Source organism: Eulemur rufifrons, chromosome 24 (genome assembly GCF_041146395.1).
Source record: "Eulemur rufifrons isolate Redbay chromosome 24, OSU_ERuf_1, whole genome shotgun sequence".
Classification (NCBI taxonomy): Eukaryota; Metazoa; Chordata; class Mammalia; order Primates; family Lemuridae; genus Eulemur; species Eulemur rufifrons.
In genome coordinates, this window is record NC_091006.1 from 13,854,719 (window position 1) to 13,995,547 (window position 140,829).

Here is a 140,829-nt window from a genome sequence, read left to right on the forward strand (position 1 = left end):
GAGCAAGACACGTGACCAAGCAGTAAGGCAGTGTTAGAGTTTGGATTCCAAACCTGCTCTGTTTGACTCCAAAGCGCATGCTCTTTCTACTCTGACATACTGTTTGGGACAAAACTGAATTACAAAATTTTTTTCGTTACAAACGTAACATATTGGGAATTCCTGCTTACGGCCCTGATAGAGTAACTGGCACCAGATGTGCCCTCCTGTGACAAACTATAGAAGTGGACAAAATACAGGAGGCTGCTGTTTTCAGGTGTTGAACCACAGGGAAAGGACTGCGACCCTCGAGAGACCGGAAAATGCCAAAGGTGAGCCCGCCCGGTATTGCCCAGGCTCCTGCCCGGGGGCGGGCACTGTCCCTGCCACAGCTGAGGAGGGAGAGGGGGGCTCTGGAGGCTGGGATCAGCAGGACAGGATAGTGGAGGAGGGGGGGCCTCAGGAGGTAGGCACCCCGTAGTCTGAGCAGGGGTTCAACATGGGTCCTTGTCGGGGGCCTGGGTTGCGTCTGCAGAGGGCAAGACTCCATGCTATTGGTAGTGGTCCCCAAATTTTGGCACCAGGGATGGTTTCACGGAAGACAATTTTTCCACGGACTGGGGGTGGGGGGTGGGGTGTCGTTGGGGTGGGGGCAGTCGTGCAGAGCTCAGGCGGTGATGCACGGCGCTGCGTTTCCTAACAGGCCACAGACTGGTACCGGTCCTCCGTCAGGGGGTTGGGGACCGCAGGCTGTAGGGATGAGAGCTGAAGAGAATTAAAAAAAAAAAAAAGAGGTCAGAAGTCCCAGGAGATAGAAGTTGAGGTCCCAGCCCAGCAAGGGCATCACTAAGCTCCTGGGCATTCCACAGAAAACCCAGAAAGGCCATGCAGGGCTCCTTCTTAGGACTAAGAACGGAACTGAAATAGGCCTATCCTAACAGTGAGTAAAAGCCAGGTCTTAGAGGATCCACAATATCTCCCAGTAACTGTCTTTGAGAACAAAATCAACACTTTTTCAAGGAAGACAGCATGATCCGGGTCCCATACCACACACCATCCACAATGTTCTGCATACACTCAAAAAACACTAAACCCGCAAGAAACAGAGAAATGTGTCCCAAAACAAAAACAAAAAAATGCAGTCGATAGAAACAGACCTCAAGTTAACCCAGATGTTGGATTTGGGAGACGTGACTTTAAATAGCCATTATACATATGTTTAAGGACTTAAAGGAAAACATGGCACCGTGAGTGAAAGATGAAAAATCTCAGCAGAGATATAGAAACTATAAAAAGCATCAGAGGGAAATTGTAGACCTTACGCAAACTCAGAAAATAGAGGAGGAAGAAACATTTCCAAAATCATTTTACAAGGCAGCATAATCCTGACACCAAACCTGACATTACAAGAAAAGAAAATTATAGACCAATATCCCTCGTGATCACAGATGGAAAAGTCTTTACTAAAATATTAGAAAATCAAAATAGTAATATGTGAAAAGGTTAGTACATCATAAGCAAGTGGGATTTAGACCAGGAAAGCAAGATTTGTTTAACATTCAAAAAGCAGTGAATGTGGCCGGGTGTGGTGTCTCACGCCTGTAATCCCTGCACTTTGGGAGGCTGAGGCAGGAGGATTGCTTGAGCCCAAAAGTTTGAGACCAGCCTGAGCAACACAGCGAGACCTCCTTTTTGTGAAAAGTAGAAAAATTAGCCAGGCGTGGTGGCAAGTGCTTGCTGTCCCAGCTACTCAGGAAGCTGAGGCAGGAGGATCGCTTCAGCCCAGGAGTTTGAGGTTATTGTGAGCTATCATGACACCACTGCACTCTAGCCCAGGCAACAGAATGAGACCCTGTCTCCAAAACAACAACAAAAACAAAAACAGTGAATGTGATTCAGCACATAACACAATAAAGGAAAAAAGTTATACTATTATCTCAATAGACAACCGAAAAAAACTAAAACTGTCTTTATTCACAGACAACGTCATGTATGTAGAAAACCCTAAGGAATTTAGAAAACAACTTCTGGAACAAATATGTGAATTTAGCAATGTTGCTAGCTAAGAGGTCAATATAAAAATTTTTAAATCATATTTTTATACCATAGAGCAAAACGAAATTTTAAAATTCCACTTAAAATAGCATCAAACATATAAAATGCATAGAAATAACTTCAACAAAAGGTGTGCAAGACTCCTTTACTGAATATTATGCAACATTGCTGAAAGAATAAATAGGAAGAAATATGTTCATGAATTGGAAGACTCAATTTTGTTAAGATGTCATTTCTCTCCAAATGGATCTATACATTCAATGCAATGCCAATCAGAATCCCAACAGGCTTTTTGTGAAGTTGACAAGTTCAACCTAAAATTTATGTGGAAATGTAAATGATCTTGAACAGTCAAAACAATCTTGAAAATGAAGAACAGAGCTGGAGGACTCCAACTATCTGATTTCAAACTTACCAGAAAGCTGCAGTAATCAAGACAGTGTGGTTTTGGCAAAAGAGTAGGTAACTAAGAACAGAATAGAGAGTCCTTAGATAGACCCATATCTGTAACCAAATGATTTTCAGCAAAGGAGTCAAAGCAATGTATTGGAGGGAAAGGAAAGCCTAGAACAAGTAGATAAATGTATGGAAAATAATTAACTTCAACCCCTGCCTCATACCATACACAAGAATTAATGAAAAATGGATTGTGGACCTAAATAGAAAAGCTAAAACTATAAAGGATCAGGAAGAAAATATGGGAAAATATTTTTGCAATCTTGAGAGAGACAAAGATTTATCCAACAGGACATAGGAAGTAATAACCATAAAAATTAGACTTAATCAAATTTAAAACTTTAGCTTGTCACAAAACACCACTAAGTAAATGAAAAGGCAAGCTACAGATCTGGAGATAATATTTACAATACATATATCTGATAAAGGAATGAATTCAGAGTATATAAAGAACTTCAATAATAAAAGATGAACAAACCAATCAAAATAAGGGCAAAATACTAGAACAGACATTTAATGAAAGAAAAATGAAAACACATATCCACAAAACATTAGTGTGAGAATGTTCATAGCATTCTTATTCGTGATAGCTAAAACCTGGAGACAACCCAAATGTCCATGAATGGAATGGACAGACTACTAATAATTGTAGTATATTGTTATAATGCAAGAGAATGCAGTAAAAGCAATAAAAGGAATGAACTACTAACACATGCAGCAACCTGGATGACTATAACAGACATTATTAAGAAAAGAAAAAGACAACAGATTGTGAAAAACATACACATCACATATACAGTCATGCCTCAATATCCCTGGGGGATTCATTCCAGCACCCCACAGCTACCAAACTCCGTGGATGCTCAAGTCCCTTTATAAAAAAATGGCATAGTATTTGTATGTAACCTACACACATTCTCTTGTATACTTTAAATCATTTCTAGATTACTTATAACACCAAATACAATGTAAATGCTCTGTAAATAGTCATTACACTGTATTTTTAAAAATTCATATTGGTTTATTGTTGTATTGTTACTTTTTATTGTTTCTTTTTCCTCCAATATTTTCAAGCCATTGTTAGTTGAGTCCAGAGATGCAGAACCTGCAGCTATGGAGGGCTGACTGTATCTGACAAAAGAATCAAATCCAAAAAATATAAAGAATGTCTACAGATCTGCAATGGAGAAGAAAAACAACCTGTTAAAAAATGGGCAAAAGATGTGAACAGACACTTCACAAGAAAGGTATATGAACAGTTGATAGGCACGTGGAACAACATTCACCATCATTAATCATCAGGAAAATGCAAACTAAAACCACAATGAGTTCGCAAATCATACCAACTAGGAGGGCTGAAATTAAGAAGATAACACCAAATGTTGATGAGGATGTGGAGAAACTAAAACTTTCATACATCGCTGATGGGAATGGAAAATTGTATGACTGTTTTGGAAAAGGGCAGGCAGTTTCTGGTAAAGTTGAATATAATCTACTCTATGACTCAGTAATTTTATTCCTAGATATTTACCCAAGAGAAATGAAAACGTGTGTCCACATAGTCCATGCAAAGGCTTAAGTAAGAATGTTTGGAGCATTAATATTAAATAATAGCACAAAACTGGAAACAACCCCAATGTTCATCAACAAGGGAATAGATAAACCAATTGTACTATATTCAGATGATGGAATATTATTTAGCAACAAAAAGAATAAGCTATCAATACATTGGATGTATTGATGATGATTTTGATGTATCAATACATGGATGAATTTCATAGACATTATGTTGAGCAAGAAAATGTATGGCTCTATAGAAAGTTCAAGAAAAGGTAAAATTAATCTTTGGTAGTAGAAACCAGACAAGTGGTTGCCTATGGGATTAATTAGAAGGGAGGCACAAGCAACTTTCTTCATTTCTGTTATCTTGTTTAGGGTGTTGGTTACATGTGTGTATAGATTTGTCAAAACTGACTGAATTATAACCTTAGCATCTGTGCATTTCACTGTATGTATGTCGTTCCTAAAATAATTCGCTGACCTTTACTTCTTATCATTTACAAGAATAAATTCTAGACAGATTATAGATATAAATCAGAGAAGCAAAACAACACATCTTTTAAAAGAGAGTATAGAAGAGTGTCTTCACGTACTTAGGGTAGCAAAGATTTCTTTAAGATAAAAAAAAGTTAACTGTGAAGGTAAAAAATGGTAAATTTGGGCTATATTTTGAACTTTTGTTTATCAAAAGACATCATTAAGGAAGTAAAGAGGTGAGCCACAGACAGGGGTATATTCTTATCCAAAATATGCAAAGAATTTCTTCTAATCAATAAAAAATGTCAGACAAACCAACAGAAAATGGGCAAACTCTCATACACTGCTGGTAGGAACACAGATTGGTATCCCTTAAAGCTGAACATATCGGCCGGGCGCGGTGGCTCACGCCTGTAATCCTAGCACTCTGGGAGGCCGAGGTGGGTGGATCACTCGAGGTCAGGAGTTCGAGACCAGCCTGAGCAAGAGCAAGACCCCGTCTCTACTAAAAATAGAAAGAAATTATATGGACAGCTAAAAATCTATATAGAAAAAAATTAGCCGGGCATGGTGGTGCATGCCTGTAGTCCCAGCTACTCGGGAGGCTGAGGCAGAAGGATCGCTTAAGCCGAGGAGTCTGAGGTTGCTGTGAGCTAAGCTGACGCCACGGCACTCACTCTAGCCTGGGCAACAAAGTGAGACTCTGTCTCAACAACAACAACAACAACAAAAAAAAAAAAGCTGAACATATGCATACCCCATGACTCCTAGGTATATATATACCCACCAGAAATGTACACGGGGGTTCACCCAAAGATATAGAAAAGGACTTTCACAGTAGCACAGTTCATAGTAGCCAAAATCTGAAAAACAATCCAAATGTACATGAAGAATATAATGAATGAGTAAACTGTGGGATGTTCACAAAATGGCGCACCACACGGCAGTGAGAACGAACGATCTGCAATCACAGGCAACAACATGAATGGATCTCACACACATACGACGCGGAAGAAGTCCATCACAAGACTAATGTACAGGGTTTGAAGTTAGGCTGGTGGGTTCCCTTAGGAGGGTGGTGTCTGGAAGGGGGCTTGAGAAGGCTTCTGGTGGGGCTGGGAATGCTCTGTTTCTTGAACTGGCTGCAGATTACATGGAAATGTTTACTTTATAGAAATTTATTGAGCCGGACACTTACAATTTGTGTATTTTTCTCTGTGTATGTTACATATTTTTAAAAGGTTTTACTTTTTTAAAGTAAAATAATTCATAATTGTATTAGTTTTCTGTAGCTGCTATAATAAATTTCCACTAATTTAGTAGCTTGAAACAATACGGATTTATGGTCTCAGAGTTCTAGAGGTTGGAAGTCGAAAATCAGTCTCACGGGGCTAAAATTGAGGTGTGTTCCTTCTGGAAGCTTTAGGGGAGAATCCATCCTCTTTCCTTTCCCAGCTTCTAGAGGCTTCCTGCATCCCTTGGCTTGTGTCTCCACATCATCCCAATGTCTGCTTGGATGGTCACACTGCCTTCTCCGACTCTGATATCCTGTCTCCCTCTTGTAAGGAGTCTTGTGATGACATTGGGCCCACCCGGACAATCCAGGACAACCTGCCCATTTCAAGATCCTTAAACTTAGTCACATCTGCGAAGTCCCTTTTGCCATGTATGACAACCTATGTACAGGTCCCGGGGCTTAGAACCTGGGCATCTTTATTCTGTCTGCCACAGTGATCAGGAAAGAACAGGTGGAAAACAGAAAAGGTAGAGACAAAAAACATCCATACTCTCACCTTCCAAATGCAATCACTCCTCAACAGTGTGGTGCATTTCCACTTAGTCTTCAAAAGCGTAGCTAGATTCATACTTCATATAAAATGTTTGCATTCTGCTTTTGTTCACTGAACATTACCTAAACATTTCCATGCTAATATACATATTCTTCAAAATGTCATTTTAAATGGCTGTGTAATATTCTATTGAGTGGATGTAACGTAGTTCATTTAACTGTTCCCTTCTAGTTGGATACTCTGGCAATTTCATTGGAAAAAAACTATAATAAATAACATCACAATGAACCTCTTTGTATATGAGTCTCTGTTTGACTTTCAGGTGGATTCTCAGGCATGGGAATCCACTGCATTTAAGGACAGGAACATTTTTCCTGTATTTGACACCTTCTACCAAATTGCTTTCCAAACGGGTGGTAGCAATTTACATTCTGACAACTGTGTATCAGCATGAATGGCTGCCTTGCTGCACTCTTGCTAGCACTCAGTAGACCCTTAAAACATTTCTTGCTCATTTGATGGGCAGAAGAAAGAATCACTGAGTCGTTTTCATGCTGTACCCTCAGGCTTTATCAAAAGGAATCGTGCAAAACCGTTAATGTGAAAATCACTTTAGTTTTTGCTGAAAAGTTGTGCTAATGACCCAGTAATTCAACTCCCAGGAGCTTATATTAAGGAAATAAAAAGAGAGGTAGACAAAAATATGCACACAAAGATGTATATCATAGAATAGTTCATTATGGCCAAATTTGAAACGAACAACTGAAATGTTAAAAACGAATGCAGTATGTGCGATCTTGGGGAGGTTGCTTTAGCTGCAACCTGGTTTCATTTCTCATCACTCTGGCCCTATTTGTTAGTCATTCATTCATTCATTCGTTCAGCTCATATGTGGACTAAGCTCTGTGCTGGTTGCTGGGAAATGTAGGGATGAACAAAACAGTGGTGAATGTCAACGCTGCCCTCAGACAGGTTTACAACGTAGTCCAGTAGACTGATCGACCTCAACGAAGGATTTTGTCACCTCAATTTTCCCTTTAAAATAGGGTAATTGGACTAGCTGGCTTCTGTGCCCTTTCAAAGCCAACTTCTAGGTCTCTAGTTAATCTACTGATTATGCCCCTTGCTAGACTGAAATCTCCTTGAGGGAGGGTAGGAGATATCTATTGTCTTGTTGGCCCAGCATGTCGTCTTCCTCTTTCTGTTAATGACACTGTGATTCTCCTCTGGCCAACTCTGTCCTTTCATTCTGTGTAATCGTGGTGGGGCTGCCTAGGGGAAAGTGCACGACCCAGGCCTGGCAGTGAATTCTCCTGGCCAGTGAGAATGAATCTCACAGAGCTTTTCTAAAGGGTGCTGACTTAATACTGGGGTTGGTTAGCCGGCAGAAATGCACCCTGGACCTGGGAGTCACCATCTTGCTACACTCGCATTTGGGAAGTTTATGCTCTGTGCAAATTGGGCCTGTGCTCCTCCTGCCAAATCTTACATCCTGGCTGCAGAACGGCACCCGCCAGATGGAAGCGATGCCTTTTAAAAATGCATCCACCCAGAGTTAGTGGTTAGGGCCCCGGGGGTCTCTTTTCTTTTGTAATTTGCCCATAAGGCCTGGTGACCCTGCCACAGTAGGGAAGAGGCTGCCTGAGAATGAAGACGACATAGAGGAAAGCAGAGGGGATAGATGGAGAGAGATGTTCCTGACAGCGTCTGAGCGCCTGATCCAGCCATTCCTGATGCTGACCCCAGTCCCAAACTTTTTAGTTCTGTGAGACAAGAGATATGCATTCCCTCTCCTGTATTTGCCTAAACCAGTTTGCACTGGGGTTCTGTTACTTGCGGGTGTTAACAGAAGTGACTGATACTGTTAGGAACTGCCTGCCAACTCTTGCTATCTTCTCCTACTGCTCAGCACACTCTCATTTCTCCCCTACGGGTGTCGGTACTTAACTCTAAAATGAAAGGGTTGAATCAGCAGTGCTTATTTCCACGCCGCCTGTGTCTACGTGATGTTAGAGGAGTCTTGCTATGTGAAGAAGGGAAAGGGGGTTTATCGACACCATTCTCCAGTTTAGATAATGGCAGTTGAGAGAGAGATTAAGTGATTTATCCAAAGTGGCATAAAACAAGCATGCAGAGCTGCTGGGAGTCAAACCTTGGGCCCTGTGGCTCTAGGTCCTGTGGTCCATTTACACGCAGAGAAACTGTATAGAGGAAGCGATGTTAAAAGTCACAGGAAGTGGCCACAGGTGGCAGCTCTTCCACTTGGTGTTTTTTTCTTCTACACTGTGCTGCCTCTTGGCTGATAGTAGCTATAAGAGCATTTTGGATTTTTTAAAAAAAATCAAGACGTATTTCCCCCGTAGGACTGGCGAACACTAAGTTGACTGTGTATTAAGTGTGTGGGGAAGCAGGTCCTCTGTCCTATCCCTGGCAGAAGTGAAAACTGGCATGCCTACCAACGCCTGCACACCCTTGCCATGGCCCTATCACGTGTGCAGGGTACCTCCCTGCCCCTAGCTCTGTGCGTGGTCACATGACTTGCTTTGGCCAATGGCACGTGGGTGGAAACGACAGTGTGTCTGTCAACTCTGAGTCTAGGCTCTTTTAAGAGGCCTTGCATGTTGCCTCTTGTCCTCTTGTGCCCCTGCTGTCACCATGAGAGGCTCTCCCCAGTAGCTGACCCCCTCTCAGCCTGGGCCCCAGCATGAGGCACTTGGAGCAGACCTGAGCCAGCCAGACCTGCAGCTTCACGCAGAGCAGCCCTATCTAGACCAATAACACAAGATTATTGCTTGAAGTTTTTGGTATTTGTTACATAGCAATACTTGACAGTTACAGAAATTGTTTGCCAAGATTCGAATGAAAATGCTCACATAGACTGATAATTCCACCTCTCCTTATAGACCCTAAGGAAATAGACATATACCCAAGGAAACCTGTATAAAGATGTTCACAGCAGCTTTGTAAGTGCAGAGAAACCAAGAATAAGCCAAACACCCAGCAACAGGAGAATGGACGAAGAAACCCTGAGTTCTACGGAACACCACCGCAGCTCTTATGAGGAACGGGACAGAGCTCTTTAAATAAATCTGGATAGATTTCCAAGACATATTGTTGAGTTAAAAAAGCAAGCTGTAGAACAATATGTATGGAAGGATCCCATTTATGTTAAAACACACTCACACGGTTGCTCAAAACAATACTACTCATTTACTATACAATACTATGCATACACCATATTATCATACACACACACACACACACACACACACACACACTTTGAGACAAAGATCCGGAAAGATTAACCATAAACTGATAACAGTCGTTATTTCCAGGGAAGAGGTCTAGATTGGGAAGAGGTGATCGAAGGGAGCTTTAGTTTTATCTGTAACACTCTTTTTAAGAGGCGAGGACAATCCATCCACACGTTACTTGTACAATTGAAAAATGATGTTCTAAAAGGAATAAATATATGTGAATCTATATACACTCATCCAGTGAATATAAACATAGGCCCTATTTGAAATATCCTTTATAGGCAGACTGGCCTGAATTCAAATCCTGCCTCTGCCACCAGCTGTGTGTCACTAGACAAGTCACTCTATCACTCTGAACCTTGGTGTTCTCATGTGTGAAATGGGGAGACTCATATATTTAATAGGGGTGTCATAAAAAGTAAATTATAATGTTTTTAAAATGCTAAGAGCCACATCTGACAACTACTATGTGTTCAATTAAATATTGATTCCCTTCCCTTCCATTTCCCAGCCCCTGCTAACCCTAACCTCGCCTCTACTCCATGAGTCAGGCTGTGGTGACTGTTTTGTAGGTGCCTTCTCAGTGCCTGTCCCCTCTGTGGTAGGTGGAATAATGGCTCCCCAAAGATGTCCTGGTCCCCAGAATATGTTTGGTTACATGGCAAAGGAGAATTAAGGCTACTGGTGGAATTACGGTTGCTAATCAGCTGCCTGTGCGTTGGGGAAAGTATTCTGGATTACCCAGGTGGGCCCAATGTGATCACAGCATCCTTAAAGGTGGAAGAGGGAGGCCAGAGGAGAATCAGAGAAAGATATGTGACAATGCAAGCAGGGTTAGCGAGATGCTACGCTGCTGGCTTTGGAAATGGAAGAAGTTGCCATCAGCCAAGAAATGCAGGTGGCCTCTAGATGCTGGGAAGGGCAATGAAACAGACTGTACCCTGGAGCCTCCAGGAAGAAATGCAGCCCTGCTGACATCTTGGTTTTAGCCCAGTGACTTCTGAACTGCAGAACTGTAAGAACATAAATTTTTGCTGTTGTATGTCATTAGGTTTGTGCTAATTTATTACGGTACCAGTAGAAAACTATACATCCTCTGATTCCCATGGAAGCATCTCCATTTTTGTTTGCAGAACCACCCTTCCCTCCAAATAGTTCACGTGATTTGGATGGGACTGATCCTCTCCCCTGAGAAACAGGCACATGACCCAGGCTTGGTAAATCAGAGGATTTAATAGCTTCAGCACTGATTGGTTCAGGGATGGGCATGTGAGCAAAACCAGGCCAAAGCACAGAATGTAGTTGGGGTTGATGAGCCGGTTAGATGGGAGCCCAGCAATCCTGATGGTCATATTTCCACCACGGGGGGAGAGTGTATATGAAGATGAATCCAGCCAGAGGGAATCAGGCCTCAGAGATGCAAAGAGGCCTTCCTGATGACACTGTTTGAGTGCCTGGATCCAGCCATGCCTGAAGGTCTGGGCTAGCCATGGCTTTTCAATTACAGGAGACAATAAATTCTACCCTCCCTTTTTTTCCTTCAGCTAATTTGAATTGGGGTTCTGCATTTTTTTTATTATTTTTATTTCAGGATATTATGAGGGTACAAACATTTTGGTTACATTTTATGTCTTTGCCTCACCCAAGCGAGGATTAGAGGCATGACCTTCCCCTCTGCAATGCTCACCATGTCTATTAGCTGTGAGTTTACCGCCCCCCCAACCCCCTAATCCCTGGAGAATATTACCACCATGGGAGCACCATAGTGTCGATCAGTCAGTGCCAATTTGATGGTGAGTGCATGTGGAGCCTATTCCTCCAATCTTGTGATAGCTCACTTTGGATAATGGGCTCAAGCTCTATCCAGGAAGATATAAGAGGTGCTAGATCACTGTCGTTTCTTATTATTGAGTAGTATTCCATTTTATGCATATATCAAATTTTAATAATCCACTCCTGAATCGACGGGCACTTGGGCTGTTTCCACATCCTTGCAATAGTGAATTGCGCTGCCATAAACATTCGGGTGCAGATGTCTTTATTATAGAACGTCCTTGCCAGCATTTGTTGTTTTAGGATTTTTTGATAGAGGCCAATCTCACTGGGGTTAGGTGATATCTCATTGTGGTTTTGATTTGCATTTCTCTAATGATTAGAGATGTTGAGCATTCTTTTTATATGTTTGCTGACCATTATTCTGTCTTCTTGGGTTCTGTCCTTTGCAAATGAAATAATCCTTTGAGAACCTGATGGCTGTAAATCCTTTCCCTAGAGAAAAACACAGGCAGACAAATCTTTATATACAATTTCAGGCAAACTTTTGAGCCCCGAAGTCAGGCCCGGGTTATGAAGTCCTCCTCTGTTTCAAACTGTTTATCACCAGCAAGGCATCAAAAAAAAAAAAACAAACAAAAAAAAAAAACGAAAAGAACAGAGAATATCTGCAGGGAGTCCAGGATGCCCAGCTTCCCAGTCAGGAAGCTCCCCTCATTCCTGAAGAGGAGCTTTGACATAGACAAACCACTGGGTCAAGGAATTAAGGGTGGGAGTTCTCTTTGCGGGGGTGCAGAAAGGCTGGCTGGAGTCACTTCACTCTTAGCCTCTTTGAGGGACTCTCTCAGCCCTTCTTTTGGAGTCTACTGGGGAGGGGTGGATGATGGGGGAAATTTCAGCATCACTTAGATCTCCTTCTTGGATTCCATCTGTTGTTCTTCTTCTTCCTGCACTTGGGAGAACTAAAGATCAGAGAGACATAGTGAATTGCCCAAGATACACAGCAAATGTGTGAAACAGGTTTTGAATTCTGGCCTAGTTAGTGCTTTTACATATAAAGAGTCCTTCAGTGGCTTCCTCTTCCTCTTAGAATAAAAAAGAAACGTTTCACTATGGCCACCAGAACTTACAAGATTTGTCTCCTGTTTCTGTGCCCTCATTTTGACTCCCTCTCCCCTTCATTCATTATGCCCCCTCTAGACATTCTGGTGTTCTGTCCCTCGAACATGCCAAGCATGCTCCTTTCCCCCTGCCCTTCCTTCTGCCTAGAATCAATACTGGACAACCCATGAGGCAGACCAGGAACAAGCTCAAGGAACCAGCAAAGTGTGGGCTCTCCCCCATTTTTTTTTTTTTTTTGGAAAAAATGTAATATTGCAAAGAAGTCATCATGGAAAACAACAGAACGTGGATCCTCTTACATTCACTTTTATTATTTAGTGTTTTTTAAATAAATCATTTTGAGCCTATAGTTTTTTTTTCCTCATATTCTCCTTGTCAGACTTTGGTATCAAAGTTAGGCTAGGCTAATAAAATGAGCTGGAGATCGATCACTCTTTGAGTCTCTGGAAGAGTTTGCTGCATGAGATTGGAATTATTTCTTCCTTAAATGTTTAGCAGACCTTGCCAGTGACACTGTCTGGACCCAGAATTTTCTTTATAGTTGATCTTTTAAAAATTATTGATTTGTTTTATGGTTTTAGGACTAATTGAATGCTATTAATATATTTCTTTATGAATCATTTTTGGTAAGTTATACTTTTCTAGGAATTTGCCTGTTTGATCTATATTTTTAAAGGTATTAGCATAAAGTTTTTCTTTTTCTTTTCGTTTTTTTTTTTTTTTTTTTGAGACACAGTCTCGCTCTGTTGCCTGGGCTAGTGCCGTGGCATCAGCCTAGCTCACAGCAACCTCAAACTCCTGGGCTCAAGCCATCCTCCTGCCTCAGCCTCCTGAGTAGCTGGGACTATAGGCCTGTACCACCATGCCTGGATATTTTTTTCTATTTTTAGTTGTCTGGCTAATTTATTTCTATTTTTAGTAGAGACAGGGTCTTGCTCTTGCTGAGGCTGGTATCGACCGCCTGACCTCAAGCGATCCTCCCGCCTTGGCCTCCTGGAGTGCTAAGATTACAAGCATGAGCCACCACACCTGGCTGTAAAATTGTTCTTAATGTACAATTTTTACCCTGTTAATATCTGAAACACTTGTAGTAATGTTCCCTTTTTAAAATTTCTAATATTGGCTTATTTGTACCTTTTCTCTTTTTATCTTTAATCAATATCACTGGATTTGACAGTTTTACTAGACTTCTCAAGTCTAGTAACTTCAGTTTAGTTGACGACTGTATGTTTGTTCTCTGTTTGGTTTTTTCTTCTTTATTGTTTTTCCCTTTTCCTTTTCTTCGGATTTATTTTGTGTTTCTTTTTATAACTACTTGAGATGATACATTTAATGTCATGAATTTCCCTAAAAATGCTGCTTTACTGTTGTCCACATCTTTTAATGTATATTTGTTACCATACAGTTCAAAATGTATTCTTATTTCCATCATGATTTCTTCATTTATTCTGGAGTTATAAAGGAGCATTTCTGGGCTGGGCATGGTGGCTCAAACCTGTAATCCTAGCACTTTGGGAGGCTGAGACAGGAGGATCACTTGAAGCCAGGAGTCCAAGACCAGCCTGGTCAACATGGCAAGATCCTATAGCTAAAAAAAATTTAAAGCTACTTGGGAGGCTGAGATGGGAGAATCGCTCGCTTGAGCCCAGAGTTTGAGGTTACAGTGAGCTGTGATCATACCACTGCACTGTAGCTTGGATGACAAAGCAAGACTCTGTCTCAAAAAAGTAAAAATAAAAAGAATAGAGAGAATTTAATTTGTGAGCATTTTTAAAGTTATATATATATTTTTTATTTTATTTATTTATTTATTTATTTTTTTGAGACAGAGTCTCACTCTGTTGCCCAGGCTAGAGTGCCGTGGTGTCAGCCTAGCTCACAGCAACCTCAAACTTCTGGGCTCAAGCAATCCTCCTGCCTCAGCCTCCCTAGTAGCTGGAACTACAGGCATGCACCACCATGCCTGGCTAATTTTTTCTATATATATATTTAGTTGTCCATATAATTTCTTTCTATTTTTAGTAGAGACGGGGTCTCGCTCTTGCTCAGGCTGGTCTCGAACTCCCAAGCTCAAACGATCCACCTGCCTCGGCCTCCCAGAGTAAAGTTATATTTTTATTACTAACTTATAACTTAATCTTACTGTAGTAAAGACCATCTTGTGTATGACTTCAAACATTTGAAATTTGCTAATACAGGTAAACCTCATTTTATTGTGCTTTGCAGATATTGCGTGTTTTACAAACTGAAGGTCTGTGACGACCCTGTGTCAACCCAGTCTACCTGCACCACTTTTTCCAACAGCATGTGCTCACTTCACACCTCCCGTGTCACATTTTGGTCATTCTCCCAGTATTTCCAACTTTTTCATTATTATTATATCTGTTACGGTGATCTGTGATCAGTGAACTTTGATGTTACTATTGTAATTGTTTGGGGGCACCATGAACCGCACCCAAATAAGACAGCAAACTTACTCTACCAACGCTGTGTCGTTCTGACTGTTCCACCAACCAGCCACTCCTTTGTCTCTCTCCCTCCCTTGGACCACTCTGTGCCCTGAAACATAACAATCTTGAAATGAGGCCAGTTAATAACCCTACAATGGCCTCTAAGAGTTCAAGTGAGAGGAGGACTCTCTTCCTTTAAATCAAAAGGTAGAAATGATTAAGCCATGTCAAAAGCTAAGATAGGCTGCAAGCCAGGCCTCTGGAGCCAGTTAGCCAAGTTGTAAATACAAAAATGAAGCTCTTAAAGCAAATTAAGTGCTACTCCAGTGAGCACACAAATGGAACGAACACCAAACAGCCTTATTGCTGATATGGAGAAAGTTATAGTGGTCTGGATAGAAGACTGAACCAACCACAGTATTCCCTGAGCCAAAGCCTAATCCAGGGCAGGGCCTTACTCTCTCCAATTCTGTGAAGGCTGAGAGAGGTGAGGAAGCTGCAGAAGAGAAGTTGGAAGCCGGCAGAGGCTCGTTCCTGAGGTTTAAGGAAAGAAGCCGTCCGTCTCCATAACATAAAAGTGCAAGGTGAAGCAGCAAGTGCTGATGTAGAAGCTGCAGCAAGTTATCCAGAAGATCTAGCTAAGATCATTAGTGAAGATGGCCACACCAAACAACAGATCTCTAATGGGAATATTCGTCTATATACATGTAGTAATATTCCTGCTATTTCTGAGTTGAAACCTACCATCTTATAGTTTTGTACTATTTGTTCTACCTGTTCTATTTTTCTTTTTCTCTCATTTCTTTTCTTTCAAATCCATTAATTTTTATAAATCCCTTTCCTATATGCTAGTTTTAAAAAATGAATTGTATTTTAGTGATTATCCCAGAGAGTAAAATTTTCAAACTATCATAACAAAGCCTAAAATTGGTCAATACCCTTACTAACCTCTTAGACAATACAAAGATTTTGAATAGCTTAACTCCATATAACCCTTCCTAATATATATTTTAATTGTTATATGTTTACATTCTAGCTTTCTGTAACAGCACAAGATGTCATTGTTACTGTTCTTGTTTTGCACAGCCAAAATTTTCCCAATTTATTCACATATTTATTACCTTCTTTGTTTTTTTTATTTTTTATTGTATCCCAGATAGTCCATCTGGGATCACTTTTTTCCTGCCTAAATTATATCCTCTAAAATATTTAAGTAAACTCTCATTTTGTCTATCCAAAAATGTATTTTGACCTCATACTTGAAATATATTTTTCATTGGATATAAAATTGGCAGTTATTTTCTGTCAGACCATTGAGTTTATTCTGGCTTTCACTGCAATGTTGATAAGTCTGTTGTTATTCAAACTATTGATATTTTGAAGGACATCTGTCTTTTTTCTCTAACTGCTGTTGAGATCTTCTCTTTGCCTTTGGTGTTCTGCACACAGACAATGATATTTCTCAGTGTAGATTTCTTTATCTTACAGGTGATTCATTGGGCTCCTTGCATCTTTGAATTATATTCTCTCATCAATTTTGGAAAAATCTACCGATTTTTCTTTAAATATTCCTTTTGCCATATTCTCATTCTCCCTTCCTGTTTTGCTCTGTTTTTTTAAGAGACAAAGCCTCACTTTGTCACCCAGGCTGGAGTGCAGTTGGCATAGGAAATTAATTCCTAATGCTCAAAATCGTCCAGAGTCCAAGTGGGTCCCTGGCTTCCCGTGAGAAAGAATTCAAGAGTGAACCAACAGCATAAAGCAAAAGCAAGTTTTATTTAGGAAATATAGAAGATCTACTCTCTAGTTCTCCTTGCTAGTTCTCCTTGCTGAGAAGAACAGCACCTTTGGTTTTTAAATTTTTTAAATTTAAGCAATGGCTTACTCATACGCTAAGCAGGGGAGGAATATTTCTTGGAAAGGGGCAGTGACTTCCTAAAATTGGGAACCCTCTCTTTTTTTAACTTTATAAGCTCCCTCCCAGAACTGTCACGGTGTCAGTGGGTGTTTCTTTTAGCGTGCTAATATATTAAAACTAAGACATAATGAGCTACAAGGTTAAGCAGCAGCCAATTTTCTTGCCATCTTGGTTTTGATCTGTCTTAACTTGTTCTGTCACCACATCCTGTCTTTAATCAGGGTGGTTAGGGGTTTTTTGACTCTCTGTTAAGCAGTGCCTGCCGGTTCCCTAACACACAGTGGGGTGATCGTGGCTCACTGCAGCCTTGAAGTACTGGACTCAAACAATACTTCCACCTCAGCTTTCTGAATAGCTAGGACTACAGACATGTGCTACCATGGCTGGCTAATTTTAAAATTTTTTTGTAGTGATGGGGTCTCACTGTTGGCCAGGCTGGTCTCAAACTCCTGGCCTCAAGAGATCCTCCTGCCTTGGCCTCCCAAAGTGCTGGGATTATAGGCATGAACCATCATGCCCGGCCACTCTCTCTTCTTTATGGGACTCCAAATAAATATAGATAAAACCCTCTCACTCTATTCTCCATGTCACTGAACTTCTTTTACATGTTTTGTGCCTGTCTCTTCATGATGAATTGTGAATAATTTCTATTGATCTATGCTCCAGTTCACTATTTCTTTATTTAGCTGTTGCTTTTATTTTTAATTATACTCACCAAATTTTTTATTTCTAGAATTTTTGTCATTTTCAAAGCATCTAGATAATTTTTTATAGTTTCTTGGTCCCTGAAAAACAATGACAATCTTATATTTTATATAAATAAAGTACATTGTTTTATATTCACCTCCTAATCCCAATATCACAAGTATTAGTGGGTTTGTTTCTAGCATCTTTTACTTTTGCTAGTTCTTGCTCCTGGTATTTTGTGTCCTTGGTTGTATCTGACTGTGTGCTCCTCACGTTCCTTAAAAAATATGTTTACAGGAATAATTTTAGGCCTTTAATAAAGGGTTCTTTTCACCAGAGAGAATTTTGTGTGCTATTGTCAAGAGTTTTAAAACACTTCCAGTCTGGGACTGTAAATTCACAACTTGAGGTCTTGTGGACCACCCAAGTAATAAGCTGCACATTCACAAAGAAGAGCCAATTTGTTTTTAGTTTCCCTTACCCTGAAGGTATAGTCATTGCTTTCCCAGTTTAATGTGGACTCTCCACCTTGGGTGGGCCCTGAGCTTTTGTTTTTATTCCCTTCATCTAAGAAGCCATCAAAATAAAACTTCAAATTTGCCAGGATTGTAAAATTCCCTCCGGGTAGAAGTACTCTGATTACCTCTCTGAGTTCCTCGTTTCCCATCAGTTACAGCCTGATACATCTTGTGAGCTTCAGTGCTTTTTCTTTTAATTAATTTTTTATTTTAATTTTTTTTTTTACAGACAGGGTCTTTCTATGTTGTCCAGGCTGGGGCACTGTGGCTATTCACAGGCGTGATCAAAACACAGTACAGCCTCAAACTCCTGGGCTCCATGATCCTCCTGCCTCAGCCTCCCAAGTAGCTGAGACTACAGGCGTCTGCCACTATGCCCAGACAATGCTTTTAAGATTTTAAAAGATTCATCTAGTGTTTTTAGTTGTTTCAGTGGGAACATTGGTCTGAATAACCTAGCTTGCCATTATCAGCAACCTCAATTACTTTGTCCTCTCAGCTCTGCTTAATTTTTCTTCTTAGCACTTAACACTACTTGACATTATATATTTATTTGTCCACCAAGTAGGCTGAAAGCTGCGTGGGTGCATGTACTTTGTTTTCACTGCTGTCTTCTCAGCACCCAGAATGATGTCTGGCACATAGTGAATACTCAGCATTTGTTGAATGAATGAATGAGAAAAGAGCTATTTTGCATACCTCTTTGCGCTATGGCTACAGTGGGCCAAAGAGAGAGGACTGGAGGATCCAGAAACATGGTCACACATCTAGAACCTGCATGGAGGCCTTTTAAAACCCAATTCCAAATCAAGGTTACAGTTTACCAAAGTGGCATAAAGAAGAACTTCAAGCATTCTTGGTTTTCAGTACTTCTCAGGGTCCAGGATAAGGCTGAGTGGTGGGGTCTCGTTATCCACTGGTTTGTGTGTCCCTTAGCCAGTCTCAGGTGACTCTGTCCCTCTCATTTCCTTTCTCTTTGCCTTCTCTGTTCATCTCTGTGCCCCAGTCTCCATCTTTGCATCCTTGTCTTTCTCTGGTGTGTCTTGGTCTTGTTCCCGCCATCTCTATCCCCCTCTATAAGATGCAATTCCAGTTGCTTCTGACTCTGCTCACACCCGACTCTGCTTGCACCCCAACTCTACCTTTGTCTCCAGGATGTCTGGGAAACCAACCTCTATCTCTACCCTTCCCCCCATCTTGTCTCTATGCCTTCTGTTTCTCTCTCCACTTTTGTCACTGTCCCTTCTGTCACCATCCTCTCTGCCTCTCTTTCTTCATCTCTCTCTGCGTCATTGAACGTGCTGTTACTCTCACCCTGGTACTGTCACCACATTTGCCCTCCAGTCTGGGTCTGTGCATTCTGTTGCTCTTCCCTCTGAATCTGTCTACGCTGTCTCTGGCTCCTGACTCTGTGTCCTCCCACTCTGGATCCTCCATCTCTGACCCTTGCTCTGCTTCTGTTTCCTCTACTTCTGTCATGGTCTCCCCTCTCTCTCTCTGCCTTCGAACCTCCTATTTCTGTCTCTGTCTCCTCTATTTCTGTTCCTTCCATCTCTCTCTCTGCTATGTTCTATCGTCTCTCTGTCCCCTCTGTGTATTGGTCCACTCCTTATCTAATACTGTTTTCTGAACTTCTAACATTAATTCCTTTATCTCTGCCCCCTCTCTCTTTGTTTCCTTTGCCTCAGTCACTATTGCCTCCAACTTTGTTTTTGGCACCTTCTCTATTTTTGTCACTTTTCCCTGTATTACTACTTCTATCTGTTATCTCTGTCTTCTCCCTCTCTCTGTCACTGTCCTCCATATCTTTATAGCCTCTGAGTCTCAGTTTCTGTCACCTTCTCTATATCTGCCACTGTCCCCGTTATCTCTCTCTTCTCTATTACTGTCCCTTTGGTCTCTATCCCTTCTGTCATTGTCCTATCTCTCTCCATGACATTGTCCTCTCTGTCTCTATTACTGTCCTCTTGGTCTCTCTCTCATCTTTCTAAGACCCCTTGATCTCTGTCCTGCCCCGCCCCCCGGGGGGTCTCTGTCTCTATCTCCTCTCAACTTTTACCCCTATCTGATTCACTGTCTTCTCTATTATTGCTCCCTTTGCCTCTGACTCTGTCATTGTTATTTCCACTTGTGACACTGTCCTTTCTGTTGTCTTCTCTAACTCTGTCGTGTCACTGTCCCCACTACCCCTGCCTGAGTCCCTTCTGCCTTTCGGGGCCCTCCAGCTATGACCGCGGACTCGTTTTCTGTGCCCTCTGTCTCTGTAACAAGCCCCCTCCTGTGGTTCCTGATCACAGTCACTGTCTCTCGCCTCTGGGCCCTTCCCCTTGTCTTGTCATTATCTTCCTGCCACTTTCTGCTTCTCCTTCCCTGCGGCTTTCCTTCCGTGTCTGAATCCTCTTCTGTTCCTGTGAGTATGCACACGTGGGGGATTTCTGCGCCTTGGGGCTATTTCTCGCATTTCTCCCAGTCTGTCTCTGGATGCTTTCTAAGGGGCCACATCCTCTCCCAGGCTTTTTCTGGAACAGAGGGGTCTACCTTGAGGTCCATCAGTCAAGTCAGTCCGCCTGTCAGTCAGTCTGAGCGACCCCACTGAGCCTCTCGCCTCGCGCTCTTTACCGTTTCCCGCCCTTCCTTTATCTCTGAGGGGGGGGAGGAGAGAGAGAGGAGAGAGAGATCTGCACATGCGCACCATGCGCACCAGCCGCTACTCCAGAAAAGATGCGCGCGCCCCGCCTGCGGGCTCCCGGGAGCTTACGCGAGCTCATCTGCCCCAGCGGCCTGCTCGGCAACTAGTGACGCCACGGAGGCTTGGCCTCGCCTTATTGGCTGCTTTCAACGAGCGCGCGCTTGCTGGAGTAGCCGGCCGCGCGTTGCCAAGCGCCAGGTGGCGCTCCTCGCTGGAGCTCCCCGGACCTTGGAAATCGCACAGAACTGCGGTCCCCACGGCCCGGGCAGCAGGCCGGGACCAGTCCGAGGCCTGGTAGGGACCAGGCCGAACAGCTCCGCCGCCCCCATCCCCGTTCGTGGAAAAATCGTCTTCCATGAAACTTAGGAAGCGGGGTGGGCCCGCAGAGCAGGGGGCGAGCGGCCGGCGGGCGGTGACCCGCGGGCGGCGGTCGAAGCTTCGTCTGTGTTCACAGCCGCTCCCCACCCGCCGCTCGCATCACCGCCTGCGCTCCGCGCCCCCACCCCGTCCGAGGAAAAATTGTCTTCCACGAAACCGGTCCGTGCTGCCAAAAGGGTTGGGGACCGCTGCTATAGAGACTCGTGTAGTCATGGCAACCCTGCCCTACCTGCTTGGATACCTGCGCTCTTTCGTTGGATCCACTAATCTGATTGGATATCTGTCGAATTAGCGCTTGTATCTGAGTAGATACCAGGGAATTCGGCTCTTCCTGTCCTGTGGCACTTCTCTCTCCCCGCCAGATTTCTCCTGCGAGCGCCGGCAATGTGGAGACGGAAAGTGACTTGGGTCGCCAGGGGGCGCGAGGGGCGTGCGACTTGGCATCGGAGCGCTGCGGGCGAGCTCGGCTCTCTGGCACCAGCTCCCTGTCCTCTCGCCAGAGGCCGCCACCGAGCGCCGGGCCCTCGGCGGCCTTGGAGACCGGTGACGTCGGTGGCGATCCACTCGTGATTGGCTACCTCTCTCCCCGTAACCGCAAGCAAAGTCATAAAGGAAGGCCTTGAGGGTTGTATCACAGGAGGAAAGAAAATGTGTGTCCAGGAATTATCACCGTATTCTCAAACAGCTCAATACGCAAAGAGCATTCGTCTTTATTATCTCTTCTAATCTCCAGAGTCATGTCCAAATGTGCAAACTATTATTAGAATGGACACCTACTGCAGCTTGGACCTATGAAATGGACACCTGTTGTTTTTGCCTGACTGATATCTGTTATCTCCGATTTTGATTTTCATTAATAGACTTTTGTTTAGATCAGTTTTAGGTTTACAGGAAAAAAATCAAGGGAAAAGGACAGAAGAGTTGCCATACACCCCCTCATTGGCCCCCTCCACTTCCCCTATTATTAACATCTTGCATTACTGGAGTACATTTATTGCAATTAATAAGCCAATATTGCTGCATTACTATTAGTTAAAATCCGTGGTTTCCATTATGGAAATGTACACTCTTTGTGTTGTACATTGCACATTTTATGGTGTTTTTTAAAAAAAGTAGATATTATTTTTTAGAGCAGTTTTAAGTTCACAGAACAATTGAGAGGAAAGTAAAGGCATTTTACATATACCCTTGCCCTCACGCATGCACAGCCTCCACTATTAACATTGCCCACCACAGTGGTGTGTTTGGTACAGTTGATGAACCTACCTTGACACATCATTATCACCCAAAGTCCATAGTTTACATTAGGGTTCCCTCTTGTTGTATAGTCTATGGGTTTGGACAAATTTATAATGACATGTGTCCACTGTTATAGTATCATACAGACTAGTTTCACTGTCCTAAAAATCATCTGGGGTCCATTGATTCATCCTTCCCTCTTCCCAAACCCCTGACAACCATTGATTTTTTTTTTTTTTTTACTATCTCTACAGTTTTGTGTTTTCCAAAATGTCATATAGTTGGAATCATACCATATGTATAGCCTTTTCATATTATCTTCTTTCACTTAGCAATATGCATTTTACGTTCCTCCATGTCTTTCCATGGTATGATAGCTCATTTCTTGTTATCACTGAATAATGTTCCATTGTATGGCTGTACCAAAGTTTTTCCACCTGTTGAAGGACATCTTGGTTGCTTCCAAGTTTTGGCAATTATGAATAGTGCTGCTATGAATATTCATGTTCAGGTTTTGTGGATGTTAAGTTCTCAGCTCATTTGGGTAAATGCCAAGGAGCACAACTGCTGCACTATATGGTAAGAGTATGCTTAGTTTTGTAAGAAATTGCCAAACTGTCTTCCAAAGTGGCTGTACCATTTGGCATTGCCACCAGCAATGAATAAGAGTTCCTGATGCTCCACATCCTCACCAGCATTTGGTGTTATTGGTAGTTTGGATTTTGGCCATTCTAATAGGTGGTAGTTATATCTCATTATTGTTTTAATTTGTAGTTCCCTAATGAGATGTGATGATGTGCATCTTTTTATGTACTTATTTGCCATCTGTACATCTTCTTTGGTGAGGTGTCTGTTCAGATCTTTTGCCTACTTTTAAATTGGGTTGTTTGTTTTTTTACTGTTGAGTTTTAAGACTTCTTTGTATATTTTGAATACAAGTCCATTATCAGATATGTGTTTTGCAAAGATTTTCTCACAATATGTAGCTTCTCTTTTTATTCTAAAACCCCAAATTTTCCTATTACCCCTCCCTATGAAAAAATCACATCCTTTGGGGGGACCCTGCCAGCGATCCAAGCAGGGGAACAAATGCCAGCCCTGGCCAATCAGAGTGATTCATCACCCTGGTTACAATGATTGGTACAGAAATGGACATATGACCCAAGTTGGACAAGTGAAAGCTAATCATGGGACTTTGGTGTCAGCATTCAGAAAATAGATACCTTCTTTCTGGTACCTAAATTGCTAAGATGATAGGATGGAAACCTTGAGCTTCTGTGGGCTCTCTTTGCCTCCATGAGGGGCAGACTCTACCTTAGAGGGAAGTCAAGATACAGAAAAGCGAAGCCCATATAGGAAATGAGATATATTCTTTTTTTTTGAGACAGAGTCTCACTCTGTTGCCTGGGCTAGAGTCCCATGGTGTCAGCCTAGCTCACAGCAACCTCAAACTCCTGGGCTCAAGCAATCCTTCTGCCTCAACCTCCTGAGTAGCTGGGACTACAGGCATGTGCCACCATGCCTGGCTATTTTCTATGTATATTTTTAGTTGTCCAGCTAATTTCTTTCTATTTTTAGTAGAGACGGTGTCTCGCTCTTGCTCAGGATGGTCTCGAACTCCTGAGCGCAAACGATCCACCCGCCTCGGCCTGCCAGAGTGCTGGGATTACAGACCTGAGCCACCGTGCCCAGCCGAGATACATTCTTGACGATTCATTTTAGTGCCTGGGTCCAGCCATGCCTGAAGCCAGTTATATAAGCTCAGTTCTATAAGCTAATAATTCTTCTTGTCAAAAAACAAAAAAAGAAAGCCAGAGTACTCACCAGATAGCAAGACTTATATAATAATAATTAAAACTTTGGTCTATGTGTTTTTAATAATTACAAGGAAAAACAAGTAGACCAAAGGAATGAAATTGAAAAATCAGGAAAATACCACACATATATGGTCACTTGGTTTATGATGAAAGTAATACTGCAGTGCAGTGAGGAAAAAAATGATCTTTTTGAATAAAAGGGCTGGGCCATTAAATAGCTATATGACCCCTACCTCACACCACACACAAAAATTGATTGCAAATGGGTTGTAGATCTAAATGTTAAAGTTTAAACAACAACAACAACAAAAAAAACTCTAGAAGAAAACATTGTAGAATATCTAGAACTTTCAGGACAAGAAAAGGTTTCTTAAACAAGAAACAAAAGAAACCTTAACTATAAGGAAAAATATTAATAAATTGGACTCTATTAAAATATAAACTTATGTTCATCAAAAAATACCATTAAGAGAATGAAAAGACAAGCCACAGAGTGGGAGAATAATATGTTTTCTAACAAAGGACTCACATGCAGAATATATAAAGAACTGCTAGTCAATTAGAAAAGGCAGAAAATCTAATAGAAAAATGAAAAAATGATGTGAGTTGGCACTTCACAAAAGAGGATATCCAAATGGCCAATAAATATTTGCAAAAGCATTACATTTCATTAGACATCGGGAAAAAGTAAATTAAAACCATAATATTATAAAACACTGCTCACCCCTGCCAGAATTGCAAAAAATTAGAAGGACTGACCATACCAAATGTTGATTTGCAACTGAAATTCTCAGAGACTGCTGGTGGGGGTATAAATGGAGACAATGACTTAGGCAAACTGTTTGGCAGTGTCTATTAAAGCCGAACATACATACTCCCTAGGACCCAGCAATTACACTTCTAGGTTTATACCCAACAGAAATGCCTACATATGTTCACCAAAATGCAATGTTCCTAGCAGCACTATAAGTGATAGCACCAGAATGTTGATCAACAGTAGAATAGATAAATCAATTATGGTATATTCCCATAATACACTCTTATATGGCAATGAAAATGAACATCCTACAGCAACCAGCAACAACGCGGATGAATCTCACAGACATATGCTGAATGAGAGAAGCCAGACACACATCTACACACTGTAGGATTCCATTTACTGGAGTTCAAAAACAAGGAAAACTGACTTATGGTGTCAGAAATCAGGACAGTAGTTAACTTTCAGGTGAAGGAGTGACCACCAAGGAGCAAGAGGGGCCTGGGGAGCTGGTCATGATCTAGTCCATGACCCAGGGCTGGTTCCATGGCTGTGCTCAGTTTGCAAATTGAGCAATACACACTAGATATTTATGCATTTTTCTGTGTCACAAAAAAGGGCAAGTTTTCTGTCACTTGCAAGCTGCAGAGTCTTGACAAATACGGGCAAACAGCCATGCTATTTTGTTCTTCTTTCTCCTCTTTTATAAATGAGAATTGTGGTAGCTTTTCTGTTCTCCCTTCACTGTTCTACACTGTGGTACGTTGCTGAGGGTGGCTATGATTTTCATTTAGCATTAGTTTTCTGGATCAAGAGAAACTCCATGCGCCCTTGATAAAAGGAATACTCAATGTCACAAAATCCTGATCTAGGGATTGAATGTGGCTTTGGCTTACATCCCCTTTGGGGATGGGGTGAACACCTCTGCAGTTGTACCCAGGATGGTTGTGTTATGTCAGGTGGGCGTGTTCTTTTTTTAACTAACCTTATTGAGGTATAATTTATGTGCAAGAAAATGCATCAGTTTTTCAAAGAGATATATGCAACCCATGTTCATAGCACCATTATTCACAATAACCAAAGGGTGGAAGAAAGCAACCCGAGTGTTCATCAATGGATAAATGGATAAAGTAAATGTGGTATATACATGTCATGAAGTATTTTTCGACCTTAAAAGGGAAGGAAATTCTGACACATGCTACAACCTGGGTGAACCTTGAGGACATTATGCTAAGAAAAGCAATCCAGTCACGGAAAGACAAATACTGTATAATTCCACTTACATAGGGCACCTACAGTAGTCAAATTTGTAGAGACTTTTCCAGAAAGTAGAATGGCGCTTGCCTGGGGCTGGAAAAGAGAGGGGAATGGAGAGTTGTTTAATGGGTACAGAGTTTCAATTTTTCAAGATGAAAAGAATTCTGGAGATGGATGGTAGCGATGTTTGCACAACAACGTGAACGTACTCAATGCAACTGTACACAGAAAAATGGTTAAGATGGTAAATTTTATGTTCTGTGTATTTTGCAACAATTAAAAAACTTTTAAATGTACCAATTTTAAATGCAATGCATTCTGACAGTGTATGCAGTTGTGTGACCACCCCCAACTAAAATATAGAATAGTTCCATCATCCCTAAAGTTTCTCTTGTGCCCATTTGTAATCAATCTCCCCATAGCCACCCACCCCCACTACTGTCCCCAGACAACCACTGATCTGCTTTTTGTCCCTACAGATGAATGTTTCCTCTTCTGCAATTTCACATAAATGGAATCATACAGTATGTACTCTTTTGTGTCCTCTTTCACAAAACATATGTTTGTGAGATTTATCCACAGTGATACACATATCACAGGTGGTTGTTTTTATGGCTGAGTTGTATTCCATCCTAGGGATATACCACAGTTCGTTTATCCAACCTCCTGCTGATGGACATGCAGGTTGCTTCCAGTTTTCCAGATGGGGGCTATTGTGAATAAGATTGCCATAGAACATGTGTGTGTGAACATGTTTTTATTTCTCGTGGATAAATATTTAGGAGTAGGATTGCTGAGTCGTGTGATAAGTCTATGTTTAACTTTGTAAAAACTGACAAACTGTTTTTCAATGTGGTTGTAGTGGGTCGAATGTTGGTCCCCAAAATCTACGTATGTCCATGTTCTAACCCCAGGAACCTGTGAATTTGACCTTATTTGAAAAAAAGGGCGTTTGCAGATATAATTAAGGATCTCCAAATGAGATCATCCTGGAATTAGAGTGGTCCCTAAATCCAAGGACAGGTGTCCTGAAAAGAGAAAGGCAGAGGCAGATCTGAGACACAGAGACACACAGTAGAGAAGGTGACGGAGCAGGGATTGGAGTGATGTATCTCCAAGCCAAGGAATGCCAACTGCCGGCAGCTCCCAGGAGCTAGGAGAGAGGCATAGAATGGATTTTCCCTCAGAGCCTCAGAAGAAACCAACCCTGCCAATACCTTCACTACAGACTTCTGGCTTCCAGAACTGTGAGGGAATACATTTCTGTGTTTTCAGCCAGTTTGCAGCCCTAGCAAACCAATACAGCTGTTGTACCAATTTTCATGGTGTGGGAAGTTTTTGAAATTGGTGTGTGCAGGAATGCAGGTGTGAATTAATGCAAACGGCAGAAGTAGTGGTCACCTACTACTTTGAGGGACTGTCCCCATGCCCACTGCCATGTGATTGTTGCAACTGTCAATCAAGGGGCCCTTATGTTCTCCACTAAAGAGTGTTTTGGCTCCGAGGAGTTGAATTCACCATTCCAGCCAAAAGGGATGAGGTCCCGGGGGCCTCTGGGCCAATCCCGGGCAACATGGGCAGGGGAGGAGTCAGCGATGGCAGGGGGCGGGCCGACAGCTTGCCAGCCCAACTGAACGCAACGATTGGCCTGACATGGCCATCCGAGGCTTGTGCAGGACCAATTGGAATCCTTTTCCTGAATGATACGGAGGCTGAGGGAGAGGGATCCTCATTTTGTTTAATCTGAAGTTACCTGCTCTGAAGGCGATTACAAATCCCATTAATTTCTTGCAATTGCGGCAGATCCTGTTAATTTCCTCCCCAACAATCGTTCCCCTCCCTCTACTTCCTCATAAACAAAGCCTGCACCCCACAATGTGGACTAGAGATGACAGACGCTCATTGTCCCAGACTGATTTGTAACTTGGGGTGGCCACAGAACCCGGTTGTGGCAAGAGAGAAATAAGGGGACTTCTGGGGAGACCCCTGTCCACAATGCTTGCTTTAGATGTCACCGTGTGAGAACATGATGCGTGGTGCTGCTTGAGACAGTTTGTACTCAGGAGGGGAAGGAAAACCGATCTTAGAGATGCCAACCTGTTGAGCAGCCGAACTAACCCTGGGACTGTTTTTGAAAGATTTGTTATATGAACACAAGAAATCTCTATCGTTTAAGCTCTTTCAATTGGGAGTTGTTTTGCAGCTGAAGGCATCATTACAGACACAGCATTAGAAGCTTGCAGCTCTGATTTTTACCACTTCGTTACTATTTCATCACCACAGCAAAGACCCACCTGAGAATGAAGTCAATGAAGACAAAAGCAGAAATGAAAGCATCTTTTTTTTTTTTTTTTGAGACAGAGTCTCACTCTGTTGCCCAGGCTAGAGTGAGTGCCGTGGCGTCAGCCTAGCTCACAGCAACCTCAAACTCCTGAGCTCAAGGGATCCTCCTGTCTCAGCCTCCCGAGTAGCTGGGACTACAGGCATGCGTCACCAAGCCCGGCTAATTTTTTTTTTCTATATATATTTTTTAGCTGTCCATATAATTTCTTTCTATTTTTAGTAGAGGTGGGGTCTCGCTCTTTGCTCAGGCTGGTCTCGAACTCCTGAGCTCAAACGATCCGCCCACCTCGGCCTCCCAGAGTGCTAGGATTACAGGCGTGAGCCACCGCGCCCGGCCTGAAAGCATCTTTTGAACACCTGGATCTAAAGTCCCTCTGTGTTCTCAGGGTCTCCCAGGGTCTTTCAATTCTGTTTGTGGCTTTGAGTTGCATTTTGTGTCCTATAAACACAGTGGTTCTGGATATAATGTAATCTTTAGAAACTGAGGCTTAACGAGATTAAGTTGCCCAGGCCAGGCGTGGTGGCTCACGCCTGTAATCCTAGCACTCTGGGAGGACGGGGTAGGAGGATCGCTTGAGCTCAGGAGTTCAAGACCAGCCTGAGCTAGAGCGAAACCCCGTCTCTACAAAAAGTAGAAAAATGAGCTGGGCGTGGTGGCACACGCCTGTAGTCCCAGCTACTCAGGAGGCTGAGGCAGGTGGATTATTTGAGCCCAGGAGTTTGAGGCTGCAGTGAGCTATGATGATGCCACTGCACTCTAGCCAGGGCGACAGAGTGAGATTTAAAAAAAAAAAAAAAAAAGTTGCCCAGCCAGTGAAAGAAACACATTTGTCTGAATGCAGAGCCGGCATGTTCCAATCGAGCTTCCCAGTGTCAGAGAGGACAGGAGCCCCAGCTGGGGTGAGACCCACAGAGAGCGTTTATTCTGGCGTTGACAGCAGCAGCAGTGGGGGGTCGGCCAGACTCGGGGTGTGGTGAACAGAAGGGGGGACACAGGTGTGTGTGTCTGAGGGGACACAGAGGATTGGCCCGTTGACATTCACAGAGATAACGAGGGTCAGGACACCAAGTCTCGGACAAACAGCAAAGAGAGACAGACAGAGGGCTTGGGGGTGGGGGTCCCCCAGACATGCACGGCCCCTCGCCTCGAGGGGGAGCCCCAGGGAAGAGGAGACATAGTGGAGGCTGAGTGCCCCCCACCCTGAAACAGGGAGCTAGGCCCGCCTGCCTCCCACCCTCTCTCCTCTGGGGGTAGGAAGGGCAGGCCCCGGGCTGCCCCGCACCAGCAGCTCGGACGTTATGGCTTCGAGGAGGTGAATTCACGGTCCGGGCAGGAAAGGATGGGGTCCTGAGGGGACCTGGTCCGATCCCGGGCCTAGGCCAGACCTGTAGGATGGGGCAGGGGAGGAGGGGTCAGCAATGGCAGAGAGCAGGGCCATGACCTGCTGTAGCAGCATAACAACCCCGGGACCCAGGAATCTTGGACCGCAGCCCCCTCCTCCTCCAGACCCAGGAGTCCAGGCCCCCAGCCCCTCCTCCCCAGACCCAGGGGTCCAGGCCCCCAGCCCCTCCTCCCCGGACCCAGGGGTCCAGGCCCCCAGCCCCCTCCTCCCCGGACCCAGGGGTCCAGGCCCCCAGCCCCTCCTCCCCAGACCCAGGGGTCCAGGCCCCCAGCCCTCCTCCCCAGACCCAGGGGTCCCGGCCCCCAGCCCCCTCCTCCCTCAGACCCAGGAGTCCAGGCCCCCAGCCCCCTCCCCTTTGCTCTGGGTTCCTTACCCCTCACTCTGAGTTCTCTTTCTCTGATAGTCCTTTGCTGCCTTTTGTGAAGCTGGTCAAAGTCTTTTCCTGAAGGGGAAAATCCAGAAGGTTCAGGAATTGTGGGCAGAGGCAAAACAACTGCTAATAACCAAGAGGACGTCAGTCCTGTGTCATTATTTACAATGCTCACTCGGCTCCAAAGTGATGGGGCAAATGGTATTACAATTCCATTCTACAGATGGGGAAACTGAGGCACAAGAAAGCAAAGTTGCTGCAAATGTGAGGAGAGATGAGGTGGCAGGGCTGAGTGGGGCGGACCCTGCATGGCCTCAGAGGGGCAGACACTCTGTCCTGGGGGGCACTGGGAAGGCTGTGAGCAAGGGAGGGACCAGGGCAGCTTGGATGCAGAAGGACCCTCTGGGGCCAAGCGTCACACTATGCGCTGAAATTCACGGGCAGGGCCAGGATTCCGCCCAGGTTCTCTCTGCGTCTCCAGCACTGCCCAGCATGGGCGGTGGCTCGCTAGAAAGTCCTGGAGAAGTTTGTAGAGTGAATGACTGAATGAAGTAGGAGCAGAGCGAATGACGGAAGGAGGGAGTGGCCTCCATCCTGTCCACCTAAGTAGAGTCACAGTCTTCTCAAATCTCAAATGTGAGCTCTGTGCCCAGCTCTTAAAGTCCTCGTCACACTGGAACAGCGTCCAAAGCAGGGCTAGACTTGGGTGAGGTGAAATTTTCACTGTTACTAAATTTAAGGATGTGCCCCAAACTCATCAATCAAGATAAAGAATATTTTAATGTAATATTTTTTAAAAATAAAAATTAATACAAATAAAATCTATGATGAACAAAATACCAAATTTTAAATAAAGGCCAGCCTCATGCCATTTCAAACTGCCAGGGACTTCCAGGCCAAAGGAAAAAGATGTGCCCCTATTTACATGTTTTTATGTATTTTTTAATGGTTAAAATTTTTTCCAGAATGTTAAATAGTTGAAAAATACTGAAAAAATGAAGAGTAAGTATATTTGAAAATCAGAACATTAATCTTTTATTTATATCCTAAACAGAATTTAGTATAATTTTACTTTCTTGGCTTTTAATGAAAGCAAATTCATCACTAGTATTTTCTAAATCTACTTCTTTGTGCTTCTTGTTTTCTATTGAGAGAATGACCATGTTTGATGATTTCTCTTTCTTTTTAATTGATGAATGTTTGTGACAAATTTATTCGCAATATCCCCAAACTGGAAACAATCCAAATGTCCATTAACAGAATAGATTGACATTGTGATATGTTTACGTAATAGAGAACTATTCAGTGATTTCAAAAGCAATGTACTGATGATAACAAATGCAACTGATGATTTCTCTTCACCAAGTAATGATCTTAAATCTTTAAACAGTTATGATCACGCCACCAGAGAGACCCCATGTGTTCTGCCCCACCCCTTCTTCCCCCTGCCTCCTGGCTTTTTTAAAAAAATTTTGAGACAGAGTCTCGCTCTGTTGCCAGGCCTAGAGTGCTGTGGCATCATCGTAGCTCACTGCAACCTCAAACTCCTGGGCTTAAGCGATCCTCCTGCCTCAGCCTCCCAAGTAGCTGGGACTACAGGCATGCACCACCACGCCCGGCTAAGTTTTACTATTTTTAGTAGAGGTCTCACTCTTGCTGAGGCTGGTCTTGAACTCCTGACCTCAAGCGATCCTCCTGCCTCGGCCTCCCAGAGTGCTAGGATGACAGGCGTGAGCCACCACACCCAGTCCCTGCCTCCTGGTTTTCCCCGTGCTGTGCCCTCCCCCTGCAGCCTTCTTCAAACCTTCACCTAAGCCCACTCCTTCGCAACCTCCAGATCCCTGCTCAAATGTCACCTCCTCAGAGAGGCCCTCCCTGACGCCATAATCTAAAAAGCAACCCCCAACCCCCCACGCAGATTCCCTCTACCTCTCAGACTTCCAAACCTTTTGGACCACAACCCATAGGGAGAAACAAATTGACATTATGATCTTTACAATGGGAGCTGCCTTATGAAATTTTCTGTTCTATTTTATTTTATTATTTTCTTGTTCATTTATTAAAAATTGCTGATGCCCATCCAGTACACGAAAATCAACTAATTTTCACAGCCTGTTCTAAAAAAAAAACAACAAACAAAAACAAACCCAAACCCAAAACCCCTCGCTCCATCTTACCACCCAGTTTCCTCCCTTTATTTCGGGCTTGGCAGCGGGTAATCACGACAGTAGCTGACCATTTAGTGCACATTTAACTCACGGAATCTCACATTTATCTTAACCGTGGATGCTATCAACACCCTCATTTCTCAGCTGAGGACAACAAGGCACAGGTTAAGTAACTTGCTCGGAGTCACACAGCTGAAGTGGGCAGAGCAGGGATTCGAACCTAGGCCGTCCGACCCGCGGCCCAGACACGATGCGTTGCACGAATGAAAGGCGGAGAGGGGAGCAGGTGAATGGCGGGGCAGCAGTGCTGGGGCCTACTCACCTCCACCAGCTGATGCCAGTGCTCCACGGGCTTGCGCGGGTTGGCCAGCATCTCGGCCCAGTGCTCGCGGCCGTGGGGGTCGGCGGCGTCGGGGCCCACGCGGCACACGCCGATCACCTCGTTGTGTCCGATGCTGGGGGTTGGGGGTGGTGAGCACCGGGGGGCAGCCGGGCCGCACCCGCATCCCCCCGCCCGGGCCGCGCCCCTCACCAGTCGTAGTCAACCACGGCGATGCTGAGCCCCACGTTCTCCACGCTCTCTGGGGCCACGTCGAACACCAGCGCCTCGTTGTACGTGGGGTTCAGCGTGTTCTTCTTGATGGAGGTTTTCCGCTTCTTCAGACGCCGCCCCTCGCTGATCAGAGAGGCCTTCACGTAGGGGTCTGAGGGCAGAAATAAAGTACTGAACAGCGACTCCCTCAGACCCAGGGGTCCCGGCCCCCAGCCCCTCCTCCCTCAGACCCAGGGGTCCCGGCCCCCAGCCCCTCCTCCCTCAGACCCAGGGGTCCAGGTCCCCAACCCCTCCTCCCTCAGACCCAGGGGTCCAGGCCCCCAGCCCCCTCCTCCCTCAGACCCAGGGGTCCCGGCCCCCAGCCCCTCCTCCCTCAGACCCAGGGGTCCAGGTCCCCAACCCCTCCTCCCTCAGACCCAGGGGTCCCGGCCCCCAGCCCCTCCTCCCTCAGACCCAGGGGTCCCGGCCCCCAGCCCCTCCTCCCTCAGACCCAGGGGTCCAGGTCCCCAACCCCTCCTCCCTCAGACCCAGGGGTTCCGGCCCCCAGCCCCTCCTCCCTCAGACCCAGGGGTCCAGACCCCCAGCCCCCTCCTCCCTCAGACCCAGGGGTCCAGACCCCCAGCCCCCTCCTCCCTCAGACCCAGGGGTCCGGGCTCCCAGCCCCTCCTCCCTCAGACCCAGGGGTCCGGGCCCCCAGCCCCTCCTCCCTCAGACCCAGGGGTCCAGACCCCCAGCCCCTCCTCCCTCAGACCCAGGGGTCTGGGCCCCCAGCCCCTCCTCCCTCAGACCCAGGGGTCCGGGCCCCCAGCCCCTCCTCCCTCAGACCCAGGGGTCCAGACCCCCAGCCCCTCCCTCCCCAGACCCAGGGGTCCGGGCCCCCAGCCCCTCCTCCCTCAGACCCAGGGGTCCAGGCCCCCAGCCCCCTCCTCCCTCAGACCCAGGGATCTGGATTCCCAGCCCCCTGGTCCCTCAGACCCAGGGGTCCAGGCCCCCAGCGCCCTCCTCCCTCAGACCCAGGGTCCAGGCCCCCAGCACCCTGGTCCCTCAGACCCCACTGCCAACCCAGGCCCTCACCCGAGAAGCCGGTGAGGTCCATCGCTTTGAGGTTAGAGGCTTTGATGATGGTCACGGTGAGGCGCCCGGCCGTGGGGAGGTAGCAGAGTGAGAAATTGAGTTCCCCAAGATCTGCCTTTTCCTGCAGTTGGGAAAGGGGTTCAGGGATATCTCGCCTCAGTGTCTACCCATCTCTTGCTGATTTTCTCTCCCTTCCCGAGCCTCCAGCTCTCCTCCCTGACATCCAGGGCTCAGGTTTCCGATCCACTTAACAATCTGACTCCGGGCCAAGGCCTGGTGACTCCCCTGGCCACAGCTGCCCACGACCGACCGTCAAAGCCTATTTTGTTCTGCAGGGAAGATTGGAAGAGGCATGAGTGAGGGGAGAGAGAGAGGGAGGGAGAGAGAACACGGTGGAAACAGACAGAGACAGAGGCCAAAACACTGAGATATGCAGTGGGCAAGACAGACCCCCAGAGTTCTTAAGGAAGAGTGACAGAGACCCGGGGTGGGGGACAGAGACCCAGAGAGAGGGAGGACAGAGACCCAGAGGCCCCGGGGCGGGGTGGGGGGAGACAGAGACCCAGAGAGATGGGGACAGAGACCCAGAGAGATGGGGACAGAGATCAGAGAGATGGGAGGACACAGACTTGGGGGTGAGTAAAAGACCCAGAGAGGGTGACAGACCCAGAACGAGAGTGCAGGGGCACAGACAGAGGGGGACAAAGACTGAGAAGGAACACACGAGGAGTCAGCCTGAGAGAGCAGGGGATACACCAAGACCCAGAATGAGGTTTCCAGGGAGACGGATCCCGCCCGACACACACAGATAGATTTGGAGCCGTGACCTCTCCTGCCCAGCCCTGTGGCCTCCAACCAGGTCCTTGGACACCCCGCTCACTCCCCTCAGGCCTTCGCCCAGGCTGTTCCCTCCCCATCTCCAGGCTCCTCCTTGGCCTTCAGATCTGGGCTTCCTGTCACCTCATCCCCCAAGCTCCTCCATGCCCTGAGCAGATGCCCCTCCAGTTTCCCCTGACACCAACTGTGTGACAGCCTAGACCTGGAGCTCCTGAGGACTGTCTGGGATCCGTAGGTCCTGATCCTGAAAACACAGTGTTTGAAGGAAGGAATGAATGAATGAGGAAGGCCACAAGTGATGAAGATGGGGAGAGAAAATGAGAAGAGACAGGCACAAGAAGGAGGCCAAGATGGACGTAGGGAGAGGGTCTTCGCGTGGGGCTGCCACGGCTGGCGGTGACCAGGAGCAGGGCTTGGAAGGACAGACAGGGGCCCTGGGTGCAGGGATCCTAGAACTAGGCACTTAGATCGCAGAGGCTGGACTTGGGGGTGGCCACCAGGCGGGCAGGGCTTGGCCCCTCCTCATGTAAGGACAGCCTCTCCCACACGGTCCCCCGACATTGGCAGAGAACTGGAATGCTGGGTAAGCCACAGGCTGGAGCTGGGGGTCTGAGGTTTGGGGGTGGAAGGGCTCAGGACACCCAGCAAGGACCTAGGAGTGGGGCTGGGGGAGGGACAGAGCATACAGAAGAGGGAGGTGCCAGAGGGCAGGGTCGTCAGGAATGAGGAAGTGGGTATTGGGGGGTCAGCGCTGTGGGCCCTACAATCTGGATGCCGGCAGAATTGTGGGGTGTCAGGATATTGGGGGTCCCAATGTCTGAGGCCTGAGAGATCACACCACCAGGATTCAGGGGGGCCATGGAGAAGCAGAGGGTCAGAATGTGACAGAACTGGAGTTCAGAGATGGGAGAGGGACCGGGGCTTCTGGAAGTCCAGACACTGGAGTCGGGAGGTTAGACAGAGAAGGAAGCTGGAAAAACAAAAGCCCAGGAACTCTGGGGTCGGGAAGTCGAAGGGTCAGAAATCTGGGGTCAGAGGGTAGAAGTCATCAGATGGCAAGGGGGTGAGAAGTTGGGATATCTGGGATCCAGGCGCAATGCTAACATTTGACGCACTTGGAGAGGGCAACGGTGCCTGTCATATCATTCTCTATTCAATAGTCCCCAGCACAACACAGTTTACAAGAAAATCTGGGGACAAGAAGTCAGGAGGTTGGGAAGTCTCAGAGAAAGGAGACTGCAAACCGAGGGGTCTCGGGCCATCAGGGAGGGGGCAGTCGGGGGAGAGGTGGGCGGGAGGCAGGGACCACTGACCGAGCCGCCCTCCACGATGTCCCTCCAGAGTGGGCGGTCGGGGGGCTGCTCCGCCAGCTCCAGGAGGTTGTCCAGCACCACCTGGCCGATGAGGTCATGCCGTGAGAAGCGGTCAAAGTCATAGACACTGAAGTGCAGTTTGCGCTGGGCCAGCTCTGCCAGGGGCACCGAGAACTGAAATGTCTCGTTGAAGACAGGGTTCAGGGTCTTCCTGTGCACCTGGCAGGAGAGGGTGAGAGAGGGAGACCGACACCATGCCCATCAGCCCCTACTCCCAGGACCCAGGAGTCCCAGCCCCCAGCCCTTCCTCCCCCAGACTCAGGGGACCCCAGCTCTTTCATACCCTGGAGTCACAGCCCTGGGCCCCTCCTCCGTGTCACCTCAAGTGTCTGAGATTCCAGCCCCTCCTCCCTCACACCCAGGGGTCTGGGTCCCCAGCTCCTCCTCCCTTAGACCTGGGAGTCCAGGCCCCCCAGCTCCCTTCTCTGTGGGACCCTGATGTCCAGCCTGCCGACCCAGACCTTGGTCTGAAACTTTTTCTTGCGGTCTGGCAGCAGGTAGATCTTGACGTAGGGGTCTGAGAAGCCATTGGAGTCCTTGGCGGGGAGGTCCAAGGCCTGCAGGATCCGCACCACCAGCTGGTCGGAGCCATAGAGGTACCGCAGGGCAAAGCTGATGCGGCCACAGGGCGCCCCTGCACCCGCCTCTCCGGAGCCTGGGGCCCCGCCTCCCCGCCGGCCACCGGGTCCAGTCCCCTGGTACAGCTCCGGCTTAATCTGCCCGATGAGTTTGGCTTTTTCCTCACCGCCCGGCAGGGGTAAGGGTAGGGCAGGTGGCCGCTCCTCACTGCTTGGGTCCGGTTGGGAGGTCAGAGTCTGCTGGGTGAGGGGCCGGGGCAGGGCTGGGTACCTGCAGGAGGTGGGGGAGGTCAAGGTGGGGTCAGTGCTCCCATCTTTGATTGCATCCAAAGACCGGGGAGATGCCTCCCTGCTTTCTCCTCAACCCCTCCAGCCACAAATCCCCTGCTTTGCTCACTGTGTTACCTTGAGCAAGCCACTTGTGCTTTCTGAGCCTCAGTTTCCCCATTTGTATCGGGGGGGAGGTCATCTCCATTTCTAAGCTAGACCCATGGATGTACCAGCTTCCAGAAGCCTCCTCTGGACCTCAAGCTGCTGACCCAGAATAACTTCTCCGTGAACCTCTGGGCCCTACACAGCCCAAGCTTCTTCCAACCCTCTTCTGCCCTTCTCTGAATCTCCCGACCCTCTCTCCTTTCTCTCCCCACTGCCCCACCTCAGGCCTTGTCCTCTCCTGCCTGGACTCTTGGCCTCCAGTCTTTCCCGCCACTGCCCCAGAGGGTCCTTCTACACCCAGAGGTGATCCTGCCCCTCCCCTGCTCACAGGCCTCCCATGGCTCCCCAGTACCCCCTGGACAAAGTCCCACCCCTCAGCCTGATGCTGAGGGCCTCACATGGTCTGGTATCTGCACCCACATCACCCAAGTTTTCTTTTTTCAAACTTGTTCTCATGCCTTGGTGACCACTGGCTGTTCCCACAGGGCACTATGATCTTCCCCTCTCGCCTTTGCACAGGGTGCTCCCTCCGCTAGGGATGCCCAGGTCACACTCGTGCCTCTATGCCTGGCTAACTCTTCCTCACTCTGCAGGTCTCAGCCGAGACACCTCCACCTCCAGGGAGCCCCCAGCCTGCTCACAGACTAGAATTGGGGCCTCCTGGGGAGCCCCCAACCCGCCCGATGCAGCCTCCCTAGCCTGGCTGCATTGGGACAGCCAAGCTGGGGCCACCTCCCCTGGCCTGTGAGTGACATGAGGGCAGAGTCCGGTGTTTTCCCGTTATCCAGCTCAGGCCTGGCTCATACTCACAATGTTCAGTATACATGTGCAGAATGAGGAAAATGAATGAATGAACGCCAGGTCCCACTACTAATCCTGGCTTGCAGTGAAAGGGATGAATAGCCTTGTGCCTTAGGACCTTAGGGATTTGAGTGTCCAACCGCCATTCTCCTCCACTTTCCTGACCCTGGAGTCCTGCCCCCAGCTTCCTCCTTACTCTAGATCCAAGAATCCAGGCCTCCAGTTCCCTCCTTTGGGTCTAAGTAGTCTGGGGCCCCCGCCTCCTCTTTCCCCAGGATCCAGAAGTCAATACCCCAATCCTCCTCCAAACCCTAGAACTCAGGCAAGCCATAGATGGGAAAAAGACACAGAGGAAGAGCAGAACTTCAGAGTGGACCCTCAGCCCAGCAGCCTCTCTCACCTGGTGGCGGGTGCCAGGCTTGTGACCTGCTGATGCGACTGGGCACTGGGCAAGCCCCCACCACTGGGGGGCAGCAGGAGCAGCCCAGAGCCTGCCCCGGCCTCAGAGGGCAGCTCAGGGGACGTCTGGCTCGGTTTGACCCCAGTGGCTACTGCAGCTGCGGCCTCTGGATACAAGTCCATGTCCAAGTAGGAGGGTTCGGGGGTGTCAGAGCCGCCCAGGCTGCCTGGCTCCAGCAGCTCGGCAAAGGGTGGATGGTGGGCGGTGTGGGCATGGTGGTGTGGGCCGCCCAGAAGAGGATGGCCACCCAGGCCAGCCCCCAGGTGGTGCCCGCCGCCGCCTACCAGGCCTGCTAGCCCGACCCCAGGGCCTAGGTCTTTGCGCAGGGGGCCACCGCCCACTGCCGAGCCTCCCTTGTCCCGCCAGGGCACCCAGCACAACTTCCAGGACACGAAGAGGGAGACACCCAGAAGGACAATGCCACAGAATGTCACGATGACCGACAGCAGGCTCACGGAGATGTCTGGAGAGAGTGAGGACAGAGGTAGGGGTCAGGCTGAGGTCAGAGCATCCTCCCTCTACTGTCCCCAAAGAGCTAACATTTAGTATTTGCCATGCATTGTCCTAAGTACTCTACATGCATTACTTAATCTACACACTGCACGCTCTGCAAGGTATTTCTATATACCCATTTTAAAGATGCGGGAACTGAGACACAGAGAGGTTGAGTGATTTGTATAAGGTTTCACAGGTCATAAATGACAGATCTGAGATTTCAATCCAGCAGTCTGTCTCCAGATTTTATTTTCTTAATTGCTACCCCATGCTGCCTATCTATAAGAGGACACAACCTCTGAGGTAGGACCAAGGTCCTCAAAAATGCTCAGAGATGATCAAGGAAGAGTGGATGCTGCACAGCACAGGCAGGTCAGCATTCAAATCACAGCTTGCTGTGTGGCCTTGGGAACACATCTTAACCACTCTGAACCTTACATTCCCCATTTGCCAAATAGGAACAATCAATCTTGCCCCTTAACATGATTTGAAGATACCATGTGAGTTTGGCAACACAATTATCCCTGTTTTCCATGCAAAAAAATGCTGAAGTCAACAGACACAGTTACCTGCCCAAAGTCCCACAGCTGAAGTCAGGATTTGAGCCTAGGAAGAAGCCTGGCTCCAAAGCCCATGGTCTTTACCATGACGCTATCACACCTCAAAACTTCCCAATTAATGGTAGTTCAAACATGAATTTTTATTAGAATAATAAATCCTGTTGTTGCCACCACCCAGTGCATCCAACAACACGACCACCATAGCTAACACATTCTGAATCCCAAATATGTGCTGATATGCCTTAGAGAAAGCCAAGTACAGCCCAGTTCTTACAACCAAAGGTTTCTGGTTCATTCAGTAATTGGTACCAGGAGTGGGGTTTTTCAGCACTCACCTTCAAGGAAAGGAGAAATTTTTTTTGGAACTGACTCCTGGGTGTCAGAAAAGTAGAAGACAGGGGAAATCTCTGCTCTATACAGACAGTGGATTATGGTGGGGAAGCAGGTAGCTAAGCCATTGCTATGGCAATGACAGCTGAATGGAATGGCTGTGCCTTGTCACATTAGGGGACACACAGCAGGAAAGGGATGCCTTCTGGCCCTGGGCTGCCCAGTGAAGCTACAGCAATGCATGACATTAATCCTTATGACACTGTGTAATCTATGGATGACTTATCCTATTTTATAGGTGAGAAAACTGAAACTGTGCGAGAGAGAAAGTGACCCTGCAGGGTCATGTATGAGGCACTGGCAAAAGTACCCTGAGTTTCCTACTGCCCCCTCCTCAGGGTGTTTCTTTTTATGTGACCGACACCTGCTGAGAGTTCTGGAGGTGTGTTAGAAGGCAGAGGTAAGGACTTTACCAGCTCCCTGAACATGGGAGGAATTGAGAAAAGGGGGTTGCTTGGGAGAAAAATTAGACATATGCTGTCCCCCACTGCCAGCGTGACTCATACCCTGTCCAGGTCAAAACATCAATCCTCCAGCGTAGACTGGGGAGAGGTCTGGGCTTGAAGAGGTGTTATAGTTGAGCAGCAAAAGGTTCACCTTGTCCAAAGGAAGGTCTGGTCCTTGATCACCTCCTGGGAGGGAACCTCTAAGCCCTTAGAATGTTCTGCCTGATAAGGGTGTTTTTGTTTACCTGGGGCCTTGGACCATGCTGGATAGTCGATGCTAAAACTAACATTGTGATTTATGCTGGCGGCCTTCGGCATCAGCTCGATTTCCAGAGGGGCTGGAGACTACAGTCAGCTACCTGGGCAATCAGCCCTGTCTACGCGACTCACCCCCCAATAAAAACCTCGGACACCAAGGCTCAGGTGAGCTTCCTAGGTTGGCAATCCCCTGTTCGTGCTGTCACACATCATTGCTGGGAAAATCAAGCACTGTCCGTGTAACTCCACTGGGAGACGACAACTGAAAGCGTGTGCCTGGTCTCTCCTGGACTCTGCCCCATGTGCCTCTTTCCTGTGCTGATTTTAGCCTGGCTCCTGTAATAAACCGTAACCACGGTCCACAGCTTTGCTGAGCTCTGGGAGTCCTTCTAGCAAATCACTGAACCTCAGAGTGGTCTTGGGGACGCTCAAACTACAGTTCTGTTGTAGACTATCCAGTGTCAAACTCTGGTTCTGCTACCTACAGGCTGTGAGACTCTGAGCCAGCGACTGCAGCTCTCTGGGCCTCATCCCTCATCATTGTCGCCTGGACATCCTGCACACAAGATGGCGTGCCCTGCCCCGGCGCTCAGCAAGGGTGACTGTTGTAATGTCTGAGCACACGCTTCCTCCAGTTCGTGTTTCCTCAGCTGGGCAAGGGCACGCATGATATTTCCCAGTTTTCAGAACCCTGCTGCTTCCCAGCTCTACGACCTTGGAAAGTCACTTCACCCTTCTAAGCCTCAGTTTCCCCTGTTGAAAATGCGGATTATATGTACCACAAAGGGGCACTGTGAATAGTCAATGAAACATGCAAAGGACCTCATATACCTCTGCAACACAGTTGGTATCCAATAAATAAATCCCAACATTCACTGAATGACCGCCATGTGTCCAATGTTGCTCTAAGCACTTCACACGTGTTATATCATCGGAGTCTCTCATCTGCCCTAAGGTAGTCAGTCACTTTTACTAGCCCCATTTTCCAGATGAGGAAACTGAAGCACAGAAGTCCCTTACCTAAAGCAATCCAGTGAATAAGTGGGGGAGGTGGAATTTGAACCCAAACAAACCAGACAGTCTGACTCAAGAGCCTGAGCTTTTAACCGTTATGCAAGATGCACGAAGATACGTGAAGGGGATATTTGGTGGTGGTAGTTGGGGGAGGCCCACAGGGCAAAACTCAAAAGGTCAGGGGTCAAGTGGACTACACAGCTCCTTCTCTTTAAATCAGAGGTTTGGGGGAGGGGAGAAGCAGTAAGCAGGATGGAGGCAAGACTCTAAGAGGGACTGGCCCCACAGGGAATAGAAAGCTGCTCTGAATCTCCTGGCTATAGTGCGGGCAGGGGGCTGGCCAAGACAGCTAGGGGTGCTGACCTGCATCTGGACCCCGGGGATAGCCTCGGATTCGCAGGTCATTGAACTCCTGGCATCTGTCATTGGTGTCAGCATCTCGGACCCGTGCACAGAGGTCCGAGACTAGGATGAGTGCCCGCCGGCAGAGGTCATCCTCATAGTCTCCTGACATGGTGGCCGTCCAGTCCTGTGTGTGGGAGGGGTGGGGCAAGGGTGCAGATGGGGAACAGAATGGGGGAGCAGGGCAGGCAGGGTGCGGAGATAAGGGCAGAAGGAGAAAGAGAGCGAAGGAAGGATGGGCAAAGGGAACAGAGATTGGGGGAGATGGATTAGGGACAGAGATTAAAGGAAGAAGGACAATGGGACAAGTAGAGAGGGAGGGATGGACAAAGAAAAAGAAATTAGGAGCAGACAGACAAGAGGACAGAAATTAGGGGTGGACAGGCAAGAAGACAGTAAGAGGGGCTGGACAAACCAAGGGGACAGAGATGGTGTGAAGGGACAAGAGGACAGAAAATAGGGACAAATGGACAAGGAGGAAGAGACTGGGAAGGCCAGTCAAGGGGCCAAGAGGCAGGACGCACAAATAAGGGGACAGACAGAGGACACAAAGATCAGGGGTGCACAGGTGAAGGGACAGAAGTTAGGGATGGACTGACAGGGTGATAGCCATTCATCACTTATTCATTCATCCAGCAAATATTCATTGAGTGCCAACTACACACTAGGCACAGTGCTGGCTGCTGCAGTTTCAGCAGAAAACAAAGTACTGGAGCTCCCCGACTTCCTGGTGTCACAATCCAATGAGGGGAGACAAAGAGTAAACAAGTAAACAAAGACACATAAACAAGACACTCTCAGACTGGGAGAAGCACTCTACCAGACATAGCTGGCGGATGTGCCACAAAGGAACTGGGAGGGGGGTGGTCAGGGAGGGCTGTCCGAGACCTGAAGGATGAGGTGGAGCCAGCCACGGGCAGTGGGCAGTGGGGCTAGGGTGGGGAAAAGCATTTTAGGCAGCGGGAACAGGATAAGCAGGGCCTCAGAGTGGGAAAGCACTGGGAGGGTCAGATGGGGTAGACACGGGGAGGAGCAGGAGGGAGGATGGAGGCAGGCAGAGAGGGAAGAGGTGGATATGTGCGGTGGTAGCTGGGGTGGGATGGAGAGGCAGAGATGGGGACCACGTTGGGGGAGGGAGAGGTGTGGGGAGCAGAGAAAGATAGAGAGAAGGGCAAACTTGGGCCCAGAAGAGAGAAAGAGGTGAACAGGCAGACAGATGGAAAGTCCAGGATTGGGACTTGGGATAGATAAGTGATCAAGTACGAGCTGGTGTGTAATTCATGGGGGCTAAAGAGATGGGGGGACAGCGGGGCAGTGAAGAGGGGCAGAGATGCCTTCAGGAGAGAAGCAGTGGGACGGGAGGCTGGATGGGGTGCAGAAATAAAGAAAGCAGCAGAGAGATAATGCCTGGAGATCACAGACAGACAAAAGGAGAGAGAAGGGCTGGGCAGACAGACGTGGGTCCAGAAGGGAAGCCTGGATGGGGGACATAAATGAGACGGGGCCAGGAGAGAGAGGTGGATGTGGAGAGAGAGGGAATTAGTGACACATGGCTTGGAGCCAGGCATCAAGATGGGTTGAAAGGAGGATGCAAGGGAAATGAGGAACAGACAGAACAGGGTTCACAGATGGACAGGTGTCGTGGGGGTGCTGCAGAAGGCCAAGACTCCGCGACAGGCATGGTCAGACTCACCTGCGCTTACCCCTGCTGTGTCCTGGGTGGCAGCCGAGGCGGCGGCGGGCGGCAGCCCATGGGGGTTGGTAGAGCGGACAAGGGGCTGCGGACCGGTCCCCACGCGCTGGGTGGTGAGAGGAAGTGTCTGATCTGGAGGCCGAGGTCAGGAGGAAAGGCTGAGCCTAAGCCTCACATCTTGCCCTATTCGGGCCAGCTGCCAGACCCCAGGCGACCCCCCACGGGGTCCAGCCACCCCCTCCCACCTCTGGAGCCCCAGCTCCCCGTTAAGAGCTTAGAGACTACAATTCCCGGCAGACCTCGCGCTCGCGCTGCTGCTACTTTATAGACTCGGCGCCGCAGTGGCTGCTGGGAATTGAAGTCCTTAATGCCTCCCCGGGCTGCAGAGGGGATGGGAATTTTTTTGGGAGGGTGGGGGGGTTAAGATGCCGGGGTCCCAAGACTCTGCAGGGGAAGGGAACGATGTCCAGAACCCCGAAAGGCCGCGAAGTCCTAAGTCTTTAGAGGTCATGGAATTGGTAAACGATCTCCATGCACTGGGGATCGGTGGGCGAAGGGTGGGATACACCCAGGTGTTTCAAGACCCCCTTCCAGGGCCACGTGCCCCTCCCTCGGGTGGCCAGCGAGCGCTGCAGCACTCCCACTCCCTGGCCCAGGGTCCTCGCGCCACCGCACCTACCCCCTCCCCCACGCGCCGGGGCAGTCCCCTGGGATCAGGCTGGGGCGGGGGCTGTGGCAGGGGGAAGGGGAGGAGCGGACTCACCCGGAGCCGCCACCGCCGCCGCCGCAGCCCCGCGCGCCAGCCGCGGTGCCGGCTTGGCTCCTCCCGCGGCCCCTGTCGCAGGTCTGCGGCTCCTCCCCCCGCACCCCTTCCCTCCTCCCCTCGGAACCCGCGGCCGGAAAGCCAAAATCGCGCGGCCTCAGCGAGGAAGGAGGAAGATTTCCCCGGACCGGGGCTTCAGAGACCCAGTGCGCTTCCACATCTGGGATCCAGAGATCTGGGATCATGACGTGCTCCTCGCCCAGGGTCCGGAGAGCCCGGTCCTCCGCCCCTCTTCTCTCGGACGTGGAAGTCCGGGACCCCAGCCCTCTCTTCCCCAGGACGCAGGACTTCGGGTCCTCCCACCCAAGCAGCTCTGAGGGCTGGTGGTGGGAGGGTAGGTCGAGACTCGGAGTCCGAGGTACAGATTGACAGCTCGCAGAGGTACAAGCAGGGACCTGGTTTGAATCCTGCCTGGACCAGCTCCTGCCTGTATGATCTTATGCTTCTTGCTCTGAGCCCCAGTTTCCTCATCAGCAAATATAGAAAATAAACTTATTTCCTAAGGGACTCACAGTTTGGAAAACCAATCAGTATAGACCAAGCACTGGCACCAAGTAGGTGCTTATTGAATATTTCTTAAAAGCAGCAAGTAATAGTCTCTGGTATATTAATAGCAGTTAATGATAATTGCCACTTACTATAAGTAGCAATGTGATAAGTAAATCCTTTGAAAGCATTTTTTATCTAATCTTCACTTTGGCCCTATGAGATGGCTGCAATTATGTTATTCCCATTTCACAGAAGAGACAGCCAAGGCCTATGGAGGTTAAATCCCTTGGGTAAGGTCTAGATCTACATAGCCAAAGCTGCAGTCCAGAGAGGTGGCTTGCAGGCTCCCCAGTCGCGCTCTTCACTGACCCTCAACCAGGGACACCCAAATAAATATAGTTTCTTTTTTCTTTCTTTTCTTTCTTTTTTTTTTTTGAGACAGAGTCTCACTCTGTTGCCCGGGCTAGAGTGAGTGCCGTGGCGTCAGCCTAGCTCACAGCAACCTCAAACTCCTGGACTCAAGTAATCCTCCTGCCTCAGCCTCCCGAGTAGCTGAGACTACAGGCATGTGCCACCATGCCCGGCTAATTTTTTCTATATATTTTTAGCTGTCCAGATGATTTCTTTCTATTTTTAGTAGAGACGGGGTCTCACTCTTGCTCAGGCTGGTCTCGAACTCCTGAGCTCAAACAATCCACCTGCCTCGGCCTCCCAGAGTGCTAGGATTACAGGCGTGAGCCACCGTGCCCGGCCAATAAATATAGTTTCTAAGTAAAAAAATCAACTTGCTTCTTCTGCAAACACAACTTTAAAACAAGTCTCCCAGGCTCTCCCTCTAACTAGATTACCCCCACCCACCCATTACTGCCTGTGTGTCCATTTTGCACTCATTATCATACCACAGAATCCCTCAGAATTCTGGGTGTCCCAACCTCATGGCTTCTTGCATTTTTCCAGATGGGTCTGCATTTGCACCCAGGGAAGCTTGTGTGGGTGCACACCTAATGGTATATGCAGGTCCCAATCGATGCCCATTCTCGCAGCCAGACCCCTGCACCCAGCCGGGCCTGCCCAGAGTCCCAGGCAGCCCTGTTCCACAGGGAGAGACATACAGTGAGGCACACACTCAGAGATGTGTACACATATGGGCTCGCCAGACTGCTACGACACGTTTCCAAAGAGATGCTCAGATTCTGAGGCTGCTCGGGTGCTGTGAGGCAGCTGCAGTGCATTGGGTGTCTGTGTGACTTTGGGGGCAGCACACCAGGGTTCAACTCCCAGCACTCACCCTGCGACCTTGGATGGGTTACTTTTATGCCCCATGCCTCAGTTTCCCTCTGTGTAAGCGAGGATAGTAATAATTTTTTTAAAAAAATCAGGTTCTATCTCATTGAGTTATTTTGAAGATTAAATTCACAGGAGGCGGTTAGGAAAAATGGTTCATTTTTAGTGTTGTCATAACTAAAAATTACGTGCATTTGCTAATTAAACGTTAACTTCACTTGACGAGTGAGGAAATTGAGGCTCAGCGAGGGGAAGTTCTCTGCCCAAGGCCACCCATCTGAAGCATCAGAATCGAGACTGAAAACCAGGTGGGTCTGAATCTAGAGCTCTTGCTTTTATCCACTACATTTGCATCTAGGATGTTTGGGGACCTTGCATGACATCACTGCCAAGAGTGCAGGATAATGTAAAGAGACAGGGAGCTAGGAGACAGAGATAGAGTCCTCCACATTCATTCAACTTCATTCATGCAGTCATTTGATAAATACTTTCTGAGCACCTACAGTGTGCTGTGCATTTTCTAGGCACCAGGAATTCAGCTGGGAACAAAACTGACAAAAATGCCAGCCTTAGGAGTGTCCATGGTCTAGTGGAAGAGACAGATAATCAACTAACTGCACATACTGTGATCTTCACCCTAGGATCAACGCTCTGAAGGAAAAGTCCAGGGCACTGTGTGTTTGAGAACAAGCTCAGGGCTTTCTTCCCTGAGTAAGTGGCCTTTGAGCTGAGCTCAGAAGGGTGAGTCCAAATAAGCCAGGTGAAGATGGGGGAGAGGAGAGGAAATGCTCCAGGGGAGAAGGAACAGCCCTTGTAGCACCTGGGGGCAAGAGGGAGTTTGGCACATTGAGGTCTGCTGAGCGTGCAAGCTCCACAGGGGTAGCACTTTGTTTTGTTCATTGCTGTGTCCTGGCTGCCTGACACAGTGCCTGGCACGTTTTAGGCATTCAATAAATATTGGTTGGTTGAATGAATGAGTGAACAAATAGATGGATAAATGGAGGAATGTGTGGATATAGGGATGCATGGATGGATGGTTGGATGGTTGGATGGATGCTGGAGGGTTAGATGGAGGGATGGACGGATGAGTGGATGGATAGGTGAATAGTTGGATGAAGGATGGGTGGATGAATGAATGAGTGAGCGAATCAATGAGTTTTCACAAATACCTACAGAGTCACCCGCAAATGTGCCTGGAAATAGATGCAGACACACACCCAGAGAAGTGTATACATGCGTGTAAACACAGATTCACTTGCTCTCCTGGTGCTCCTCTGGAGAGAGCAAACACTGAGCGGAGAGCTAGGCCATGCTGGCCAGGAGCTGTGTGGACGGGGAGGCGGGAAGGCAAACCCTCCGACCAGGGCTACAGCACCACTGTGGCCCTGACATTATTTCCGGAATTGGAGGAAAATGCTGTTTAAGAGATGTGTGTCCCAGGCTGGGTGCCAGGCTAGGAAGTGGGACGGGGATGGCCTGGAGAGATGGAGTGAGTGACAGAGAAAGGCATGTAGGGATTTATGAGACAGAGAGACAGGCAAAGAGATAGAGAAACAGAAACAGAGACAGAGAGATGGGGAAGTAGAGTGATGGAGACAGAGAGAGAGAGAGAGAGAGGCAGAGGAGAGACAGAGACACCCAAAGACAGAGCTCCAGAAGAGGCAGCCAAAGCTAGATGCAGAGACAGAGAACTGGGACAGGAAAAACCTTCAGCTGTGCCTTGTCCTCTGTGTCTGGCTCAGACTTAGGGGGTTTGCTGTATGTCACTTCATTCAAACACCAGTGACCCTTGAAGGTAGCACTGAGGAGGGCAAGAGATGAGGAAATCGAGGCTCACTCGATATACTTGCTCAATGTTGCACAGTTTGGGAGCAGCATTCAGTGCTGGTCTATTTTACTGCAGAGCCCATGTTCTCTTTTTCACCCCATGTTGCCTCACGAGGACCAGGAGGGACATGGCAGATGGGGTGAGGGACTGCTGAATGCGGCTCACAGAAATAGAGGGAAATAGTCAATTGTTTATTCATTCAACTCACATCTTCTGAACTTCCCAGAGATCTGGCCCTGTGTAGGGTGATGCTGGAGAGCTAGAGATGAGTCAGGGGAAAAGTTCCTGAGCAAGACAGATGGGGGACAGTGTTCAGAGGCCCAGAAAGGGAGCAGATAAAGAACATGCAGGGGGAAGAGACGGAAAACACAACTGGTAGGAGAAGTCAGAGAAGGCTTCCTGGAGGAGGGGGCATTTGAGCTTCTTATTAAATGATGAGGGCATTTGGGAATGGGGAGAGGGGAGGTTGGAAGAGCATTCCAGGCAGAAGGCACAATGTGCAGAAAGAGTGGAGACAGAAATGAGGTGGGGTGTGTGGGAAGGATTAATTAAATAAAATAATTAATAAATGGTGGCTGGAGAATGTTTGAAGGGGTGAGGTGGGAGAGGAAGATAGGAGTAGATCATGCAGATCTTGAATGCCCAGCTGAGAGGCTGAAAGGTTGTCCAAAGGCACTAGGGAGCCATGTGAGGGCTGTGAGCAGGGGAGGGGCAAGTCAGCTCTGGATACAGATATACCCTTCTGCAGCCCAGCCTGCAGGGAAAGGAATGAGGAGAAAAGACTGGAGGATGGAAGGACAAGAAGGAGGTTGGGGCAAGGGTCCTGGAAGGCGATGCCAAGGTCTGAGTGGCTGCCAGGGCTGTGGGAAGGAGAGGAGAGGAAGCAGCAGAGAGGTGAGAGGCAGAAGGGATTGAGCTTCGGAGTGATGGGCTGTGAGGGCTTGGGGTGCCTGTGCTCATGGCAATCAGAGGTGTCCCCCATTCTACAGAGATGGAATTGGCAACCGGAAATGGAGAAGGACAGCTCGATGGGCGAGAAAGAGATACGAAGACGCAGGGAGTCAGGGCTACAGAAGAACTAACTGAGAGAGATGATTTAAGTCTGAACTGTTTTAATTGCTAATGACAGATACTCAAATTGAATTTACCTAAGCATGAGAGGAAATTTATTGGGTGGGTAAGGGCTACAGGCACAGCTGCATGTCACCCCCTGACCAGGGCCCTTGCCCACTGCTCAAGAGGGAGCCAATACACTGAGACAGCCGGGGTTACAGTTGAGAAAGAGTTTAATATCAATTCATTTTTACCTGTGAGCAACAAACAAAAATAATAAAAAATAAAAAAAATCACAGGGCACAAAATTAGGATATGGGAGAAATTTCTCAAATCCATCTCCCTGAGAATTTTGGGGCCAAGGTTTTTGTTTGTTTGTTTGTTTGTTTTGAGACAGAGTCTCACTCTGTCATCCAGGCTAGAGTGCCGTGGCATCAGCCTAGCTCACAGCAACCTCAAACTCCTGGGCTCAAGCGATCCTTCTGCCTCAGCCTCCCAAGTAGCTGGGACTACAGGCATGTGCCACCATGCCCGGCTAATTTTTTCTATATATATTTTTGGTTGGCCAGATGATTTCTTTCTATTTTTAGTAGAGACGGGGTCTCGCTCTTGCTCAGGCTGGTCTTGAACTCCTGACCTTGAGCGATCCACCCTCTTCGGCCTCCCAGAGTGCTAGGATTACAGGCGTGAGCCACCGCGCCCGGCCTGGCGCCAAGGTTTTTAAAGATAGTTTAGCAAAGGGCTAGGGAATTGGGTCTGCTGATTGGCTGGGGATGAACTCATAGGATTGGGAAGCAGAGATTGTCTTCTTGCGCTGAGTCAGTTACCAGGTAGAGGGTGGCAAGACCAGTTGAGTCAGTCCCTTGGTATGGGCCACTGCTCTGGGTGGGCCAGCCGATCCACTGGAACGCAGGGTCTGGAAGACATTTCAAAGACCAGCCTTAGGTTTCGCAAGGGTGATGTTATCTATGAGAGCAGTGAAGGAAGCTAAGAATCTTCATGACCATTAGCTATGTGATTCCTGAGTCGTGAGCACTTATAGGAAAGCAAGCTAGGGAACAATGGATGGTTTTACACATATATTTCCTAAACTATGCCCAAACCTTTGCAGGATTCAGGCCCCTACCATGGCCTTTTATTAATTTTAGAAAGGGTGGTTTCAGATCCAGCTGTCCCAGTCATCACCAGGAATCTGTCTGTGTCTTTAGGCTCTGCTTCCCTCACGTTGTCTTTGCTCTCAGGCAAGTTCTCTCCCTGCCTGGTGACATGGTGGCCCCTGGCAGCTCCAACCTCGGCTCTGGCCAGCCTGGCAACCTTGGTGAAAAGAGAGAGATCATCTTTTCTAACAGGTCCAGGAAAAGTCCAAGGGTTGACTCTGTAGTCTAGATTGATTCTTAAGCTTGGCCTGAACAAATCACTGAGGTAATCAAGGCACTGCTACCTAGAGAGCAGGGAACTGATGCTTAGCAAGCGGAAACAATACCTAGTCAAGGCAGAGGCCACCTGGCTGTGGAGAGATACAAGTAATACAGACAGAGACTGGGAGGACAGATGAAATAACTAAGGAAAGGTCCAGATTTCTCTCCCACAATTCCCGCTGAGAGCTCTGCAGACAAAGAGAAAAGGATGCCTAACAGACACCTTTGTGGCTAGACCCCTCTGCTCTAGTATGTGAGGCCCAGGAGCCCCCAGACCCAGAAGTCCAGGCCTCCAGCCCCTCCTTCCTCAGACCCAGGAGTCCAGACCCCAGCCCCTCCCCCTTCCTCCAGGGGTGCCATGGCAACCAGGCCCCCTGCCCACTTTCCCCTCCCCCATAGAGAATCTAGTTTCTGTTTGAATCTAGCCTGTGTCTAACCAGTTACTGGGTGAGGCAGGGATGAGCAGAGGGCAAGGGGGAACAGAAAGGGGATGACTGAGGGGAGGGGGCCCAGGAGAGTGGCAGAGGCAGCTATGAGAGGAGAGAGGTGGAGCAAGGAGACTGGGTAGAGATGGGGAAAGAGGTGGGGAGACAGAGAGAGGGGTGATATGGTTAGAGAGATGCCGAAAACTATGAAGAGAGGGAGGGACGGGGGCCTGGGGAGAAGCTGGGGAAACTGATGGAAGAGATCTCAGAGATGGGGAGAGGGAGGAGAGAAGCGGGGAGCAAGAGGGCAGACAAATCAAGCAAAAGAGGGGAGGAGAGACGGGGAGAGAGGGAGAAAGGGAGGGGGGCAGAGCGATGGGGGGAGAATGAGGGAGAGAGGTACGGGAAAGGGGGCTCCAGGAGACTAAGAGAGATAGGGGACAAAACAGGGAAATGGGAGGGAAGGAATCGGGGCATACAGGGAATCCCTGAGGTTAGGGGAACCCGGATCCCCCTGTGGTCTCAGCCTTCCAGCTCTGTATTTTCTTCCCGGGGCTTCAAAGAGGAGCAGAAGGAGGGATTGCTGAGGAGAAAGAGCTGGGGTGGGTGGTCCCATCGCAACCCTTCTTCCCACCCTCCTGAGACATCCCCCACCCACCTTCCCAGGATGCAGCCAGAGGGGGAGCCCCTGCGCTCCCACACCGTGGGCAACCCCAGCATGCACAGGGAGGCAGGTACTGGGGTCTGGGGAGGGAGAGGGCGGAGTCCCTTCATCCAGGCATTGTGTGGTGGCCCCGGCTCGCAGTGTGGCCTTACGCCAGTCACTGGCATTGTAAAGTGAGAGCCACCCCAGACTCATGGTCACCAGATTAGGGGACACTGGTCCTTTGGACCTCAAACTACATTTCCCATGAGCCACTCAAGTTCCTTGGCCAATACTTTGGATCCAGCACCACATTTCCCATGAACCTCTGGGGCCTTACCAACTCCACTGAGGCCATTATTCCCCTACACTAGACACCCTCATTCTCCTTGTCCCCACATTAAGCTCTCCTCCTTCCTGGTTTTCATTTTCAAATGGCTCCGCTGCCAACCCAGTCACTAGGCCAAGCCTCAGGTGCCATCCCTCCCCGCCCCCCATTCCCTCTCACAGCCCATTGGTCCCCATCTTCCTGCCTTCTCTCTCTGCTCTGTCCCTTCCTCTCTGTCCCCACAGCCCTGGCTCAGATCTTGTGCTCTTCCATGTAGACCCTCTCCTCACCTCGTCCCTGGTCCCCACTTTCCCCCACATGGCTCCAGGGGTCTTTCTGACTTCCAGCACTCCTCCTGGCTGTCCCTTGCTCATAACCCTCCCTGGCTTCCCATCATCCCCAAGAGAGAGTCCCAGCCCCTCAGCCTGGCTTTTGAGGCCCTGTGTGGTCTGACCTCTGCTGACAACTTCGGGCTTCTGTGCCAGCACTGCCTCCTGGCACTCTGGCTTTAGCACAGTTCGTTCCTTCATTCGCTCGCTCAACATTTATGGAGCAGAAGTATCTCCGTAAGGATGCATGTGGCTGCAGGTAATAGAAAACCGAGCTTAGTGTAGTGCAAAAGAGTAGGAATGTCATTACCTCACCCTAAAAAACCCAGAACTGTGTGTGGGGAGGTTGGGTTTAGTTGAGTCAGCAGCCCAATGATGTAATTGAGGACCCAATTTCTTACAGTCAGCTTTTGGGTGTGGGATATGTCACCTTTGTACACCAACTTGCTAACCTCTTGGTCACAGGATGGCTGCCACAGTTCCAGGCATCGCCTCCAGAGGTTTTCACTGTTAGAGCCCCCAAGCGACCTCTCCTCACATCTCACTGCCAGCACTCGGTTACCTGCTCATGTTCGCCTCAATGCCCTGGCAAGAAGAATGGGACTATCATGATTATTTTAGTCTGGGGTCCTCAACTCTGGTTACACTTCAGGTGAAAGGGTTTTAAAAAACAAAAGAAAGAAACCAACGTACACCTAACTCCACCTCATACTCAATTAACGAGGATCTCTGGGATTGGGGCTCTAGCATCTGTATTTTTTTTTAAGAGACAGGGTCTCGCTCTGTCACTTAGGTTGGAGTGCAGTGTCACGATCATAGCCAACTGCAGCCTCAAACTCCTGGGCTTAAGTGATCCTCCTGCCTCGGTCTCTTGAGTAGCTAGAACTGCAGGCACACACCACCACACCTGGCTAATTAAATTTTTTTTTTTTTTTTTTTTTGTAGAGATGGGGTCTCGCTATGTTGCCAGGCTGGACTCAAACTCCTGGGCTCAAACGATCCTCCCACCTCAGCCTCCCACAGTGCTGGGATTACAGGTGTGAGCCACTGTGCCCAAGCCTCTATTTTTTTGAATGTTTGCCAGGTGATTCTGCTGAACAGCAAGTGTTGGGAGGCATTGGTTTAAACTGGACAGACATCCCTGAGGAAATTGGGGATGGGTGAAGAATGGACCCTCTTCAAATAGAGGAAGAAGGTTGGGACTGGCTGTGGGGGTCTCCTCTCTGGATGTATGCTCTAAGTGCCTACTCCGTGCCAGGTGCTATGCTAGGCATAGCAAATGCCCTGGTGGCAAAACGGACCTTGTTTCTCTGCCCTTGGGTCTCTCTTTTAATGCCTTTGGAGGCATCTTTCTTTTGGAGACCCCACCCCACACCATCTCTAACCTAGATTGATAAATGTAACTCATGTATAGCTCCAGAAAAGTTGAGTGGAATTGAGTCACCCAGTTGGCTGGGTTTGTAGATTCACATTTGTTCATTTCAATTTTGCTGTTTTCTTTGTAGCATTTTGGAACCAATAACATTATTGGTTTATCAGTTTGCAGACTTCATCATGGACCATTAGAAAGCCCTGTGGGTCCCAAGCATTTTGCCTGTAGTGCCTAATGGAAGAAATGGCCCAGGCTGTTCTCATGCAGGGAGGGAAGACATGGAACATACCACCTCACAAATAATTAATAACCTATAATTGCAATAAGTGCTCCTTAGTCTTGGGGCTGGAGAGAATTCTGGGAAGTTCCTGCAGATGACCCTGTTCTCTTTTGGTTAAAGACATTGGTCCATGCTGGTCCCTCCTCATGAAACATCCTTCTCCATGTCACCTCTTAATTTGGCAAATTCCTTCTTATCCCGTAGGTCTCACTAGGCACCTCGTCCAGGGAGCCTTCCTTGATTGCCCTTACACTGGACTTCCCCTCCACTTCATGACACCTCTATTGAAGCCCCTTTCAACAACTCCCTTCCCCACCAGACTGGGCATTTTTGGAGAGAAGAGGTGGGTCTCATTCATCTTTTGGTCCCCACCATACACAAGGGGGCTCTGAGATGACTGCTAAAAGTTTGAAATTATTGCATTTACCAGTTATTCAGTAAGTACTTATTTTAAAATTTGTACTTTTATTAATTCAGTTACACATATACATTTAAACAAATATATTAAAATTACTGTTGTCATCTAGAAATATTTCTTATTTCTAACGTCATATTTCATGAGAAACATTTGTATTCACATTTTTTTTCACATGCATCTTTAATTTCACTACAGTCACTTTTTGAGTCATTTAACACTTTTCCAGGGCACGTAATTTTTATTTCTAAGTTATTTGTGATGGAAATTTAAAGGATTTTTTTAAAACAGAAAATTTCAAACATGCACAAAAATAGAGAAAATGGTATACTGGGCTGAGTGCTGTAGCTCACGCCTGTAATCTTAGCACTTTGAGAGGCTGAGGTGGGAGGATCACTTGAGGCCAAGAGTTTGAGACCAGCTGAATAAGAGCAAGACCCCGTCTCTACAAAAAATAGAAAAATTAGCCGGGCGTGGTGGCACAGGCCTGTAGTCCCGGCTACTCTGGAGGCTGAGGCAGGAGGGTTGTTTGGGCCCAGGAGTTTGAGGTTGCAGTGAGCTATGATGATGCCACTACACTCTAGCCTGGGTGACAGAGTGAGACCCTGTCTCCAAAAAAAAAAGGAAAGAAAATGGTATAATGAACAATGAACCCACATGTCCCAATACTACCTTCAATAACTGTCATTATTTTGCTAACTTTGTTTCATCTAGGCATCCCAACACACAATTTTCGGGGGGACATTCTACAGGATGAATTTGTTTTAAACAAAATCACAGACAATTTTATTTCACTCACAAACACTTCAGCATGTGTCTGTAATTGCTAAGGATTTTTAAAAATACATACCAACCACGCATAATTACACCTAAGAAATTATTCTTGAATATCATCTCCTACCTAGTATATATTTAAATTTCTTCAATTATCTCAAAAATTTATTTATTTATTTATTTTACAGTTAGTTGGTTTGAATTAGGACCCAACCAAGATACACACATTGCGTTTGATATTAAAGTTATATCCCTTCAGGCTTTATTCAGTAAATATTTACTATGGACCAATGATATAACTGGCACTCGGCTAGATGCCAGGGGCACAAAGACAAGCCCCTGCCCTCGTGTTGCTCACAATACGTAGGGGAGAAACATTGTAATTAAGGAATCATTGAAATAAAGGTAAAATTGCAACCACGATGAGAGCAAATACATCATGCTCTGGGGAACTCTTCCGTGGACACTCAGAGAGACTTGATTAGTCAAGTGAGGGGAAGAGAGTTCCACAGAGTCACAGCACATACCAAGGTCCTGCGGCAGGAGGGATCACAGGGAGCTCAAGTCACAGAAGAGCAGTGTTTCTGGAAGGCAGCAAGGGAGGAGGAGGATGGTGCCTGATCAGGCTTAAGACATTAGCAGGGTCTGATCATGTGTGGTCTTATAGGCCACAGGGAGGACTTTGGATTTTACTTATCCCAAGGACAATGAGAAGTCCTGGGAGAGTTTTTGTGGAAAGGGGCCATACAATCATAACTACATTTCAAAATGCTGGCCGGGCGCAGTGGCCTCACACCTGTAATCCTAGCACTCTGGGAGGCTGAGGCGGGCGGATCGTTTGAGCTCAGGAGTTCGAGACCAGACTGAGCAAGAGCGAGACCCCGTCTCTACTAAAAAATAGAAAGAAATTATCTGGAAAGCTAAACATGTATATAGAAAAAAATTAATAATAATAAAATAAATAATAAAAATAAATAAATAAACAAAATGCTATCCCAGTGGGGTGACTGGAGAGGGAAAGGAGTAGGGGGCTGTGGTCTAGACAAGAGTGGGTTGGAGGAAGCAACCTGGGGAGACTGAGAACCCTCCAATCCAGTCCCTCACATTTTTATTCTGATTCTGTCACTTTGGGCTGTGTGACCACAGGCAAGTCACTCACCCTTTCTGTGCTTCCACCTCATGATTTGTTAAACAACACTACCTCAGACGGTTGTCTCGAGGATGCAATGGAAAGTATTTTTTAAAAATGCTTGGCACTGGCCGGTCGCGGTGGCTCACGCCTGTAATCCTAGCACTCTGGGAGGCCAAGGCGGGTGGATCGCTCGAGGTCAGGAGTTCGAGACCAGCCTGAGCAAGAGTGAGACCCCGTCTCTACTAAAAATAGAAAGAAATTATATGGACAACTAAAATATATATATACAAAAAATTAGCCGGGCATGGTGGCGCATGCCTGTAGTCCCAGCTACTCGGGAGGCTGAGGCAGGAGGATCGCTTGAGCCCAGGAGTTTGAGGTTGCTGTGAGCTAGGCTGAAGCCACGGCACTCACTCTAGCCCGGGCAACAAAGTAAGACTCTGTCTCAAAAAAAAAAAAAAAAAAAAAAAAATGCTTGGCACTTAAAAGGGACTGTGAGCACTTAGTTGTTGCTATTATTGTTAAGTGGGCAGATTCGAGAAGGAGATGACTATGTTTGAGGGCCGGAGGGAGGCCGGTATGGCTGGAAGAAAATGATTTGGGGTCAGCAGGGTGAGCACATGCAGGGTAGGTGCTTCTCAAAGGGGAGCCTGCTGAAATGCAGATTCCAATCCAGTAGGTCTGGGTGGGTCCTGAAGTGCTGAGTTTCCAGCAAGGGACTGCTCCCAGACCACGTTCCCACCACTGAGGACGTCATCCTGGGGGAAAGGGGAAGCCTCTGGTGGCTTGTAAGCATGGGGTGCTGGGGTGAAAATCTCACCTCTGCTGCCCTGGGGAGACAGGTAGAAGGTGGGGGAGCAGGGAACAGAGAGATGTACTAATGGGCTAAGCCGTGTCAAAGTCAAAGGCCACCAGGCGCATACTGTGGCAGCGGTGTGCTAGAGACATCTATACTGGTTCATAGGGGCTGAATGTTGAGTTTTGTGAGCTCGTTGTTAATACTGTTGGGAGCATGAAATTGGCCATAGTGGGAGGGTGGACACCACGGCACTTGGCAAACGTTGTGTGATCGTGAAAGCGAGAGATTGCGCGAGAGCAAGGGAGCCTGTTGTTAACATATCCCAGCACACCACTCCCTGTAGTTGAGTTTATTGACTCGTAATGAGGGAGGTTGCACATACATACGGTGTCTCAGCAAGGGGGTGTTAGCAAGGACTTATTGCAGGGGCTGGGCCGTGTTGGGTGATTTTGTCTTATCCAGAGGCAGGAGGAGTAGATCGAGCTAGGGCTGTGGTTAGTGAAGAAGCAGCCGTCAGCTCCGCACCAGGAGGGGGTTTGGGGTTTTGGTCCTTTTGGGAGTTTGGTCAATGTCTGTTGTTTCGTTGTGTGACACATGATTCGGGAGTGGTCTTGTTTTTGTCTTGGTCCATCACAGTCACAGAGCGGCCTTGCCTGATGTTCGTGTTCTGGGAAACTATGTTTAGCATGAAAGCTGCCAGGAGCTGAGTTCCCTTCTTTTAGCTGCTGTAACAAAGAGACCCCAAAACACAACAGCACAAAGAAGACAAGTTTATTTGTCTCTTGTGTAGCGGGAGGCAAGTGGTCTGGGTTGGTGGGACACCTTGGCTCCACGAGATGATTTAGGGACCCAGGTTCCTCCCGTGTGGTTGCTCACCATATCCTGGCACAGTGGAAGCTGGCTTATTGCTACATCCACATTCTAGTCCAAGGTTAAGGGCAAAAACTCCAAGATAAGCAATTTTCTTTTAAGCAAATAGCTCCAAAGTCGCACATCTCACTCCTGCTAACATTGTATTGGAGAGAGCTTGGGCATGAGGTCACACCTAGCTGCAAGGGAGGCTGGAAATGTTGTCGCTAGCTGGGTGGCCATGTGCTGGGTAAAACTGTCAGCTCATAGGGGAAGGGAAAATGGAGTACGTGGGAAAACTAACAGTCGGCCTTAAGGGAAAGATCAGTTAGGTGGGAATGTCAAGAAAGGGCCAGGTTTGAGAACTGTTATGGACCAAGTTCCAATCAGGAGGCTTGTTCTGAAAGTGTTGGAACGACTGCCGACTGGATTTAAATGCTGTTCCTAGAGGGAAGTGACACTGCTGCAGTGCAGAAACAAGGCTGGGGTGACTGGAAGAGGAAGGGAAAGGAGCAAGTCCCTTCTCATTCCCTCTACCTGTCAGGCTCCCTCTGGCACCCACTCTGGGCAGAGCCTGATGGGAACCCAGCTGTCAAAGCAGAAAGGTGGTTACAGACCCAGCCCAGGCACCACAGAGCCAGTGCAGAAGGGTGGAGTTTGGAGCTGAGGGATAATAGCTCAATGACTGGCATGTGGGCTATTCTGGGGTGGCACGGACAGCGTTTGGTGATGCCCATTTAAGCAAAAGCATGGCTGAGGAGGACTTGGGGCGGCTGACACTGAGTTCTCTGTCCTCAGGAGCCCTCCTTGTGGACCTGGAGACCTCCGAGGATATACAGATTCGGAGCCTGGGCAGGCCTGCCAAATCCTCGTGAGTGGCCCCTGGCACCATGACCTCTGACCTCAGCTCCCCCAAATGTGATGGCAGCGACCCCTGACCTCAGAAGTCCCTGCCTACTCACTCTCTCCCCAGGAAGCAGTACCTGCGGCAGGTCATTGCAGAGTACGAGGCACTGGACCGAGAGCTCCCGTGCATCCGGAAGTTCCCCACACCACCTGCTGCCCAGCCCCTCTGCCTCTGCATGGAGACCTCCGTGAGTGTCCCCTGCCCCTGTGGGCCCAGGCTCTTGGTTTCTGCACAGTTTGGGGGGAGGGTGGTGGAAAAGGCACAGGCTCAGAGCTGAGGTTTAAATCCAGGCTTTGTGGTTTACCAGCTGTGTGGGCTTGGCACCAGGGCAGATTGCTGGAAATTGATCATGAGTTTGTCGGAGGATCAGTTGTTAAATTTATCACTGCTCATCTCGGGGGGAGACCGAGGGGCAGAAACAGGGCAGACTGAGGACAAAAGGAGTCCTACTAACCTATCTACTATGCAGTTCTATAAAGTTTACAAATAGAACCAAAAAAAAAAAAAAAACTCATAAGAAAAAGCCCATGTTTTTGACAGAGTCAGTAAATTGGTCATTCAGTGCATGAATCCCTTAAGAATTCCTGCCCTCAGTCTGAAGAGATATATCAGGGTCCGAAGCACTTGATAATTAAATGAGAAGAGCTGATGTTAATGGGTGTTGATGACAGACACGGGCCTTCCAGGATCCCTCTCAGTTGATTTGAGTGACTTCCCCCCAACCAAGGAATCGATGTCCTCATTTTAGGGACCAGTCCCCACCCAACACTCCTCTTCTTTGTAGCTTTGAGCAAGTGTGCGCCCCCCACTCAAGGTGAGCCTTTCTGGAGGTGACTGATGTCATGATGTCATTTTAGTTCCACAGTAATTTTATATACTATGACAACTGTGTATCACCTTCTTGTGCTGAAAATGTGGTTAGTGATCACTATTCATTTCTGAATGTTAAACAGATTGACAAGACGTCAAATCCCCTGTGATCCTTATCTTGTGACAAGTGAACACTCTTTAAAATGCTAACATCAATATAAAAGGAAAAGTGTACAACTTAAATCCTGGCAGAAAGCTTCAAGAGCTTTCGGCACCATTTATTGCAGGTGGCTGGGAAAGTTTTTGGTAGATTGGTAAAATTGGCCAAATTGGTGAATCATTTGGCCAACTGTTGATTGACTTTTGGCAAAATGGCTTGGTGAAAATTGATTTGTTTGGAGAATGACCTGGAATGACACTAGATGCTTTTCCACCTGAGAGATACCTGTCGTCCTCCTCTCACAAGAGCGACAGAACCCTGGGATCAAGTGCGATCCCTGCCCCTCGAATGCCACGTGGGACTCTGGCAGGTTCGGCAGGTGGGGTCTAAGGTAGTGGCTTCCGAAACCGGACTGAACGAGGGAGGGCCTCATGGGCTGAGGTTGTCTCTCCAACACCCCCAGCCCGAGGAGGATTTTACCCACCTGGAGGTGCTGGAGGCTCTGGAGGCCGAGTTACCCGGGGCCATGGAGAGCGGGCTCGTGAGCAGCATCCGCTTTGAGAACATGAACGTCATCTGTGGGACAGCGGGCCGCCGGGACCGGTGAGCCCGCGGCGAGGGCGGGCCCTGGGGCGATGGGGAGGGGCTGGGCGGCGGTGGGCGCGGCGAGGGGCGGGGCCGGGTGAGATCAGAGGGAGGGCGGGATCTAGGGTGAGTGGGGGACCGGACTTTGAGTGGCCCAGGGAGTGACGGGGCTAGGCAAGACCGAGGTGTAGGGTTTTGAGCTTGGAAAGGCAGCTCTGAGCGGGCAGAGTGGCCTGCGCACATAGTAGGGGCAGGGGTGCCTAGGTAGGAGCGAGGCCTGGAGTTGCCAGGTGAGGCTCGGGCCCTGGAGCGGCGGTTTGAGATGGAGCCTCGACAGACAGCGACTGGGGGCAGAACCAGGCTGAGACGGAGGACGGAGCTTAGAATGACCCAGGCGAGGGCCGGGTTCGGGTTAATCTCGGCGAGAGGGTAGGGCTGGAGAGGAGTTTAGGGACGGAGTGACTGGCTGTTGGACCGAGGTAAAGCACGGGGACTAGCCAGGGACGCATCGCCAATCAAAGGCTGGCGGAGACCATCAGGGCGTCCCTTTCCGTCTGTGCCCCCACCCCCCGCAGGTGGCTCATCATGGTCACGGACTTCCAGACTCGCTCGCGCCTGCTGCGCTCGGGCCTCAGTCCCCGCGGACTCGCGCACCAGCTCGTGCGCCACGACGAACTGCTGCTGGGCGATTACCGCCTGCACCTGCGCCGCTCCTTGGTCCGGCGGCGCATGCTCGAGGCCCTGGGGGCGGAGCCCGCCGAGCAGGACTGACGCTGGGGGCGGGCCCCGGCTGCGCTTGCGCACCACCCCGCAGGCTCGGGCGGCACTCCCAGAGCCCTGGAGAAAAGGGGGCGTTGCCTCCCCAGGAAGGAGGCAGGGCCGGCTCGAGGGGGTGGATACTGTGAGTTTAATTATAAAGAATGACCTGGTACAAAAGCCATTTCTCTCTGCAAAATCTTGGTGGGGAGTCAGGGGGAGGGAGGTGATGGGGGGTAGGAATGAACCCCCATGTTATGATCCTGCCTCCCTAATCTTCCTCCAGTCCCTGCAAGTGGACGCCTGGGTCCCAATTCCTTGAAGGATGAACCGAGGCCCGCGAAAGGGAAGACCTGGGCACTGGGCTTTCAACACGTGCCGAGCCCTGTCTCAAGGAGAACCAGACGTCCTCATCCGCCCCCCTCCTCTTCCCCCTCCCACCCCCCTTGGAAGACAATTCTCGGGCTTTTATTTCAGGTTTTTTTCTGGATTTTTCTTTTTTTGTGTGTGAGTTCTAGGGAGTTTGGGTTTTTTTTTTTTGTTTTTTGTATTTTCTTCTTTTGTTATTGTTTCTCTTTTTGCTTTGTCTCTCCTCTCCACCCCGTGCTGCCCCCCCATCCAGTCCCTCCCCAATCCCCACCCCACCTCTCCTCCCCCCCACCCCCTACACCCTCCCCAACCCCGCGGCACCCATCCAGAATGAACAAGCCCTTGATAGACGGGCACCGCGCAGGCCCCCTGCGGACTGGGGGCATCCGACAAGGGGGAGGGGGCGGGTAGGGGTCCAGCGCGACCTCTGCCCTTTTCCTCACTGCCCCCCCCTCCCACGAGGTTCCCCGCAGATCCCTGACATGGTGAGGGGAGGGGGCTGCAAGCCCCCTCCCCTCATGGACGGAGCGCCCCCCCCTCGGGGGTAGGGGCAGCAGAGGGGGAATGGGCTTGGGGGAAGGAGGGGGAGCTCCCTTCTTTGGCAGCTGAACATGGGGGGACCTGAGGGCGATGCCCTTCCCCCTTTGCCCACAGCAGGGGAGGGGGCTTTCTAGGGGGAGGGGTGGTTTAAAATTCCCAAGCCCCAGGAAGAAGGGGAGAGGGGAAGCGTGCAGGAAGGAACAGCCATGCTGGAGGGAGAGAGGGTTTCTTAGAGAGAAGGAAAGGTTAGGAGAGGGGGATCTTCGTGCAAAGGGGATGGACAGATGGCCCAGGGAGGACAAGGAAGAGTGACAGGAAGGAGGACGTGAGGGCTGGAGGCAGGGAAAGGAGGAAGTGTGGAAGCATGGTGAGCAGGAATCAGTGTGCATAGGGTCTTCTCTCACCAGGAAGAGAAAAGCGTGAGGAGGTAAGAGAATAAGTCAGAATGGCCGCATGAGCTGCTCCTTGACAGGAACAAAAATAAGGGTGTCAGGAAAAGAAACGATAGTTACAGCCCAAGAGCGTGTGGAAGGGGACAAGTGTGCAAAAGCAAAGAGGTGGCAGGGTTCTCGTCCAGCTAGGAAAGACAAGAAGGCATGTGCGGCAAAGCCACGGTGTGCAAGGGCGTTGTTAGGGGAGAGCAAAAGGCTTCCAGGGAGCATTGACAGTGCCGGGGAGGGTGTGTGTGCAAAAGCAAGTGTGCAAGAGGGTCCACGAAATCAAGAACGGAGATAGGCAAACATCTGCAAGGGAAGGGGGTGCAAGGGAGTGGGAGCTGGCAGAGAAGGGAGGAATGAGCATTTGTGAGAAAAACACAGTTCCTGGGAGGCAAGTGTGCAAAAGTGTGACAAAAAGTGACAGTGCAAGAGGGGGAGGGAAAGCCTAGGGGCAGGAGTGTCGTGAGAGGGAGAGGTGGATAGAGGAAGAATTTGGGGGCTCAAGATAAGAAGGGAAAGTGCTTCAACTTAAGAAAATGGAGGTAAGAGTGTGTGTGTGGGGGGTGCACAAAATAGCGAGTGTGCGATGGTTGAACAAAGAGACGAGTACTCCAGAGAGTAAATACGGATGCAGAGGCTGTGAGTGGGGAGGGAAAATGTGTCCCAAGTGTGTCTGCAGCAAGGGTTCAGAGTGAGCGGCGGGGGTCTGGAGAGGTTATGGAACGAGGTGTGAACGGGACAGTCCCAGGGGAAAGTGTGTAAGCAAGTGACAGACAGAGCAGGAGGCCTTAAGGGGAGGAAAGAAATGCAGTGTATGCGAGGAGAACAGAGTGTATTTGAGAGCGGAGAGGGCCTTGCAAGCCGGAAGCAAAGGCAGAGTGTGCAAGACAGCGAGAGGGCAAATTTGTGCAAAATTGCAGCCCGGGAAGGGGAGGAATGGGGAGAGAGGCGAGCAGGCGTGCAACAGAGCGTGCAAGAGGCCAGGGGGCAGCTGTGTGTGCTGGGCAGAGGGGAGGTGGGGAGAGCTGAGGGGCCTGGAGAGGGTGGGAAGGGTTGTTAGAGGGGTGGCAGGTGGTGGAATCTGAGGGCACCCCCTTCCCCTGTGGCCTGGGGGATGGTCCCCATCCAATCAGGCTCAGGGCTGACCCTCTATGGCTCTGTCTGTCCCCTCCCCCCAGAATCGGCCCTTCCCTCCTTCTGGATCCCCCTCTGTGATTTCTTCCATTCCCCCCTCTGCTCCCCGCTTCACACACACACACAGTCTTGTGTCAGCTGCCCCCTCCTGTGAGGTGCAAATGTCCAGCCTGGATCAGGTCACCTGGTGACCTCCGGCCTTGGTAGATAAGGGCAGGGCGCAGTTTGAGCAGAGTCCCTGGCCCGGGGAGAGAATGACGGTCCGGGGTCAGAGGTCAAGAGGCCAGCAGGCTCAAGGGTTCTATGGACGGCTGGTCCGTCCAGGCCAGCCATCACCTCTCCAGGAAAAATTTGAGAGCCCGGTCAATGTTCATGCGGTGGCCCACCCTGGTCACACCCAGATCAACATAGTCCTCCTTGGTCAAGGCAGGCAGGTGGGAGCCATCGATCTCGTGGTCCAGGAACTGGGCTCGGTGCTCGGCCAAACCCAGCCACTCAAGCCAATCGGCCACGTCAAACTTGGTCCAGAACCCCAGAGGTTTAGCGCCAAAAGGCTTGTCCGGGGGCAGCGAAAGCAGGCGGGTTGGTGAGAGGGAGCGGGAGGCCCCTGACAAGGCTCCTCCAAGCCCCCCGGATATCCCCGGGTGTGGTGGCACAAAGACAGGGGCAAAGGGGTCAGCTGAGCCCCCTGCCCCTCCGGTGGGGGAGCCGCGGATGTCGAAGAGGCCTGGATAGAGGGGTCCAGAAGGCAGGATGGGCAGGGACGAGGGCCTGGGCGCGGGGCTGACCTTGTGCTCCGAGGTGGGCAGCAGCGAGGGGCTGGGGGCCCGGCGGAGCAGAGGGGGCCGCATCTCGAACTCCACGCCCTGGAGGTGGCGGGTGGACGTGGAGGAGGAGGAGGCTGAGGGTGAGGTGGCCCCTGGGGCCGCAGCGGCTGAAGGGGGGACCCCAGTTCCAGTGGGGAGCGGCGGCAGAGGTGGTTTGGGCCAGTTCTGAAACAGGCTGCTGACGGGTTTGGAGAGGAGTGAGGACTGGGAGTCGTCGGAGAGTCTGGAATGTGACAAGGGGACAGGGGTGGAGGGAAGGGGTTTAGGGGTTGAGGGCAGGGGTGAGAAAGGGGCAGAGGTCAAGATACAGGGAGAGAGGAAGAGAGACATAAGGGTGGGAGTAGAGAGATGGAGAAGAGATGGGAAGAGATGGAAGGAGCAAGGGGGTAAGAAGGACGTCAGGATAGAAATGAAGGGAGAGAAAGATGAGAGGACAGGGAGAGGGCGACAGTCATGAAAGATGAAAGAAAAAGAGACATTAAGTGATAATAATAATAATCGCCACCACTTACTAATGCTCACGTGTGCCAGGCATTGTTCTAAGTGCTTTCCATATCACATCTCAATTTAATCCCCATGACAGCCCTGATGCAGGTTACTATTATCAATCAGCACAGAGAGGTTAAGTAACTTGCCTAAGGACACACAGCCAGGAAGTGGTAGAGCCTGGTTATATGGCACCAAAGTCTGAGCTCTTAACCACTATCCTATACTGCCTTTCGGGTTATGGCCAGTCATAGCAAAGTGAGAGACAGGGAGACGGTGCGAGAGAAACGAAAAGAGGGTGATCATCCGAGGGAGAGAGAAGGAAGGGAACAGGAGAGAGAGAGAGAGAGAGATGGAGAGAGGGAGATGAAAGAGAGAAGAAACAAGGGGAGAAAAATGTTCCCCTCATCCCTTTGGCTCCCTCCAGCATGGTTCCACCTCAGGGCACTTGAACTGGCTGTAACCTCTGCCCAGCTCAACCTTCCCCAGGTAGCCTGTGACTTTGCTCCCTCCCCTCCTCCATTCTCTGCTTGTTGTTTGCCTGTTATTTAAGAGACCTTCTCTAACCATCCCATTATTGTCATTGTCATATTTTTTTAGGGTGGTTGCAATTAGTTTGCACCCCCTGCCTCAGTAGACTATGAGCCCTATGGGGGCAGTGCTTTGCCTGTCTGGTGCACTGTCGGTCCCAACGCCCAGAAGGGCACCCAGCACACAGCAGGTAATAAATCCTTAATGGATAGCGTTTGTTGACTAAGCGTACTCTCCTCTACCCAGAATACGTAAGAATAGCCAATGAATTGCATTAAGGTCTCAAAGGCCTAATAGGCCCACATTTGAATGTTAACCATAATGATTTTAGGCTCTCAAACAGACTTAGAGTGAACTCTGCAGATGGACAAGCAGATTTAAAAATCTTCCGCCACCCTGTGTGTGTATGAATCAGGAATGTAACTACTTTCCCTAACACGAGGTCTTTAATGGGCTTGAACTCTGTGGCCATCCCAGGTAACTAGCTGCTCTGGGAAACTTCTGCAGCATTCTGTATGTCCCCATCTAGATACGGCTCCTCTCCTACCCCATGTCATGTTATAACAATGGCCCACATGAAATCCTCTCAAAACCCTTTTGGGCTGGCACGGTGCCATCCCCCTTCTACGGAGAGGTGGATTCCTTTGCCTAAGACCACCTAGCAACAAAGCGCAGGACTGGGACTGAAAGCCAAGAGGTGGGCTCCAGACCCCCACCTGGAACCACTGTGCCCTAAAGCAGCACATCTCGAGCCATACCAGGTTCCAGGGACTCCCAGATTTCAGGGACTGTCAGAAAGAACTGACAGCCCACCAAGGAACCAGACTTGATCTAGTCTCGGGTTAATAACTTTTGTTCATCACGGGCTGTGGGTTGTGATGGTGATGGGAGGAGACCACAGAAGCTACTGCGATAAAGCGAAGTTTAAAGCACCTGTGAAAGCACGCTTCTGAGGGGACTGCTGCGAGCCAGCCTGGTTTCTTTGGGGAGGGTGGACTCTGGTAGCCACCACCTTGGCCCCTCTGGCCTCCCTTGCGAGCCACCAGCCCCTGCTCACCTCTGCCGCTGCAGGGAGGAGGTCCTCTCAGGGACGTAGCTGGCTCCCCCGTGGTGGCTGTCCCCGCTTCCCCCACTGCCTCCTCGAGCCCAGGGCAGAGCACCGCCGGCTGCCGAGGAGCCCCCAAACTGCTGAAGCTTGGAGCTGAGTTCACTGATGATGCTGGCTTTTACTGTGGCCAAGGCTGAGGCCTGAGGCTGGGCCAGGGGCCCGGGCAGGGGTGGTGGCGGTGGGCCCGGGCCCTCTTCCCAGGGCAGCAGCTTCCGAGGCAGGGAGGAGGCCGTGGGCAAGGGCACCGGTGGGACTTCTGGCTCTACAGCCACCGGACCCGCAGCTACTCCCGCTGTCGAGGGTCCTGAACAAGCACTCAGGGCCAGCAGCCCATCGGTTCCAGCCCCTGTCACTGAGACAGTGGGGCTGGTGGGGGTGACAGGGTCTCGGAGTCCCCCACTGGGGCCAGGCCGCAGGCCTCCGCTGGCTCCCAGTGCCCGGCCCCGGAGCTTAGAGGGAGTCATGAGCTGCGGAGGGTATGGTGGGCCAGGAGTGCCACTGCCCCCGAAGGCCTGGCCGTCCAGGTAGGCCACATAGGTGTCCAGAAGCTCTGTACCACTCGCCACACCAGCCCCACCACCGCCACCGCCCCCTGCGCTGCCGCCACCTTCAGCAGACAGGCTGCTCAGTGTGGATGCGCTACTGATGGTCTCCAGGGGGTGGTCGCTGCTGCTCCGACTGTCCACCTCCTCAATACCAGAGTCCGTGCCAGGTGGAGGGTCTGGGCCAGGCTGTGGGGCAGGAGGAGCCGGTGCTGCCGGAGCAGGTGGGCCTGGCGGAGGGGGGTCCCCGGAAGTGGCAGGGGCCCCCTGCGTCAGCGTGGCCACCTCACTGTCATAGGATGTCAGGCTGGATGCGGTGGAGTCCAGCGTGGGAGGAGCGGTGGCCACAACCGGGGGTGGAGGAGGGGGCAGGGGGGTGGCCACAGTGGGAGGGTCAGGCAGCGGGTGGGGAGGCCCAGGTGTTAGGGGCGACTCAGGCTTTTCGAAGCTATTGGAGAACTCCAGGGGAGGAGGCAGCGGCTCCACAAAGAGGAATTCGCCGTCTTCCACGTCCACCGAGGGGGCAGGCGGCGGCAGGACTAGCAGCGGAAGCCCGTTCTCTTCACTGCCCCTCGGGGAGGTCGGGGAGGGGGGCACAGACCGGCGTGGGCTGGGCGGCGGGACCCCCGGCCCGTCCTCCGAGGGGGGCCCCCTTCCCGCCGCCGCAGGGGCCCGGGGCTGGCAGTTCTCAAGGAACCGCACGTGCAGGGGCAGCCGCTCAGGCTCTTCGGGGGCTCCGGACCTCCAGGCCTTGCTCACCCCGGGGTGCGGAGGCGGGGGCTCGGGCCCCAGTTGCAGCAGGAGGGGCCCCACCCCGGGAGCTGTCGGGGGCAGGCGGTGCAGCAGGGAGCGTCGGGCAGCTGGCGGACTGGCCGGAAGGGACTTCTCCTGGCTGCCCAGCCCTGCCCGGTACCCCAGCTCCCGGCGGGCGGGGTCCGGCGGGGAGGCCCCCCAGAGACGCAGCACTGGCTCATGGTGGGCGTGGGGCGAGTGGTGGTGCGGGGTGGGCGGCGGCGCCTCATAGCGGGGCGATGGGGGCCTTGGAGGGGGCTGGGGGGCCCCACCGCCCTCCGAGGACTCCTTCAGCGCCCGCTCTCGGGCGGCCAGGGCCAGCCCCAGCGGAGAGGCTGGATCCAGGGCCTTGCCGGTCAGCGGGTGGACCAGGGGTCGCGGGGGCAGGAAGCTGGTGAAGGCGCTGCTGCCCCCGCCACCCCCGTAGGCTCGGCTGCCCGCTCCGTAGCCCCCGTAGCCCCCGCTGCTGCCCGCGCCTGCAGACTCCAGCCGGAGATAGGGCTCGGCGGAGAACATGCCCTCGTCGATGGATTTGGAGTGGCGTAGCCGGGGACCCGGGGCCGCCCCTGGGCCCAGCCCGCTGTCGCCACCATCCTCGTCCCCAGCGTCGGTGGAGAGGAACAGCGTGGACCGCCGGCGGGCTTCGTTCTGCCAGCCCCCTTCCCTCCGGGCCGCCCCCACCAGGGCTGCTCCGAACTGGCTGGTGAAGTCGAGGGTGGCCGGGCCGCTGGGCGAGGCGGGTGTTGGCACGGGCGACGGGGACGGCGGCACCGGCGACATGGCCGGGGCGGGGCTCGGCGAGGAGCCTCCGCCGCCCGCGGCCTCGGGCTGGGTGGGGGGCTCTGCCTCGGTGCTGCTGCCCTGGCTGCTGCGGCCGCTGCTACTGGTGGACGGAGCCTTGATGATGATGGTGGGGATGGGGATGGAGTTCTTCTCCGAGGGCGCGGCCGCGGCGGGCGGCGGCTGCGGGGAGGCCGGGGACGTGGGCGAGGGCGCGGGCGGGAGGCCGCCGCCCTTCTGCGGCTCGCCTTCGACTTTGGTCTGCTTGACCAGCGGGCCCTTGCGGCCGCGGCCCGAGCGGGCTGGCACGTACATGGCCGCGCTGGCCGCCCGCGGGGGCAGCTGGAAGTAGCGCAGAGCCGGGGCCTGGGAGGGGCCGCCGCCCGCGCCCGCGCTGCCGTGGTGCGACGGGGACTGGGCCCCTGGGGTCGGGCTAGGCCCGCCGCCCCGCCAACCTCGCAGGCTGGGCTGGGGCCCCAGAGCCAATCGGGGTGGAGGGTCGTCTGGGGAGCCGCCGGTCTCCATCTCCGGGGGATGTGGCGGGTGGGCGTGGTGGTGGTGGGGCTGGGGGGGCGGGGCGTGGTGGTGGTGGTGGTGGTGCGGCGGGTGGTGGTGGGCGGGGGGCAGGGGACCGCTGTGGTACAGGCTCTTCTCACGGCCCCCCACGCGGGTGTCGGGAGGGGAGGGCCCATCAAAGGACGCAGGGGAGGAGGCGGGGAGGGGGCCGCCTGAGCTGGGGTTGAAGGGGCCTCCCCGGGGGGAGGGGGTGAGGCGGCCTGAGGAGGAGGGGGCTGGAGGTGTGCTATAGGGGGGCTCCGGTGGGGACGTGGTGGGTGGTGGGGGAATGTCCTCAGAACCAGGCACAGACAGGCTGCGGCTGAACTTCATGGCCGGGGGTGCTAGGTAGGGTCTGTCATCTTCTGCTGCCCCTGGGGAGACACAGAGGATTGGGAGGGGCTTTGGGGGAAGGGCCTCCCTGCTCCCTTATCCCACAGAACCACAATAATAATAATTAATAATAATGGCACCCAGTATATACTAAGAACTGCACATGGAGTAGCCCAGCGCTTCCCCAGCTGGGATAAACCGAAATCTGCTTCCTACTGCACACCTGCAAACAGCGGCCAAGTTGGGGCTGCGAAATTCAGCTGAGCTTCCTCCCCAAGCCATAAGGGGGCGCCTTTTTCCAATTCATGAAAAGGCTCAGCAATGCCAGTGGTGGTGTGGGGTGAGCAAGCGTGGCTGGAGCTGGGAAGGGATCATCATGTTTGTGTGCATAGCTACATGTCTCTTCTCATGTATATGCGGGAATGAAGGGCAATTAGCATGTCAAACCAGTGATTTTTACAGACGGAACCGCTTAGGATTGAAAGAGAGAGCTGATTTCTAGGGAAGACATTAGGTGAACTATGAGACGCAGGCAGACCTGACAGTGCGAGACTCACACTGGTGGACTGCGAACTCAGGAAGCCGGGAAAAGCTGGGTCCAATGGGCAGAACCACTCCAGGAGGCTTGGAGAAGTCCAGTCTTTGCCTCCCTCTCAACTGTCAGGGTGCAGTCCTTGACCCCCTTCCCCTCCTGACTATTCTGCCAACCAGTGTCCAGCTTCATTCGCTGCCTCTCTGCTGTTAACTCCCACATTTGTGTCTGGGGCCCCACCCTCTCCCCTGAACTCCAGGCGGCTATATCCAAACACCCGTATCCAGCTGCATGCGGCACAGGCATCTCAAACTCCAAAGGCTCCAAACCAAGCTCCTGATCTCCCCAGCAGTCTCCTCCCAGCCCACAGCCCCCCTCACTGCAGCAAACAGCAGTTCCATCCTTCTAGCTGCTTAGACCGAAAACCTTAGCGTCGTCCTTGGTGGCTTTCTTCCTCACGCCACTCACATCCAGTTCACCAGCAAACCCTGTTACTTCAAAACGTGTCCAGAATCCAATGCCTTCTCACCCCTCCAGAATCACCACCTTGGGCCAGCCAACGTCATTTCCTACCTGGACAGCAATAGCTGTCATCTCCTCTCTGGGCTCCTGGCATCCACTCTTGCCCTCCCACCCCCAGTCTTGTCCCCAGACAGCAACCAGAGGGATTCTGTTAAAACCTAAGTCAGCTCATGTCCTTCCTCTAGCTCAGAGTAAAAGTTCAAGTCCTTGCCATGGCCCACCAGAACCTGCAGGATCTAGGCCCTTGTCCCCCTCTCTGCCCTCATGCCCAATGCTCACTCAGCTCTGGCCACACTGGCCTCCTCCCTGTTCTGTAAACATACAAGTCTCAGTCCTACCTCAGGACCTTTGCACAGGCTGTTCCTTCTGCCTGGAATGCCTTGCCTCCAGATATTGCCATGACCCCCAGCACTCTTGATCTCTTACTCTACCTTTTCCCCCTTTTCTTCCATAGCACTTACCACTGCTATATATAAAATATATATAATATATAATAACATACTATATAATTTTCATGTTTATCTTCCTTAGATCCATTGTCTGTCTTTCTGTGCTAGGAGGTAAGCTCCATGAGGGCAGGAGCCTTTACTCACTGACACAACCCCAGCAGTCTGCAACAATTCCTGGCACGTGGGAGGTGTTCAACAAACATTTGTATGATAGAATGAATGAATGGATGGAAAAGCAGGTGTAAGAGAGAAGGAACCAGGGTCTGTGGTGGGGGCTGGGGCTCACTGCATCCAGGCAGGGGCAATAGTGTCCTCATTTTTTAGATGCAGAGCCTCAGGCCCAGAGAAGTGAAGCCACCTGCCCCAAGTCACACAGCTGGGAAGGAAAGCAGCCAGGATTCACACTCAAGTTTGCCCAACTCCAAAGCCTGAATTCTTTTCCCAACTTGATGGAACTATGGCCACATACGGAAGCAGAAAAGAACATTTCTAAGCTCCCTTGCTTCCCCCATAAACTGTCACCCTCCTGGCCTCCCCTAACCCCCAGATCCCTTATAACCACCCTTCTGGGTGACATACCAATTGATTTTTGCCGGAGCATGAGCCCAGGTCCCGGAGGCAGGAAAGAAGGACGCTCGTAACTTGGCTGGGAGCGGTGGTGGGGATCGAAGCTCGACTTCGGGGCGGCAGACAGTGGGGGAGAGAGAAAAGATAGCAGAGAAAGATCAGTCAGGGCTGAAGACTGGTGGCTTCTCCACACAGCCATCCCCCTTCCTTCACAAGCCCCTGCAGGAAGGGAGAGCGGTGGGAAGGAGGTGGAAGGGGTTTGGGGGAGGGGAAGCTTTCTGAATCTGGGCGCCTGGAGGAAGAAAGGAGAAGAAAGCAGACTGTGTGGACGCTGCCTGCTCTACTTCCCGTAGGATCACTCATCTGGGCACTGAATTCTCCCGCCCCTGCCCACGTCCAAGTCCCCACCGCTGCTCACCTGGATGGCCACGGTAGCTTCTTCCCTTGTTTCCCTGCTGCCACCCTTGTCCCCTTGTCCCCCACCCCCTTTCTGGTCTGTTTTCACACGAGTCAAAAAGAAATTCAGGGTGTGCTTGAAACCCTACAGGAACACCCCGCATCAGTTAGAAGGGGATCTGGATCCCCAACTGCTGTCTACAAGGCCCTCCATGGGGGACGCTGCCGGTGCCCCTCCAGGTCCCCTCCACCTGGATGCTGCACCCATCGCCTGCTGCTGTGAGTGCCACCTGCCTGCCGCTCTGGAGAATCACCCTCCTACAAAGGCGCTCACTGGCCCGCGTGGTCCTGTGCCCCCGCCTCCTGGAGCAGCCCACAGCGCACGACAGACTGACACGGAGGTACCAAGCAGGGCTAACTCTGGGGTGCGGTTCACACTCCAGGGCTCCCCGTGGGATCAGGCTGGAGACAGATTCCAGCAGGGGCCACTCCACGAGGGTTCCCCCTTAGCAAACCCTTGGCACCTCAAGCTCTCAGTCTGGGAGACCGGCACCGAAATACCCTGTGTGATCCGCTTCCCCAACTCCATCTCCCACTTGCTCCCTCTGTGGCCCCTAATCCCACCTCCCCCTGCTCCGCCATCAGCCCCAGGTCTGTCCTTGCTTGAGAACACTGGTTCTTCTCTTCGCAATGGCTTTCTCCGTATTGTCACAGGCTCCTTTTCATCTCTCAGTTTCCCACTCAGGTGTCCCTTCCTCAGCGAGATTTTCCCTGCCCGTCCTGTCACTGTCTGCTGCATTTCCCTGTCCCGTTTTCTTCCACCGCACCTATCTCCGCCTGAAACCACCCTGTTTGCTTGCTTGTCTGTCGTCTGTGTCCGTCACTAGCCTGGAAGCTGCCCGAAGGCAGAGCCAGCTTGCCCCAGGCACTGAGGTGCAGTGTCTAGGGCTCACCATACTTCTAGGAGAAATGTTTTACTTTCTTTTCATAGTAGAAGGGAAAAAATTCTGAATATAATCCAGCCTGGATAACATTCATCTTTGCACCAACAAAATCATAAAATACAAATTTTATTTATTTATTTTTTTTAGGAGGAAAGGCAAAAGTGTCAAAGGCTCTCAGATGTTCATAACGAAACCTGCCTGAAGGTGGCGACTTTCTCTCTCTTGTTCCCTGCTGAGTCCCCAGTCCCCAAACAGCCTGCTTTTCCACAAGATCATGACAAATGAGTAAGTGAGAACCTGCCAGTGTCAGGTACTGTTGGGCCCTGACTCCCCATCCCCTTCCAGGAGACCTTGTATGTCTCCTTCTCCATCTTTGAGATCAGAAGTGCAGAGAAAGGAAACTCTCTCGCGATGAGGTCCCCACCTTTGGGATGGGCTCTTCACTGCCTTCTCTTCCGGCCACGCCCCCTTCTGCTCCTTCCCCCCCCCCCCCCCCATTCACACCTTCCCAGTTCTCTGGATTTCCTGTGCTGTTTCTCACCTCTGAGCCTCTGCATGTGCTGGTCCCTCTGCCTGCAACGTCCCTTCTCCGCGCAGTGCTCTGCTTGGGAAAATTCTTTGTTACCCTAACATCCTCCCTGGCCTGACTGCCCCCTTCCTTTAGACCGTCATTGACTGGTGTAGTAGCCACTAGCCATTCAGATGTAAATTTCAATTAATTCAAATTAATTTTTTAAATTCCATTTCTCCATTGCACTGGCCACATTTGAAGTGTTCAAGTTACCTGTGGCTGGTGGCAACTGTACTGGACAGCGCAGATGGCACATTTCTGTCATCACAGAAAGCTCTATTGGACGACGCGAGTCTAGACCTTCCTGGGACCTGTATTATCCTTCTCACTGCACTCACCTCCCTGGATTGGGACTATTGCTATGTGTGGCTCATTCATTCATTCCACAAATATTTACTGAGTACTCCTCTGTGCTAGGGGCTGTTTTAGCTGCTGCAGATGCAACAAATTAGACAAACACTCCAGCCTGCATGAAAGGCAGGCAGGCCATAAACAAAAGAAATCAGTAAAATATGACATAGGTCAGATGGAGGCAATGGATGGGGAGAGGAAGAGTAAATTTAAAATAAGGCAGCATGGCCAGGGGCGGTGGCTCACGCCTATGATCCTAGCACTCTGGGAAGCTGAGGTGGGAAGACAGCTTGAGCTCAGGAGTTTGAGACCAGCCTGAGCAAGAGTGAGACCCTGTCTCTATTAAAAATTAAAAAAAAAAATTAGCTGGCGATAATGGTGTATGCCTGTAGTCCCAGCTACTCTGGAGCCTGAGGCAGGAGGATCACTTGAGCCTTGGAGTTTGATGTTGCAGTGAGCTATGATGATGCCACTGCACTCTACCTGGGGCAACAGAGCAAGACTCTGTCTAAAAATATAATAATAGGTAAGTAAAATAAAACAAGGTAGCCAAGGAAAGCCTCATTGAGAAAGTATTATTTGAGCAAACTCCTGAAGGTGAAAAAGGGAGCTGTACAGATATGTAGAGGAAGAGTATTGCAGGCAAAGGGAACAGCAGATGCAAAGGCCCTGGGGTGACAGGGAGCCTGGCATGCTCAAGGAATAGTAAGGAGGCTGATGTGTCTACAGCAGGGGAGCCAGGGGCTTAGGGATGGAAAATAACAGACTGTGGAAAGGTGGGATTGGGTAAGGTCTGCAAGTTTCAGGATTCCTTCAGACTTTGGCCCCAAGGTCCCCTCCCTGGAGAGGCTTCCTCCTGTTACTTTGCATCATAACTCCCTTAACTTGTGCCAGTTTGGAGTCATCATAATTATTTGCCTGCTTGTTTACTGTCTGTCTACCTGGGCTTGTGGCCTACCCAGTACCCATTCTACTCTTCTTCCTTGGTAAGAAAACACTGATCTTATTTGGCACCTATTGAGAGACTACACGTTCCAGCCTCTCTTGCAGCTAGGTGTGGCCATGTGATGGAGGCCAGCCCAGATGCATAAGTGGAAGTGTTGTAGGTTACTTCTCAGAAGACTCAGAGGTAACCGAAGAGACAGCAAGGTGCCCTCTTTTGCCCCTCTGCCTTTCTGCCTTTCCTTATTCCTGCTACCTGGAACGCTAGTGCAATAGCTAGAGCACCAGCAGCCAACTGGGACTATGAAGCCACTTTGTGGTTGGAAGCAAGGCTAGGGTGGTGGAGCAGAAATTGAGAAGGATTCTAGGACTTCACGATCATGGAGGCTGCCAACCTGCCCGAGACTACCTACTCCAGACTACTTTAACATGAGAGAGATAAAACCACTTATCTTGTTCAATCAAGCCGCTGTTATTTGGTTTCTTTTTCTCATATACAACAGAACCCAATTCTGCTACATTTCATCCCCTCATATGTAAATTCCCTAAAGGAAGTGACCTTGTTTGGTTCATTCCTACACCCTCAGAGCCCAGCATCAGGTCCAGCATATATAGTAGATGCTTAATAAATATTTGTAGAATGGAAGACTCACTGGAGGTGATACAAGACACCCTGAAAGATGTGGGGAGGACCCCGAGGGCAAAATCTCAGTCCCTTTCCTCCGAACATCCCCGTCAAACAGCACAGGGCCAGCTCCAAGAAGGCACCAGGAGGTGTCTCCTGAACACATCCCCACTTTGACTGATTTCCTGCCATTCTGCTCTTCCTGGAGTCTCAGCCTGCCCAGTTCTTCTCGATTTTGCTGAATGTTCCTCTCCTCCCCCTTCTCCTTAAGCCTCAGCCAATACCCTGCTGGGTTTTCTGTCCTGTCCTGCAGGTGGCTGTGCCTATCAGGGGGCAGAGCCCTGCAAAAGACAAAGACAGTGCGCGCTGGTGCAGAGGGAAGGCAGGCTTCTACGCGAGCCATCTTGCCCACTGTTTTCTGCGTACGTCCACACCAAATCCCCGAACGAGCCTGAGAGTTAGGGCTGATTATACCCACTTGGATGATAATGAAACTGGCTGTGGATCAGAGAGAGAAGGGTCTTGTCCTAGATCAGCCAGTGACTAAGGAGGAGATTAAAGAGGCATCAGAGAAAACAGATCAGAGCAGCTAGAAAATGCTAAGATCAAATGACAGGGGGGAAGGAAGGGGTGTGAAGAGGGAGGAGAGGGGGATGTGACCAGGGAGAAAGCCTGCAGGGCTGCTGAGAAGGCTGAGAGGAGAGCCCAGGCGAGGAGAGGAATCGTGAGGAGGGGAGGTGGGGGAGGTGGTGGGGTCAGAGGGACTGCGGGTGTCAGGGTGATGGGGGAGGGGCCAGGATGACAGCAGAGGGGTGAGAATGATGAGAAGGGCCAAAGTTGACAGGGCAAGGGTCAGGGTGACAGAGAAGGATCAGAGGGAACTGGTTAGAGTGACAGTGGAGCAGTCAGAGCGACAGGGAAGGTTCAGAGTGACAGAGGAGGGGTGCCCCGACTGAAGAGGATGAGAGTGACCAGGGGGCCTTAGATTCGCAAACTGACAAAAGACACTTTGATGTGGAAGAGGAAGGCTCAAAAAATGGGTTAGATTGACATAAGCAGGGTCACAGCGACACAGACGTCAGAATAATGGAACAGCCATTAACACTGTCTGAGGAGGCGGCGGACTCCAGAGGGGGCAGGCTGACCTCCACCAGCTACGGGGAACATCCTCTCCCGCGCAGAGGGCGCAGCCAATGAGAGCGAGCCAGCTGCTCGTGACGTCACCGGCTGCCGGGTAGACTACCCCCTCAGCAAGCCGGCCTGCAGGCCCGGCTACCCTGTCACCTTCTCAATGGCTGTGCGTGCCCCGGTGCTGGGGCGAGGGATGACAAAAGGCTGGGACATTCCTGCTAGGGAGACAGCCCCCGAGAGGGGCTGGGGGAGAGAACAGAGAGGAAGATAGATGGAGAGATAGAGATAGAAGGGGACACAGAGACAGAAGTGGGGAGACCGAGACATAAATGGGGAGACAGAGAGACAAAGACAGAGATGGGGAGAGAGAGATGGAGACACAGAGACAGAGGTGGGGACACAGACAGAGATGGGGAGAGAGAAAGATGAGGAGAATGAGAGATGCGGAGGAGGGGGAGACAGAGATTGGGTGCAGAAGGGAGAGGGACAGATGACTGAGGGACAAGAGAAGTGGAACAGCCGGGGAAGCAAGAGGGGCCCAGAGGGGCGGGAGGGAAAGACAGTCCTGACCACCCTGATGAGGAGAGCGCCAGAGCAGCCCCAGGAGGGAAAGACGGAGCAAGGAACGCGACCAGGACAGAGTGAGAAATTCCCAGCCTGAGTGAGAGACAGGCTGAAACCAGCACCCATGCACAGACTTGGGGGACAATGGAGCCCTCAGTGTCAGTGGTCGGGCAACAGAGATGGTAGCTGAGAAAGCCAGAGCCATACAGACAGGACAGACAGACGGACAGCTGAGCCCTAGGAGACACAGCCCAGAACCGCCTTGACCCACGGCGGATCTGCCTGGGCTCTGTGCCACACACTGTTGCATCTGCGAGTCTCCTCCCGGCCTCCCAAAGGCGGTAGGCCAGAGTGTGTCTTTGGAGAAGGGTTGACATCTCCCAGTTTCCAAGTCCTTAAATAGTGGCAGCTTATACAATGTTTTGCTCTTGTTCACTGTTGTACAGACCTAACCCAGAAGCCTTGGGTGACCATGTGCCCCTGCACTGCCTCTGGTCTCCATGCAGAGGGTCCGGGCAGGAGAGTCAAGATGGGAAAGAAACGAAAAAGAATGGAAGAGAGACACAGGAGAATGAGACCAAACGCTGAGAGAGGCCACCGAGATGCAGAAAGCTCTCAAAGGGGCCTCTGCGGAGGGTGAGAAAGATCAGAATAGCAGGTGGGAAGGGGCAGAGATGGGGACAGAGAGAGCCCCCAACATGAGAGGGAGGGCTTGGGGGTGACCCAGGGACAGATCCAAGAAGTGAGAGAAGAAAAGGGGGGATTCTACAGGGCAAATGACCACTGGCCTCCTAGACACAGGGAAAGGGGCCCCGCAGTAGAACTCAGGTGAGTGCCTGTGAGATTCGTATCTAGAAGGTGGGAGCAGATAAGCAGCTGGTTTTGTTACTGGCTGGTGTTGGGGCCCATCTTGGGGCAGGGCCTCTCTGGCACTCAGATGGTAAGTTCTACGAGTACCAGGATCTTGGCTGTCCTGCAACTGAGTTTACGCAGGGCAGTGAGCCTAGCACTGTGGCACTTTATGGGCGCTCAGTATATTTGTTAAATGAATGAAAATGGGACTTGCTCTAATCTCTTATCAGGGACTCTGCACTCAGTCTGATACTGAGTTATGGGGTCTCTGGGGCACATGCAGGGCTCACTGGTGATCAAGGTGGGGTCTCTAGTTTATTTTCTAGCCCGAGGGGCTCACCACCTGTTGAGAGCTTGCCGCGCTACAGTTAATCTCATTTAATCCTCATGAGAACTGGGCAAGTCGGCTTAAGCCCCATTTTACAGAACAGAAAACTGAGACACAGAGAAATTAAGTAACGTGGTCCAAAGTGGCACAGTGAGTTAGAGGAAGTCAGGATTTGAATCCACATTTATCTGAGGGGGAACACCTGGGGGAGGTTTACAGCCCCAGGGAGGGAAATTCAGAGTGAGGCGAGGGTGAGATGCAGTTGGAAGGGGGCATGAAGAAATGGCATTACTGAGGGTATGTCCTAGGCCTCCAATAAATACTGAATGAATGAAGGAGCGAATATGGTGGCATCCTGAATCAAAGCCCACTTAGGGGAAACCCAGGGCTGAAAGTCTTTTACCCTTAGAATGGTGTGGGGCAGTGGCTCTCAACGAGAGGCCGTTGTGCCCTCCTTAGGACACTGGGCAGTATCTGGAGATACTCGTTACTGGCATCTAGAGGGTAGAGGCTACAGATGTTGCTGAATATCCTACAATGCACAAGACAGGCCTCCACAACAAAGAATTATGCAGCCCCAAGTATAGTCAATTCTGGTATGTTCCATGAAGTTGCCACACATTTCTGTCAACCAATCAATATACAACCTTGTTTTATGTGTGTTTCCGTTGAAAGACACCTTAATATATATTGTTGATTCATTCGCACGGAACTCAGAACCAACAGCCCTTTAACTCACTGAACGAAGCTCATCTAATACGCATATTTTCTCCTTAAAGTGCATCGCAGGCTTCCTGCACTTAGGAACACTATACGGCACTTCAGCACTGTGCTTGGGGGACATTTTAAATATTGAAATCACCAATAAAAAGCACAAAGATGTAAAAAATACATGGCACTAAATAGACCAAGAAAAGAACTCTTGTTCACAATATAAGAGCTGAAATGAGAAGGCAGAACCTCACCTCATTCAACCCCATCTGGGCGCGTGCACATAGGGCGACTCAAAATTTTCAATGCTGTGCGTGTGTTTAGGAATAACCACAAAAACCTTGTGCATATTGATTTGGGGGTTGAAATAAACTTTAGCGAGTAGGTGAATTCGCAAAGGCAGAAGCCAGAAATAACAAGGACCAACTGTGTCAACAGTGCGGGTGTTAGAAACCTTGGTGTAGGGGAAGAGGACTCGGACCTTGGTTCTGATTTCATACGCATTTGCTGAGAGACTGCAGGCAAGTGAATTCAAATCTCTGAGACTGTTTTATCTGTAAAAGGGAGATGCGCTCTCTCCCTCTCCTGCCCCTCCCTCCTTCCCAGGTGGTTGTCAAGAAGTTTGCTGAGGCCTGTGAGGTGGTACTGGAGGGAGAGTGAGGACAGAAGAAGATGATAGAAGGAGAAAACAGTGACAAAAAGGTAGGAGCCCAGGGGAGGTAGATTTGGGCTCCATTTAAGGAAGAACTTTGTAAAAGTCCTTCCACACATAGAGTAACTGCAGCGGGAGGTGGTGCGTTCCCTGTCTTCAAGGGCATTCAAGAACAGGCTGGAAGAGGACTGGAGAAAGAGGCAGCAGAGGGGATTAAGAAATAAGAAGTGGTGTTTGGGCTAGATTCCAGCTGATGTCCCCAGGTAATGGCCTGGGTGTCTGTGGAACTCAGAGCCCGATGTGAAGTTTCAAAAACTCCAGGGTAAATGTTTTGGGGAAGGTGGGAATGACTTCCTCATATCAGAGGGCACACAAAAAACATCTCTGAGACTGAGGAAATGGGGGAAAGAAGGAAGCCACCATTTGTTGAGAGCCTGTTGTGCTGGAAATTGATCTCATTTAATCCTCCTACAAGCCCAGCAAGGTTTAGCTTTAACCCCATTTTACAGAGCAGGAAACTGAGACGCAGAAATTTAAGCAGTGTGGTCCAAAATGACACAGTAAGCTAGAGGAAGTCAGGATGACGCTCATGTGCTTTGGACACTTACCCTGAGCCCCGAGGGGAGGTGGGCACAGGAGGTGACCCTTGACAGCCGCAGGGATTTCAAATTCTTTGAGAAACCAAGGCCCAGTGCAAAGTGAGGGCCTGCAGCCCACAGAGCACTCTGCCAAGCCCTGAGAAGTGGCCGAGGACCCTCTGCCTCTAAATCAGAAAGAAATTCCAGTAGTCCTGGTGCAAAATCTGTCCCCTGCTCTTGATTCTTGTGAAAGTACAAGATGCTCTAGAGCAGGTGGTCTAATCCTTGGGGATGGGCATGTGGACTGACTTTGGGGTGCCTGTGCCCTTGGACAAGGAAAAAGCATGTCTTTATTTTCATTATGCTCCAGTGAAAACTCAACCTTCTCTCCATTTAGGACATAAGCAACAAACCCTGCGTGTCTCAGCAAGACCTACGCTGCATCCTCAGTAGAAATCGCAGCTATTTCCATATCCTATCGCAGTGGCGCAGACTTTTCAAAAGAGTGTTTATGTGCCTCATGATTTTAAAATTAGAGCCGTTAAGATCCACCGCCTGATCTTGCTGTCTAACATGCCGGTGAAAAGCTGATATTATGATATCCCAAATTTTGCTTTTTAAAAATATTTTGCTAACTATATTTTAGTGTAACTTCTTTTGTTATCTTGTATATTTTACTTCATACATTTATAAGCATTACCCGAGAAGGACTATGCCAGTCCATGGCCCCCTCAAGCCCAAAGAGCCCAGTTTTAGAGTAAATGCCCCCTTGGCCACTAGGTGGTGGCTCTGGCCAGAGCGTAGGGCCTGGGCAGAGAAGGAAGCACTAATGAGAGGTAGGGGCAGAGTGTGGCCTCTGGAGGGGACAGCTAGAGGCAATGGCGCTGGCAGCCCTAGTGGGGAATGTGCTTTTGTGATAGGGCACAGCCCAGTGGGGTAGACAGCCAGGAAGGGGCCGGCAGAGCCCCACCAGCATAGCCAGGACTATGGCCAGACCATGGGTTCAGAGGCCTGACTGCTTGAATCGAACCCTGGCTCCCCTGAGCCTTAGTTTCCCCCTCTGTAAATGGGTCAACAACTGTGTGAACCTCACAGGATGATTCTAAAGAACAAATGAGATAATCCAGGTAAAAGGCAGTGTCCAAAAATGATCAGCACCCACTGTAGGGTAGCCTTTTGTGGGAAAAAGCAAGCAGAGTGGGGACAGAGATGATAATTAATATTTTGATAATCACCACGTGCTGAGCACCTGTTATTACTCTGGGGGAGCTCCATCTATGACAACATGGAGGTGTGACAGAGAAGGACAGGAAGAGGTGGGACAAGAAAGTGAGCATGAGTAGGGATGGCAAGTGGAGAGAGGAAAGGAGAGAGACGGCATCTGGGGGCAGGGGATAAGGAGGAAGAGGATGGGCAGAGAGGAAAGGGGGCCCCCAAGGTGGGGAGAAAGGAGGGAACCCCAGGAGGTGTGTCGCCCCTCCAGGACCAGCATGTGGCACAAGGACAAAGCAATGTAGTTCCAGGGTGGTGTGTGCACCCCCGCCCCAAGCCGCCTACCTCAGTGGCAAAGAAGCCTTTGGGTCGGTGCTTGCCCAGGGACGCGAGGCCACCAGGCCCAGGACTCTCGCTTGCACTGATGGTCTGTTGAGCTGCGGCCAAGATTTCATCCAGTTTGTCTAGGGGAGGTGAACGGGGGTGGGAAGACAGTGAAATGAAGTTTGCTTTGGCTGCTGGGAGCTCTTGTTCATACAGAGCACCTGCAGGAACCAGCAAAGGGCAGCCCTGGCCGCGTGCGGGTGGACGGGCAGTCCGGCTGGGAGACACAAGCTCCAGGGCCAGCAGGCGACACCTGGGGACGGGAAGGGGTGAGGGCAGGGCACAGGCCAGCTGTCATGGGAAGGGGGAGAGGGGAGATTGTGGCCTCCTTGGGGTATGAGGGTGAGGAGCTCGGAGGTGGCCGAAGGGTGCGCAGGAGGGAGGGGGGTGGAGCGGATGTGGCACCCCAAGGGCCGGGACGTGGGGGTCGGGCAGCCCTGGCAGCAGGGCTGGGCAGTCTTACTGAGAGCCATCTGATACACGGTCCGCTTTTTCTCCATGCTGGGTACCGGCGCAGGCTGCTGCTCGTACTCTGTGGGCAAAGGACACGGATGAAGCCCAGGGCGCCCCTGCCGGACACGACGGAGCGGGCTCGGCCAGTGGGCGTGGCCAGCGGGTGCGGGCCAGTGGGCGTGGCCAGCGGGCGTGCGCAAGCGCGAGTGGGGCAGTGAGGGGCCGGGGTCGGGAGGGGGCTAGTCCGCCGGCGGGTTCGGGAGACCCGGGCCCTCCCACCAGTCCTGTGCCCACTCACCACTCTTCTTCTTCCAGGGGGAGACTAGCCCGGGGGGGAGGCAGTAGAGGAGCCAAGAGTTAGGACGACTGGGGAAGGTGAGGGGCCCACTCTCTGGAACACCCACCTCCCTCGGGGCCCCCGGGGTGGGGGCGGTCAGCTGTCAGAGCCGCCCAAGTCAGGGGAAACCGGACCCCCCAGGTCCACTTGGCCTCGTCTGGAGGGCGGGGCTCGCTTTCCTCTGTTATTGGGGGTTTGGGGGAGCTAGTGGAGGGAGAGATGGAGAATTGGGGTGGGGGCGAGGTGGGACAGAAGTAAGGAGACAGCGCGACCCGCAGAGAGGGTCACACACAGACCCTGAGAGAGACCCCAACAGAGAAACAGATACAAGAGGACAGAGGAAAGCAGGCTCTCAGACACCCCTTCCCCGCGACACACACGCAGGCCAGAGAGAGTCCGACCCATGGGTTGGGGGACAGGATGAGGACAAGACCCCTGGTCACTAACAACACTAACAAACTCAAGGGACGGTCCAGCCCGCCTTGCCCTCTCCCTCCCGGCCCTTGCAGCAGCCGCGTAGGCTCACCCATCTCCTCCAGCTCCGAGGTCATAGACTTGGACCGCAGGGAGATGGTTGGGGGTGGGAGTCGCTTAGCCTGCTGGGGTGCTGCAAAGGTGATGGGGAGGCATCAGGGTCTCAGGGGAGAAGCCTCCACTGGCTCCACCACCACAGTGCTCCCAGAGGTCGGGGAATAGCCACCGCCAGCATGCTGAGCCCTCCCTGCCTCAGTTTCTCCCCAGAAGGGTCATGAACAAGCAGCTTTGGGGACAGGAAGGCCTTGGGTGGTGAGGGCCAGTCATCACGACTCCTGAGGGTCTCAGTCTGGTGGCAGTGGGGTGCCCAGGCCTGGCCCCGCAGTGGTGGAGCACCTTTCTTATGGACGGCCTCATCCATGTCCGGGTGCCTGGTGACCATCACCACCTTGACCATCAGCGTGTTGCCCCCTTGGCGGATCATGTTCACCACCTGTCGGTGTCCGACCTTCACCACATTCTGCCCATTCACCTGTGGCACAGACACGCCCAAAATGACACAGAGTAGATGAGGGGAGGGCTGCTTTCAGCTTTAAAGTCCCCAGTGAACTGGCCTCCTCCTACCTTGCCCTATCCATGACCCTCTGACCCTTCCTACCATTGCCCCCCTAGCCCCCATGTCCCCCTCCCTGTAACTCTCCTGGCCCTAGGGTTGAGAAGAGGCTTGGCCCACCCTATTCACTTCTCTGTCCCTCCTGGTCCTCCAGTATTGTGTGTGCGTGTGCACACGCACGTGCACTGGGGACATCTCTGTGCCATTCTTTTGAGATGCTTCAATCGCTGAAGGAAGCAGAGGCTAGCTGGGGGGTGGGCAGTGGGGCTGGGAAGCCTGGTACCAAAGGAGAATCTGGGGGCCGGCAGCCGGAGCCTGGCCTGGGGATTTGTCACCAGGGTTCCAGGGAAGAGGGGGCCAGGACTCACCTCGATGAGGAAGTCTCCCATTCGCAGTCCAGCTCTCCATGCCACGCCACCCTCGTCCACTGACTCCAGGTACTGCAGCGCCGGGAAGGCCGGGGTGGGGGTGAACTCCTCGATGGGGGTCTGCGCTGCAGACGGGGAGGAGCCGGCGGGGTCGGAGGGGAGGGGGTGGAGAGGCCGAGCAGGGGATGGGGCTCAGACCCAAGTCACGGAGGCCTCACCGTAGCTGAGGGACCAGCACCCCAGGGTGGGGTGGTGGGCAGGCTGGGGTCCCTTCTCCTTTCCATCCCCCCCACCTGGCCCTGCTTCCAGGGTCACAGTGCCCTTCTCCCATCCCCTCCTCAGCTGGCACTCACCCTTGGCCCCCCGGAGCACGAACCCAAACCCCTCACTGTCCTTCTTCTGCAGCAAGACTGTCTTCTCCTTAATGATGTAATCGCTGGCAGGGAGGCAGGAGGGATGGGGGGTGGGGGGTGGAGAAGGGATCATGAGACACAGCCGGTGCCCCACCCGGCAACCCAGTGCCCGATCCCCTGCACCTCCTAGCATCTCTCTCACCCACTCCGTGTGCGTATGCTTGCAGCAGCCCTGACAGGCCTCCCCCGAAGAGCCCGGAGTGCTCTCTCTCCCACTCACTCTTTCCTCATTCATCCGTCCACGCATCCATCCACCCATCCATTCAGCAAGTAGTTACCGAGCCCACCCTGTGCCAGGCACAGTGGGAAGGATGGGAGCTAAGCCTCCTGATTACCAGACAGCTGGGTTTGGGTCCCTGCTAGCCACTTCCTGTCTGTGACCTTGAGCCCATGACTTTAACCTTTTCGTTTCCTCATCTATAATGGCAGAGAATCACAGACCCTACCTGGTGGGGTTGCTGTGGGAGTTCAATGGGGGTAATCAGCACATAGTAATTAGCACAGTGCCTGGCACATAGTATGTGCTCAGTAAGATTCATTCAGTCCTTAGAGCAAGATATTAAGTCAAGAGGACACGTACTGCAATGATAGCCCTCCAAACTCCTTTGCTGTATGCAATTATAGTAACACCTCCCAAGGTCCCCAAGCATATTGTAATATTGCTTATTCTGCACTGTCCAATATGGTGGCCCCTAGCTGCACGTGGCTATTTTAGGAAAGTTAATCAAAATTAAATCAAACAATCCAGTTCCTCAGTCACAGTGGCCATATTTCAAAGTGCCCAGTAGCCACATGTGGCTTGTGGCTGCCACACTGGACAGTGCAGATACAGAACATTTCCATTATTGCAAAGTTCCAGCAGACCGCACTTTGACAGTCTCTGTAGTCCCTGCTGCATCTCGAATGGATCTCCTGCATGCAGTCAGTATATGCTAGTAAAATGCAGACTACTCATGAATATGCTGATAGTCCCCAGTGAAGCCACCAAACCCCACCAGCACATTTGGATAAGACTCACATACCCAGTAAATGTCAATGAAACTTAAATACATTTCATTTATCTCAACACCTGCTCAGGCTCTCTTGAACATCAGCCCCAAATGCCTGACATCACCGCTGTATGCCTCGGAATACACATCCATTCCATTCCAGGAGGGTCCAACGCCCTGGCGTACGACAAGAACACTCATGTACCCTGGCTCCAACCCCACTGCCTTCAGAATATCCAAAAATACCCAGGAGCCACCAGCATGCGTGCCCTGCTATGCCCCAGGCATCCTTCCGCGATGTCTGAAGCCCGTCCCAGTGCATACTTGTAGCAACCCCCCGCCACCATCACACATCCCGGTGTATTCCAATGATATCCAGACTTCAGTAATATCCACGTGGCCCTAACACACTCCAATAATAGCCAAGCATGCTCCCCAATTACCTACCCCCACAAATTCAGCAAAACATCCGTCTACGAATACTCCAGTATATTTCAGTAACACCCCCACACATCCCAGTATGCTCCAATAATAACTCCCCCTCACTCTGATCGCAGTATATTCCCATAACACACCCCCTGAACACATCCCAGCACACGCCAATGATACCTAATGTGCTCCTACTGCATTTTGGTACCACCCCCCACAAGCACCCCTGTATACTCCCATGACCCCCATGACTCCCACTGTAAAATCCATACATTTGCACCATGGTGGAGGTGTTCTGGATGGGTGTGTGTATGCACTCCCTGCCCCACCCTCCTCATCGTGCCTCAGCATGCAAACAACACATGTGCACACATGTACATACCCCAGCAACCATCCTTGCTCAGAGTTCATCATGGTCCAGTAAACACATCCACACCATATCTGCCATGTCTTTCCACCCCGCAACCTTGGTTTTATATTCAACCCAGGGGGCAGCCACCTTAGTAGCTGGGTGGAGCAGGGGTTGGCAGAGAAGGAGGATGGGGGTTGAAAGGGGTGAATGAGGGAAGGGGAGGGGGGAGGGGAAGGGAGGAATGAGGCCAAGAGGGCTCGGACAGTGAGTGGACAGGGTCGGTGGAAATTGGTTCAGAGGTCAGAGCTGCTGCTCCCAACCAGGCATTCTGTGATGTCCTCGTCCCCACTTTTGTCCCTGCCACAAACCCTGAAGACCTCCTCCAAGCCCTCATGCCCTTGTCACTCCCATACCCCTTCCAGCACCCCAGGCACCCCCAACAGCCAGCAGCCTTCCTTGCCGCCGGCATTCAAAGCCTTATCTCTCCCCTGTCTTTCACCTGCCCCCTGGAATCTCCCTTTTACCCCCACAATAGCCTCACACTCATAGATGAGCCTTCCCCAAATGCCACCCAATATAATCCATAAAACTGTCATGGTCCATGATATGCCAGGAAGGAGCGCTTGCCAAGGGCTAGGTAGTATTCGAAGCCCTTCACAGGTAAATATGAAATGGTCTTCTCACAACCAGCCTCTGAGGTAGGGATAAGTACTAGCTCTACTTTACAGGTGAGGAAACAGAGGCACAGAAAGGTTAAGTAACTTGCCTGAGGTCACACAGTAACATTCTTCAACAATACCAAGAAAATACCTGGGTTAGTGCAGTAGAAATACCCTCCACTCCACAGCACCCAAATGCCTTGAGCACATATATGTCCACTCCAAATTCACCACGAGTTCACCCCTCCAGCACCTGAAACTTACTCCAGCGTATGCCAATAACACAGCAGCAACCAGTAATACTGAACTTAATGCTGAGCACCAGACGCTATTCCAAACACTTTACATTTACTTTTTCATTTAGTCCTCACAATGCCTGCCCCCGTCCCCCCCGGGGTGGGGGTTGACTGTTATTGTTCCCATTCTATAGATGAAGAAACTGAGACACAGAGAAATAACTTGTCCAAGATCACATCGGCTAGAAAATGGTCAAAGCCAAGATTTGAATTCTCACAGGCAACACATACACCCCATAGGTCAGACACCCCCAGATCAGAAGAGCATCCCCTGTCCCTCCTTCTCAAAGCCCCATCCTGTGCATGCTCCTTTCTCCTCCCCTTGACTTTTTCACCCAATCCCCAGCTATAGGTGTTCCTATGTCACTACATTCTCCTTGAACTTCCCAACTGCCCTCCTGCCCCGCAGCTTCCTGAATCTCTATTCTCCATTCCGCCCCATTCCCATGCACCCCTTCTCCTCTCTGCACCTCACCCCCCACTGCGCTGTGCCCTTGTGAAGCTCCACATCGCTCTAACCCCCCCCCATCAGCCCTCACACCACCCGCGACCATCCCTTCACCTACCACGTTGCCCTGATACCCCACATGCCTTTTCCCAGCGTGTCCTCCTCAGACTTCGGTGACTTGGCCACCCCTCCCGTGCCACCTCTCCCCCTCTCTTTGCTCCATCCTTCCCACATCCTCCTGCAGCCCCAGCTCCGTATATAACCCCACGGGATCCCCCACAGCACCCTGGCTCCTTTCATACTCCCCAGTCGCCCCCCTTCTCATCGGTGAAAACTTCTTTCTACTTTCGCAGCCTCCATTCAGCTTCTCACACACCCGCTGCCTCCTCTACGTGCAGCTGCAGTTCACATCCCTTCGCTGCAGCCTCTCTGTGCTGCCACACGGCCCGAATCCCCACCCCCAAGCCCTGTTTGCATTCCCCTCATTCTCTCCTCACCCCACTTCTCTGCACCTCCGTGCTCCAGCATCCACCCTCCCCCTGCTTCAGTACCCCCCTCATTCCATTCTCATCCCTCCACCTCCTACCCGCACCCCTCTCCCCCCCTCCCCCAATGTGAGCTGCCCCCGCAGCACCCCATTCATGCTCCCTATTACTGACTACCTGCCCTGCAGGAGCTGGCACAATGCTCTCCCCCAGGCCATCCCTTGGCGACCCTGAGCAGCCTCTGGAGCTCAGCGGCCAGCTCTTGTTTGCTGGATCCCACACACAGGAGACTGCAGCGGCGTCCACTCCCCCCACCCCCTCCCCCAAGGTCCCTCTCACACACCCGGGATCCCACAGCCCAGAGCCTGCTGCTGTACATGGTGGCCCTCGGCTACTCAGCCCCTCCCATGTACCCACGTCTACGGGCCTCTCCATAGCCAGCCCAGAGGCCCCCACACCGGGAAGCCAGCCCCCATCCCCATGCTGAGAAGTGGCACACACAAGCAGATGCGGCTCCCCATGCAGCTCGGCCCTGGCTCAGCACACGTCCCCTACACACGGGCAGAGGGCAGAACCAGTGGCTCAAGTGCCGCCTACACGCACAGACCCCCCTGGGGGCAGGGAAAGGGGCACATGGGATAGAGACACACGAGGGACTGGTGAAGGGGGCCTGGGGGGGAGGGGCAGGCCAGGCACGGGAGGGTGGGTGTTGGGAAGCACAGCCGCAGTCCCTGGGACAGACCCACTACACACACACACACACACACACACACACGCACACGCAGTCCCCAGACAGCCTCGATGTCGCTCCAAGTCACACACAGAGACAGACACTGTCAAACAGGGACACACAGATGGACACAGTTGGGGGGTGGGCTGGGAGCCCACCATCTCTCCGTCTCTCTGTCCCTTTCTCTCTCTCTCTCTCTCTCTCACACACACACAGCTGCAGGCAGTCACACGCACATCGACACAGCCACACTGACACACGCACAGTCGCACAGTGACACGCAGCGGAAAAAGAAGAGAGGAGGGGAGGCCGGGGGCGGGATGCGTGTGTGATGGAGGGGGTGACTGTGAATGGAGAGAGGGGTATGAATGGGGGGACTTGCCAACTCCATGAAGAGGTGTGGGGATGTGGGGTCCGAGGGATGGGGGTCTGGGATGTAGGCAGCTGAGGGAAGCCACTGTGGCTCCCACCGGGAGGGCTCCGGAGAGTGGGGGCGCTGAGGGCGCAGAGCGGAAAGCGAGTGCGTTCCAGACCCTTGAGGAGGGTCCGTTTGGGGGCCTGACTGTGAGGAAGGTCTCGGGGGAAGAGCTGAGGAGGGCCTGGACGGGCCTTTGAGGGGGCGGAAAAAGATTCCGAGGGCTGCGGAGTGTGTACGGGGGTCTGGGGGAGGGGGCCCGAGGAGGGAGATGGCGAGAAGGCCGAGAAGGGGTTCTGAAAAGGGTTTAGGGCTGGGAGGTGAGGGGCAAGGAACGGATGGAGGGGGCGGTTTGGGGGAGGGGAGGAGCCCTAGGGGTGGGGGATTAGCGTCGGGGGAGGGTCGTCACAGTGGGCCGGGACCTCCTGGCCGGGCCGCAGAAAAAGGGGGCGGCGCGCTCCGTTACCTGTAGATGTACCAGACGCTGCGCCGCCGGGGCCCCAGGGCCGGCCAGCTGGAGGAGAGCGCGGGGGGCGGCTGCGGCAGGGAGCCGCCACCGGGGCCCCCGAGACCCCCGCCGCCGCCGACCGCAGACAAAGCCATCGCCGCCGCGGCCCCGGCCCCGGCCCCGGTCCCGGTGCCGGCCGCCCCCGCCGCCGCCGCCGCCGCCGCGTCCCCGTCCCCGCTCGGCCGAACCCCCGTGTCCGGGCCCCCAGGCCCCGCCTCATGCTGACCCGCACCGGGAGGGGGGAGGGGGAGGGGGCGCGCACCCCCCCGCGGGAGGGAGGGCAGGGCCGGGGGCTCACATGCCGGGGGGCGTGGGGGCGCGGGGCGCGGGGTCGGGCCGCGGCGGTAGCGCGAGGACCGCGGACGGCGCCGGCTTCAGCACCGCGGACAGCTCCGGAGGCGGGCGGCGGGCGCAAGGCTTAACCCCTTGGCGTCCTGCGCCGGGTGGCGGAGGGGGCCGGGCAGGGGGGAGGGGGCCAGGAGGGGAACGCAGGGGCCCCCTTGGCGGGAGAAGGGGGAGGGGCGAGGAGCGGGGGGGGAGGAGAAGGGGGAGGCACTTCCGGTCTGGGCCCCCCCTAACCCCCCTCCCCCCTCCAGAGCCCTCCCGCGCAGGTGCAGAGCGAGAGAGCGCGGGGAGAGGGACGCACAACATCACACAAGATGCCTCGCAACCACCGCGTGCAGGGACGCGCGGACTGAGCCCCACTGCTGGAGCAGGGACACCACAGATGACAGGGGCTCCAGGAGGGGATACACAGTCCACGACCACAGACCGACACACAACGCACCCCAACACAGTCTAGAAGGACCGGGGGAAGGCTACGGCATTTAGACTGGGCCCCACGTCTGTGAGAGACACCCCTCCCCACCCCCACCCCAAAGTAGCCCATAGAAGGCGGAGCCAGAGGAGAGAGGGTGGCAGGCATCAGGAAGGGTACACATGGCAAGATTGCCCAGCTCCCGCAGGGCGCACACACGACGGGGGCCAGGCCACCCAGACAGGGAAGGGGGGCGTTCAGACACACCACACACACAACTGCACAGATGAGTGGCAAGAGGAGTGGAGAAGGAGAGAGAGGAAACACATTGACAAGACAGAGCCAATCGAGGAGGAGGAAGCTGAGGGTGACAGGGACCAACCCCATCCAGCTGGTAGAACAAGTGACCCCCAAGACCAAGGCCAAGGAGAGACCCAGAGAGACGGTGCAGAGACAAGAAGCAGGGGCCAACAAAGAGACTTAGGGTGTGGGGGAACCTCGATACTCACCCAGTGCCCAGAGCCGGAGATGTGCCAGGCGAACACGCACAATGGTGAAGCGCCTCAGACACTCGGGGCGCAGGGTGGCACCCCAGCCCCACTCTCTCTCCCCATGTTGTCACTTCTCTCTCCCCCCATCCCTGACCCATCCCCACTGGCCAGAACACAGACACATAGGTTTGGACACATTTAATGGAAGGATGCTACGAACAAGGGGACCCTTCCCTGGATTGGGGGGAGCGGCGGAGGAGGGTGTCATTTTTCAGACACCAAATTATGCCCCCCCCAGCCCTGCCCTTCTGGAAGTCCAAGCCCTGAAGTCCTCCCCTCCTCTGCCCTTCCCACCTCCCAACAGCCCAGGTCCTGAATTCCAGAACAATCAGACCGATGCAAAAGCATGCACACACTTTTATGTGCTAATGCACACGCACAGTGACATGCACAGAGAGGGACTGATGTATGCAGAGACCCACCTGTCCATATGTGTGAGCAGACACACTGACATTTCTGGCAATGCTTGCCCACAGATTCAAAGAAGCACAGATGTGCAGAGCCAGCCTCACGATTAGCATAGCCACAAAGGCACCCGTATATACAGTGCAGGACAGACCTTCTGGCCCAGGGCACATGTACAGAGATACACATCTAGTGGCCTCCAGCCACACATGCACACAGATGCATGTCATGCACACCTACAGAGGCACACGTTCACACACCGGGAAACCTCAGCTCTGGTCGTGCACACGCACACGTTCATACACCCCCACAGGCACCCGTCCTTCCCATCCTGACCCCGTCCCCTCCCTGCCCCTCCCCTCTCACCTCCCTGGGCCAATCCCATCCATTAAGCTTCCGAAGCAAGTCAGCCAGCAGCCAGGGAGGGGAAAGGTGTCAGTGCACCCCTCTCCTCGCCCTCATCCCACCTGGCCCTGCCTGCGCCCCTCGCCATGCCGGTGCAAGGCATGGGATGCACACACTTCCGCTGCATGTGACTGCACAGAGATGGGGCACATGAAGGCGACAAGGGCCTCCAGCCAGCCACATACGAGCACCCCGGGCCCCCAGGCATCCCCACCCTGTCCTGACCACCCTGTTGGTTCTGGCTACTCCAGAGCCAGGCAGTCGCAGTGGCTGCCAAAGGTGTTTTGGGGTTGGGCTGTATTGTTGGAAGCTAACTCTGGCTTCTCCCACCCCTGAATCAAATCTTAGAAGGAGCAGATCAGAAAGGGGGCTTAGAGGTGGTGGAAATATTTAAAGGTGTGGAGCGTGATGGGAAGTTTTGGGGGGTGCCCGAGGGTGTAAGGACATTTACCTTGGGGCATCAAAGCTGTCGTAGGAGCCCACAGTATAATGCCGGAAGAGTCTCTTTGCCTTGTCACTGCGGCTTTCTGCAGGGGGACAAGGGACAACCTTGGACCCTCATTTTGGAAACCGAGAGCCCACTCCCAGGGCTCCCGGCCCATCTCATCTACCTCCCAACACCCCACCCCCATCAGGAAGGGGCAAGGAAAGGACTTGAGACTCCTAGGGTACACTGAGGACAGTTGAGGGTTCCTCATTACCTTGCTTTCCCTCCTGCGAGCGGTTCGCCACCTCTTCCAGGCAGTCAGAGGGGAACCAGCCGATTCGACCTTTGACCTGGCCTTCCCAGAAGCCTCCTTCCCCGATGCTAAGTACTGGGTAGGGAATAGGGACATAGAAACATTTCTGCATTTCTGTGCTGCTCCCCAGCCCCCAAAACACTCCACACCCAGCCTTCCCACACTTCCCAGCACCTGGCCCCAGGGCATCCTGTCAATGTCTGAGGAAGGGGTGAAGGGGTTGGGGGAGAACCAGACACGTCACTCTTGCATTCTTGCTCTCTGGATCCAATGGGGACTCCAGGGGGCACTGGTCCTATTCTGTTACATGGTCCCCACAGGTTAGCAGCAAGTCCGCAACTGGTCCTCATCTCCCCTGGTAACTGGTCACAGCTCGCTGGTGTCATTTCCCTAAACCTCTCTAGGCTCTGTGGACTTAGATTACTGTTGAGGGGGACAAACTCTACCCCACCCTCCCACCACTGCCCCTGCTGCCTCTGGAAGTCTCCTTGCAACTTCATCTTTCGTCACGTGTCCCCACACCCCTCCCTCTGCCTCCCCTGGCTCTAGAAGGAAGGAGAAATCAGAATCGCCCTTCTTCCCACCACCCCTCCTGGAGGGGGCTTCCTCCCAGCCCCCCCTCTTCACCATTTTGCACACATTACCAACTGCCTGTGACATGTCTGGTGCTAGAGTACAGAGACAGATGACAAGAACAGCTAATGTTTATCCAGCTCTCATCTGGGCCAGAACCCTAGGAGGGGGCACTTGTGTTATGCCCATTTGTCTGAGAGGCAGACTGAGGCTCAGAGAGCCAAGGTCAGTTGCTCAAGGTTACAGGGATGGATTTGAACACAGCTCAGTCTGTTTCCAGGGCTCATGCTTTTCATCACCAACGTGTCCCTGCCTCTCCATCCAAGGGCTTCACTGCTGCTGCTGCTCCTAATGGCAACAGTGACAAACACACAGTCCTCCATTTCTCCAGCATTTTTCACGACTCTGTCCCCACTTAGCCCTTCATGTATTTTCCTTCCTCGCTCAATCCTTACACCTACCTGGGTAGGTAACAACTGGTTTTCCATTTTATAGACAAAGAAGCTGAAGCTAACACAAAGCCCCCTGTCCAGACATGGCTTAGGCCACGCTAGGGGTTGAGTCAGGGCCTTCCGATGCTCTTCCCTACACAAACTGCCTCCCTCGAGAGGACATGAGGACATATGGAGGGAAGCTTGAGGTCACGGAAGAGAGCAGGAGATGGGGTGTCAAGGGGTCTGGGTTCTTGGCTGGCTCTGCCGTGCCTGGCTGGCTGGTCTTGTCATCAATCCTTCATTCACCGAACAAATACTTATTTAGTACTGTTATGAATCAGGGACCAGTGTCGACGCTGTTGAATACAACCCATGTGGTTCCTCCCTTAATAGAGTTTCCAGACCGGCGGCCACTAGCAGTTTAACTGTACGAGTGGCTACATGATTGGGAATGGGAGTCAGCGCTCGAGGGAACGAGTAGGGTGTTCGGAGGGGGGCCGGATGGGAGTCTATAGAGTAGATGGCAAAGGGGTGCAGGAGGGCGCCCCCAAGAATGTGACAGAGAGGCTGAGACCTGAAGGATCGTAGGAGTTGAGGAGGCAAAGACAGTGAGGGAGGGTCTTCCAGGCAGAAGGAACAGCATGTTCCAAGAGTTTGGTGTAAAAAGGACTTGCGAGGAACGGAGACAAGGACGAGGTCCCTGGGACCTCGAGAAGGAAAGGAAGAGTGGCATGAGATGAGGTCGGCGAGATGGGCAAGGGCTTGGAGGATGGGTGAGGGTGCTGGGCTATCTCACTGGGTTGTGGCGAAGCTCAGGGACATTGTGGATGTGCGCGCACTTTTAATGAAAAGTCCCTTTTAATCAAAGAGGGGAATATAAAACCAGAGTGCAATCTGTCCTCCCCCTTCAGAGAAGTACCGGCCTCGTGGTTCAGAAAGACACAGTGAAAGATACTGCCCATGGTTCTCCGCATGCCGGAGGTCCCTCACCCCGGCCTCACCTTCCCTTTCTTCTTACCCATGTCCCCCCACTTCCCAGGCATGCTGGTTCTGAAGGAGCTGCACCTGCCCCCCGCCCCCCGCCCCCGGTTAGCGCCTGCATTTGGTCATTCCTTCATTCACTCAGCAAATGTGCATTGAAGGCTCCTGTGTGCTGGGTCATTAAACTGGGCCCTAGTGACCCAGAGACCAATGACTTGTGACCTTGCCTGTTAGGAACTCAAACTACAAAACAGATACAGTTACACAACCTGCCCGATGCTCTGATCCCTGAATACCCTCCAAGGCTCCACTCAAGTCTACCTCCTGTGATAGGACCCTCCCTGCCCAGGCAGCAGCCCAAGGCTCTCTCCTCTAAGTGCCCACGGCAGGGGCTGCTTATGACAAGGATGGCTGGCCCTTAGACAGCGCTTATTACATGCAAAACACTGGTCTGAGTGCTCTACCTGACTGGACTCCTTTCATTCTCACAAGGGTCCCATTTTACAGATGAGGAAACTGAGGCCCACAGAAGTCACTAAGGACACACGGCTAGGAAGTGGTGGAGCCAGGATTTGAACCCAGGTAGCCTGGCTCTCAACCTCTATACTGCTCGGCTCCCGGGCAGCCTGGAGCCTGGCAAAGAATTGCACTTCCACCTTGTATTAACTAGCACGGCTGCCTCACGCTGCCCCATCGCCAAAGCACCCTTCTACCCGAGAACACATGTCAACAGCCCTGTGATGTCCACAAGCCGTCACCTTTTCCAGAGGAAGAGAGGAGAGAGGAACCAAAGAGAGACAAACCTCTGATAATGGCAGCCACTGTTTAGTGGGACTTCGCCACGGGCCAAGCGCCTGACCCCTGCCATCTCATCAGAGCCCTGAGAAGTAGGCGCCTGCCCATGTCTCAGGAGAGGATGCCTGGCAGAGGCAGGAGGAAGTCAAGGCTGCTTGGCCTCACACTGCTACCAGGCAGCAGGAAAGACTGTGGCCTTGGACTGGGGACCTTGGGCAAGTCACTTCACTGTGAAGCTCTTTCCCAGTGTACAGTGGGGCTCATGACGCCCTTCCAAAGGGCCACCGGGAGTCTATGAGACCACGCGGCGAAAGGCTCCAGCCCTGCCCAGCGTGGTGCCAGTGTCAAATGCTCATTTCTCCCCTTTCGCCTCGACACTGCCTCCTGACTTCGTCTCGGTGACGCTTTAGGCTCCTACAAAGCAGAAGGGGCCTCTCGGGGCCCTCTGAGGACTCCAGGTGCACTGGACATTCCAGGTGCTTGAGGATTGTTTGCTGTTCCTGTCCCCTCCCCAGTCGCCCCCAGCCCAGCCTGGGCCCTGCCCTGGGTACCTTTGATCTTCTCGCCCTTGCTCAGGGAGATCTCCCCCTCGGCTTGGGCCTGGTATGACTTCACAGCCATGAAGGAGCGTCCGGGTACCGCTGAGTAGAGCTTCCTCCGCCTTCCTCGGCTGCCCAGGGAACCCCCAGGGCCCCCTGAGCCCCCCGTGCCCCCAGCCGGCCCTTCCCGGGGCGTCCCGCTGGAGCTGCATACACAGAGGGTGTGAGAGGCAGGGGAGAGTGGAGGGAGGGGGCACCTCTGGGAGAACAGGGGTCCTTGGGTGGGGGAGGAGCATCAGGGTGGGGGAGGGGTTGAATGGTTTCCCAGCTCTGGTGTCCTGGGAGGGGGGAAGAGGGCATTTGGGGGGCCCGTCTGGCTGCCCGCTGCTGCCCCCCACTCCCCTCCTGCCTCCTGGCTTCCGTCGTGCCCCTCCCACGGTCCTGCACGCTCCGCCTGATTCAGCTTCCTGAAGCTGAGCTGGGACTGTGTCATCCCCTCCGCTCACGAGCCTTCCACGACTCCCAGCTTCCTCCTGGGTCAAGTCCAACTCCTCTGCCTGCTACTCCTGGCCGCTCCCCACTTCCTCAGGGCATGCCTGGCCGGCCTCTGCCTCCCTCCTCGGCCTCTCCTAGCTGGGCTGGCCTCCTCACGCCACAGTGGCCTGTGCCCGTCCTCTCTCCAGTCCCTGCCCACCCCACCACCCTCTTCCTGCTGGGCTTCCTCCACCTCACCCTACCTTCTGTCTATCCTCAGGGGCTGGAACCCACATTTCTTTTGGGTGCCCCCTGCCCCAGGTCCCTGTCATGGAGCAGACACTCAGCTAAAACTTGGTGCATGGGGGGTGGAGTCAGGAGAGTAGCTCACAGTGTCCTTACTTCCCCCAAGGGTGAGACTCGGGACTTGGTGGCTGGGGACCTACAGCAGGTAGGCAGCTGGGCTGGCCCTGGGGGAAGTTGCAGCTTCAAGGAGGGGATCCAGTGGGGCTGGGGACTGGGGGACCAGGGCTGAGTCCTCCCCTACCTGGGCCGTCCTCGGGGCTGCCTCTTGGCCTCCTCGGGGTGCCTCCCTCGGGATGGGGAGCGGGCCCGGGCGCCCCGGGGGCTGCTGGCACTTCGGAGGGTCCCACTGCTGAGCTTGGCAGTGGGGCCTGAGGGCTGCGACTGGCCCTGGGCCCCTGAGGTAGGGCCAGGGGCCCCAGAGGACGAGGCCCCCGGGGCGGAGAACACCATCCAGTCGGGCAGTGCCATGCTGGTATCGCTGTTGGCCCGCAGCAGTGCCGGGGGCACCGTCAGCCCTGCGCCTGGGGGTCCCCGTCGCCGGGCCGCGTACTTGGGGGACTCCTGGAAGGGCACTGAGAGGGTACAGTGGCGGGGGCGGGGCAGATGGGGAGGGAGACAGAGGCAGGCGGGGGCCATGCGGGCAAGAGGTGGTGGGGACAGGCACGAGGACAGCTGTGAGAAAGCGCGGGCCTGAAATCTCGCCCCCCTCCCCCACCGCCCAGACATTTCTCTCCAGGGTTCTCCATCCTATCCTGGCCCCCAAGGCAGGTCCCCCCACTGCCCAGGCCCATCACGAGCCCCCTGTTGCCCCAGCTCCCTCTCACTCACCCACGTCCTGTTCTCGGTGGTTTCGGATCAGCTCCCCCAGCTCAAAATTCCCGGCAATCACTGCCACCTGGAGTGGGGGGACAGGCAGGTGAGGTGGCAGAACACTGTTGTGAGGTACCTCGCAAGCCTGCCGTTCCTCCTCTCCCAAACCTCTCCCTCCTGACACTCCCAACCGTCCCAGCCGTCCCAACTGTCCTGCCTTCCTTCTCCTTCCTTGTCACCCCTCATCAGCCAGTGCGGCCTCAGCCCCAGACCTGGAAGGGAGTCTGTCCGTTGTTGTTCTTCACGTCCTTGTTGGCCCCTCGATAGAGGAGGATCCTGGCACAGGTTTCCTGAGGGCGACGGCCACGAGTCGGGACAAAGAGAAAGAAAAAAAACAATTAAGGTCACCATGAGCAAATACAGGCACTGTGCTAAAGACTTCAGGATAAATAATCCGACCTAAACCTGCTCCGCTCAGGACAGCAGCCAGGTGTGGCTCCTAAGAAATTTTAACTGTGTCCGGTCCAAAAGGAGAGGTGCTGTGTGTGTGAAATACACACCGGATTCAAGGATGTAGTACGAAAAAAAAAAAATTTAAATATCTCTATTAATTTTTATGTTGATTCCATGTTGAAATGATAGTATTTTGGATATACTGAGTTCCATAAAATTTGTTACTAAAATGAATGTCCCCTGATTCTTTTTCCTTTTGGTTAATGTGGCCACGAGGACATTCAGGACATGTGGTTCGTGTTCCGTCCCACGGAACAGCACTGATCCCAACCGGGTTTCCAACCTCTGCACTGCTGACATTCGGGGCCAGGTGACTTTTTGTTGTTGGGGGTGGGAGTCCTATGGCTGTGGGACGTTGAGCAGCACCCATGGCCTCTACCGCTAGAAGCCAGTAGCGCTTCCCTCCCCAGTCGTGACAACCAAAAATGTCTCCAGACATTGCCAAATGTCCCCTGGGGGCAGAAGTCCCCCGGTTGAGAAGCACCAGTCTAAACCTTACGGAAGGCTATGTCGCAGGCCAGGCACCTGCACTTCAGAGGCGGAACTCACTGAACTGCCCAGCAATTCCATGAAATGGACATTATTGTCTGTATTTTACAGAGGGGGAAACTAAGGCTTTCAAAGGAGTTCAAGGTCACGCAGCTGGTGACTATCAGCACTTGAATTTGAACCCAGGTCTGTCTAACTCCAAAGCCTTTTATCCTAATCACATACTCCGCCAGGCCTGGAAGGAAGGGGAAACATGCTGTGGGAGTCGGGGGTGGTGCCAGGATGGGGGCAGCAGGGCAGGGATGCCATCTACATCCACATCAGCTCCTCCCAGTGTCAATCCCAGGTGACTCCTCATCACTCTTTGGGCTAAACCCAACACCCTTGCCCTGGCCTAGGAGGGTTAGGGTTAGCTGAGCTGACCCGAGCTGCCAGCCCTGCCACCCCCACCCCGCCCTCGCCAACTTCATCTTCTACCACCTGCCCTTGCTCCCCATGCTCCAGCCACACTGGCCTCCTCCTTCTTCTGACAGCCACGCTTCTGCCCCAGGACATTTATACCTGCTGCCCCTCTGCTTGGAACTGACCCCTGGTTTCTGTGCAGCTGGCTTTCTCACTTCATTCAGGTATTTGCTCCAATGGCCCCTCTTCACAGAGGCCTTCTCTGACCCCCCTGTCTAAAATAACTGCCTTGTCCCGTTCCTTTATTTTTTTGGTATGTGACTCTCGTATATATGCCAGGCATTCCTCTAAGCCAATGTTAACTTATTTTCTTCATAACACCGTCTCCCTGAAATTCCATTCCTGTTAATCATCTCTTCAGGGTCTCTCCCCCTCTATATCATAAGTTACACAGGGGCGCGAGTTTGTGTGTGGCACCCGTCACCTGGAATAGTGCCAGGCCCGCAGGAATTGTTCACTAGTGGGAATATCCTCTCCCCTTGGTCTTGGCCTGGCCCAACCCAAGCTGGCCTCCAGCTCAACTGTCCTCCAGCTCCCTCCGATGCTAATTTAGCCAGCATTCCCCACGCACCTCCTTGATCTCACCCCTTCCACATGACAAACCCACCAAAGATGCTTCCATGGATGGGCTCATCCTACAGGACAAGCGCAGAGAGGGCTAATCCCATTGCCCAAGGCCATACAGCCAGTTTGTGGAGCAGTTAGGATTCGAACGTGGCCTTCTGATCCTATCACTCACCTGTCTCCTAGGAATGGATGACTCTGATTGCCAAAGTCACGCATCGGACAGCAGAGTCACCCGTTAATGTTCTGGGTGTGTTTGTGAAAGTGTCGAACCTGTGTATGCACATGCTGCCCCCACCTAGACCGTTAACCGCTGCCAGGTGTACCGATGCACATTTCACAGCCCAGCCCCCACCCTGGGGGGCACAGGGCCAGAGCACAGACCCTAAGCTCTCCAGCTCCTCATCCTACTCTTACGCGCCGAGAGGGTGTCCACGTCTGAGTTCGTGGCTCCCCCAGCTGGGCACCGAGAGAAACTGGTATTTACTGGAGTCTTAGTGCTTATCGCAGGGTATTGCCGCTAACTGTTTACACATCTGCCTCTTTGCCAGACTGCGAACTACCCCCCACTCCCCCACCCCCAACCCTCCCCAGGGCAGGCGCCCCGTCTGATTCATCCCACATCCCTAGCGCCTGGCACCAGGCACACAGCAGACACTCAAGGAATGTGCACGGAGAGGATGAGGATGGAGGATGTGGAGTTGAGTCAGTCAAAATTCATTTGTTCAAGTCATTCATTCATTCACTGGGTCATTCAATCTGTGGAAACAAGCAAACGCTGGGCACTGGGCACAGTCTTGGTGGAAGTCCAAGGTGGCTGGCCCATCATTCACTCATTCACTTATTCAACAAAGATGCATGTAGGCCTGCTGTGTGCTGGAGCTTTGGGCCATAGCAACTCATCAGACTCAGCCACCCCCTTGAGGAGCTCACAGCCCAGGCACAGACCCAACCTTCATGACCAGAGGCTAGATGGGCATGGCAGAAGCAAGGGAAGCAGAGAGTGAAAATCTATCAGACCCAGCCCTGGCCCTTGGGAAGCTTAAAGCCTGGGAGGAAGACGAGGGGAGAAAAGTAGAAAACAAGCTCACATTTTTTGAGCATCTATTTGTTAAGCCCCATGCCAAAAGCAAGCAAAACATTAACTCACTCAATCCTTTTGCATGGTGATTATTAGTTATCAACCCATTTCACAGATGAGAAAGCGGAAGCTCAAGGAGGGGAAACGACTTGCTCATCTGACCCACTAATTCTTTATACCGAATTTTCCCTGTTCAGATGAACGGCACGGTGCCTGTCTCCTGACTGGCCCCTGCCTGACCCTGGCAATGATCATAGCAATTATCATCATCACGGCTGCCTTCTAGGGATGATCACTCATCCCCTTCGATCAGCTGGCATTGTCATTCCCGTTTCAGGGAGGAGGACAGAGCCTCAGAGAGGGGGAGAAACTTGCTTGCACCCCTCCCCCCATCTGGATACAGAGCTAGGGCTTCCTCCCTCTCCGCTGCTGCGCATGGCCCCATGGGCCTTGGAGTCACAGGATCTAGCTGCGAGTCAGAGAGCAGGAGAGACAGGAGCAGGCAGGGAGGGAAGTGCCGGCACCATGTTGGTTCGGTTTGACAAACACTGAGTCCTCCCTGGGCGCCGAACATACTGCTGGCTGCCACAAGGCAGCCATGGCTACCTGCCAAATCCCCAGCACTTCGAGTTCTCATGAGGCAGAAGGGGCTGCGGCTGTTTTGGAAGGCGTCCTGGAGGAAGGGGACTGACAGGCCAGTCCGTCATGCCAGGTTCTGTCCCCCTAAGTCCCCACAGCACCCTTCAGGGACAGGAAGCATCCAGAAATGGATGGGGAGACCGAGGCTCCCAGGGGCCTGACTTTCCTGGGGTCACCTGGAGCTCAGGGCGGGGTAGTGGGCAAAGTTGCCAGGGGTCATGAGGCCGAAAGGCCCAGCCCTTGCCAACCAGAGCCACAGCGCGGCTCCAGCTGGTTACCCGAGGCCCCTGCCTGCTCTTTCCTGCCCACCTCTCCTGGGAGCCCCTGTAGCAGGGAGGTCCACCTGGCCCTGAACTGCTAAAACTCCCAACCCCCTCTCATTCCCTTCGGGGGCTGCTCTTTGGCCTTCTGTCTTCTGTTGTGCCCCCACGCAGCGCCTGCACATGCTGCGGCTGAGAGGCGACATGGGAAACGAAGGCCCACTGAACTCGCTTCGCTTCCTGTCATGGGCCCCAGCCTCGCTCCCCTCTGGCTTTTGCATATGCTGTGCCCTCTGCCTGGAGCACCCTGTCTCCCTGCTCTCCTACTCAGCCAACTCCTGCTGAACACTGCAGGCACCTCCTCCGGGAACGCCCCCCGCCCCCTTCCCCCAGCCAGCCCACCGGAGCCAGGCCCAGATGTGGGCTCCCACAGGGACCCGGGTTCCTGTGACTGCTGCAAGCCCTCTAGACTCTAATGACAAGGTGCGCCATCTGCCCCCGCCATGCCACGAGCTCAACACTCTGTCCCCAGCACCCAGCTCTGGGCCTGACACGGGGCAGGCTGTCGGTAAATATTTGTTGACTGAGTAAGTGAATGGATGGATGAGCGGGTAAAAGAATGGAAACAGTGACAGAGCAGAGGGTGCCCAGGCTGGGAGGCTGCGGTCCAGAGGAGCGTCTGCGTTTGGCACCAGGGAGGTGGCTGAGGGCGGGGTGCGAGGGGCCTGGGGCGGGCGCTGCCAGGGCAGACCTTGTTGTAGAGGGCGCAGATGTGCAGGGCCGTGTTCCCCGAGGCGTTCTGGGCTCCGGGCTCAGCCCCGTAGAAGAGCAGGTGTTCCAGGTGCTGAGAGTGACCCCGCTGGCAGGCCTGGGGAGGATAGGGAGTGATGGGGCTGGGTCAGACCAGGCCGAAATCCTCCCAGGCCATTCTCCCTAGGGGCCAAGTGCCATCTGTGATGTCCTTAACCTTAAGTCCAGGAACTCCACATCCATCACCCCTTCTCTTTTTGGCCCCTGTCCCTGCTCAGGGACCCAGGCTGTCAGTTTCACAAGCCTGAATGTTTAGTCATTCCAAGGCCCAGGAGTCCAGGCCAGCCCCGCTCGTCTCAGGGATCAAGGTATGCAGTCCCCCAGCCCAGGCTCCTTAAGGGTCCTGGTGCCTACACCCCCATCTTTTCCTCTGGAGACCATGCTATTTTCTCACCCCACCCTCTGTGAGGACCCCAGCACTTGGACCCCAGCCCTGGATACCTAGGGCCCAGGCAGCCCCCACCCAGCCCCTGGGGCCTGACTCCGGAGCACCTGGTGGATCTCCTGCCAGCCGTTCTCGTCGGCGATGCCCAGCTGGGCTCTGTTGTACAGAAGCAGCTCACAGCACCGGGGGTCACCCCCCACCATAGCCGTGTGGAACAGAGGGGTCAGTCCCCGGCGGTCCTTGTAGTTAGGGGAGCCCCCAAGGTCCAGGAGGGCCTAGGAACGGACAGAGAGACCAGGAAGAAAAGGCAGATGACAGTCATGCATGAACCAGCTCGTTCTGAAGGGCCAGAGGGTGGATAGCTGTGAGTGACCCACACTGGCCAATGCCAGTTTCATTTCTGCCATGACACCCTTGTGTGACCTTGCTCCTGGCCCTTTCTGTCTCGGGGCCATTCTTATCCCCTGTGAACAATGGGGGAACTGGGTAGATGCCCCCAGAGGACCCTCCCACTCTGACATGCTGCCCAACCTCTCCCCTGTGGGTGACCTTGGATGAGCCATTGAAGGATGTCAGTGCCTCACTACTCTACCTACTCTGGTGACAAACGAGAGAACAGAGTCTGGACACAGGAGGGCCCCTGGCCAAGTAGGAGGTGTTATCAGGACCAGGTTCCCAAAGATGGGGCATGGAAGGACGCCTGGAAGAGGGCAAGCTTGGGTTAAGGTAAGTGTTGGGCCAGCCTCATTGGGGCTGGCAGCTGCAGGGGCAGGAAGCGGTCCCACTTGAGGGACAGCTCTGGGTGTGGAAGGCTCGTGGCATTGAGCATTAATAGGAAAAAGTGTTGGCGGCTGCACTGTCCAATAGAACATTATGCCACGGTAGAGAAGTCTGCAACCGCACCATCCTATATGGCAGCCACATGTGGGCTATGAACACTTGAATGTGGCTAGTGTTTAATGTAAACAGCCCCATGTGGCCAGTGTTCACCCCAGGGTACAAGGCAGGTCTCTGTGGCTTGTGTTTGACAGCATTAAGGGCTCTTCAAGGAAGAGTTTAGGGAAGAAAAGTGAGGATCCATTCAGCCACAGCATCTGTGCACTGGGCGTTTATCAATGGCCATCTCTGGGGACAGCCTATCCTGGCCTGTGTATGGAGAGGAATCATTACCCTGGCGGAGGCAGGAAAGGAGAAGAGTATTTTAAAATAAGACTGTGCAAGTCGACTCTGTATGTATTTTGTGGGTGTATGGGTTTGTCTGTTTGGGAAAGTGCGTTTGGAGCGCTGTAGGAGCAGACTGTATTCGCATGTAAAAGGAGGGGGAACCGATTTGGGCGATGAGGTGCTAGGCTCAGAAGGGTAGAAGGAGGGGTTTTCTTCAGGGTGTGTCTGGAGGGGCTCTCTCTGGGGGTGCAGCAGGGAGCTCGTGCTGTATTTTAAGGAATACAAGGAGGGTTCACCCCTTGGGGAGACAGAGGCAGGGTTGTCACTGAGCTGGGTTAGAGGGAAGGGAGATGTTCTGGGGCTTTAGGGAGGAGGCTGTGCCCGGGTCTGCATGACAGTCGGCTGTAGCCAAGGTGGGCACACCTGGGGTGCTGAGGTGGGGGTCTCCAAATCAATCGGAGGAGTGGCAATAGCGGTTGTACATTTGTCGGTCTGTGGAAGGGGACTTGCACTAGGGACATGAGAAAGGCTATTTTTTTTTTTTTTTGAGATAGGGTCTCTCTCTTCCTTGGGCTGGAGTGCAGTGGCCCAATCACAGCTCATTGCAACCTCAAACCCTGGGCTCAACTGCTCCTCCTGCCTCAGTCTCCCAAGTAGCTGGGTACAGGTGTGCACCACCACACCCGGCTAATTTTTCTGGTTTTTTGTAAGACAGGGTCTCGCTATGTTGCTCAGGCTGGTCTAAACTCCTGGCCTCAAGTGATCCTTCTGCCTTTGTCTCCCAAAGTGCTAGGATCATAGGCATCAGCCATCGTGCCTGGCCAAGAGGGGCTATTTTTAACAGAAATGAAAGAACTGGGGTTTGAGAAAGGACAAAGGGAAAGGAGAGAGGGTCCTGCTGTGGGGCCGGGGGGCCTGGCAGCCTCACCGTGAGAGCAAGGCAGTGCCGGGCACACGCAGCTTTGTGCAGCGCTGTCATGCCATCACGGGCCCGGAAGTCGATGTGGGCCCCGCCCAGGCACAGGGTTCGAATCACCTCTACAGAGCCTTCAGTCTGGGCCGCCAGTGTCAAGGGGGTCTCTGGAGGCGGGAAAAGCTGGTCACACGCAGCCCCTTGGCCTCCACCCCAGCCCTTCCCATTTCCCAGATGCCACAGCTGTCCAGTCCAACGTGTGGCCCCGAGGCCCCCGTCAGGAGAGCGACATGCTGATGCTAACACTGGTAGGGAAGGGATCTGGGTGTAGATGGCATTCCTGTCCCCCTGGCCCCTGAGGTCCTCCATGATGGGTGCCCCCTCCCTACCTCCGGAATCCGAGTCATGGTAGTTGGGGTCCAGCCCCTTGTCTAGCAGCCTTGCCACCTTGTCGGACGTCCCGAGCTGCACGTACTCCAGGAACTTCTTCAACCCCGTCTGAGCCATGGACAAAGAGAGAGAAGACAGGACCATCAGGGAGCAGGGCAGAAAAGCCCGGGTCTCGAGCAGCGCCGTTCAGTGCAAATACACATGGAGCCACTTAAGCCATTTAAACCTTTCCAGTAGCAACTTTAGAAAGAAAGGAAGGAGATTTGTCAATTGCATTGAAATTCATTTTAATGATAGATGTTCTTTAGGATAGATCCACAATGTTACTGTTTCAACAGGTGATCCATATGAAAATTACTAATGAGGTATTTAACTTTGGGGGGAGGTACTAAGTCTTCAAAATCCTTTGTGTATTTCACATTCACAGCAGACTCAGTTTTGACCTGCCACACTGTAAGTGCTCAGGAGGTGCATTTGGCTGGTGGCTCCCAAAGTGGACAGTGCAAGTCTGGGGTGGTGAAACTCGTGGGGAGGAAAGGGTCGGAGGCACGGTGTGGTGGGGAGAAGGGGTGGATAAGGAGGGATCAGGAGGCTTTTCTGCCCAAGGGTCAAGAATCCTCCATCTCTGAGCAAAGCAGTCCCCCGACTTCCTCCCAGCACCTAGGGGAGTGGGGGAGACACAGGGGAGATATGTTTGCAGGACTGGAGAACAAGGTACCAGGAGGATAGATATGGCTGGAGAGGAGGGCATGATCCTTGGATTTAGTAGAGATCTAGGTTATGAGATTGGGGGAACTACATTGCAGTGTGCCTATGAAATAGTCCCTGGATGTCAGAGTCCAAGGCCAAGGTGGGGAGTACAGAGACCCCAAGTGGATTTGGGGGGTTTAGAGGAAGAGAAGGGGGAATCCAAGGAGCCAGATGGAAATGGTGTGGGCCTGGGCAGGGAAGGAGGGGCAAAGGAGGGAAGTAAGAAGGGGTTGCAACAGGGACAATGGGGGTACTTGGCGCTGTCCCAAATTTGACACAGCATCCCAAGCTAAGTGGGGTGGAGGCACAGAGCGGGTAGGGAATGTGAGGGCTGTTAGGAAGAGGTGGGGAGAGAGAATGGTTGGCCAGGGGCTCCAGGTGGTGGGGGGCTATGGAGGGAAATGCCAGCAGGGTTCTCTCACCTTCGTGTGCAACTTGGCCAGCTGCTTCTCATCCAGGTTGGTCTGTTTGTAAACTCTGGTCTTGTATCGGAACTGAGGCCAGGGGCGGGGGAGGGGGAGAGACACAGAGACTTGAAATCAGGGGCCTGGGGAGGAAGCTTGGGCTGGGGGGAGGGTCTGAGCTCCTTCTAGTCCTCTGCGGACAGCTCAGGGTTGGAGTGGAAACAGGCCTGGAGCCTTGGCTGGGTGGGCAGAGAGAGCCAGGCCATCGTGGTGTATGTGTACTGCAACCCCTACCTTGCAGGAGTAGGAATCTGAACTTCACATGGAATGTTCTAGAATGCCTACTGTAATTGGGAGTCCTTCCCCAACTGGACAGGCAAGAAGCTTGGGGTGGGGGAGTGACTTGCCCAAGGCCACTCAGCTGGTCAGAGGCAGCCCAGATGGAATGTGAACTCATGCCTGTGAGTCTTTCCCACCACTCAGATCTGGAATAGTCCCCTGGGTTCTCCCTCATTAAGGTCTTGGGTGGGATAAAAACCGGGGCGTTGGGGAGTGTCAGATGTGTGGCGGGGCATGCCTTCTGTTGCCAGTGAAAGGGCTGGGAGAGCTTCCAGCCTCACCTCCAGGTAGGGCACCCCCTTCTCGAAGGACTGGGGGTACTCCCGCAGCAGCCTCTCCTCCTCCAGGAAGTTGGCATCTCGGCCTGAGGTGGCCGGCTGGAACAGGCCATAGTTGAGCACATCCTGCAAGCTCTCACTCAGGGCACAGAGCACCTGCTGCTTGGCCGTCCAGATGGTGGCATCGGGGTTGAAGCGCAGGCATTTCTGGTGGGGGAAGGGATAGGCGGGGGCCAGGGTGGGTCAGGGCCAGGGAGGAGCCTGAGGGGGGATGGGAAGGGAATAGAAAGCTGGGGGTGGGGTGATTCTGGGGACAGGAGGGGGAGGTGGGGAAGCTTGTGGAAAGGGGGCCAAAGGGGCTTCCTGGGAGGGCGCCCAGCACCAGAGGCCTCCTCATGCCTGTTGGAGCCCTGTCCCCCAACCGCCTCCCCGCACCGGCCAGTAAGCGGTCACTCACCGTCTGGTGCAGGTCCGGGATGCCAATCCTGAAGACCATCATGCTGAAGTGGGCGTCGTCCGGGACGGACATGGAGCGGCCCTGGAGGCCTCTAACCGAGGCCAGGCTACCAGGTGTCCCGCTGCCCCGGCTCCGGGTACCCCGGGGGCCTTGCCCTGGCCCGTCTGGGGAGCTGTCGGACTCTGAGCCCCCCTCGGGACACTCGCTGACACTGTGGCGTTCCTCTTCCTCGCTTGTTGCGGGGCTGTGGGTCATTGTGGGGCCACGGGGCGACGGGGGACGGCAGCATCACAGGCGGCTGCAGGGGCCAAGGCCGGCTGTCAGACTAGGAGCCCAGGACCGCTCAGAGGTCACAAGCACTACTCAGTGGACAAGCGGTCAAGGGCAGCCTCCCCCCACTGCCAAGAGAGGCAGGAAGGAGGCTGGGCACACCCTCAGACGTGCTGCCTCCTTGCCTCCTCGTTGGCAAGCACACGCCCCTGGACTGACACTCTTCCAGCACGTGTCTCCTTCCCTGCCCTTGGCCCTGCTTGCAGCCCCCCGCCCCCCCTGCGCCCCACTTTGCCGCTGACCCAGCGTGGCCGTGTCCCAGAAACCGCAAAATCACCGCGGGAGCTACTGGCCCACTTTGCCAGGCCACAGAAAAATGCAGCTAAAATTAGCTAAGGACAGACAGGTGGACCAACCGACAGGCATCCTGCCCTCCTGGCCCCAGCCTGGCCGTTCACCTGGGCTGGGTGGGGGACTGGGGCTGAGGTGTAGCAAGGGGAGAGAGAGGCGTGGTGAGCCGGGTAGCTGAAGCCCAGGCCTCGTGTGCCTGGGAGTGGTGGAGCTGGTGACTTTACCCAAGTGTGGCAATGTGTGCAGAGAGCTGCTGGGGTAGTGGCCATGCCAGGGGAGCAAGGGGCACTGAGATGGGGGTGCCACGGACAGAGCATCTTACCCAGGGTGTCCCCAAGGGAACCACAACAGGTGGCCTATGGAGGTTGTAGGAGCATCTTGAGAGGTTGTGTGGGTAGTGAGGAGGCTGGCCTGGGGAGGTGACATTGCGGTGGCCTGGCCTGGTGTGGGGTGGCTGTGGATGATGCTGCAGGGTGGGTGGGCTGGCATTGCCAGGTGCTGGGGGTTCCACTCTGAGGAGGACTGTGGGGCTGGGAGGAAGGCTAAGAAGTGATATGAGGTCTGGGGACTGGGGTGTGGGTCATCTCCGGATCCCTGCTGTTCCCTGAGGTGGCCTTATGAGGGTGGGCCCCTTCCAAATTTCCAAATGGGGTCCTCCTCCCTCCTGTTCTCCCCCATTCCCACCCCAGCACCGGAAACCAGAATGTCTGGTCTGGTCCCTCCCCCCCACACCAGGCCGGCTCCTGCACAGTTGCCATGGAGATGGGAAGCAGTGGAGGGTACTGCTGACTTTGGGGGAGTGGGGATGGGCTAGGGGGTTGGGGAAGGGAAGGCAAAATGTGTGTGTGGGGAGGACAGTTCCAAGAGCTGTGGGCGAGCGAGCATCTAACCACGGGCCGGTGGCCCCTCCCCCACGCATGGCCAGCGCCTCGAAGCCCCCTCCCCCTCCAGGTACCCAGCCGCGCTGCCCCACCTTGCCCTCGGAGACCCCGGCCTCCTTCTAACCCCTCTCCCTGCCCTATCCCACATCCCACCTCCCGATCAGGGGCCCGCAGCCACTCCCCCTCGGCTGACCCTGGCTGACCCCCAGCACCAGCCGCGTGCGGATGGGGTGGCCGGAGGGATGAAAGAAAATCTGGCCAGGGGCCCCCAGCGCGCACGGCTGCCCCAACCCCCGGACCAGCTCCGGCCCCTCCCCCTCAGGCCTCGAGGGAGGGAGCGGGCACACTCCGCCGGGGCGGCATGAATCAAACGCTCGGCGGCTAAGAATAGCTGGCACGCAGCTGGTACTGAGACGGGCTGAGGAATCGGCGGGGGGGGGGGGGGTGGAGAAGGGGAGAGAGGGGGTGCCCTGGGAGGCCGCGAGGGGACAGGGGGCGGCTGGCGTGGCCGAGAGCCGGGCCGCGAGAATGAATGGAGGCGGAGGGAGGCGGGGAGAAAGCCGGAGCCGGGGCGGCGAAACCGGTGGGGGAAAGCCCGGGCCGGCAGGGGGGCGGGGGCACCGGGAGCGGGACTGGGGGCGGGAGTCGAGGGGGCGCGCCGGCCGGCGGAGAAGGGACTGGAGACGGGTGGGGACGGTGGGAGCTTGGGCAAGGGGACGGAAGGGACTGGAAGAGCCTGGAAGGAGAAGAGGGAGCTAGAGGAGGTCGAAGGGGGCGGAGGAGGCCAAAGCCTAGACCCCCGCTGGAGGGGAGTGGGCACCAGGGTGACCTGGGGGAGGGGCCCAGGTGCGCCAGGGTGGGCAAGGCGGGGGAGTGGCCGGGCCGCGCCGGGAGGCAGGTACCGCGACCTAGCCCTTTGCCCTGGAGAGCCGGGAGGCGGGTTCGGGGTAGGGGCTCTGCCGGCTGGGGATGGGAGCCGCACCCTCCCATCAAGGTTGCGATCTGGGACGGGGCACCGGGGACTGGGGCATAACCCAATTTGGCGTCGCCTGGGGCAACGCTCCCCTCCTCACCCACACCCCCCACCACACACCCAGGCCCGGGGCCGGCGCCGGGCCAAGGACATCCGGGGCGCCCCCGTCCCCTCCCGCGGCCCCGACCCCGCAGCTCCCCCAAAACCGCGGTTCGCGGCCCCCTTACCTGCCTGGCGGGGCTGCTGAGTCCCGGTCGGCGGCGCCCGCGGCCCCTCCCCCCTCCCCCCACCCCCCACCCCCCCGGAGACGGGGGACCCTCAGGCCATGCCCCACCGCCCCGGAGGGCAAGCGGGCCCGGGGAGGGGGCGGGCGGGGGCCGGGGGGGAGGGCGGGAGGGCCGAGGACCTCACCCCCCCCACGGGCCGGGCCTGGCCATCCGCAGAGCGCCCCCCCTTCCGCCGCGGCCGCCGCGCCCCTCCTCGCCCGCCCCCGGCTCGGTCCGGCCGGCTCCGGGCGCCGCGTCTCCGCCTGCTCTTCCTCCTCCTCTTCCTCAGGCCGCCGCCGCCACCGCCGCCGCCGCCGCCGCCGCCGCCACCCGCTCCGCGCCTCCTCTGCCACCCTTCTCGCTCTCTCGCTCTCACTGTCTCTCCCTCACCCTGTCTCTCTCTCCCTCCCTCTCTCCCTCCCTCCCCTCCCTCCGCCCTCTCCCCTCCCTCCGGGAGCCGGCAGAGGAGACATCGCCCCTCCCCGCGCCCCCAAACCTCGCCCATCCCCCCCCACGGCCGGCTCCGCCCCCTACCCCTTCCCTCCCCCACCACTCCTCTCCACCTCCAGGTCCCCAAATCCTGACTCCACCCCTGCTTGCTCTCGTACCCCAGTGAAGGGGTCCGGCCCCTCTAAGGGTTGCTCACACACACCCCAGGACTGCCCCTCCCAGAGAGCTCCCCACCCCCTCTACACACCATGGGGTGCAATAAGTGTTGCCAGACTCTACACCCCCAAAGTGGATTGTGAGGACTGTAGATTTCTGTCCTGTCCCCCCAGACACACACACACACACATACACACACACACACACACACACACACACACGGCCCTTCCACCTAAGCACAGGGGCAGGGGACACGTGGACACTCCTGGGACAGGCCCACCTTCTCCTGAGACACAGGTGCACGGAGTCACCAGCTGGCACAGCACCTGCAGACATCCCCACACATACACACTCTCCAGGGCATGCACACCCGGACACAGTGCACCTGGGGGCACATGACCAAGTACATGTCACACCCCTGCGCCAGGACATACACGCAGCACAGTGCACCCGTCTGCCTACCACAGAAGAGCGTGCAGGCAGGTATGCGTGCTCAGGTCTCACAGCCCTGAAATGGAGACACCGCCCCGTAGGGAGATGTGTGCATGCCTTCCCGCCACGCTCACCCACCTCACTGTCCATCACATTGGTAAGCACACACCTGCGTAGATGCACAACAGTGCGCCAGAGTGCCCCTCCAAGACGGTGATTGCTGGCATTCCTTGAGCACCTCCTGTGTGCCAGGCTCAGGGACACTTGCTGTTCCTGTTTTTCCACAGGGGGAAACTGAGGCATGGAGAGGCTAAGTAACTTGGCCAAGGTCAACCAGCTGTGAAGAGGTGGTGTCAAGGATTGGGGATGGGTAGGCTGGCTTCAAAGTCTTCACTTGGCCACTGTTGTGCACTATGGGCACCCGCATAGTTGCATATCCTTGTTGAGACATGCTCAACCATCTCCTCAGAGCCCCCACACACGTGTGTGCACATGCACATGTGGCCAGCTGTGTGCAGACAGCTCACTCATGCCTGCAATACATCCACAGAGACGGGCGGATCCCACAGGGCAGCGGTCAGTCCAGGCTTCCGCCTTCTCCCAGTTCCAACAGCACCTCCAGGGCCTCTAGCCAAGCACAGGCACCTGCAGGGGGCAGTTCTAAGCAGTCTCTGGGTTCGCCTCAGCCTCTGGGTCCAGCTGCAGGCTCTCCAGGGTATCCTGGTATGAGCTGGAGCAGGTGCTCGCCCAGCCTGGGGTGGCCCCTATCTTGATACACACCCACCAGCCCAGGTGGTGAGCAGCTGGGCCTGGAGAGAGAACAGCTGCCCGTGTTGGTGCCAGCAGTGACAGAGGCTGTGTACCCCTCTACAGTTTACAAGGCCTTTCCCAACCTATGCATTATCTCTTGAGGTGTCTGTGCCCTGGAGCAGGGCCCCCGGGCCTCTGATGGGCACCTGAGAGGCCTGAGCAGCCTGCCCAAGGTCACACTGCCCTCCATGTACCAGGCTTTCTTAGAAAACAGAAGGCTGGATGTGTTGATTTCCAAGGCCCCTCCTGGGGCTCTGGGCAGCCAAGGGCAGATATCCTGCTCTTGCTTGGAGCCAGAAGCCTTGGCTAGCTGCCTCCATGCTGGTGACCTCCAGCAGGCTACACTGTCCCCTCTCAGAGCCTCGGTTTCCTCCTTTGAAGAGCGGGCCCAGTGATCCCTGGCTGGTGAGCTCCATGCTTGTTGGCACAACCAGCCAGGCCTAGGCTGGAAAAGCCCTGCATGACTCACGGGCCTGGCATAAAGGGCCATGACATGGCCTCCTGCTTCCCTGGCCTCTGAGCCACTGTCCCACTCCCCTCACCACCTGCACCCTGGCTGCGCCTAAACACAGAGGTCAAGCCCCCAGGCCTTTGGCCAAGGCATTGCCTGCTACCTCCTTACTCATACGAGATTGACTGGGCACCTACTATGCGCTGGAGGGCCTGGTTCTAGCTCTGGGAATACAGCAGTGCAGAAGAATCCTGCCTCCATTGGCAGCGGACAGACATAAACAAACAAGATCATGCCCATCTTGATTATACCAAAAAGATAAAATGGGGCGTTTTGATAAAGTAACTTGTGGAATAGAAGCTTCTTTAGGAAAGGTGGCTGGGGAAGGCCTCTTGGAGCTGTGATCTCAATAATGAGAAGGAGCTGGGGAAGAGCCTTCTAGAAAGAGGAGAGGGCTAGTGCAAAGGCTCTGAGGGTGCAATAAGCTTAGCATTCAGGGAACAGCAAAGAGGCCTGGGGGAGAGGGGAGGGGGTGAGGTTGCAGAGCTGCAAGGGGTTCCTCCCTCCCAGCCCTGAGCCGTGCTGGCTGAGGGCAGGGTTTGGCTTCCCTCCTGCTTGTGATGGGAAGGTGGAGGAGCAGGGGAGTGGGGAGTGATGTGATCTGATTTATGGTTTGGAAGAATTGCTCTGGCTGCTGCGGCAAGCAGCGGGATTGGAGGGGCTCAGGAGAAAGGAAGGAGGGGGAGGGCAGGGAGCCGGCGACTGCAGTGGTCCAGGCTGAGATGAGGCAGCTCACTGAATGCTCAGAGCTCTCTGTGTACCCAGCCGGGCACCTATCTATTCCACCTCCTGGAGAAGCCTTCCCTGATCACTCTTCCCCACTCCCCACCCTCTGCCTGACTCCCTCATCCTGGAGGACTATCTGGCTGCTGGTCTGCAAGAAGCTGGAATGCCCAGTGTCACCCTGCCCAGGGCCCCACCTGCAGAAGGATTCTAGCAAAGTGGTGCCAGTGAATCCTGGAGCCCCATCTTCCAGGGCTGTGCATACAGTACACACATGTTCTTCACATGTGTCCCCACAGACACACGCACACACACTCACTTGCATCTCCGGGCCAGGGCTTGGAATGTGGGATGGATGATCTGGGGGCAGGAGGCACCCTGCAGCCTGAGAGTGGTAGAAGAATCTCTCCTCCATCAGGGAGCGTGGGCAATGGTAGCCACAGAGTAATAACAACCTCAGCAAGACCCTGAAGTCTGCCTCCTCCTTAGGAACCACCGGGGCAGGGGGCAGGGGGCAGTGGAGAAGGGAGCAGGGCTGAGCCCACCATTGCCCAGTTGGTCCTGAGGTTTCTGGGTCGAGGGGCATGCTGTCCCCAGGATCTGTTGGAGAGCCGGCTCCATTCTCTTCCTGACCATCCGAGCTTTGGGCCACGGCAGAAGGAACAAGCTGGGCGGAAGTGAGCTCTGGAAAGTGGAAAGAGGGGCGTGTGTGAGAAGACCCAAGGCGGGATCCAGGCTTTGGAACGTTAGAGGTTTCCGGCCACAAAGGCAGGGCCTCGGGGGAGCCAAGAGGGGCGGGGAGAGACACACACAGAGGAGCAGAGGAGACAAGAGTGGGGAAGAGAGGGACAGGAAGAGAGAAACTGAGAGAGCAGGGAACCAGGGGGCTAGTGATCTGCACACAGGGCAGGGGGTGCTTGCCAGTTCCCGGAGACCACCTCCCGCCCCAGAAATCAAGACATCTGCGACCTTATGCAGGCAGCTTGGCTTTTCGGGGCCTTGGTGATCCCCCAGCTCTTGGGCTTTGGCCATGGGGCTCGGGGAGCTGAGCGGGAGTGGGAGGGTGGCTGGGGAGGCGCCCAGGAGGAGGAGCGGGAGAGGGAGGCCCTGATGTTGAAGGTGAGCTGTGGAGTGGGAACTCTAAGGGCGAACCCGGAGTTTGGGAGGGGGTGTTTCAGGATCAGGGAAATGGGCAAGGGGGAACGATGGGGACAGGTTCAGAGGACGGGGGTGATGGGTTCAGAGAGAGGACCCAGGCGCCAAAGAGTGAATTTAGAGTTGGAGGGGGGAGCGCGGGGCGTCTCGGGAGGCAGGCTGGGGCAGACCACCCCTCCCCGACCCCAGCATTTGCAGGAAGCCCTGGGGCTGCCGGCTGGGAGGGGGGATGAGAATCCAGAGAATCCTGTCGGGACCGAGGAAGGCAAAGGGACCTGGGAGACTGAGGAGGACCAGGAGGAGGAAGGGGAGGAGGAAGCAACGGCAATCCCCTCCTCCAGCCCCAGCCCTTCTCCCACCCCTGAGGACACCGTCACTTATATCCGTGAGTAACCAGAAGTCCCATCCTGACCCCAGACCTCCGCAGTCATTTTCACAAAAATGAATCGTCAGTTCACTGCCGAGTGGCCTTTCAGTTGCTCAACGTCCAACCCCGAGCCCCCACATCCCTAGGAGTCCCAGGTCTCGGGCCTCGCCTTCCAAGAGCCACGGCCACTGGACCCCACTTTCCGGGAGTCCCAGGTCCCCTCCCCCAACCCCGCCCTCAGGAGCCCTAGGTCCCGGTTCCCCCAGGTCCTCGGGTCTCCCAGCTGCGCCCAGGCTCCCCCTCTAGCGCGAGCACTGTCTGTCCTCAGTGGGCCGCCTGGCCGGCCTGGACGCAGGCCTGCACCAGCTACACGTCCGTCTGCACGCGCTGGACACTCGCGTCGTCGAGCTGACCCGGGGGCTGCGGCAGCTGCGGGAGGCGGCGGGCGACACCCGCGACGCTGTGCAAGCCCTGCAGGAGGCGCAGCGCCGCGCCGAGCGCGAGCACGGCCGCCTGGAGGGTGAGTCCGCACAGCGTTGGGCGGGAAAAATGGGACGATCTGGGCCAGGTGGGGGACCGGTGAAAGGACCGGCCTCGGAGAGATCTGAGAAGAGGTGAGGACCCTGGGTGTAGGAGGCGGGAGCGGCCCTGGCAAGCTGGGTGTGTTGGCGCATGGGGAGGTGAGCTGGCGGGGAGGGTGAACGCGGGAGGCAGCGCGGGCGGTGGGCGAGCCACCCCTCTGGCTCACAGCCGCGCGGACCTAGCTCGGGCCGCGCCACGCCCCCTACAGTCCCGCCCCGACAGTCTGGCCCCGCCCCCGGCGGGCCTGATTCTCCGCCTCATTGCTCCCTGCGGTTCTGACCCCGCCTCCTCCCGGCCCGCCCCTCGGATGCCCTGACCCCGCCTCCTCCCCGCCTCGCGACGTCCTGGCCCCTCCTTCTCCCCGCCCCCCAAGGCCATGAGCCCGCCTCCTTCTCGCCCCGCCCCGCCCGCAGGCTGCCTGAAGGGGCTGCGCCTTGGCCACAAGTGCTTCCTGCTCTCGCGCGACTTTGAGGCGCAGGCGGCGGCGCAGGCGCGGTGCGTGGCGCGGGGCGGGAGTCTGGCGCAGCCGGCCGATCGCCAACAGATGGAAGCGCTCACTCGCTACCTGCGCGGGGCGCTCGCTCCCTACAACTGGCCGGTTTGGCTGGGCGTGCACGACCGGCGTGCCGAGGGCCTCTACCTCTTCGAAAACGGCCAGCGCGTGTCCTTCTTTGCCTGGCACCGCGCGCCCCGCCCCGAGCCGGGCGCCCGGCCCAGCGCTGCGCCGCACCCTCTCAGCCCCGACCAGCCCAACGGCGGCGCGCTGGAGAACTGCGTGGCGCAGGCTTCTGATGACGGGTCCTGGTGGGATCACGACTGCGAGCGGCGCCTCTACTACGTCTGCGAGTACCCCTTCTAGCCGGGCCGGTTCCCTGGCTCTCCCACCATGGCCGGCCTTTGACTGCGCCGTGCACCCTCCACCCTCCGAGAACGCCCTTCCTTCCCTGTCCCCCAGCTGGGTGCTCCACGGAGGGCTCCTGCGGGGCCGGGACCCCTCCGCGGCCTTTGCCTGAAGCGGCGGGCACGAGGCTAGGTCCGCCCGGTGCCAATAAAGCCTTGTGGATTCAGACTTGAGGGGCAGTGGAAGCGCTTTTGGCCTTTAACTCGCCGCAGGGAAAGCTAGGAAGGGCCAGACCCTGGCCTTTGGGTGCCTGTCCTCTACTGCTTTTACAGGTATTTGAGCCCCAGAGTCAGAGTGATGGGGAACACATGTGCATATGTATACACAGTCACCTGCTCCTGCACGCTAATGCCCGTAGTATACACGTGCACACACTGCAAACACCTCCATCTTCATGGTGCCCTATCTCACGGCCTTTGAGACCCAGGGCCTGTCATTCACTGTTCCAGGCCTTGGCCTTGGTCCTGGTCGAAGAGATCCGGGAAACACAAAGGAACTAAAGGCTCTGACAAGTCCTACAAGAAAGAGCCCGTTTAATTTTGTTTAGTATGTCCCTAAGTTGTTTCCCTAGGTGGTACCGTTTCATGTAACATCAGGCCCTGGTCTGAGGTGAGAGACCCTCTACTCCTTTTCCTCTCCCTCACCCCCAGGGGCACATGTGAAGACACAAACTTAAGGACCCACCCAACGTTGAAACTTATGCTCCATCCCAATACTCCCTCCTTTACTTTCTGCCTGTGAGACCATGAGCCAGTCCCTTCCCCTCTCTGAGCCTGTTTCCTCATCTGGACATGGGCACAGTTACCCCCTACTTTGTGTGGCTCTTGGGATGATCAGGTGAGGCCAGGAAAATGTGCATTTGGGAAATGGTTGAACGTGAGCCACATGCTACCTTCCTCCCTCACCATTTTCCATACTTTTATTCCCTGGAGGCAGTGAAGACACCCAGGAGTTGGCCAGTCTGGGCCTCTGCATTGCAGACAGCACTATTTGAGGGAGAGGGTCTTCTTTGGAAATCACCCCAGTGCCTCCCCTGGTGTTGGCATCATGGAGCCCAGGAATGGAGGATGTGACCCTATCTGTCCTTCCATCTTCGCCCATTCTTCTCCCTCAGCTGGGGCACCACCACCAAAGTGTCACCGTTGGATCCACCCGTGGGAGGAGCTAGCCATCCCTGTCATCTCCAGAAGAGATCACCCACCCCTGTCCCTTCGGGAGTCATTTCTCAGTCCCCCAGCCTCGTAGGAAGTACCGGGTTCAGAGGCAGGGGCAGTTGCGGCCTGCTGTCAGTAGGGCTTCAATCAGGGGCACCGAGGACCTTGCTTAAAATTCTTTCCACTCTGAGCTTCAGTTTCTCCGGGCTGGGGCGGGCAGCAGGATGTCTCGTAGCCAGAGAGTGGGTTAGGCAGGCACTGACAAGTGCCTCCTACTTCCTGGAAGGGCACCCCTCGCTCACAGAGCTTCCCTTCTGGAAAGTATGCGGGTGAGGCAGCAGGATGGTTGCCTGCCTGGATTCCATAGCCATATGATCCAGGTTCTAGTCCTACCTCGGCCACTTACCTACTGGGTAGGTAAGAGAAGTAACTTTGCCGTTTCCCAGTGTCCCGTATGTACAATGGACATAATAATACCTATTTCCTAGAATAGAGCCAGACACAGAGGGGTCTTTGCCAAACCCAGATCTGCGCCTCACTCAGCAGTTCAACCGCCCCTTCCCCTCTGCAGGCTCTCTCCCGATGTTGTGCCTTTGCACGTGCAAAGATCTCCGTCCTCCCTCCCCTTCTCTGTGGGGGTGATCACCCACTTCCAAGAATTGGCTAACATGTCACCCCAAACAGCTAGCCTTTCCCCCGACCCCGCAGGGTTAGGGCCCCCTTTGGTGTCTCAAAACTGCTGGCTCCTCTCCTGACCCAGCCCAGATCAGCCAGTCCGGGGGACACCCCGGGTGGGGATGAGGGGGAGCAGGACTGCTTATGACCAACTCTGTGTCCTGGCACACCTGGCACATGGGAGCCCTTTGAATGAAAATGCCTATGTGGGATCAAGTTGGGGACCCTGAGATGTGTCGGATCTCTGCTGCTTTTTCTCCCCGGCCTCCCCGAGGCTGGGGTCAGGCACCTCCTCTGGTTTCCCGCAGGGTCTGGAGCTTTCCGCATCACTTTCGGTGCCACTGCCTGGTCAATGTATGCCTCCCTGACAGGGCCCCGGGCTACCATACCAAGCCCAGCGACAGAGTTGTGGGCATGCAAAGAGGTCCAAAGTGGGGAGTGGAGAGCGTCTACAAAAACTGTTTATGCACCAGAACAGCACGCCTGTACGCGGCATTCGTGCTGATTCCTGACCGCAGTCTGCGTGTGGGAAACCTACCCTCTCCTCTAGGAAGCCTGCCCAGGCCTCCTGTGGGCCAGAAATTGCCAATACTCTTCCCCTGGCTTTCCGCGGAGCGCCTGAGGTTTGCGAGGCCAGAGCGTGGACCATAGGAGGCCTCAGCAGCTGACTGGAATCGACGTGTTAAGGGACCCCAGGAAAGCAGTAGAGGAAGGGCTGGAGGCTTGCAATGAGCCAGCGGAGGAAGAACCAGCGGCCGCACGGACTTGCAGGACTACAAATCCCAGGAGGCCGAGAGGCAGGCCTGCCACCGCCTCCCCAGAGCCAAGTCTTTCTGCAGTCATCGAGTGACTCACCAAGCCCTCTCGCAAGCCCCACCCCCTCCTCCCACGTGGAATTCGCCTACATTTCCCATAAGCCTGAAAGACCACGCCCCTCTCAATGAGGTCAGAGAACGGCAGTGTCCAATCAGAGATCAGACCCCTCCTCTCCACGCCTCGAGGTATTTTGGGAAATGTAGTCCGGTCGCATGCCCACGGGTAGGAAAACCGAAGCCTCCTAGTCCTTAACTTAAATTCGCTTACACATCAACATTCTCTTACACTGTAATCGGCGTTCTGATCTTACAGACAAGTTTTTCAAAACACGTGGGGATTCCTATGAGTAAATCATAACCATTTTTAAAAAAGTGAAATAAAGTCATATAAAATATCAGTACGTGTAGAACGTGGTAAGAAATATTTTTCAACATTTAGGCATTTGAGTATGTACTGAATTAGAAAATGAAATTTGATATAAAATTTCTTCCTTCGCTTGGAAAAAGTTTGCTAAACACTGGTTCAAACCAACCTAGTTTCTTACAAAACAACAAAAAACAAAGCTAAAACTTTTTATTTGAAAATAATTTAAAACTTTTTGATAACCTGCGCAAATATAAATACTGTAGTACATACACATATTCTTTATCCAGATTTGTTTATTGTTAACAGTTTACCCCATTTTGGCTTTATCCATATATCCATCCACCCACTCCCCCATCCATCCTAGCCCAATCACCAGGGACAAAACCCAAATCAGATTTGTTGACCTATTGTAATGAGGAAGACCACACCCCAGAGGAGGAGCTGTGGTTGAGTTAATAGGATTTAGGGGACGAGAGAAATTTGAGTGAAACTTAAGTGAAACAGTCTTTTGATAGGTTCAGAACAAAGCAGGAATGTGTGTAAGTGAGTCAACATCAGGTCTGAACTGCAAAGTGGACCCAGGATCTTGTTTCCTTGGAAACGACAATGTTAATATAAATGTGGCATGTTGTGCCCAGAAACTATTTAAAGCTCTGCACCAGGGCTAGAAATCGAGGTTTCTTATGTGTCAAAGTGGCTGAGATCTTCCAGGCAAGAAAGATTAGGCTGTTTCATTATTATGGATATACCTTGAAACAGCCAAGTTTCCAACAGTCTATAATTTTAGAGATCAGGCATTCTCAGTGAGTAAAATGGCATTAGCCACTCACAAAGGGGGTTGTTAGGACGCATTACAGCTGCCTCGCATCCCTGGGTGAAATGTTTCCTGGCAACTTTGCAGCTGGCTTTATCTGGGTCTGTAGGTGGATGGCAGGCAGATTTTTACAGTATTAGCTGGTTTTAGTTCCTCAATATACACACATATTTCCTGGGGCATGTAAGGGTTATTTACACACACCATGGCCCTTCACCCCTACATTGCTCAGTTTGTATTTCCTAAGAATAGAGATATTCTCTAACATAACTACAGTAATCAACCTCAGTAAATGTAACATTTATGCAATACTTTTATCTACTGGTGGTATTCCAATTTTGCCAGGTGACCCAATGATGTCCTTTATAGCACTTCCCTCTCCAGTTCAGGATCCAGTCTGGGATCAGGCATTGCATTTAGTTGTCATGTCTCTTTAGCCTCTTTTAATCTAGAATATTTCCATATTTATGATATTGACATTTTGGAAGAGCAACTCCTCGCTCTTTTAAAAATAGAAATTCCACAATTTGAGTTTCTCTAATGTTTCCTCGTGATGATTAGTTTCAGGTTATACATTCTCCACCACAATATGTGAGCTGAGGTTTGTTCTGCTGTGAAGGTATCCCATCTGGATACAGTCAACCTCCAATTGTCCCTCATCTGTGATGTTAGTTTTGATCACCCAGCTGAGGTGATATCCAATTCCTGCACTGTATAATTCTCCTTTGTAATTAATAAGCAGTCTGTGGGCAGACACTTTAATATCAGGCAAATATCTGGTCCCTCATCAAAATTTCCCAGATTTAACATTCATTGATGATTCTTCCCTTATCCCGTATATATCATAATGGTTGCAAAATGATGATTTTCCAGCGCTGGTACCACCTCCACATTTGCCGGTCAACACTCAGCATTCTATTATAAGCAAAAGTCCATCTCTTTCCCCTCATTTGTCCATTTATTATGAAACAGACTCGTGAATTCCTATTTTTTCCGTGGTTATAGTTTATTACCCTTCTTTTTTTTTTTTTTTTAAAGCACTTCCTTAACTTTATGGCATAACAAGATTTCCAGGCTAATCTGTACTTCATCTTTTGTCTGTCTCAACCCTGAAATCAGACATTTCCCCCAAGGAGCCCTGGGTCCTTTTAGTGGGGAGTGGTATTAGAGACCAAGGTCTGGGTGCTAGGTGTGCTCAGTGCCCTTGAGCTATGTTTGCTTCTTGGTCTTTTCAGCAGACAGAGCAACCTGTTTGCTTTACAGAGATGGGAGGACTGAGGCTGTGAGAGGCGTCTGTACACAGGGATGCTTTCAGCAAAACACTCTAAGCCAAATGGCTCAAATACTTACTGGTTAAAGCAATTCAGGATGGAGACGGCAATCACATTCACCAGGCAGACACTCGTCTGGGGAGTAGGAGGCCCCAAAACTTTCCCACTGAAACTGGACCCAAGAATATCTGTTACAGCAGGAGAGGAGGAAGCCAGATGTGCAAAAGGACTTTCTAAGGAATTCATGAGCACCCTGGGTCTGAGGAACTGATCAATGACCTTATTTTTTTTTTTTTTTTAAGTGAAGGATGAGTTCAGAAGCAATTCAGAGAATTCAGTGGCACAAGTGCCAGCAAACATCAGGTATTTGGAGATCTCCATGTGGCCATACTTCCTCTTCTTACCAGGATACCATTCAGATTGGATTAGGGCCCACCCTAATGGTCTCATTTAACCTTAATCGCCTCTTTGGAGAGCCTGTCTCCAGACACAGTCACATTGTGAGGTATTAGGGGTTAGGGCTTCAACACACGAATTTTGGGGGGACACAATTCAGCCCATCACCATATCTTACTGTATGCCATCTGCAACTTGCTTTTTAAAGGCAAACCTTACTAAGATTTGTTCGTGTTGGTGCCTGTAGCTATAGTTCGTGCATTTTCACTGTGGTATGGTATGAAAATGATAAAAAATGCAGGGAGAAATTGATCAAATGGATTTGGGAAGAAAAGAAGATTAACAAAACCAAAAGCTATTTTAATGTTTGAAAAAGTTACTAAGATAGTCTGACTTGGCAAAACCAATCAAGAAAAAAGGGAGAGGCTGGAAATAAAATACAAACTGTAAAATGGTGAATAATTATAGCCAGGGCAGAGATATAAAAAGTAATGAAATTATATTATGGCTAACTTTGTGCTAACATTTAAAAGCCTCGATGAAGTGGTTCAATTACTAGAAGAATATAAAATGCTAAAATGACACAAAATTAGAGAATTCGAATAAGCCAGTAAGTATTCAAGTATTTGAAGTTATATTCGAAGATTTCCCCTCTCCCCAAAAAAACCCCAGGCACAGATGGTTTTCTAGGCAAGTGATACCAAACATTCAAGGAATGTTTAATTCCTGTCTTATATGTATTATTCCAGAAAATAGCTGGAAAATTATATAATAGCTGCTCCAGGCTAATGCAATGTTGATTCCAAAACCAGGTAAGAACAGGAAATGAAACTTATAGGTTTATTTCATTTGTGAATGAAGATGCCAAAGTCCTAAATCAAATAATTACCTATTAAATCCAACATATCATAATTCATCACAAACAAGTAGGATTTAGCCCCCTAATGCAAAGATGGTTCAAAAAAAATTTTTTTTAAATCATTCCATGTAAATCACCATATCAATAGATCAAGGTAGAAAATATAATGATTTTAATTGATGTGAAAAATAGTTTGATAAGGCTGTATATCTATTTATGATTAAAAATTAAAACAGCAAACTAGGAAAAAAAGAGAACTTTCTTAACTTCATAAAACTTCCAGCAAAAACCATGGAACTTTTGGATGCCTTTTCTTTTAGGTTAAGAACAGACTAGGCTATTGCTTTAACCTAGGACTCTCTGTAAGTTCTGAGTAATGCTTTATTGAAACAGAAAAAGAAATAAGAGGTATAAAGCCTAGAAGGGAATTGAGAAAGCTGCTATTATTTGAACATGATATAATTGTGTACCCGGTAAAACCAATAAATCAACGGACAAACTATTAGAACAAATAATAAGACATATCAGCAAGGTCTCTGGTTACAAGATTAACCTATAGAAATCATTATACAAACAACAAACAAACATAAAATATTAAAAATACCATACACAATCCCATCAAAAGGCAGAAATCCTTTAGAAATTAGCAAAGAAGAATACACAAGATTCTGTCAAGAAAACTTAATCTCTAATAAAGAAACTTAAGGATGATCTGATTAAAAACAAAGACATTCTCTGCTCATGGTGGGGATGGTTATTAAATATTATACAGATGTCAATACCTCACAAATAATTTGTAGATTTAATACCATTGCAAGTAGATTTCCACTTGTTTTTATTTTAACAGCTTGAGATTCACATAAAATACAATTCACACATTTAGAATGTACAATTTAATGGTTCTTAGTGTGTTCACAGTCGATTTTAGAACATTTTCACCATCTCAAAAAGAAACCCTGCACCCTTTAACTCTCATCCCTCTACCTCCGCAGTTTCCCCCACTCTGCCCAAGCCTAAGAAATCACTAATCTGCTTTTTGTCTCTACAGATTGCCTATCAGGAACATTTCATATGAATGGAATCATACACTCTGTGGTCTTTTGTGATTGGCTTCTTTCACTTTACCTAATGTTTTCAAAGTTCATCCGTGCTGTAGCGTTTGTTAGTACTTCATTCTTTTTTGTGGCCAAATAACATTCCATTGTATGGACAGGCCAGATTTTGTTTATCCATTCATCTGTTGATGGAAATTTGAGTTGCTTTCACCTTTTGGCTATTATGAATAATGTTGCTATGAACAAGTTACAAGTTTTTGTGTGGACATATGCATTCCTTTCTTTTGGGTATGTACCTAGGAATAGAATTGCTGGATCATATGGTAACTCTATATTTAAGTTTTTGAGGAACTGCCAGACTGTTTTCCAAAGTGGCTGCACTATTTTACATTTCCACCAGCAATGTATGAAAGTTCCAGCTTCTCCATATCCTTGCCAACACTTGTTATTATCTGAATTTTTATTCTGGCCATCCTATTGGGTGTGAAGTGGTATCCCATTGTGGTTTTTATTTGTATTTCCATAATGACTAATGGTGTTAATATTGTCATGTGCTTTTTGGCCATTTGTATATCTTCTTTGGAAAATGTCTATTCAGATCATTTGCCCACTTTAAAATTGGGTTGTCTTTTTATTACTGAGTTGTAAGAGTTCTTTATAAATTCTATTTTTTTTGAGTTGCTGTTTTAGGGGTTATGACATACATTTTAATTTATGAGAATCAGTTTCAGACTTATACTAGCTTAATTTCAGTGAGATATAGAATGATTATTCCTATGTAGCTCTATTTCCTTTCCTCTCCTATTGTGGTATTATTGCTGTACATATTAATATTACAAACCCAACAATACACTGTTATAATTATTACTTTACCATCTGTCATGATTTCCTTAACAGCAATTCTCAATAACAGCAAAAATATATTTGCAATAAAATATATTGCAAACATATCACATTTATATACATTATAGGCCCAACAATAAATTACATACATATTATTTTATACAATTGCTTTTAAAATCTGTTATGAGAAGAAAGGAGATAAACATGGCTTTTAACTGTCTTTTGCAGTTACAAAATTACCTTTACCGGTATTCTCTGTTTTGTGTAAATGTGGATTTGCATTTCTGCTTTCATGTGAATCTGCATTTCTTGCTTTCAGCCTAAAGAACTTCCTTTAGTTTTTTTTTTTTCCCCACAGTCTCCCTCTGTTGTCCTGGGTAGAGTGTAGGGGTGTCATCATAACTCCTTGCAACTTCAAACTCCTGGGCTCAAGTAATCCTCCTGCCTCAGCCTCCAGGGTAGCTGGGATTACAGGTGTGCACCACTGTGCCTGGCTAATTTTTTTGATTTTTGGTAGAGGTGGGGTCTGGCTCTTGCTCAGGCTGGTCTCGAACTCCTGACCTCAAGCGATCCTCCCGCCTCAGTCTCCCAAAGTGCTAGGATTACATGCATGAGCCACCATGCTCAGCCATTCCTTTAGTATTTCTTATAAGGTGAGTCAGCGAACAACAAATTCTGTTTTTGTCTGTCTGGTAATGTCTTTAATTCACCTTCTCTTTTGAAATATAGTTTTGCTGGATATAGGATTCATGGTCGACAGTTTTATTTTTTGAGCACTTTGAAAATGTTATTCCCCTGCATTCTAGTCTCCATTGTTTCTGTTGAGAAGTCAGCTGTTAATCTGATTTAGTTTCCCTTGTATGTGAAAAGTCATTTTTCTCTTTCTGCTGCCAAGATTTTCTCCTTGTCTCTGACTTTCAGCATTTTCACTATAATGTGTTTGATTGAGGATCTCTACATTTATCCTACTTTCAGTTCGTTAAGCTTCCTGGATGTATAGGTTAATAAATTTGAGAAGTTTTCAGCCATTGTTTTTTCAAGTTAATTTTCTTCATCTATCTTCTCCTTCTGGTAATTATGCATATATTGGTTCACTTACTGATGTCAATAACAGCAATAGTTATTGCTGCACTTTAGCCTGGGCACCAGAGTGAGACCCTGTCTCAAAAAAAAAAAAAAAGAATTTATTCAATCAACAAACGTATTGAAAATCTACCATGTGCCAGGCACTGTGCCAGTGTTGGGGATAAAAGGGCAAACACACAGAGCCAGGCCCTGAATACAGGAAACTCTGAGTGCTGAGACAAATAGACATTAAACAAACACACTCACAAACAAATGTATTTGTTTTCAAATGGGGCTAAGTGTTCTGGAGTGAAGGAATCCAGGCTGATGAGAGTTGCAACAAAGGATATGGTGTCAGAGCCAGAGGTTTGCTGAGGAAGTGACATTTGAGGTGAGACGTGAAGGATGATAGGAATTAAATGGGCAAAGAGGGAAGGACTAGTGTTCCAGATAGAGGGAGTGGCATGTACAAAGGCTCCGAGGATAATATCTGCTTTTCTATAAGTATTCGGAATGACGGCCTTTTCTCCCTCAGATTCTGCTGAGATTTCTTTCACCAGCAGTTCAGAGTAGCTAAAATTTTGAAAACCAAGCACCAGAATTTCTTTAGTTAAAGCTAAGAAAAACCAGCAGACCTGAAAAGCTCAAAGTATAAATACAAGAAGGAAGTATTAAAAACGGATGACTAGCAAATAGAATAGGAAACATAAAATGTTTTTATCTACAGAAGAAAGCCAAGAAGCCACCTTTGATAAGGCCCAATATTTTTTAAAAAATCAACTTCATTTGGATATAATTTACATATAATAAAATCTGCCCATTTTAAGTGTACAGTCATTGAGGTTTTCATAGGTGTATACACCTGTACTATGATCAAGAAACAGAACATTTTTAGTCCTCAAAGTTCCTTCAGACCCGAGGCTTCCATCCACTGATCTGCTCTCTAACAGTATAAATTAGTTTTCCATTGTCTAGGGTTTCATATAAATGGAATCATACAATAGGCACTTTTCTTAGACTTACCAGAGGAAGCAATTAAAAATACAGAATGCCCAGCTAAATTTGAATTTCAGATACATAATGAATAATTTTTCAGAATTGCACAGGGCATATTTATACTAAAAATAAGTTGTTGCTTCTCTGAAACTAAGTTTAACTGGGCATCCTGTATTTTGTTTGCCCACCCTAACTCTTTTGCGTCTGGCTAGGCATGGGGTTTTGAGGATTTGTCCCCATGGTTGTAGATATCTGTAGTGTGTTCCTGTTCGTTGCTGAGTAGTATTCCACTGCTGTTATTAATAGTATTGGTTAGCAATATACCATTCTCCTGTTGATGAACATTTGGGTTTTCCCAGTATGAGGATATAATGAATAAAGCTTTGACCACCCAAGGTCAACAGTTAACATCATCCTTTCCCTACAGATAATGCTGGTGCTTGTGAACTTGTGATCCCTGAAGATGTTTGCCACCAAGGTTCTGGGGACTTGAAAATACTGTTTGGGGGAGATGGACATATGAGTCTGCTCCTATAAAGCTCTTTGGCCATCTCTAGCACACAGGGCCATCTCTCCTCTGTCTGCCCTCTCCCCTCCCCTCTCTCCCTTCACTTTCTATAATGTCCATGAAATTAGTTAATACATGCAAAGCACTGAGAACAGTGCTTGGGACACAGTAGGTGCTCACAAATCGTCAGCTCCCATTATTAATATTATTCACTCTGTAGAATGTGCTGGCTTCTCCATTTCACCGACTCTAGGACACTCCAGTTTTATAGGTGTACAAAGAAAGAACAGTTTATACTACCTGTAAGAGGCAACACAATTCTTTCTTATCACTTGGAATTTTTATTTCTTACTTATTGCAAGAGCTCTTACAGGTGTATTTACGGCAAGCCATAAAGGAAAATGTATGTAAAATAAAGTATTCCCCAAATTGTTTCACAATTGAGGTCCTTTTCTTTGTTTAAGAAACCTCTTGGCTGGGGCTGGGTGTGGTGGCTCACGCCTGTAATTCCAACACTTTGGGAGGCTGAGGCCAGAGGATAGTGTGAGGTGAGGAGTTCAAGACCCACCTGGGCAACATAGCAAGACCTCGTCTCTACAGAAAGTTAAAAAATATTAGCAGGTGGCATGTGCCTGTATTCCTAGCTACTCAAGAGGCTAAGGTGGGAGAACTGCTTGGGCCCAGGAGTTCAAGGCTGCAGTGAACTATGATTGTTCCATTGCACTCCAGCCTGGGCAACAGAGCAAGATGCCATCTCTTAGAAACAAACACACATATATATATATATATATATATACACACACACACACACACCACATATATACACACATATATATATATTAATATACCATTCTTAGTTCACAGGATGTACAAAAACAGGCAGTGGGGCAGGGTAGATAGAGACAGGGTCTCTAAGTGTATATTCAGGGAGGTAAAAGAAGAAAAAGGTTTTTAAAGGAAAAAAATGAGGAGGATTACATAATTGCCTTGCAATCATTATCTTTGGCTACCAAGATCAATAATAAAAGTGATACAGCCTGAGGCTGGACAAACAGTTGTTGGGCAGATGTCCTTGTAGAAGTACTTTTCGTATGTGGTTGCAATAGCCTTTGTGCAAGGTTGTGGTTTTCGTAGAGTCTTTTATGATCATTTTTGTTATCAGCTACCCAAGCCTGAGGACCCTTTCTTCATGGCTCTACTTGTCAGGGTTTTTGCAGCTCTATTTATCAGGGTTTTTTTTTTTTTTAAATATTAGTGACTCTTTTGAATGTGACAACTTTTACAATAAACAGTGCTACAAATAACACCTTTGGCGATAACGCTTTCCCCCCGCCCCCCATGTTTAGGTTTATTTCTTTGGTCTGGATTCCCACAGGTTGTCCCCCCAAAAGAAATGATCTTGCCAAGTGAGGTGGCTCATGCCTGTAACCCTAACACTTGGGAGGCTGGGGCGGGAGGATCACTTGAACCCAGGAGACCAGGAGACCAGCCTGGGCAATAGCGAGACCCCATCTCCACCCAAAAAAAAAAAAAAAAAAAAAAAATTAGTCACGTGTGGTGGTGCATGCCTGTAATCCCAGCTACTGTAGAGGCTGAGGCAGGAGGATCGCTTGAGCCCAAGAGTTGAAGGTTGCAGTGGAGGCTGCAGTGAGCTGTGATGAGGCCACTGCACTCCAGCCCAGGCAACAAAGCAAGACACTGTCTCAAAATAAATAAATAAATAAATAAATAAAGGAATAAGAAAGGAAAGACCTTGTCTTTGTCACCCAGAAGGATCTAAGAATCCTACAACACAGCAAGAGAGATTCTGCCCCAGCCCTGTCCACCAGCTCCAGGGCTTGCTAATTTTTTTTGCTGGTTGTTGATTTATTGGATTGGATTTTGATTTTTTTTGTGTGATAGAATATCGTTCTGGAATGGTTGGCTATTTACTCTGTTTCCTCTTTTGTGAACTGTCTCTTCATGTGTTTTGCCCACTTGCCTCCTGGAATCCAACTCTTTGTTCCCTTTTCGGTGTGATTTACATGATAAGATTATTGACACTATTTTTGTCACAGGGGATATGAGGTTTTTTCCAAGTCTATTTCTCGACTTATAATTTTAGTGCGAGCTGTGTTTTATACACAGAGCTTTTGAGTTTAAGGTTGTCAAATCCGTATTCTTAATAAGAGAAAAAAAATTCGCTTAAGCATTTTTAAAATTAACACTAATTTGAATACAGCACAATTCACCCTTTTTCGGTGCGGTTCTGAGGTTTTGGCAAATGGATACATCGTGTGACCACCACCCGGCCAGGACACAGAGCAGTTTCATCGCCCCAAATACCCTCAAGCCCTGTTACAGTTCAAGTGCTTAAAATATAGGAAAGCTAAAAGAATGGACATGGTGAATAAGCAATTTTTATCTCCTGGTCGTTCTGTGGTTTTTAATGTTGACCCCAATTTTTTTTTCTTTCTTTCTTTGTGAATAAAACTAGCAATGCCAAGCGGGTGAAAAAATGCTAACCAAACTGCAATCGGTACTCAAAAAGTTCCCTTCCATCCTCTTTCTTCCCTCAGATAATGAGAATTGTTAACAGTTTTACATGTTCCTTTTGAGGATTTCACCTCTGCATTTTTTCCCCCACTCATTCATTTATGTACCAGCCACACGGGGAATCAGGCTGTGCCCCCCTCCACCTGTGCGTGTTCCTATACACACACCGTTTCTAGATTCTCTCTGACCACATCCTCCTCACATTCTCCTCCCCTGGGGCTCGGAGCATCTAGAAGTGCCACCCTCTCCCATAACTAGATAATGCGAGTGACAACAGCAATGAACTGTCCCCTCTGTACAGATGAGTCCGACGGAGAGCCTGGTGCCCAGGATGCCGTGTGGGGATGGGCTCTCTCACTCACTGCTGGCCACTGGCATCTGCCCCTGCCTTCCTGGGGGTGTTTCAGCATAAATTTACAGCATTGTTTTTTTTAAGAGACAGGGTCTCACTCTGTCACCGAGGCTGGACTGCAGTGGCATCATCATAGCTCACGGCAACCTCAAACTCCTGGGCTCAAGCGATCCTCCCACCTCAGCCTCCCTAGTAGCTGTGACTGCAGGCACGCACCATCAGGCTCGGCTAATTTTTCTTATCTTTTTGTAGAGATGGGGTCTTGCTATGTTGCCCAGGCTGGTATCAAACTCCTGGCTTCAAATGATTCTCCCAACTCGGCCTCCCAAAGTGCTAGGATTACAGGCGTGAGCCACCGTGCCCAGCCAGCAGTTTTTACATGCACATTTGACCTACCAACTCCACTTTTAGGGTTTTATCCTTTGGTGGTATTTTCTCAATGGGCCAATAATCATGATGACTCACAGATAGTGCTTCCTGTTTTCCAGATACTCTGCTAAGAATTTCACATGGATGATGTCATTTAAACCTCGTGACAACATGCCTAGGTGGGTGCTATTATTATCTCCGTGTTACAGAGGAGGAAAAGGAGCTCAGAGAGGTTAAGTGACTTACCCATGGTCACCCAGCTAGCAGGCGGCAGGGCTGGGACCCTGAGCACTAAGATAAACAGTCCATCCCTGGGCTGTCCGATGATAGCCACAGGCCACGTGTGAGTAAGGTACTGAGTTTTAAAAAAGAAACAGCTTTGTTAAGATATCATTTACATACCATACAAATTGCCCATTTAAAATGTAAAATTCAATGGTTTTGGTATATTACATTATTCATTTAAAAAAATTATGTTAATGTATATGTGACACAAAATTTCCATGAAACCATTTTAAAATGTATAATTCAGCGGCATTAATTACATTCATAATGTTGTGTAACCATCCCCACTATCTATTTTTAAACTTTTTCGTCTCCCCAAACAGAAACTCTGTACCCATTAAGCCCCTGTAGTCCCAGCTACTCGGGAAGCTGCTGCGGCAGGAGGATGTCGCTTGAGCCCAGGAATTCCAGGCTGCAGTGAGCCATGATGACGCCACTGCACTCCAGCCTGGGTGACAGAGCAAGATGCGGTCTCTAAAAAATAAATGGAAGGAAGGAAGGGAGGGAGCGAGGGAAGAAGAAAGGAAGGAAGGAAGGAAAGAGAGAGAGAGAGAGAGAGACTCTGTAGCCATCAAGAAAAAAATCCACCTTCCTCCTTCCTCCCTCCCCCAATCCGGGATACAAAGTGGGAGCCTCTTGGGCTCGGAGCTTCTCCTCAGCAAATATGGGGAACAGAGAAAGATCTGGAATCAGACGGAGCTTGGGTCACTTCTGCCTCTTGCATCTGTGTAACCTCTGCAGGTCCCTTTCCTCCTGCCTCAGTCAGGTTCTGCACAAGGATCTCACCATCCCAACCGCAGGGGCTGCTGGGAGGAGCCAGCAAAGCCACAGGACTTGTAGGGGCGCCGCGGACCGCCTCTCCCTTGGCCTCACTCCACTCCCTGGCCCTGCCCCCTCAGCAGGCCCCAGCCAGCTGTGACCATAAAATGCCCAGACACAGAACATATTTCTGCTTATCTGCTACTCACCCCAAAGATGGGAGGTGCCCTGTCATTCTGCTCCATTTACTCCACCATTTGGGTGGGGCCGACCTTTGGCCTGGGCTCCTTGTGGGGACGCTGGTTGGGAGGAGAGAAATAATGAGGGTCGCAGCCCTGGTGCTCACCGCCTCGTCACTGGAGCGGTTTCTTCAGCCCTCTGGACATCACTTGCTTTGTCCCCTCAGTGGACATTCCCTGCGCCCCTGCTCTGAAGGAAGCACAGCTGTGTCTGTCCTACGTGGGCCTCTGCCCTAAAGAGATCCTGAGAGGTTCTGTCCCCAGCTCCCCAGTTCCCCAGCACCGGCTGGATGCCTGACTATTCAGTGCAGTTCCCACACTAACGCTCCAGACTTCGTGTCACATACTACAGGTTAAGGATCCATCCCACAACACTGCCCCCACTTCAGATGCCAGCGCTACAATGGGGTGCTTAGGCCACCCACATTCTGCCCACCCACCTACAAATTCGTGATCCCCCCTTGAAGTTCAGTAATTCACTAGAACAACTCACTGAACTCAGGGAAGCACTTTACTTACTATTACTGGTGTATCATGGAGGCTACAACTCAGGAACGGCCAAAGGAAGAGATGTGCAGGGCAGGTGTGGGGGAAGGGCGGGGAGCTGCCAGGCGGGGTGCTACCCGCCCAGCACCTCAGGGTGTTCACCAGCCTGGGTGCTCCCGAACTCCACCGCTTAGGGGTTTTCATGGAGGTTTCATCATGTAGGCGTGCATCTCAGTCCACTCGGGCTGCTCTAATAGAGTATCAGAGACCGGGTGGCTTATGAAAAACTGACATTTACTGCTCACAGTTCTGGAGGCTGTAAAGTCCGAGATCAAGGTGTCAGCAGATTTTGGAGTCTGGTGAGGCTCGTTCCTCACAGATGGCACCTTCTATATGTCCTCGCATGGCAGAGGGGCTGAACTTTGATAAGGGCACTGATTCCTTGCGTGAGAGCAGAGCCTCCCAAACGCCCCACCTCTTAGCACTACCCCTGGGCATAAAGTGCAGCATATGAAGTTTGGGTGGGTGGTGCAGGGGACACAGATTTCAGACCACAGCAGTTAGGAACTGGGAACGAAGACCAAATGTACATCCCCACCGTAGCACAGAGGACCACAGATACCCACTCACCACCTTGAGCTCCGTCCTGTGCAGAACAGCTATGGCCCCTCTCTTGCCAGCCTTTGGGGCACTGTGCTTCTGCCCCCAGCAGAGAGTTAACGTTTAATTTTACTTACGCATTGGCCCTTGGCTGTGTTTGTTGTTCTGACTTCTGGTTTTGTTTCTTTGTTCATCTGTTTTTAAAATTGGTCCTTGGTCTAGGACTCAGGGCTGTCCAGTAGAGAGATTTGGGCCAGATGAAGGGAATGTCACCTGCTCACGAACCCTTGGTGAACCCGAGATAAATTCTGTTTGAGCCCAGAGGTGCGGTGTATGCTGGCCTCCTAGTCCTCCAAGTCTGTCCCCAGCCCTGGCTCGGCCTCCCAGAGTGCTGGGATTATAAGCCCGAGCTGCCGGCCCAGCCTTCCCCTGGGTCAAGGGTCCCACACCTTTTATTGCAGTGGCCACGCCCACTCCTTTGCCAGTTTTCCACGTATCTGCTGTCACATCACAGCAGCAGACCTGAGACACAGACCATGTGGCCCCCCAAAGCCCCAAATATCTACTCTCTGTCACTTTACAGAAAATGTTTGCCAACCCCTGATCTAGATGGCACAAAGGATGGTATTGCATAGAAATACGGAGACATGCATGATTCTGAGTCAAAAGTGATCCATAGGAGATGAGCCCTAACCCCCCCCAAGAAACCTTTCAATAGCTATGAGATGATTGGAAATATAAATTGGAAGTATAAATATTGAGCGGACTTTTTCATGCTAAGGAATTATTGTCATTTTTTAGGTATGGTAATGAAATTACCTTTTTAAAAGGAGTCCTTTCTTTTGGAAATAGATATTGACATATTTACAGTTGAAACCATATGATACCGTGTTTGAAATTTGCTTCAAAATAGGCTGCTTGTAGGGAGAAACGAAGACACAGGTGAAACAAGATTGTTGAAGTCAAGTGATGCTGCAGGGAGGGCCATTATATTCTCTTTCCATAATACAGCTTTTTCAAAAAACAAAGAAAAGCACTTCGATGATGAAACAATTGTGGGAATACTTTATTTTACTTGCATTTTCTTTTGGGGGCATGCGATAAATGTATCTCTAAGAGCTTTTTCAATAAATATAAAATTCTAAGTGATAAGAGAGCATTGGGTTGTGTTTTATAAGCTGTGTTGTTTCTTCCCTTTTTAAAATTTTATATTTTTTTATTTCGGCATATTAGGGGGGTACAAATGTTTCGGTTACATGTATTGCCTTTGCCCCACCCAAGTCAGAGCTTCAAGTGTGTCCATCCCCAGACGCACCGCACCCATTAGGTGTGAATATACCCATCCCCTGCTACCCCCTCCCACCTGCCCGACACCCGGTGAATGTTACTACTATCTGTGCACTTCCTTTGTGACAACTATAAACATGGTGTGTCTCAGAGTCAATGAAACGGAGCAGTGGACTCATTCTCCCGGAGGAAACACGGTCATGTCCTACAGGACGATTAGATCAGCAACGCACCACGTGTATGACGGTGGTCCCATAAGATTATGATGGAGCTGAAAGAGTCCCATTGCCTGGTGACATTGCAATCCGTTACTCATGTGTTTGTGGAGATGCTGGTGTAAACAAACCTACGGTACTGTCAGCTGTTTAAAAGCATAGCATATACAGGGCCGGGCGCGGTGGCTCATGCCTGTAATCCTAGCACTCTGGGAGGCCGAGGCGGGTGGATTGTTTGAGCTCAGGAGTTCGAGGCCAGCCCAAGCAAGAGTGAGACCCCATCTCTACTAAAAAAACAAAGAAAATTAGCTAGACAACTAAAAAATATATAGAAAAAACTAGCTGGGCATGGTGGTGCATGCTTGTAGTCCCAGCTACTCGGGAGGCTGAGGCAGAAGGATTGCTTCAGCCCAGGAGTTTGAGGTTGCTGTGAGCTAGGCTGATGCCATGGTACTGTAGTCCAGGCAGCAGAGTGAGATTCTGTCTCAGAAAAAAATAAATAAATAAAAGTATAGCATATACAATCATGTACAGTATGTACACTCGATAATGACAATAAATGGCTATGTTACTGGTTGATGTATTTACTATACTATACATTCTATCATTATTTGAGAGTGTATTCCTTCTACTTATTAAAAAATGTTAACTGTAGGGCCGGGAGAGGTGGCTCATGCCTGTAATCCTAGCACTCTGGGAGGCTGAGGCAGGAGGATCGCTTGAGGTCAGGAGTTCAAGACCAGTCTGAGCAGGAGTTCAAGACCAGTAGAGCGGGACCCCGTCTCTGCTAAAAAATAGAAAGAAATTAACCGGGCAACTAATAATATATAGAAAAAGTTAGCCAGGCATGGTGGCACATGCCTATAGTCCCAGGTACTCAGGAGGCTGAGGCAGGAGGATCGCTTGAGCCCAGGAGTTTGAGGTTGCTGTGAGCTAGGCTGACGCCACGGCACTCTAGCCCGGGCAACAGAGTGAGACTCTGTCTCAAAAAAAAAAAAAAATTATTACTGAAGAAAGAAAAAACTTTTAGGTCAATTTAGTGTAGCCTACGGTATGATGTTTATAAAGTCCACAGTAGTGTACAGCGATGTCCTAGGCCTTCACGTTCACTCACCACTCACGGACTCACCCAGAGCAACTTCCAGTCTTAGAAGCTCCATTCACCGTAAGTGTCCTATACAAGTGTATCATTTTTTATATTATACCATATTATTTTCATTTTTATTTTTAAGCCGCGAGGTCTTGCTATGTTGCCCAGGCTGGTCAAGAACTCCTGGCCTAAAGCAATCCCCCCACCTCAGCTTCCCAAGTAGCTGGGATTAAGGCATGAGCCACCACGCCCAGCCCTATATCGTATTTTTACTGCACCTTTTCTATGTTTAGATAGACAACTGCTTGCTGTCGTGCTGCGGTTGCCTGCGGCACTCAGTGCCGTGCAGGTTTGCAGCCTGGGCGTGCAGCAGGGTGTACCGTCTAGGTTTGTGTGAGTGCGCTCCGTGATGTTCACACGATGATGACATCACCTAACGACACATTGCTCAGACTGTATCCCCACTGTTAAGCAATGCATGACCGGGGTAATATGAATAATGAGAGCTGACTATGTTTGAGCACCTACAGTGTGCAGGCACCGTTTTAAGTGTTTTGCATACCTTAACGCATTTCACTGAACCAGGAAGGAAGGAAAATTGGAATGGGCTCGAAAAACAATCTCTCTGGAACCCCTTTCTCTTTGGTCCCCAAGCTCCCAGCCCCCACAGCCTATCAGGACCCACATCTGATGACACTTGAAGGTCTCTGATAGTGATCTCTGGGGCCACCATGACTCTTGCTCAAGACTTTCCTGGACCCTTATCTGCTCCTAAACTCACAGGCCACCTTCCTGCCGTTTGCTCCCCACCCCAACCTGGCTGGCAGCTACTGGGAACAGACAACGGAGTCAGAGCCCCCTCGTCTGAACCTTGCCCTTGGACACAGCACATGGTGACAGGGGACTGGGATTTGCTGGGAGGCGTCTCAGGGAGGTCGGAGGGTGGATTTAGGAACAAGGAGAGTTGAGGTGTGGCCACGCTATACAAAGGAGGTGGATGGAGAGGCTAAAAGTTCTGGGCCACCTCCTTCGGGTGAAGAACTTTCTCATACCATGTGCGTCAGCCGCAACAGGGCAGAGGCATTTGGCTGTCCTTGTCACTGGGGTATCCCCAGCGCTTAGGATAGTGACTGGCGTACAGTAGGAGCTCAATGCATATTTTTAGACTAAATGGCTGAATCCATCCTCCAGGTGACAAAGGAGAGATTATCCTCCTTAATCAATCACCTGTGAAGTATTTAGTGAGTGCCAACTGTGTACTAGGGGCAGATGGATGGGAATCAAATACTCTAACAAACACGTTCTAAGTGCTGCCCGCAGCAATCCTTGCGTAGGAGAGACGCTGCTATAGCAGGGTCCGCTGTAGGCAAGGCAGTCAGGGGAAGCTGTGGGGAGAAAGCAAAATCTGCACTGAGATCTCGAGAATGAGTTTTAAAAGAAAAGAGCAGAGGGGGAAAGGGGTGTTCCAGGCAGAGGAGCAGCGCGTACGAAGGCCCCGGGGTGAGAGGGAACAAGGTGAGTCTCAGCGACAGAGACAAGGACAGAGGAGCTGGGATGTGGTGAGCAAAGGAGAATCAGGCGCCAGAGGGGTCTGGAGAGGCTGGCAGGGCCCCCCCCGACCCCTGCTCCATGAGCACCCCTTTCCAGCTGTGTCAAGGAGACGTGTGTTTATCCCACGAGCAATGAGGAGCCACAAAATAGTTTTCCAATCTGAACTTTTGAGGGATCATTCTGGCTGTGGGGAGGTGAAGGGCTTGCAGGGGACAAGAGTACAGCCGGGATGGCTAGGCGTGGTGGCGCGTGCCTGTAGTCTCAACTATTGAGGAGGCTGAGGCAGGAGGATCGCTTGAGCCCAGGAGCTCAAGGCTGCAGTGAGCTATGATTGCAGCACTGCACTCCAGCCTGGGCGACAGAGCAAGACCCTGTCTCTTAAAAAAAATCTGGGATGCTGAATGCTTGGATGATGGGGCTGTGAGTGTGGGGGCAGGATGATGTGGACAGAGGACAGAGGCAAGAGACTTTCTGGAGGCAAAATCAACAGGGTTTTGTGATTAATTGGATGTGGGGGTTGGGGAGGAGAGGAGAGGGATGTTCAAGGATTCTATACAACTGTCTCGGGTGAGGGCACTGAGGCTCAGAGAGGGAAAGCTCCTTGCCCAAGATCACACAGTCATCCAGTGTCTCAACTAGAATTGCAACCTGTGCTTGTCTGCTGTCTAAGCTCAAGCCTTTCTCCAACCCCAGACGTCTCCTGTGTCTACACTCACCCTCGGCGATCATTCCCAGGCCCAAAGGCAGTAAGGAGCATCTGAATTCTGATGACTCGCACACATCCGTGTCCAGCCGGAAACTCTCTCCTGTAATCTGGCAGCCAATACCCAACTGCCATCGCAGTTGACAGCAACTCCAATTTCCTGCTGTTCCTAAGTCTTGCAGTTCCCCCCACCCCCACTCTGCTCTCCCTCTCACCTTGCACACCCAGCCCAGCAACAAATCTGGTCAGCTCCACCTTGAACCCAGAATCTGTTTCTTGTCCCCTCCTCTGACATCACCCAGGCCCCAGCCCCCATCACTGCCACCTGGATTACTGCTGCAGCCGCTTCCCTCACACCCACCTCAGTCTAGTCTCAGCCTTGAAGCCACGGTGTCTGTTAAAGCTTAAGTGAGATACTGTCCCTTCTCTGCTCAAGGGTCTCCTGTGGCTCCCATTTCACTCAGGGTAGAAGCTGGGAGAGTTCTTACCGCGACCCACAAGGTCCTGAACAATCTGCCCCTCTTCCCTCTCCACCCTCACCTCCCACCCCGATCCCCGATGCTCACTCAGCTCCAGCCACACCGGCCTCCTCACTGTTTCCTGCACATTTTAGGCATGATCCTACCTCAGGACCTTTGCACAAGCTGCTACTTCTGCCTGCAATGCTCTTCCTCCAGTATGCACACACCTCACTTCCTCACCTCCTCCAAATCTTTGCTCAAATGTCACATTTTTAACGAGGTCTTCCCTGATCACCCCATTTCATACTACAAGCGGCCCCTTTCTGTCTCAACCCTCACATTCCCAATTCTCCTTACTTTGATTTTTTAAAAGAAAACATTTCACGATCTGCATTCCTTCCTGTAGGTATGTGTTACTATTTGGTACCATTTCCTTTCGGCCTGAAGAACTCCCTTTAGCATTTCTTGCGGTCTGTGGGGGCATAAGTTATCTCAGATTTGGTTTATCTGAAAATGTCCTTATTTCACTCTCATTTTTGAAGGCTATATTCACAGGTCATAAAAATTCTGGATTGATAGATTTTTTTTCCTGTCAATTTTTTCTAGATTGACTATTTTTCCAACCAATAATGGGTAGATTTTTTAATATTTTATCCAGATTTTGTAATTTTGTGTATGTGTGTGAGACTACCAAAAGTCAGACACCTTTCCTTTTTATTTTATTTTCCGTAACACTTGCAATCTTCTGAAGTGGTATATCATGGATTTATTATATGTGTCACATCTGGCGCCCAGGTCAGGATGTAAGTTCCAAGAGGGCTTGTTTTGGGACATGGCTTGTCTGCGGGACCTAGAACAGTATCCTCGTGTCCTAGTGAGTACTCGGTAGGGGTTATTTAATGAGAAATGCCGCGCAGGACTCTGACCTGGGGTCGTTCCTGTTCTAGAAAGATGAGTGCCGCCGAATGCCAGCCCGAGAACGTGGGGTGCATCCGCCAGCTGACGGTAGCCGCCCTGGCTGTGTGCTTTGTCGTGGGCGTGCTGGGCAACGGGCTGGTGCTTTGGATGACTCTCTTCCGCATGGCCCGCACCGTCCCCACCGTCTGGTTCTTCAACCTGGCCCTCGCCGATTTCAGTCTCTCGCTGTCCCTGCCAGTCGCCATAAACCACGTGGCCTCCGGCAAGTGGCTCCTGAAGAACGCGCTGGCCTGCAAATGCTACATGGCCTTTCTGGTGCTTACCTTCCTCACCAGCATCTGGCTGCTGGTCCTCATCTCTGTGGACCGTTGCGTCTCCGTCCTCTACCCGGTGTGGGCCCGGAACCACCGCACGGCGCCGCGGGCCGTCCGGCTGGCCTGCGGGGTGTGGCTCCTGGCTGCCGCCATGTGCGCGCCGCACCTGATATTCCGCACCACGAGGACCTGGAAAGGATGTGAGCACTGCTACTTCGAGTTCACCTTAGGGAGCGAGAGCGCCCAGAATCGGAGTGCAGGGCTTTGGGGGCGACAGGTGGCGGTGATCGTCCCTTACTTCCTGCTGGGCTTCCTGGTGCCGCTGGTGATCATCGGCGCCTGCGCCTACCTCATCCGCGCCAAGCTGCGGCGGGAGGGCTGGGTGCACGCCCGCCGGCCCAGGAGGCTGCTGCTGGTGCTGGTGAGCGCCTTCTTCGCCTTCTGGTTCCCGTTTAACATGATGCTTTTGGTCCAAATGGGGCGGCTGATGGATCCGATGGAGCCCCACTTCCCCAGGATGCTGCTCCTCCTCTGGGCCACCTTCTCCTTGGGCTGCTTCAACAGCTCCCTCAACCCCTTCCTCTACGTCTTCATTGGCAGAGATTTCCAAGAAAAGTTTTTCCAGTCTTTGCCCTCTGTCCTGGCCAGGGCGTTTGGTGAAGAGGGGTTTCTCAGTCATCCTGTCCCCGAGGTGAAGTCCCCAGGGGGTGATGGACACCCTCACATGGAAGCCGGAAGTCCTCCTTCCTAGCCTGAGGCCCAGGCTGGCTTCCAAGACCCTGCCACATCCTGCCTCTTCCTTCGGGAAGTCTTCCCAGCAACCTCTCATCGAAAGCTCTGTGGTAGAGACATCTATTTATTCCCCAGCGTCCACTTTCTCCCTGCTTTATAGTAAGACTCCTGCTTGTTTTAAACTGGACACAGGCTTAACCAGAAAAAAAAAATGGAAAGACTACATTTCCCAGTATCCTTTGTTTGCAAGTGGTATTGCCTTGTGACTGCTTTCTGGCCAATAGGATGAGAGTGGAAATAATCACTGTTACTTCCTTGAAGTGCCCTTATGTGGAAGGGTCCCGCCCTCCACCCCTCCATCTCCTCCTTTCTCTTGTCTAGAATATGGCTGTCTCTGTTCGCTTTTGCTGTGTAACAAACACCCCCAACATTTAGGGGCTTGAAACCATAACCTTTTACAATTTCTGTGTGTCAGCAATTTGGTCTGGGCACAGCTGAGCAGTTCTCTTGTTTTGGCTGGGTTCTTTCATGCATCTGTGTGTCGGCTAAGTGGCTCTGCTTCCCGGAGGAGGGGCTGGCTTCCAGCTGGGAGGGTGGGACTGACGAAGCCATGC

The 140,829-nt window shown here is 51.7% G+C and overlaps 5 protein-coding genes across 6 annotated transcripts; 3 read left to right on the forward strand and 2 right to left on the reverse strand.

Annotated features, from left to right (window-relative positions):
- Positions 1 to 29,418: 29,418 nt before the first annotated feature.
- SYT3 (synaptotagmin 3) lies at positions 29,419 to 44,669 on the reverse strand. Its single transcript, XM_069457477.1, has 11 exons — positions 44,596 to 44,669; positions 43,833 to 44,212; positions 42,101 to 42,266; positions 38,515 to 39,037; positions 36,762 to 37,149; positions 36,241 to 36,459; positions 34,091 to 34,211; positions 32,996 to 33,167; positions 32,786 to 32,918; positions 30,299 to 30,367; positions 29,419 to 29,908 (listed from the first exon to the last, which is right to left on the reverse strand). Exons 3-10 carry the CDS (start codon positions 42,249 to 42,251, stop codon positions 30,302 to 30,304), a joined length of 1,773 nt encoding a protein of 590 aa, XP_069313578.1. The 5' UTR covers positions 42,252 to 42,266; positions 43,833 to 44,212; positions 44,596 to 44,669; the 3' UTR covers positions 29,419 to 29,908; positions 30,299 to 30,301.
- A 7,150-nt stretch (positions 44,670 to 51,819) lies between these two features.
- On the forward strand, positions 51,820 to 61,471 carry C24H19orf81 (chromosome 24 C19orf81 homolog). The gene is made up of 5 exons (XM_069457421.1): positions 51,820 to 51,886; positions 58,872 to 58,944; positions 59,047 to 59,167; positions 60,414 to 60,553; positions 61,111 to 61,471. Exons 1-5 carry the CDS (start codon positions 51,820 to 51,822, stop codon positions 61,304 to 61,306), a joined length of 597 nt encoding a protein of 198 aa, XP_069313522.1. The 3' UTR covers positions 61,307 to 61,471.
- Positions 61,420 to 110,797, reverse strand: SHANK1 (SH3 and multiple ankyrin repeat domains 1). The gene is made up of 24 exons (XM_069457419.1): positions 110,376 to 110,797; positions 107,674 to 107,971; positions 107,220 to 107,423; positions 106,618 to 106,689; positions 105,445 to 105,553; positions 105,071 to 105,222; positions 103,086 to 103,253; positions 102,535 to 102,651; positions 98,048 to 98,125; positions 97,794 to 97,860; positions 97,207 to 97,537; positions 96,198 to 96,391; positions 92,825 to 92,938; positions 92,575 to 92,650; positions 92,085 to 92,111; positions 84,635 to 84,717; positions 84,282 to 84,406; positions 83,697 to 83,832; positions 83,353 to 83,433; positions 82,500 to 82,568; positions 81,998 to 82,116; positions 71,808 to 71,904; positions 66,673 to 69,766; positions 61,420 to 64,821 (listed from the first exon to the last, which is right to left on the reverse strand). Exons 2-24 carry the CDS (start codon positions 107,926 to 107,928, stop codon positions 64,104 to 64,106), a joined length of 6,486 nt encoding a protein of 2,161 aa, XP_069313520.1. The 5' UTR covers positions 107,929 to 107,971; positions 110,376 to 110,797; the 3' UTR covers positions 61,420 to 64,103.
- A 3,562-nt stretch (positions 110,798 to 114,359) lies between these two features.
- On the forward strand, positions 114,360 to 116,648 carry CLEC11A (C-type lectin domain containing 11A). Of its 2 annotated transcripts, XM_069457706.1 has the most exons (4): positions 114,360 to 114,615; positions 114,841 to 115,036; positions 115,347 to 115,538; positions 116,014 to 116,648. In XM_069457706.1, exons 1-4 carry the CDS (start codon positions 114,469 to 114,471, stop codon positions 116,457 to 116,459), a joined length of 981 nt encoding a protein of 326 aa, XP_069313807.1. In that variant the 5' UTR covers positions 114,360 to 114,468; the 3' UTR covers positions 116,460 to 116,648. The 2 variants fall into 2 exon arrangements, with proteins under 2 accessions (XP_069313807.1, XP_069313806.1); XM_069457705.1 differs by having other exon boundaries at positions 114,360 to 115,036.
- A 22,509-nt stretch (positions 116,649 to 139,157) lies between these two features.
- Positions 139,158 to 140,194, forward strand: GPR32 (G protein-coupled receptor 32). Its single transcript, XM_069456920.1, is given in 2 exon segments — positions 139,158 to 140,156; positions 140,159 to 140,194. Coding segments are annotated over 2 exon segments (1,035 nt in total).
- The last annotated feature ends 635 nt before the right edge of the window (positions 140,195 to 140,829 follow it).

Bases quoted from the DNA above. Each gene is read 5' to 3' on its own strand.
- SYT3 (XM_069457477.1), bottom strand. From the start codon at position 42,251: ATGTCAGGAGACTATGAGGATGACCTCTGCCGGCGGGCACTCATCCTA. The intron at 34,212-36,240 runs GTCAGTGGTCCC...TCCCAACTGCAG, and splicing joins ACATCGTGGAGGGCGGCTCG to GAAAAGGCAGATCTTGGGGA. The intron at 33,168-34,090 runs GTGAGGGCCTGG...TTCTGCCCTCAG, and splicing joins GGACCTCACCGGCTTCTCGG to ACCCCTACGTGAAGGCCTCT.
- C24H19orf81 (XM_069457421.1), top strand. From the start codon at position 51,820: ATGCAGCCAGAGGGGGAGCCCCTGCGCTCCCACACCGTGGGCAACCCC. The intron at 58,945-59,046 runs GTGAGTGGCCCC...CTCTCTCCCCAG, and splicing joins GGCAGGCCTGCCAAATCCTC to GAAGCAGTACCTGCGGCAGG. The intron at 60,554-61,110 runs GTGAGCCCGCGG...CACCCCCCGCAG, and splicing joins ACAGCGGGCCGCCGGGACCG to GTGGCTCATCATGGTCACGG.
- SHANK1 (XM_069457419.1), bottom strand. From the start codon at position 107,928: ATGACCCACAGCCCCGCAACAAGCGAGGAAGAGGAACGCCACAGTGTC. The intron at 106,690-107,219 runs GTGAGGCTGGAA...CCCTGGCCTCAG, and splicing joins AGGGGGTGCCCTACCTGGAG to TTCCGATACAAGACCAGAGT. The intron at 82,569-83,352 runs GTGAGCCTACGC...CTTTGCCCACAG, and splicing joins CTCGGAGCTGGAGGAGATGG to AGTACGAGCAGCAGCCTGCG.
- CLEC11A (XM_069457705.1), top strand. From the start codon at position 114,469: ATGCAGGCAGCTTGGCTTTTCGGGGCCTTGGTGATCCCCCAGCTCTTG. The intron at 115,037-115,346 runs GTGAGTAACCAG...GTCTGTCCTCAG, and splicing joins GGACACCGTCACTTATATCC to TGGGCCGCCTGGCCGGCCTG. The intron at 115,539-116,013 runs GTGAGTCCGCAC...CCCCGCCCGCAG, and splicing joins CGAGCACGGCCGCCTGGAGG to GCTGCCTGAAGGGGCTGCGC.